Source organism: Schistocerca gregaria, chromosome 6 (assembly GCF_023897955.1).
Source record: "Schistocerca gregaria isolate iqSchGreg1 chromosome 6, iqSchGreg1.2, whole genome shotgun sequence".
NCBI classification, from domain to species: Eukaryota; Metazoa; Arthropoda; class Insecta; order Orthoptera; family Acrididae; genus Schistocerca; species Schistocerca gregaria.
Genome location: NC_064925.1, coordinates 275,248,773 through 275,392,951, shown reverse-complemented (window position 1 = coordinate 275,392,951; position 144,179 = coordinate 275,248,773). Strand labels below are relative to the sequence as shown.

Genomic DNA, 144,179 nt, shown 5'->3' with positions numbered 1-144,179 from the left:
CTCACGCCCCACATGTTGAGCAATTCGGTGGTACGCCCATCCGGTCTCCCGCATGCCCACTATACGCCCACGCTCAAAGTCCGTCAACTGCACATACGGTTCACGTCCACGCTGTCGCAGCATGCTACCAGTGTTAAAGACTGCGATGGAGCTCCGTATGCCACGGCAAACTAGCTGACACTGACGGCGGCGGTGCACAAATGCTGCGCAGCTAGCGCCATTCGACGGCCAACACCGCGGTTCCTGGTGTGTCCACTGAGCCATGCATGTGATCATTGCTTGTACAGCGCTCTCGCAGTGTCCGAAGCAAGTATGGTGGGTCTGACACACCGGTGTCAATGTGTTCTATTTTCCATTTCCAGGAGTGTAGATTTAAGTGTCAGGAAGTCTTTTCTAATAGTATTTGTATGGAGTGTAGCTATGTCTGGAAGTGAAACATGGGCAATAAATAGTTTAGACAAGAAGAGAATAGAAGCTTTTGAAATGTGGTGCTACAGAAGAACGCTGAAGATTCGATCGATAGGTCACGTAACTAACGAGGAGGTACTGAATACAATTGGAGAGGAGGAATTTGTGCCACAACTTGACTAGAAAAAGGGATTGGTTGGTAAGACACTCTCTTAGGCGTCAAAGGATCACCAATTTAGTACTGGAGGGAAGCATGGATAGTAAAAATCGTAGAGGGAGATCAAGAGGTGAATACACTAAGCAGATTCAGAAGCATATGGGTTGCAGTCATTACTCAGAGATGAAGTTTGCACAGGACCAAGTAGCATGCAGAGCAGTATCAAACCAGTCTCTGGACAGAAGACCACAACAACAGCCTACATCTAGCATCAGTAACTCATACAGTGTACTCAATCAATATTATCAAAAACAAATGAAATAATATAGCATCAGAAAAATATTAAATGAGTCTGCACACTTTGCAAATTTGCACTATTATGCCAAATAGTAAAAGTAATCAATTTTTGTTAGGGGGGAAAAAACCTCTAAGATTTATTTCTGTTTGCTGATGACACTAGCTTGGTAGTAAGAGATGTTTTGTGCAGCATTGGCTCGGTCTCAAGTAGTGCCACTCATGACCTGAGTTCATGGCTTGTAGAAAATAAATTAATGCTAAATCACAGTAGAACTCAGTTTTTACAGTTTCTAACAAACAATTCAACAAAACCTAATGTTTTAATTTCACAAAATGGGCATATGATTAGTGAAAATGAACAATTCAGATTTCTCGGTGTTCAGATGGATAGTAAACTGTTTTGGAAAGCCCACATTCAGGATCTTGTTCAAAGACTTAATGCTGCTATTTTTACTATTCGAACAGTATCTGAAGTGAGTGATCGTTCGACACACAAATTAGTTTACTTTGTTTATTTTCATTCGCTTTTGTCATATGGTATTATATTTTGGGGTAACTCTTCCCATTCTAAAACAATATTTTTGGCTCAGAAACGGGTGGTTCGGTCAGTAAGTGGTGCAAGTACATGAACCATATGTCGACCCCTGTTCATGAGTCTGGGTATTTTGACATTGACCTCTCAATGTATATATTCCTTGCTGTCATTTCTTGTCAATAATATAAGCTTATTTCCAAGAATAAGCAGTTTTCACTCAGTTATTACTCGGCAGAAATCAAACCTGCATTTGGATTGGATTTTCTTAACTCTTGTGCAGAAAGGTGTGCAGTATACTGCTGCATCCATTTTTAATAAGCTACCACTCAAATTCAAAAGTCTTAGCAGTAATCCACACACTTTCAAATCAAAACTGAAGAGTTTCCTCATGGTTCACTCCTTCTATTCTGTGGAGGAGTTCCTTGAAAAGTAAGCCGATTGCTGTTGTATTGTTGGTTGTGTTTATTTAAACTTACGGATTGACTTTTTTCAGGTTCATAAACATTTTATTTTTATGTTATTACTTTTATGTTGTAAATTCTTATACTGAGACATTCCATGGCCTTGGAGATTTGCTCCTCGATTTGGTCCTACAGAACTTGACGTGTAAATAAAAAACAATAAAAAATAAAGTACCAACATATTATGAGGCACTGGAAATTCATCAGCTGTCTCCCTCCCATCAAAACACATACATGAAACAAACCTCATTATACGTACACAGAATATAGGTAGAATGTCAGATTATATAGAATGACAATTATCACTACTACGCAAATTATCACTCCATTTGAGTGTCCTCATTCTATAGCTTTTAACACACAAAGGAAATTCTTAGCTGTTCACAAAATTTAATATACCGGTACTCCTATACACTATTCAGAAATTGTCAGTGTACAAAACGGCCTAAAGATACTGTCACATGCACTGTGTTTTATATATTATTGTATAATAGCTGGGAACCATGAAAATAGTAGTATCTACAACTGCACATAATTATGTGGCTTGATGTGTTTGCCCTCATTTTATCAGATTTCACTGATTCGTGCCTGACAGTATTTGGACAGCTAATGGCTACAATATGTCAGGGATCCTTGTGCTCATAATGAAACTTCTATATCTCTTGCTCACCTTGGTCAAACATGTATGAGTTTTGGTTAACACATGGTTCCCTATTTAATTTTTTTTGGGCTGCACTATCCTCTAGCATGGCATTTTTCAACTGTTCCATTGTTGTTGTTGTTGTTGTTGTTGTTGTTGTTGTTGTGGTCGTGGTCTTCAGTCCTGAGACTGGTTTGATGCAGCTCTCCATGCAGCTCTATCCTGTGCAAGCTTCTTCATCTCCCAGTACCTACTGCAACCCACATCCTTCTGAACCTGCTTGGTGTTGTCATCTATTGGTCTCCCTCTACGATTTTTACCCTGCACGCTGCCCTCCAATACGAAATTGGTGATCCATTGATGCCTCAGAACATGTCCTACCAACCGATCCCTTCTTCTGGTCAAGTTGTGCCACAAACTTCTCTTCTCCCCAATCCGATTAAATACCTCCTCATTAGTTATGTGATCTACCCATCTAATCTTCAGCATTCTTCTGTAGCACCACATTTCAAAAGCTTCTATTCTCTTCTTGTCCAAACTATTTATTGTCCATGTTCACTTCCATACATGGCTACACTCCATACAAATACTTTCAGAAATGGCTTCCTGACACTTAAATCTATACTCGATGTTAACAAATTTCTCTTCTTCAGAAACGCTTTCCTTGCCATTGCCAGTCTACATTTTATATCCTCTCTACTTCGACCATCATCAGTTATTTTGCTCCCCAAATAGCAAAACTCCTTTACTACTTTAAGTGTCTCATTTCCTAATCTAATTCCCTCAGCATCACCCGACTTAATTCGACTACATTCCATTATCCTCTTTTTGCTTTTATTGATGTTCATCTTATATCCTCCTTTCAAGACACTGTCCATTCCATTTAACTGCTCTTCCAAGTCCTTTGCTGTCTCTGACAGAATTACAATGTCATCGGTAAACATCAGAGTTTTTATTTCTTCTCCATGGATGTTAATACTTACTCCAAATTTTTCTTTTGTTTCCTTCACTGCTTGCTCAATATACAGATTGAATAACATCGGGGAGAGATTACAGCCCTGTCTCACTCCCTTCCCAACCACTGCTTCCCTTTCATACCCCTCGACTCTTATAACTGCCATCTGGTTCCTGTACAAATTGTAAATAGCTTTTCGCTCCCTGTATTTTACCCCTGCCACCTTCAGAATTTGAAAGAAAGTATTCCAGTCAACATTGTCAAAAGCTTTCTCTAAGTCTACAAATGCTAGAAACATAGGTTTGCCCTTCCTTAATCTTTCTTCTAAGATAAGTCGTAAGGTCAGTATTGCCTCACGTGTTCCAATATTTCTGCGGAATCCAAACTGATCTTCACCGAGGTCAGCTTCTACAGTTTTTCCATTCGTCTGTAAAGAATTCGTGTTAGTATTTTGCAGCTGTGGCTTATTAAATTGATAGTTTGGTAATTTTCACATCTGTCAACTCCTGCTTTCTATGGGATTGGAATTGTTATATTCTTCTTGAAATCTGAGGGTATTTCGCCTGTTTCATACATCTTGCTCACCAGATGGTAGAGTTTTGTCAGGACTGGCTCTCCCAAGGCCGTCAGTAGTTCCAATAGAATGTTGTCTACTCCGGGGGCCTTGTTTCAACTCAGGTCTTTCAGTGATCTGTCAAACTCTTCACGCAATATCATATCTCCCATTTCATCTTCGTCTACATCCTCTTCCATTTCCATAATATTGACCTCAAGAACATCACCCTTGTATAGACCCTCCATATACTCTTTCCACCTTTGTGCTTTCCCTTCTTTGCTTAGAACTGGGTTTCCATCTGAGCTCTTAATATTCATACAACTGGTCCTCTTTTCTCCAAAGGTCTCTTTAATTTTCCTGTAGGCAGTATCTATCTTACCCCTCGTGACATAAGCCTCTACATCCTTACATTTATCCTCTAGCCATCCCTGCTTAGCCATTTTGCACTTCCTGTCGATCTCATTTTTGAGACGTTTGTATTCCTTTTTGCCTGCTTCATTTATTGCATTTTTATATTTTCTCCTTTCATCAATTAAATTCAATATTTTTTCTGTTACCCAAGGATTTCTACTAGCCCTCGTCTTTTTACCTATTTGATCCTCTGCTGCCTTCACTACTTCATCCCTCAAAGCTACCTATTCTTCTTCTATTGTATTTCTTTCCCCCATTTCTGTCAATTGCTCCCTTATGCTCTCCTTGAAACTCTGTACAACCTCTGGTTCTTTTAGTTTATCCAGGTCCCATCTCCTTAAATTCCCACCTTTTTGCAATTTCTTCAGTTTTAATCTACAGGTCATAACCAATAGATTGTGGTCAGAGTCCACATCTGCCCCTGGAAATGTCTTACAATTTAAAACCTGGTTCCTCTATCTCTGTCGTACCATTATATAATCTATCTGAAACCTGTCAGTATATCCAGGCTTCTTCCATGTATACAGCCTTCTTTTATGATTCTTGAACCAAGTGTTAGCTGTGATTAAGTTATGCTCTGTGCAAAATTCTATCAGACGGCTTCCTCTTTCATTTCTCTCCCCCAATCCATATTCATCCACTATGTTTCTTTCTCCCCCTTTTCCTACTCTCGAATTCCAGTCACCCATGACTATTAAATTTTCGTCACCCTTCACTATCTGAATAATTTCTTTTATTTGATCATACATTTCTTCAATTTCTTCGTCATGTGCAGACCTAATTGGCATATAAACTTGTACTACTGTAGTAGGTGTGGGCTTTGTGTCTATCTTGGCCACAATAATGCGTTCACTATGTTGTTTGTGGTAGCTTACCCACATTCCTATTTTCCTATTCATTATTAAACCTACTCCTGCATTACCCCTATTTGATTTTGTGTTTATAACCCTGTAGTCACCTGACCAGAAGTCTTGTTCCTCCTGCCACCGAACTTCACTAATTCCCACTATATCTAACTTTAACCTATCCATTTCCCTTTTTAAATTTTCTAACCTACCTGCCCGATTAAGGGATCTGACATTCCACGCTCCGATCCGTAGAACGCCAATTTTCTTTCTCCTGATAACGACATCCTCTTGAGTAGTCCCCGTCCGGAGATCCGAATGGGGGACTATTTTACCTCCGGAATATTTTATCCAAGAGGACGCCATCATCATTTAATCATACAGTAAAGCTGCATGCCTTCGGGAAAAATTACGGCTGTAGTTACCCCTTGCTTTCAGCCGTTCGCCGTACCAGCACAGCAAGGCTGTTTTGGTTATTGTTACAAGGCCAGATCAGTCAATCATCCAGAATGTTACCCCTGCAACTACTGAAAAGGCTGCTGCCCCTCTTCAGGAACCACACGTTTGTCTGGCCTCTCAACAGATACCCCTCCGTTGAGGTTGCACCTAAGGTACAGCTATCTGTATCACTGAGGCACGCAAGCCTCCCCACCAATGGCAAGGTCCATGGTTCATGGGGGGTGGGGGGGAACTGTTCCATATCAAATCCTATCTTTTGACCCTATGTTTGATCTGTGGCTGTAGAAGTACTAAAACTTTCTGAAAATATACTTTCAGGGGCCTGATTATGCAGAATTCCACCCATTGTGAACCATGTTGTGGTGTGTGACACATTGTTTATCACTCCTTCAAAGTACTCAATACAGCCCTTCCACCTACTGTGTTTATGATGGCAATGTGTTCAACACATGTGATTCATCTCCATAATTTTGCTAGTGAATCACAGGCAGGTTTACACTTGGCATTCCTTACATTGTTCTTTGTAGCATCTCATGAATCTTTTCTTCCTCTGATTCACATTTTGACTGTGGGGGATTGTAGGGCTGACCAGAAAATGATCCATGTTCTCTCACCTGCTACTTACATTTCACCATGTTTATCAACCCTGGCTTGTTCAAGAAAACCTGCTTATGCCTTTGGTAAAGTCCCTATCAGATATTTCATTTCTTCCCAGTTTTGCAGTTCTAGGTACTTGAGCTTCAGCTCAACTACAAGCTCAATATCTTCTTTGTGTGCTTTGTCTTCCCATCACCATTGCTTTTTCCACAGTGCTGATGAATCTGCCCTCACAGTATTCTGTGGTGCTAATTACAAATCAGCAAACAACATAACTTAAACTCTCCTACCATCACCATAACATTAATTCTCCCTTTAAAATCAACAGTGGCTTCCTTTCCTTTCTTTTGCATTTCTACATTACCTTTCCCAAAATTCAGGTGAACTTTCTGCTCTGTTAGCCAATCAGTACCTAATATTAAGGGTAATGCTAACCCATGAACTGCAAGTACAATACATCATAATCCTAACCATTTGTCCTCATTATAACTAAGATTTACCCTTCAGTTGTCTTGCTTGTTTGCACCCACAGCAGATGTAATAAGTATTCCATTCACTATTAAGATAGGTATCATTCTTCCCTGCTCTAGCCATATCGTGAACAGCTTCTGGGACACAGCATTAATCTGACTACCCGAGTCAACCAAAACATCTAGTGCTGTTCCCAAAATATCTACTTCAGTTATAGGCTGCATAATCTCATCAGGTTGTTAATCATTTTCCTGCATAAAATCGCCAATTGGTTCAGTTAGATCAGCGGTATCTTCAATCTTGCATTTTGATGTAACCACTGGTCCTGCATTGTCTGTTCCTGATTGGACTGCATCAGGAACCTTACCTGGTTTACCTTCCTCCTGTCATGCTGCAGCATGTCAGGATCTTTGTTTACATTCCACTCCCTGTCAGTCAGCTCAGTTTCCTGTATTGTTATCAGCTCCATTTCATAATGGCCATAGTCTCTGTGCTGTCTATGGTAGCTTCTCTGATGTCAAAAACTTTATTTAATTCTTCTGTCATCCTCTTGATTCCAGTGCTGGTCATTCTCTCCAGCATCACTGCACAATTGCATAACCAGTGTTCCTCTTCCCACTTCCTGACATCTCTCCATCATATTCTGATTCTTCGTTTCTGCAGTGCTCATGCAGTGTATCAATTTTTACAATGCTGTCTTTATAACTTTCACATCATCCTTGGGGATCACCAGAAACTTTTCCTCAAATGCTACCCTCATTTAACATTATCAAAGATACTATTACCTCTTGTGTTGATTGGTTCATATAAGAACAGTTTCCTCAGTAATCTTGGAAAGACTTCTTTTGATTGTGGTTGCATCCTGTATCAAATCATCTGCCATGGTACAAGTCGTTCCACTTGTCATTCCGCTTTCTTGTGGATGAGTATTGCTTTAAAAATTATTATTCAAATTCAACATACATGCTCAATGTGAACTGAAATTGTTGTGCTAAGTTCCCTTTGTATGGTTTTTTGACATTTTCAAAATGTTTCGTATACTCTGTGACCTGCCAATCAGCATGGGGTCGTGAACTAGGTTCCTGCTGCTGAGGTCTATATGCCGCAATGTTTTCTGAATGGTCATTGAGGAGACGCTGTTTGTAGCCTCTTTGTTCATCTGAGTGATCAACTGCTCGACAGTTGCAGATGTATTTGCCCTTAAACATCTGCGTAACTGTCATTCACCTGTGTCATATATGGCCCATGGTGCATCACAGTTGGCTCAGTGGCAGTTCTGGATAGCACTATTTTGACATGCACAGTATAGTTTAACCACTGCAGTACTCAAACAGTTTACAAACTTGGGCATTTTTTAAATGCTTCCACCCTGGCCCGATAGTCAATGATCCTGCCCTTGTGGAAGTCAGAAGAATCACTCCGTTTCCACTTTACAACAACTGCATTGTTTTCTGTCTCCTCCCAACATGCTTTATATACCCTTCACTGCTAGTGCTGGTGTCTGTGAGTGGTTATTGCACGTTGACATTGAACATATGCAGTGGTCACATAAATGTGACTAAACCATGTATCTTTTGATTAAACTCATTGCCAATCTTTGTGGTAGTCTGAATTAAGTTCCTCCTTAAATTCGGTTACACATTTGTTCTGCCTTTCTAGTGCTCTCTGTAAATTGGTACTTCAGCATTTCAATTAACATTGTGAAGGTATCAAGCTCTGACCTACACTCTTCTCATCTGGTGTTTCCAGAATAGATAACAATCTAGCACCTGGACTTCTTATGTCTGCTGATACAAACTAGAGTCCCCTACTTCAGCATCTCCCTACATCTCTCTACTGCCTACTTCAGTTTTATCCTCATCAGAATATTTTCACCTGACTAGTCCATATGTATATTCCTGATCATTGTCTGACACCATGAATTAAAATGTAACAGGAACCAAAATAAAGAATAATAATAAAAGGAAAACTGAATGACAATACTCTCTTCTACAGTGTACAAAATAAAATAATAGACCAAACTGCAACACTGTCAGTTCAACACCACTATTCAGTGCTAAGAAGCACACCAGACAATCAATCAATCAAATTACACAGGAATAAACTTAAACATATAAATTACATTCAATTCTGATTTAGAATTACATTATCAGGGACTAATACAGAAATACTGGGCAATGACATTTACAGTACTGATTAATAAGTGCTAAAGCATAATACCAGTTTGTTCAGTGATCACCGTTTACATCTACTGAAAGTATTTAAATCAGTCTGCATTGCCAGTCACTTATGCCCCGATGGTTTAACTATGGGAAAGATTGCTGCACAGCATTACTTTGCTTACACTGAACAGCTGTCAGCTCAGTGGCACACACAGCCTTAACATCACACCACCTCAATTTATTGTTGTGTAATGAGTAAAAGAAATGATTACAGAAAGCACTGATGATGTGTAAAGAAAAAGTGTAGACTTTATTGGAAAATGAGAGTTGTGGGCACCAAACCTCTGGCTAATGCAGAGGAAAGAACAGAAGCAGGAAAGAATGCGTACTGTCAGGCAGTATTATGGAAGAGTAAATAGTGATTGGCTGGAGGTAGCAAATAATTCAGTGTTGGAATTTTAATTTGATAGAACAGTGTACGATCTAAGTGTTTATATAAAAGTGGCAAGTGTTGATGGTATTATTTGGAGGTGGTAAAATAAATTAAGCATTTACCAGCTACAAAATTATTCATTGTAAGGGGCAAAATCTACTAAACAGAAAGTATACAACCACGTTTTCAGAAAATCATGATCCTTACATTACTGGACAAAGCACAATCAAATATGTATGAGAATTATTTTGGAGTGCACAATTCGTCTTGAGAAAAAAAAAAAAAATGTGGCCAAGAAAAAGTTAATGGACCTAAATGAAGACGTCAATAGTGCAAGGTGGAATATATTCAGTATAAGATGAATGTGGTGAACAGTTCAAAATAATAATAATAAACATGAAAATTCAGACTAATAGGCTTGTTTTAAATTTTACTAGTTGCTCATTTCAGTTCCTGCGGTTGATTGTCAAAATGCTTGAATCTACTGGAAGAATATTTCATAGCAAGAATAAACATCTGTTGATGATATTAGATTCCTGATTGAGGGTAAGGAAAAAGTAAAGGAACAGTTAAATAGATGGAGAGAATGCTTAAAACAGAATTTGACTTAATAATAAACAGAAAAATAGTGCATTCCACAAATCAGTGGGAGTGCCGGATGGCAGTATATCTGAACGGCACTGTGAGGTGCATTGCTGCTTCTAGTTGAACATGTGAGGAGCCTTCTCCTCAGACAAACTGACAAGTCTTTCAGTGACAGAGCGCAGAATCACTGAAAGACACACTTGTTTTTGAACAGACAAATGTGGCGTACTGCACCAACAGGTTCTTGAATTTGGTTATCAGAGATGGAGTGAAATTAAGAGTACATGATTATCTTGTCAACCTGGTCGGAGGTTCTCAACTAAGCTCCACATGGGATGTAGTGTCAGCAAAAATACATTAAGAATGCTCTGATGTGTATCAGACGGAATACACACATTTCTTGAACCCTCAGGAGATGAGTCTGCAGTCCAGCGACTATAAAGGAATGAAATGGACGTGAATCCTGAAGATGACAAGTGGGAAACTCAGAAAAGTTGCTGCAACACAACACCGTGACTTAGTTTATAACCCGAGAATATTTCATCCGTAGATGGATCACATCTAGTCATATTGTGGGACAGGAATATTTGCCTCCAGCTTTTTGCACAGTTTAAGGTGTGGCTTGTTTCGCTGGTGTTACATGCTGGATGGTGTTAGTTGGCAAGATATTTACACTGGTGGCATTTATTTTGCTTCAAGATGCCACGGGTGATTTTAGAGGATGATACAAAATCAACTTCCACATTGCCGAGATCGTCTGTCGCACACCTAGTCCAGTGCATCAAATTTTCAACTCGTCTTGCAATGTGTTACCTTCTGTGGCAGTTTTTTGGCACATAGATCCTTTATCCAGCACTCTCACACATACACACAAGAACTGCTAAATCAATAGCTGACGTTTTGCCTAAACTATAGACTTCCACTGAAAACAATGGTTATTCAAAGATCACGCCACAGTTCCTGCAGTGCACATGATTGTCAATACGCGTCCGTTTTCCATGCTGTATAATCATTATTCTGTATCCCGCTTGAAGCTACGTCGTTCTATCTGCGGAAATATCGCGCAACGTACTGCGTAAAACACGTGCGATATGGCGCTCCTCGCTCGCAGAATGCAAACATACCAGACTATTTTCCTATGATGGCGACAACGCAGCGCCCCTGCGATCTCTATTAGGGGGAAACACTTGCGTGTTTCAGTAGTAATCGCTCCCGCACACGTTGCAGCAATTCGTCTGCTTGGAAGAGGAAGAGTGGGGTAAATAGAACTGAGCAGCAGCGGACCATTAGGCGACAGCTGCAGTTAATTCCGATCTAACTATAGAATCATTCACCAGAACTGTCGGCTTACCGCTTCTCTGCCTCAAAGGATGAGCAGCTTATCGAAGAGTTAATTTGTGGGGAAATCGGAAGAAAAATGAATAAAACAAGTACAGTAATTAGAAACGTCTTTAATTATGGGCAGTGTAATACATTTTTAAGTATATTTGTACTGGTTCTGTAAGCATGGTTATAATGAGATGGATATTATTATTGTGATCAGCACTCGCATTCCTCTGTACTGCGTATTGAGACCGGCCGCTTTGTATCTCAAAAACTCATTTACCACTAAGATTCTTACCTTGATGCACGTGCTCTGTGCAGATCGCGTCGCACCAATGAACAACACAATACTACTCTCGTCTAGGACGAACTGTAGCAGTTATGACTTCCAACGAACAGCAAAAATAAAATAAAATCTTTCTGTAACTTTTTCTCACATTCAGCCCCCACAAAATGTGTAAAGGGGAGAAAATTTGTCGCTTACTACATTCCAGGTGTTGGTTTGGTAAAAGTTCCATGTCAGACGTGAGATATTATTATTTCACTATTGTTGACACTATTAACTAGACAATTTGCAGACGTTATCGACATATACTGCTGAAGGCAACTACAAAATTATGACACCTAGCTTAGGAGAGACAAAGGGTACTATGAAAGTTTTGCAATACGACGCAACAATAAGTCACAGGAGGCACATTATTGCTGGGTTCTGAGAATACTTCATACTTGCATTGTAGCCACTGTGCGAAGTCTATGGGCGCAGTTGCTCACTAGCAGGGTTAGTTTGAAGTGCTTGGTTTGGCATCGTTGTCACGGAGTGAGATTCGGGCAATTTTGTGGTACAACTTCACGCGTGGTTAAACAAATGCCAGTGCTTTGAAGAAATTACTCGTGCACTCCGTGATGTGTGTCCACATCTTATAGCTATATTCAGGTGGTACTGAGAATTCCAAAGGAAATTTCACTCTGGAGGACGCTGACAGGACGGCAAGGCCACAATCTCTAGTTACGGAGGAAAACATTGATGCTGGCAGGAAAATGGTAGACGAAGACAACCGAGTGACCTATAAGCAGATAGAGGATACCTTAGGGCAAAATGGACCAGCAATTCATTCGATACTGCATGGTCATTTGCAAGTAAAGAAACTTCGTTGTCTCCGGGTGCTGCATAAGCTGACGGAAGAGCACATGACATGACGTGTGACTTGGTGCCGGGAAATTTTAAAAAAGTTTAGAAGTTTCCTAAGGGACGATTTCAGTATCTGAATAACCCCGCCCGGTTAGCCGTGCTGTCTAACGCACGGCTTTCCGGGTTGGGAAGGAGCGCTTGGTCTCCGGCACAAATCCGCTCGTCGGACTTGTGTCGAGGTCCGGTGAGCCACCAGTCTGTGGATGGTTTTTAGACGGATTTTCATCTGCCTCTGCGAATGCGGGCTGGTTCCCCTATTCCACCTCAGCTACACTATGGCGGCGAAGTTCTTCACGTATGCGTGCTCCACCATTACTCTACCACGTAAACATAGGGGTTACACTCGTCTGGTGTGAAACGTTCCCTGGGGAAAGGGGGGGGGGGGGGTCCACCGAAGGCCGAACCGCACAATAACCCTGGGTTCGGTGTGGGGCGGCAGAGGGTTCAAGTAGACTGCGGTAGTCGTCGTCGGGTTGTGGACCACTGCAGCTGCGGAGGGGACGGAGCCTCTCCGTCGTTTCTATGCCCCCGGTTAACATACAATACAATGTGAATAACATTGTGGCAGGTGACGAGACTTAGCTGTACTATTATAACGTGCCGACTAACGCTAAAAAAATAAATAAAGAAAATAAAAAGTTTGACGACACACTTGTAGCTGTCAGAAAATTCCGACCAGTGAACAAGAAAGTATTAGCAGCTTTTTTTCAGATCGAGTGGAATTATGATGCCTATTGTTTTGGACACACAGAAGACAGTCGCAGCCAAATGGCACACTGAGCAGTGCCTGTCCAAAGTCGTGCAATGTTTGAAGAACCTGCGACCGAAGTCAAGAATGGACACTTGGTTCCTCCATCACAACGCTCCAGCTTACCGCGCCAAAGCATGCACTGAATATTTGCGGGGTGCAGGAGTGTAACTTCTTGAGCACAATCAGCCCATACCTTGCTACTTGTGACTTTGCACTGTTCCCGCATGTGAAAATGAACCTGAAAGGAGTGCAGTTTTTAAGTGATGAGGTCCTCCTGAGGGCTTGGGACAAAGAGTGTGCCTTACTCCCCGCAGAAACTTGGGACAACTGGTTTAGGGACAGGTTTCGGAGGATGGAGAGGTGTATTCACTATGGCGGAAATGAAATGGACTCCAACAAAAATAAATAAAGCTAAATTGCAAAAAATTCCTAATACCCTTTGTACGGCGTGATAATGTGAGTAGCGCGCAAAATCATGTTTTCTTAAAAGCTTAACTACTCGTATTTCTGTACTTCAAGAGGATAGAATTTTCATTGCACTAAAAAAAAAATGGCGTATGGTAGCTCTCGTGTCATTCTATCAAGTACAGTTGCCAAATTATTTTAAAAAAACTTCTAGTGCGTGATATGGAAATTGCTTCCGCATTGAGAAAACACAATTTTTTCTCGTTTTACCACACATACATTTTTTGGAGAAATTTCTCCGTTTTGAGTGAGTTTTATTAATTATCTTGCTGTCGAAGTGAACATCACACTAACAGCGTGTGTTAGGAAGCTCCACGCAGACACCCTGTAGAAGCACAAAAGCGCGAGGTCTGCAAGAAATGACGTACTGGAAGACAATAATAACAGCCGTGCTGCAAACACCAGACACATTTGGTTCAAATGGCTCTGGGCACTATGAGACTTAACATCTGAGGTCATCAGTCCCCTAGAACTTAGAACTACTTAAACCTAAGTAACCTAAGGACATCACACAAATCCATGCCCGAGGCAGGATTTGAACCTGCGACCGTAGCAGTCGCGCGGTTCCAGACTGAAGCGCCTAGAACCGCTCGACCACCAGCGGCCGGCTCCAGACAGATTTGTGAACACCAACATGTAATAACAATAAATAAAACCTACAGAAGATGGAGAAATGTCTCCGAAACATATGTGGATAGTAAAACAAGAAAAACTGTGTTTTCTCAAGGCAGAACCACATTTCCATAAACATATATCTAGGAAGCAGATGCAGGCAAGTAAACAGCTTCGACCACAAAATGATTGCTACTTTCATTATTTACGGTCCTGGCCTAGGAAAATGTTTCACGCAGCGTCCATCTGACAGCGGAAGACGCAAGCGTATTCCACAGCATGCTGTGATAAATTTCCCCACTAGGAAAGCGCAGCACAAGATACTGCAACTACGCGCTTGTACCTATTACGAGATAGGCAGGCAACTGTGCGCTCCGGTGAGTTGGCATGGTTGCATAATGACAAGGCGTCAGCTGTTTCTCTGGCCTGGGCGACGAATCTTGGACGGAGCAATTAAATATAGTCGTACATTTCCAGACAAATAACTCGCTGAAGAGATATCGAGTGAAGGAAGGAAGAAAAAAAGAAAGAAAGAACGGGTTTAATGTCCCGTCGACGTCATTAGAGACGGAGCACAACTCGGAATGTGTCAAGGATGGGTAAGGAAATCGGCCGTGTCCTTTCAAAGGAACCATCCCGGCATTTTGCGATGTAGGGAAATCACGGGGAACCTAAATGTGGATGGCAGGATGCGGGTTTGAACCGACGTCCTCCTGAATGCGAGTCCATCTCGAACGGTGAGATATTGAGTGAAGAATCTGTTTACGTAGACGAGTATAATATGGTATGTGTATTATGAAATGAGTGTGGTAAAGTGCTGCACAGCATTTCTAGGGTTCAGTTCCCAGTCGGACTGGGTAGCACTTAGATGGGTGACCATCCGGTCTGCCGAGCACTGTTGGCAAGTGGGGTTCACTCAGCCCTTGTGAGGTAAAACTGAGGAGATCTTTGATTGAGAAGTAGCGGCTCCAGTCTTGTAAACTGACAAACGGCCTGGAAAACTGTTGGCTGAGAATGACACGACGGCAGGTCGCTACAGTTGAGCCTTCATGGCCTGGTCGGACAAAGTTTAATTTTAGTTTTAATGCTTTTTATAGGTTGGAGGACCATGCCTGTCAGCGGTAAAGCAGTGTAGATTCAAGCTAATTTTCTAACCGATGACAGCTTACCTTACCATATTGTGAAATAAAAATTATCAAAATAAACAAAACTAGTTTTAGGATTCCTTTTCTAAGATTGAGTCATAAAGTTAATCATGAAGTCTGAAAGGTTTTTCTTTTGCCTGCTACTCAAGGAGAAGGTCCTGAGGATAGAACTTCTTAAGGAAATAATAGTTCACTGAAAACAGTGGTTTCAAACCCTAGTTCCACGTGCCTTCGTCTCCTATTGCGTGTGAATGACAATATACCTTGAAAAGATTGAAATAGGTGTCCTTTGAGTTGCCTTTCCGTCCCTAAGGGTTTGTTGCGGAGCAGTCTCCTAAGATACGCAAAAGCGGTTTATCAACGGCGAAAGTAGAAATTTAGCTTACGAACAGTGATAGTGATGCTAAACTTAATATTCCCTCGACATGTAAGATGTAGTTCCTGGTCTTTCAGAGTCGAAAAAATCGTTTATCACAAATATCGCGCTCCCTGTTTCCAGGAGCGAAACTGACGATGACGAAGAGGCTAACGATAGAGTTCTCTCCCGGTCAGCACAGCAGGAACTGGCGGGGTGCTCTTCGCGCCACAAAAAGGAAGCGCACTGCTGTCACGAACTCGATTGCAGAAGGGTTAAGAATGAGCGGCAACTTTTAAAGATCCCAGAACCTGTCTTTACAGAAGGTTTCCAAAACACAATTCTTCACCCCGTGGAAATATCGTAATAAGACAGGAAGTAGCAGGGCGACGCTACTGTATTGGGAGAAACTAGTGCTACGTAACGCAGATTATAGATGTCTTAAACCTTAAATTATCAGATCATTTGGCGATGACTATGCCTCCATAGTCGACATGATTTACACATCCTGCATTGTTAGTGCTTCATAGGATTCGGGTTATGGTAAGGGAACTATTTTAATCGCTAGTATTTGGGTCGATAAAGATTCACACTGCCCTCCCCCTCTTCTATGCCCCACCTCCCCCCCCCCCCCCCCCCGGCGCGCGCACACACACACACACACACACACACACACACACACACACACGTACACGCCGCCGCGCGCGCGGTTTATCCGTCAGATTATTTACACTCTTCAGGCTGACCTTCGCAGGTGCGACGCGCATTTTCTTCGATACTGGCAACACCTGAGGGGTATTCGACTTCGGTTGTGGCCATGGCTTCGACTGAACGAAACGCCTTTACCATAGTTGGCTTGTTACTTGCTTTTCTTCAACAATTTTGTGCAGACACTTCATGCTCCCGTGTTTCGGCGTACTCCTTGCTTTTTGTTTACATTTGCTATAAACGAGGTTCCGATTTATAACGTTAAATGAATTCCTTAGTGGTGTTGTGCCTTTTGCAATTTTCCGTGATGGCAAACAAACACACTATCATAATATGTAGGTTTTCACGGTTGGTATTTATATCTTTGATTTTTGTTGTATGGGGTGTATGCCGCGCTCTGAGCAACATTTCTGTGCCCCGTAGGTCATCTCCTAATGCTCGATACATTTTCAGAGGCTTTAATTTGAAATGAACTGTATAGCCTCTGAAGATGACTCCAGTATTAAACTGTCCGTACACTGTTAAAAATGTTGTGCAATATTTCGTTTTGCGCAATATTATTGATAGTCTATGGATGAGATTGAATGTTGTTCAATATACTGATAGAGCTACTGAAATTAGATGTTTTGCGCAAACTGGCTAGATCGTATAGTCTGTGGCTAATATAGTACATGCTTGTCAGCTCAATCCCGTAAGCTAAACTGTTTATTTTGCACGATTTTTTGTGTTGTTTAAACCGATTTGTGGAAACAGCATCGAAATCAGCGAAACGCACTTTCATTTTAGAATTATTGGAAGCGTACGGGAGCTTTCCATATTAAGACTAGTTTACACGATAATACTGGGTTGAGCCACTCGTTGGGTGAAGCGAGTTACACGCAAATGGTTTCCATAAATGAATGTAGATGCGGCGACATCAGTTTACACTTCAGTTTAATCGTTTTTTGAATGTCGTAGTCGTATATAAAATGATAATTTTGACAGCTGCACGAGTTTTGGCTGAGTTAATGCCTGTTTGCGTTGTATCCCTGCATAAGAAAAGAAATAAGAAACGTATTTGGGTTCGTGACTGGATAAAGAAAAGAGGTCGACTCTGTCGCTCGGTGATCTTGCTGAAAGAAATTGTAGTGGAAGACACTAGAAGTTATTTTAATTATCTTGGAATGCCACCAGAACAGTTCACGCCCGTTTTAAAGAGAGTTAATACTGCACCAAGCGGAAAAAGATATGGTAATGCCTGAAATATTGTCGCCAGAACTGAAATTCCGAAACACATTGCATGCAATATAGAGTTCACAATTCTGCCCTGCTAGAAGGTACAGTTGGTGATGACGCATGTACATTAAGATCATATATAACGAAGCCCCTTGCAACACATGGTCCAGTGAGTTTCAAAGAAAGAATGTAGCTCGCCCTATTGTGGAAAATGCTTTTGAATTCTGGTTTTCAGGTTTTACTTGTGAAAAGCCAATACCGCTACACCTAGAAGTAATTGACAAAATTGTCTACGTGAGCGATTCATAAACAGCAGAGAAAAACAGCTCCCTAGTGCATTACCACTTCTAATAGACTAGGAGCATGCGGATAATCGAGTCTATCAGCCAGGAACAAGAAGGAGCATAAATAAAAGCGAGTTTGCAAACTACAGTCTTGAATATGGATCTGTACCCTGACAGCAATTCGAAATTTAATAACGGGTACTATAATTCCTGCATTAGACGCGCTACTGTGACTTTTAAATAAATGAGTACTTAATGAGGAGATAGACTTTCCAGATTTTATAAACCATTTTCTCTATGAGCAATTTTCCTTAAAAAACGAATGCGCCAACTCGAACCACAGAATTTTAGTTTAATAGAAGTGGGCTGTTCCACAGGTAGGTGTTTTGCATGCTTGTATTTTTCTAAATTCATTTGTCTATGTACTCCTAATTGAATGAATTTTGCTCTAGAGCTCAGACATTGTCATCCTATTCGTGTTCAGATTGTGTATGACTGAATCTAGCGTAGCAACACGCTTCTGATTGTTTTTGTAGCCAACAGAACTGAAATCCCACAAACACCTGCGCTGTGTTCCAAGGCGTCATGCTCACACAGCTCGCATCGTCCAGGGCTGGTTTTTTATAAGCACGACGATAAACTGCCACATCTCCCCTGGCCACAACAGATCTCAACATTAATGAACCTTATGGTCTACCCTGGGGAGAAGGGAGCGTGATCGTTAACCACCTCCACCATTGTTACCTGAAAGTGCCATTATTTTGCAGGAAGAATGGTGAAAGATTCCTTTGAAAACAACTCAGGACTTATATTTATTCATTCCGAGACGACTGGAAACTGTTTTGAAAGTGAACGGGTTTTCTACACCATATCAGGCATGGCAATGTGTTTTGGTGTTTTCATATTTTTGTCCTCCTCTGTATCTGAGGCAGTCCCTGTTCTCAGCAGCAACACTTGTGAACCGCCTCAAAGATATTCATTTAACTGCATAATATAAGGAATATAATAATGTCAAATACGTATGTTTAATAAAATGTGAAATATACATACAACATATCACAGACTACTTGATAAAAATTTGCTGTATAGATTGAGATTTTCACTCTGCGGGGAGAGTGCGGTGATATGAAACTTCCTGGCAGATTAAAACTGTGTTCCGGACCGAAACTCGTACTCGGGACCCTTGCCTTTGGCGGGCAGGCGCTCTACCTGCTGAGCTGCTACTCAACCTGTCCCGGCAGCTTCAATTCTGCTAGTACCTCATCTCCTACTGTCCAAACTTCACAGGAGCTCTTTTGCGAACCTGGTAGAGCACGTGCCCGCGAAAGGCAAAGGTCCCGAGTTCGAGTGTCGGTCCGGCACACAGTTTTAATCTACCACGAAGATTCATCTGATTTATAGTTTGTCAGTGAGAAGGTAGCGTGTTCGCGACAGTAGGATTTTTATTGAGACAATTATACATCCAAAATCTCTAAAATAACACTTGATACATGAGCAACGTTATTACAGCTACCAAGAACGTAAGCAAAGAGAATGATCAATTCTTCTGTATATTTTTTAAATTTAATCAGCCTAACAGATAGATATCTTTAATTCGTACTTTAAAGAAAAAGAAATACAAAGCATTTGCCTATTCACTGAGTTCCCTTGTGATGGATCTTTTAATGCGTTTATCGTCTTTCTCCCGTCCTTAGGTAGACTTCTGTATGCTTCGGCTATTTTGTGTCAATAATATTCAATTTTGTTCTGTATTTTGTACTACGGATATCTTGTATCCCAAAAGCACCTACAGCATCTGCAGGGTGGCCAGGAACAGATTGAAAAGCTTCTAAGGGCGTTTGCAGGGTAGGTTTTGCTGAGAAATAATTGTTCAAAAAAATTTCGATACGTAGCGCCATTTCCGAATTAATTAGCTTTGAAGTTAGCCAATCGGGTCGTTGAGCGCGCAAAATTCAAGCGGCCCTCCAGAGAAGGTGTCGCCAACCGTCTTCTTCCTTTGGTTTTCTAAAAGTGGACAAGAGAGCGGTAAAAAACTTGGACGTGGAACGAGTAGCTTGAAACTGTGCCAAAAACTGAGCAGTCTCGTGCGCTATCACCTACGCTATGAGAACAACTAATTTTACCTGGCGGGCCCCTTGAATTTGCTCACGCAACGACCTGAATGTTGAATTTGCTCACGCAACGACCTGAATGGCAAATTTCAATGCTAATCAACTCTGAAAGGGCGCACCGTATCGAATTTTTTTTTCTGTACAGTTGTTTCTCAGGGCAACCTACCTTGCAACGCCCTTATAAGCTTTTCACAATGTTTATGACTACCTGTATATTCACAATCAGCAACATTACATCCTCGTCTCTCCACTGCAATGCTGATGTCAACAACAAAAGTTATATGTAAATTGAAGTTGGAGAGGGGAAGAAAGGAAAGGAAAGGAAAGGGGAGGATCAATGCTGTCAGCTGCATTTGGACATTACGCAGAATCGGCGGCGACGAGTGAAAGTGTGTGCCGGACCGGGATTCACACCTTGGATATCCTGCTTACTAGGCAGGTTCAGTAACCACTGTACCATCCAGGACACAGCGTTATCACAACTGCACGGACTCTCTCGGCTCGCCTCACGGCCGATCCACACTCCCATCGAGCTCCATCTATTTGCAGCCCCTGTCCATTTCCTCCATATTCGCTCTTCCGAGACTCCCACAGGAGGTCGGAAGTATTTGTGCATTCGCACTGAAAATAGATGGATTCATTGCCCAACTAGGCCTAACAAATTATATGAATGTGTGGTGACTGTTCTTTCGGGCATTCACATAACATAACAAAACTTGTCCACAGGCAAAATGCAAATGAGTGCCCTCTGTACTTCTATCGCTGAAGCGGAGAGTATGTGAACTTGCTTTGATGGTTCGCTGAAAGAACGACAACCAGTGCAACCCAAGCTGTCACCTGAGCATGCGAATGAAACACAACCGAATAGCATTTGTCCGCAGTTGTCTGCCGTTTACACCAGAGAGAATTCACTGATTCTGGTTCTCTTCTTTTCGTTCCGGTGTAAATCAGGCGTACAGCGTTTCTGAAACGTAGATTGGATAATACAGTTAGCCCGGCACTTGCCTAGATCAGTGTAAATGGCCATCTAAAGCGATGCAGTTCGGCCAGTGAACAAGATCAACGCTTTTGTACCGGCATGGAGATTTCATCCGGGTCTGGCTTTCTTCCGTACCACGCGAGCCCACGCTATAAATAACAGTTTTAAGCTGTCGGCACACGGACCGCTCTTTCGAAAGTCAACGTTGAGCTTGCCGAGTTCAACGTACTGAAAACACTCAGAAACGATGTCCGCGTGCCTCGACGTGATATCCGCGATTGCAGCGCGCTCCAGCAGCAGTTGTCGGCCGTATCTGGCTCGCAAATCACTCTGTTTACGAAATGTGCGGGCGTAAAATTCCCACGGCAGCTCTGTCAAAACTCTCATTTCCTCCCTTGTCATTGTGCTAATCATACAGTTTTGCCCATAGCGTACAGAAATAAAAGCTACAATATCCAACAACAGACAAAAAGGAGAGTACCCTTTACTATTACGATTTATTACCAGAGCTACGCCGTTCGCCTATCAAGACTGGATAGGGTGCGTCAGTTAATGAGGACACCGGCTTATAAAAGTTGCACTGAAAATAGTGCGATACAAATTTACATGTGAAATACAAAACGTGAAACAAGAAAGTGCAAACTATTTTAGTGCACGTAACGCAAGCTGTCTTGGAGATAAAGCCAATCGAACAAACTCACTCTTCAGAAAGAGCGCACTTTTGTTTACATAACATCGAATACTATAGAGTGTACCTCTATTAAACTAGTAAGGAAGTAAATCGCGAAGGTTAGTAAAAAAAAGTTTGGATCAACTGAGACGCTAATCAGCAAGACATCACCTACATCATATCTACTCATTAGGCTATACTGACCACGAATGATTTGTGACCAACCTTTACATCTTATCATCTAAAAGCAATAATCGTAGATATGTTATTCACTGACATTTAATTATAGCGAATTGTACCGAGAACTATGCGTTTTTGATGGATCTTCAAAGTGCCGTTGCCTTGAAATGGCATAATTTCATAATACAAAAGTTACAACAATCCTTTAATCACGATTATGACGTTTCCCGTCGTTTTATTACAACAAATCGTACAATTAACGATGGGTTTTTGGGGAAATTCACAATTTGCTGGTGGTTAGAAACGGCACACATATATATGCGCTTCAACTGATGGTGTACATGTGACGCAGGTGACGCTCTTCCATCTCATTGATCTATGTTCAAACGAACGTTCTCAATATCTTACATGCTACATGTTGCTCTGCACGCTTGGGAAGACTCCCCAACGTGACTTTTCCACTTCATGACCTCAGAAACATGGCACGTTCAACGTTCGAATACACGGTCCGTGTGTCGACGACTTAAGAATAGGCCATGCCAAATATCCACGAATTGTCAAGTTTGCCATTTGAGAATTTCATTTTCTTCTCAACTTCATATGGATTGTTGATAACAAATTTTGTATGTGGATAAATGCATTTAAGTACCACTGTAAGTATTCAGAATTGTTTTAGTAGATATCTACAACGTGTGCGAGTTACATCAAGGCCGTATTTCTATTTAGCGTCAGTCTTCTACAGGGTGTTGCAAAAAGGTACGGCCAAACTTTCAGGAAACATTCCTCACACACAAAGAAAGAAAATATGTTATGTGGACCTGTGTCCGGAAACGCTTGCTTTCCATGTTGGAGCTCATTTTATTACTTCTCTTCAAATCACATTAATCATGGAATGGAAGCACACAGCAACACAACGTACCAGCGTGACTTCAAACACTTTGTTACAGGAAATGTTCAAAATGTCCTCCGTTAGCGAGGATACATGCATCCACCCTCCGTCGCGTGGAATCCCTGATGCAGCCCTGGAGAGTGGCGTATTGTATCACAGCCGTCCACGATACGAGCACGAAGAGTCTCTACATTTGGTACCGGGGTTGCGCAGACAAGAGCTTTCAAATGCCCCCATAAATGAAAGTCAAGAGGGTTGAGGTCAGGAGAGCTTGGAGGCCACGGAATTGGTCCGCCTCTACCAATCCATCGGTCACCGAATCTGTTGTTGAGAAGCGTACGAACACTTCGACTGAAATGTGCAGGAACTCCATCGTGCATGAACCACATGTTGTGTCGTACTTGTAAAGGAACATGTATGAAATCATGATAACGTTCTCCATTGAGCGTAGGTGGAAGAACATGGGGCCCAGTCAAGACATCACCAACAATGCCTGCCCAAACGTTCACAGATAATCTGTGTTGAGCCGTGATTGCACAATTGCGTGCGGATTCTCGTCAGCCCACACGTTGATTGTGAAAATTTACAATTTGATCACATTGGAATGAAGCCTCACCCGTGAAGAGAACATTTGCACTGAAATGAGGATTGACACATTGTTGGATGAACCATTCGCAGAAGTGAACCCGTGGAGGCCAATCAGCTGCTGATAGTGACTGCACACGCTGTACATGGTACGGAAACAACTGGTTCTCCCGTAGCACTCTCCATACAGTGACTTGGTCAACGTTACCTTGTACAGCAGCAACTTCTCCGACGCTGACATTAGGGTTATCGTCAACTGCACGAAGAATTGCCTCGTCCATTGCAGGTGTCCTCGTCATTCTAGGTCTTCCCCAGTCGCCAGTAATAGGCTGGAATGTTCCGTGCTCCCTAAGACGCCGATCAATTGCTTCGAACGTCTTCCTGTCGGGACACCTTCGTTCTGGAAATCTGTCTCGATACAAACGTACCGCGCCACGGCTATTGCCCCGTGCTAATCCATACATCAAATGGGCATCTGCCAACTCCGCATTTGGAAACATTGCACTGACTGCAAAACTACGTTCGTGATGAACACTAACCTGTTGATGCTACGCACTGATGTGCTTGATGCTAGTACTGTAGAGCAATGAGTCGCATGTCAACACAAGCAACATTACCTTCCTTCAATTGGGCCAACTGGCGGTGAATCGAGGAAGTACAGTACATACTGACTAAAATGAGCTCTAACATGGAAATTAAGCGTTTCTGGACACATGTCCACATAACATCTTTTCTTTATTTGTGTGTGAGGAATGTTTCCTGAAAGTTTGGCTATACCTTTTTGTAACACGCTGTATATCACGGTGAATGGAAGCCAAGGTAAAGCCGTCCTGCCTTTGCTTGTCAGAGACTCGTAATTGTTTAGGCCGCCAGAAGAACTGTTTTCCTCGTACGGTAATTTTTCACATTTGCAGGCCAGTTTGTGATATTTATATCCCATACCGTTTCTCTGACGCAATTGGTTGAGTTGTGGTGAGCCACAGTAACCGTTAGCAGAATGCCGCCGCTGCCACCGACTGGGAAATAGGACGGATATGCAGGTTGTGTATCACTCCATAGATTACACTGCAAATCATAATTCTTATATTATCCGCATACTTTTTATTCCTTCTCCGTTCTTGATAAAGGTGTTGTATGACCGTGAATTACAGCAATCTCAGAAGATTGCATGTGATGACTGCTAACTCTAGCAAAAACTTCTGTCTTGATAGAAAGAATTTTGAGGCTTCCGTTTGCTCTGTACCTGTTCTGCGTTCCTGCCTGTAACGCTTTTTCTGGTCCATCAGTAGCTGAAATGCATAGTATGACGACGTACCCATGGTACTAAATAGTACGAAAGAGAAGTTAGTTGCTTAGCTGATTTGGTTGAAAAAATTAAAAGTATATTTATGGACCAGTGAAGACATACTCCATATTATGCAAAAATTAACACCGTGCTTGGAATCTTTTTGATGAAGTGAAGCTGTCAGTGCTGTATAATTCCAATTAATTATACATTTTTATCCGTAATATATCGACTGAATGCATGAGATCGATAACTGACTTGTACCGCAGATTGGACTGTCTTCTTTTGCTTGTCATTGGTATTTTGACTGGTTTGGTACGGCCTACTACTAGAGTCAACATTTCTACACCTACCTTTACATGACTGTTCTGCATTTCACTGTGTTCAGCAGAGAACCACAGTCATACACGGTGTTCCAAAAAGTCTTTAGAACTTTGATCACGCATGTTTCAGAAATGGGGATAGGTAGAAAGGTACGGTTTGCGGCATAATGTTGGCACAGACGTAAAGTTTTAGTAGCCGTTTAACAGTGTTCAATGCGTGCGCCACCTGTAGTACACAGGATACCTTAGAGATATTCCATTTCCTCCCATGTCCGAACTAGCATGTTCTCATTTATTTGTGCAATTGCTGCTCTGATAAGGACTCGCAGTTGTCGCAGGTCCTGCTCCGGACTCTGGTAGACGGCATCCTTCTCAAAGCCCCAGAGAAAAAAACAAAAAATTTCTAATGGAGTTATGCCCATAGTCCTCGTACTGGGACGTCCAGAACTCCTTCGTTTCATGATACTTCCAGAATCCTTAAACCTCGTTTATGACTGTCTAATTGTCGGACGTGATGTCGGCGTGCTTCTGCAAGGCGTCCGAAAGTTCTGCTGGCCCTGGATGTGAGATTAAGTCTCTATCAACCATCTGCTGATGGGAGGGCGGGGGGGGGGGGGGGGGGGGGGGGGAGGAGGAGGAGGAAGAGGAGGAGGAGGAGGAGGAAGAAGGAGTGACGTGGCCAGTTTCGTCAATAACTTACCTGCGGAAACTAAAAGTTGAAGTTTGTGTGAATATTATGCAGCAAACTGCACCTTTCTACATATCGCAGGTCTGAAATGTGCCTGACCAAGAAATGAATACTTAAGTCTTTCCGTGCAAGCTCTGATTTATTTTATCAATATGTTCATTTCTCTTTAAGTAACTGAAGTCAACAAAATATTTTGCCATTCGGAGGAGAAAATTGGTGATTGTAATTTCGCCAAAACTTCTTGCCACAAAGAAAAAGTTTTTTTATGGTAGTCTCCCCTATTTCACGCAAATACAAAACGAGACGTTTTTCGATAACGAGACGTTTTTCTATATCCTCCGTCAGTGCTATCTGACAAGAATCCCATACGGCGCAGCACTACTACAGAAGAGGACGGACAAGAGTAGTATAAGCACTCTAGCAGATTTGTCGCACCTTGTAAGTGTTCGGCCAATAAAACATAGTCTTTGGTTCGCCTCCCACATAGCAATTCCTATGTGATAGTTTCAGTTTACGTCGACCGTAACCCTTGGGTAAATAGTTGGACCGACAACTTTGAAATTTGTGTGATTTATCGTGTAACCGAAAGTTTTAGCACGCCTCTTACGGAACTTTCACTTTCGTTGTTCAAGGTCAGCTGCCAGAAAATATCTTGTGTAAATCATTTTGTAATTCGTTTTGATAATCTGATGAGTTTCCAAAATGGTGGATGGCTGTATCATATGCTAATAATCTAACATACCCGTTCAGATTGTCTCCTAAATCATTCAGACAGATAAAAAATTGCAGAGGACTTCTAACACTATATATATATCGTAGATTTCACTACATGAATCATCTTCAGTTACTTCGAACTGTGGCCGTTACGATAGGTAATCATGAATCCAGACACACAGGTGAGATGATATTCCACAGGCATGCAATTTGATTAGAAGGTGCTTGTGAGACAGTTTTTCAAAAATCTACCGGAAATTTAGAAATGTGGAATCAACTTAGGGGTCTTCTGTTGATAGCACGCATTACCTCGTTTGAATGAAGAGCTTGTTGTGTTTCTCAACGATATTTGTTGAATCCGCTTTGGTTATCTGCCAGTACGAGGGCGCGCTGAAAAGTAATGCCTCAGAATTTTTACTCTGTTCTCAATATCAGTTGATGTATTACATGTTATGCTTATTACACCGTCTTCTTTCCCGTTTCGCTGGCGCAAGTTCCAACCTTCTGCTTCTAGAGGGCTCTGAGTTGTAGCGCGTAACATGGCGGTGTGTAACAGCGTGCTGTAATCGAATTTCTAACCACAGAAGAGCTCGTTCACACATGGGGCACCCTCGCCTTCAGCACAGAAATGCCAGACTACACACTAGAACTGCGACACATGCAACAACCCGACGCCTTGGGTTAACTGCCATCAATCGTTCTCCATACAGTCCCGATTTGGCCCCATCCGATTTTCAACTGTTCCCAAGATTTAAAGAACGCCTTCGAGAACTTCACTTTGATAGTGATAAAGCATGGCAAGCAAGTTGAGCTTGTGGCTTCGTTAACAAATTCAAACATTCTGCAGTGACAGTATCCACAAACTGGTCTCTCATTAGGAGAAATGTGTTCGTCGTCAGGCTCACTATGTTGAGAAATAAACATGTAGACATGAAGAATAAAGATGTAGAATGTTAATTAAGTTTACTTTCTTCTTCTTCTTCGCGGATGGATAACTTAGGACCAAGCGTAAAATCAACAGTCGTTGGCCTTCCTTTTCGCCCAGTATTCCTTCATAAGCAACGAATGGGCTAGCTTTCGTTGCGTAGACCACGTACGTCGGTTAGTTTTTCTCTTCTTCCTCAGAACCCCATGTGTTTGTGATTTTTCTGATTTCATTTCTGTCATGTAGATTTTGAGACCCTAATTCTCTCAGGTCTTTTTCCGTCTGCTTGTACCAATTCGGTCTTGTAGTTTTGTTCTTTCAAAAAATATGGATTTTGTGTGTTAACCTGTTTGAGTCCATTCTTTCTAAATGCCCCATGAATTGGATTCTTCTCATAAGCATTGTGTCTGTTATTTTGGAGATATTTTTATGTATTTCTGCATTGGGTTTTGGATAATGCACACCATCTTTAGTTCTTAGTCCTTGTTTACTTTATTTTTCAAAAAATTAATATTTTTCACATGAAAAATTCGTAGGCATTACTTTTCAGTACGCCGCGTAGATCTTTTTCATAGTGGTATTTTATAATGTTGAAACACAGTATATGTCTTAAAAACCTTTTATATATCTTGCGGCTGCGTTTCTGTGTCTTTACTGCAATAGTTTCCGCAGTTGCTTTCTGCATACCCATGTCGCTGATAAAAGCTGATGATTCCTCCTTTTAAGGGCTACGTCCTTCCCGAAGTGCAAGAGCGTGCCTGACGCTTAACTGCTACGTTTCCACCTTCTTGTTAAGAGGCAGTTAGCAACTTTATTTTGACACCTTATACAGGAAATAATCTGCCACAGGCCTTATCATGATTAAAGTTTGCCATTAATAAAATAATGCTGAGTGGTGATCAACGACTCTAACCCTGGATGACAAACTGCCAGTTAAACAGCTAGAACTCTTTTTGAAAAAGTGTTTTATTGTGCTGAAATACAGGATGATTATAATTAAACTTCCGCTACTTGAGAGGATCCCAAGAAAAACGAGTGATCATAGGACAATGAAACTTTGTCGAAACATTTGTAGGGACATGTCGAAGAGAAATAACGAATAAGCCATGGAAAGAAACACACTTTCTAACTTCCATATGAAGGATAACATTCGTTAATTGCGTGCCGTGTTTAGATTCCAGGTTACAAGCGTTACTCAGTGCTGTGCTTCCATGACAGCCTACAACCGCACTTTTCGAACGGTGTACCACGGAATGTTCACCTGTCTTGACATAGTTCATGCACTGCTTGAAAGTCGCGCGTCGCGTCCAGCATTCTTAGGTTTGGCAACAGAAACTTCTTCAACAATTTGTGGTGCAATTGGCTCCCGGCCTTTCCCAGGAGCAATTCCCAAATCTCCTGTTAATTCGAACTTCCGAATCACGTTTTATAACCCCGGTGCGGAAAGAGGACCTCTCCGTATCTCTCTAATGCATCGATAATCGCGACGAGCAGCAGCAGTATTGCTGTTATTTTGATAAAATATCTCTAAGAGGAAAAAGCCTCGCTCACCTCTTCCAGATCCACGTTGACTGTCGAACTGTAATGCACACTTACCGTGTTCCAGCCCTATGTCGCCGTAGCAGTACTGGCGTCTAACGGCAAATCGTGGCACTAACACTACGAACTATGCAAATGCTGCAGCGGACAGTCAACATCATTCCCAAGTTGAGTACTCACACAATAAATAGTTTTCCTTCTACACTGGCTCAACTAGCGAAAGTGTAATTATAACCACCCTCTATTTATAGCTATCCTTTCTTGCAATTTCTCACCAGCTCTATAAAGTCGTCCACCTGTTAGCAGAATCTACACTTACCAGGTAAAATACAAGGCTTGTCCAGAGAGTAGGTTCCGATCATTCGCGAAATGGAAACTACATTGAAAACCAGATTTTTTTTTAATTTGCGGCAGTTGGCTCCACCTTCCAGCTACTTCTCTACATAGTCGCCGCTGCAGCTAGGACAGCTGTCGCACCGTTATACCAACTTTCCAATACCCTCGTCACAGAAGGCAGCCGCCTGTGTTTCCCGCCTACGCTCATCTATAACTCGCTGTCTGTGCGAAAATGTTGTCTTCATAGCCAGTAGTTAATGTGAGCAGAGATGAAACACAGAGGCTTTAGTGCGGGTGATCAAACACTTCCCACCGAAAACGCTGCAGGAGCATTTTCATTGCGACCTAGAATTGTCACGAAGTAGGAACTTATGACAGTTATGTAATGTGGGCTGCATAACATCAGGCGAAATCTCTCACCAGGACCTCGTACTTGACTTGAGACACTACTTTCTACGCATTTTTATTTGCTCACCATGCGCTCAGAACTGAAACGAGCGAAATGATGCAACCGACAGGGATACTAGAGACACTGTCGAACACATATCTGCAACGCTGTATTAGATTTTGACAGTGGTTTTCATTTCTTGATCGATCGGAACTTACTTTTCGAACATCCATCGTAACATAGCAAATGAGTGAAGGGTGTCCAAGAATTTTGAGCCTGTATAGTACAGCCTATTGACTGACGGGCGTAAGCGCGTTTTCACAGTGAAAGAACTAATAGTTAAGTTTAGATTTATATGTCACTCCTCCACGTTCCACTTTCCAGCGACCAGTTATAGCTTTTACGACTTTGTTAGAACGTCAGAGTAATAAACAGACACCTCTTCGCCTCGAGTAGTCTTAGCGATATATTGCGCTTTGAAATATCTGGAGTTTTTTCGCAATATACAGCGTAGCATTTACACTCCTCTCTTCTACAGAGGAAGGTGAACCCATAAAGAAAAAAATCTTTCCGACTTTTGTTATTCTGCTAAAGAACCTGGAGTACTCCTGCACGCTGGTAACACTCTAGTCTTCCTTCATTAGTTTTCTTAGTGCAGCAGCACACTTTAACTTCAAAAACAAATGTTGAAGACTGGCCTGCTATGTGAAAGTTGACTGAGGCCCACATTCCGAACCATCTGAATGTATGACACGTAATTCAGGATAAATGACGCCATAAACATTAAGATGTATGAAAAACTAGTTTTTGTTGGAAACGTATCACAAATTATCCAGACTATAGTCATCCAGTGTTTGATGATAGCACTTTGCGACTATCAACATCAGGCTTACATGCGTAACGTCAAATATTTAACACATTAACTCATTTGTAAAGTAACGAGGAGGTTTGGAGCTGTTTTAACGTGGGAATTCGATTCTTTAGTGAATCAGTACTTTACTAGTTCATACTAAATGATCATCTGCTATGACCAAAATGCAAAGAGAAAAATGGTTCAAATAGCTCTGAGCACTATGGGACTTAACATCTGAGGTCATCAGTCCCCTAGAACTTAGAACTACTTAAACCTAACTAACCTAAGGACATCACACAGATCCATGCCCGAGGCAGGATTCGAACCTGCGACCGTAGCGGTCACGCGGTTCCAGACTGAAGCACCTAGAACCGCTCGGCCACCCCGGCGGGCTGCAAAGAGAAGCTTAAAATTTTGACTGTAGTGTATATATAGACAAATCAAAACACTTTGTGAAATTCTTTTAGTTACAATTGAACTAGCTGAAAAGGATGAAATACTCGAAAGATGGAAAGGATACGATGAAGCTTTCAGCCAGACAAATGCTGACAGATGAGAAAATTTTACGCCAGGTATTGCAAGACACTATTTTAAAATAAGCATAATGGCTTGGAGGTCTGAATAATCTGCGGAAAATAAGACTGTCATACCTCAATCTTATCTGCAGGGGAGCATTGCTCTAAATGTGTTTGCATTTAATGGATTGACTAGCAGCATACTACCGAATTTTTATCTAGCACGTATCTCGTAAAAGTATGGCAATACGCTTACTCAAATTTTCAACACACAAAGCGCTTCTTACTAATGACAACTGTAACTGGAGCTTTGTGGTGCGTACTTACGAATACTTGTTTGGTATTTCGATTTTAACCGGTAGCGCATCAATTATTTACCATTGCTAAATGGTGTAAAAAAGGGCAAATTTAATACTAAAAGTATACTAAAAGATTCAATCTTAGCGCAAAATGTAAACAAACAGTGCTCTACGAAACTCACTTAACAATCGTAGTTTGGCGTTGGTAAGATGGGCAGTACACTGCGGTCAGTTCATAGATATTCGTCCCCTATGCTCTAAACCTCACAAGGAAACTCCCTATCGCATCACCCTCAGATTCACTGCTTAGACGGTCCAATAGACAGCCCTTCAAAAACTGAACAAAGACCAAGCATAAAAACAGGAAGAATGGTACTGAACTGTGGAAGAAAAGCAAAATAGAGACTGAACGGTTCAAGGACAAGAAGTGCAACGTAGAGGAGAATGAAAGAGCAACGGCGTCGTGGAAAAGTGGTCACGGTGTTGGACTGCCAAACCTCCCTGGTGCAGTTTTTTTTCCACTGATCGCTGTATTAAAATTTGTATCTTTGTCGTGGTGTAACGTCCGTCTGCAACAGCGAGGTGTAACATAGCGACCTATAATGACAGTTGATTCTGCACAACTACTCAATTAGCAGCCGAAAAGATGTGGCTTTCGAATGGGAAAGGCAGACGTTTGATGACAGGGCGACAAGTCAACGGACTCTTCCACCGAAAAACAGTCTGGTGTGTCATACACGACATTAGTGACAGTACGTGTGTCATATGACCAGCCGAAGTGGCCGTGCGGTTCTAGGCGATACAGTCTGAAGCCGAGCGACCGCTACGGTCGCAAGTTCGAATCATGCTCCGGGCATGGGTGTGTGTGATGTCCTTAGGTTAGCTAGGTTTAATTAGTTCTAAGTTCTAGGCGACTGATGACCTCAGACGTTAAGTCGCATAGTGCTCAGAGCCATTTGAACAATTTTTTGTGTAATATGACAGGGATCTCTTATCGAAGCACCTAATTTGTACGCCTGGTAAGTGAATCAGATATGCTTCCTTGTCCGATTTAGATGTTCATGTGAATGTGATCACTCGCAAGAAAATGATGAAAACATAATAGTTTGTCACATAAGCTGCAACAAATGAACGCAACATTTTCACAGTGTCACAGTTTCTCTGCGCTCACTCACACCATATGTTGTTAACGTCTTTGAAGTTGCATTCCTTTTTGGAAGTTTTGACAGTTTAATTCCTTTGTTGCAACATACTTCACATCCGTTTGTTTGTTGTTTTCATTTCTGTGAGAGGCCCATGTGGTGTCGGGCCTGCTCTCACTATTCATCACCTTTAGTTGCGACGGTACCGTATTCTTACCACGTGACCCATATTCTATAAACAATGTATAGTATGACAACTCCCAAGATTACGTAACGAGAACAAACATTTCAACGACCGGACGGACAGTTCATAATGTTGTGAAAAACATATAATAAAATGACACCAGGGAGTTTTGAATACTGATCGCCCGGTTTACAACCCAACACCGTGACTACTTTTTTTTTCATTTTGTTCGGTATTGTTCGTTGCGTTTGGTCTGGGCGGACGTCACAAGACATCCGTTCAAGTTGATCATTGATTCCTTTACTCAGTATTCTTATTACAGAGGGCGAGCAGCCCTCTGACCGAACACGCCTTTTTAAATCTCATTTTGTTCGTTTTCGTTCGTTGTCTTGCGCCTCGTTGTATCTGCTCGGGGCGGACGTCGCAAGACAACCGTTCGTCGTTGATCCATTAACTCAGTTTTTTCATTACAGAGGGCACCTAACCCTCTGACCGAACACGCTGAGTTATCGTGCCGGCAACTTAACCACGACGCGATGGCTGCTCAATTTCTCTCGATATTGCGCTGTTTTTATTTTGCTTTTTTTCACTGTTCAGTACGCCTTCGTCCTGCTTTCATGCTTGGTCTGTGTTCAGTTTTTAACGGGCTATCCACTGGGTCATCTTACCACTAAATCTCACGGGGTGCGATTTGCTTGTCAGTATTATGATAGTACCCCAAATGACTGCTGACGCGGACAGCTGTAGTGTTCCCGCCGCCAGAACGCGCGCAACTTCCGCCGCCAGTCGACAGAGGGCGACAGCCGCCGAGCTCCCGAGTCGCCACTCTGTGTAGCCAGCGGAGAACCCGTCAGTCGGCTGCGAGCGGTCGAACGCGAAGGACGGGAAGGTGCGTACGGGTGTCCGTAGGCAGAGTGCGCGTGGAGTCGCGAACGCGTTAGTCGGGACGGCGAACTCGCCGCGCGTCCTCTTCACTCCGCTACCCACAAGTCTCGCCCGGAAAGGACCGGCGCTGTGAAGAGCTGGTTGCGTCGCAACCGGCTCGCCCACTGGAAAACACGCATCGGAGTGGCACTTCTCGCAGGCGCGATGGCTTCGTTGACCGTGTGAACTACGAGTGTGTACTTGTAACTGAAAAAAATAAGAGTGAGAGGCAAGATTTTCGACAGACGCGTTAGATGGAGGAGTCGTGTGCTGTCGGCGTGTGAAATTGTTTCCCATGCAGGTGTTGACATGTCAAACACAAACACTTGTTTAGACTTTGATGTAGCATAAATTGTGTGCCGTGGGAACTTATTTAATATACGGAAACAGTGTACTGCAAACAAGGCGTCCTGCCAAGCAACCACGAGGTTCGAAATTTGTGTCATGCAGCAAAGTGTAAGCGCTGTAGTAGGTAATAATCGTTGAAAATCCGTGTCATACGGTGACGCACCAAGACGCTCGTTGGGGATAGTCTAGCCCTGTCGGCTACGTGTTGGGCTAGTACTTTGTGTTCCCTGTCACTTCGCTCGCATTCCGCGAAGCGAGTTGGCGCGGTCTCAGCTGCCAGTGGCAGAAAGATAACGGGCGGCGGTCGTGCGTTCCGTGGCCCGAGACAGTGGGGCGAGGACGGCGGGTAGCGGATTCCGCGGTTGGACATTTTTGCCGCAGCCGTCTTCTCGGCAAGTAGCGTGTGACAGCGGGGCCACCGTACCTGGCAGCAGCATTGTCTCCGAGGCAGTGACGCGCGCATTGCTGTACCCTGTGCATTGTAACTGTGGTGTAATAATAATCACAAGAGACATATTCTTTTGGAATAACTGTTTCACTAGACAGTGCAGTGTCGGTCATAGTTGATTCGAAACAGTGACTTCAAAACTTAATTGGCTTAGTGAAAAGATTTAGAGCATCTTGAACAAGTGGTTGGATTCCCTCTTACTGAGACAGATTGCAACGCGAAGTGCTGAATTTGTGTAACTTGCTACTGTGTTGTGCCCGACGAAGAAAAATTGACATTTTTATGTAGGATAAATAGAACAATTTTCCCACTGCTAATTCTAATGAACCTTGAAATCACTTCAGGTTTGTTGCAAATACTTTGATGTTGCGGCCAGTAACGAATAAAAATATTTTTCTGAGACAGTTCGTCGTAGTAGCAACACCTGTTACTTGTTGCAAGAGGTTGGGAGAAGTAGATACACCTTTATATAAAGCCCGAAGAAGAAAAAGTGTTAGGTGGTAGCTATGTTCGCCGATCCACAGTAGTAGCTGTCCTAAGAAAGGAGTATTGAAGTCGATAGTGTGGTGAGGTCGGTGAACTTACAGTGCATGGAACCGTAGTGCGACGAAATGCTGGTGAGCCCCGCGACTAGCGGTAGGACCGCCGCCCCGCCGCCGGTGCCCCCACGGCCCAACAAGCTGGTGGTGGCTGCTGCGCTCGCGAAGACTCGCGCCGGAGGCGGCACCTTATCGGTACCGACGCGCAAGGCGCCACCCCCACCCGTTCCAGGCGAGCCGGGGGTGGTGCGCGCTGCCGCCGCCAGGCTAGCAGCCGCCGCTGCCTCCGCGTCGCCCACCCCCGAGAGGAAGCTGCTGACCAGGCACTCTGAAGTCAGCGCATCTGGAGCGTCGTTGCCTGCTGCCAGAGTCTGTGACGTGAGGCTGCAGCAGGCTACCCCCATTGGAAGATCCACCGGATCGAGGCAGCAACTGTCCGCACCCAACCCAAAACCCAGTGAAGCTGGACAACAGTCTGCTCCCAGTGGTAAACCTGTGGAAAGACAGCAACACTCCACCCTCAACGGAAGACCTGTGGAGAGGCAGCAACACTCCACCCTCAATGGCAGACTTGTGGAATCGACACAGCAACAGCCCACCACCAGTGGAAGACCTAGTGAGTCCTTCCCTTGTGGAAGACCTGTGGAGTCGGGGCACCAGCAGTCTATCCCCAATGGCAGACTAGTGGAGTGGAGACAGCAACAGTCTGTCCCCAGTGGAAGACAACAGTCTACCCCAAATGGAGGAATTGTGGGAGAGTCCACCACCACCGGAAGGCTCACAGAGGCAGATCAGCAACAATCAATCTCCAATGGAAAACTTTCAGATTCGAATCAGCAGCAGTTGTCTGTCTCCATTGGAAAACCTGCTGAATCGAGACAGCAGCAGTCTGCTCCGCCTCCTGCACTGCCCCGAATTTCCTCAACGAGCAAACCTGTCGAGCTGCGGCAGCAGAAGTCTCATGCACCACCCCCGCCACCTCCAGAGACCAAGTTGATGGACGACGAAATTGCACCTCATACAGAGCAGTGCACGTTTCAGGAACAACCGACACTGCTGCCGTCACTAAAGACTAATATATTCTCTACACAGACCAAGGTCTCTCCTACAAGCATCCTGTCTCACACCTCAGAACAGAGACTACCTTCAAAAGATGCCAAAGAGGTACCGAGACAGCGCTCTCTGTCAGAATTCAGAGGTAAGCCAGAAGAGCCGCTCGAACAGGAACTTAGTGACCAATCACTTCCGCACACTGTAGTTCCAGCACCAAGAAGCAAAGCGGACACCTTAGAGCGGAAATCAGAACAGAAAACACCACCAAAGGACGCCAAAGAGCTGGTCAAGGAAGTCTGTAAACCAAACAGTCGACCAGACAGTGGAGGTGCACAAGATCATACACCACCACTTCTGTCTGAAATCAAGATAGGAGTAAAACCTCAACAGAGTCTAGAGCGGGAAGTTTTACCAGAAGATGACAAAGGTGTGAACTCCGCAGATTCGAACTGTCGTGAAACGTCGCTCTGCAGCCGAGAGTCGAGAGTAAAATCAACATCAGGAGAAAAATCAAGAGAGATAGTCCACACAAGTGGCGTCAAAGGGTTAGTGTCATTGGACCAAATCCCAAAACAAGCACATGAGACTAACTGCACATCTAAACAACTGTCTTTGGCACGAAACGGTATTCTAGTGACGTCAGAAGGAGAATGTTGCACTAGTGAGAGCAAACTTGGGTCTACGGAGATCGGTGGAGTGGAGCAACAGGCAACAGAGAGTAAAGGAACCTCGCAAAAGAGTGCAGTGCAAGACATTTCGGTGGTGCAATCGTATAGCAGTTGTGCTGTTCGCGATGACACCGCCAAAGCGGAACTGTGCAGTTTAACAGTCGTTCTCGGTCCCCGTCAGCTTGCAGAGCGAGATTTGCAAGCCGCGCAGGTAGCTACCAAACTGGATGGCATTAACAAAATTTCGAACGGAGCCGAACCTGGTGAAGTTTCTGAAAGCCAAGAGGAGCGAATGAGTGATGAGCAGTCTAATGGCTGCGTTGAGCTGCGTCACCGGTGCGATTGCCAGGAGCAGCAGCAGCAACAGATAGAGAAGGAACAGAGGAGCCGCTGGAAGACTCCAGCCAACATGTTGCCCACAGGTCAGCACCGCCACCACCCCGCCAGGATTCGCCACGACAGCGACCGGCTCGTCGACGATCTCGTCAACGAACTCAAGACCACAGCCGACCAGCGGCGCATGCTCCAGAACGGCTTCGCGCACGACCAGTACGTATCGACAGGCTGCGCTACTCTCCTGCTTGTTCGTACCTGAATTAAACTTTTTTGTTACGCATAAAATCAAGATTGCTGGCATAGCAATTTAATGTTTGTATTATGAGGGATCCATGTGAGCTATATTGCCATCTTCAAACCATCTGCGAATGTTACATAACATTTATTATTTATTATGATGGTTATTCTTATTTTCGACTATACAAATTTGATACTTACGTCCACACATCATCAGTGGTCGCTGTCATGCTGCATTTTCTTATTGGTTAGATTTATGGTTCTTATGCTACAAGCTGTTTTGTGAATTGTTGATGTTGTTAATCGTTCATTCTCGTATTTTTATATTTTGTAGTTTTATCATCAGATTTTGACGGTCAAAGTTACGTGGTTGCAGTTGCTATGGTGTTTGATGTTGTCGTTTTGAGCTGTATGCTTGATCTTTGAAATCGATGTGTCGGTGGGTAGTTGTTTGCGTCTATACCAGTGATCTCTCTACTGATTGGATGTTGAGCTCTAGCCGTCTGAACGTGCCAGCCAAAAGTGCATGTTTTTCGTTTCTTGCCAAATTACAACATGGCTGCCATGAAATGTCACAAAACACAAAATAAAACTTCTTTTCGATTCTGCTCCCGAATCAGCTTATTACATCACATACAAATGCATGCTTTCATGGCGATATCCGTTACTAAAACATTTTCTGGTTTCAAGCTGCATCAAGTGGTTTACTGCGCTCAAACTTTCAGCAGAGATCTCCTCTGCCATTGTCAAGTGGATGACTCATCCACTTGACAATGGCAGAGGAGATCTCTGCCGAAAGCTCGTGGGCAGTAAACCACTTGACACGGCTTGAAACCCGAGAATGTTTTATTAGCTTATTACATCGCTTATTGATGTAAGGTTCAAAGTCAGAAATATGTAGAGAATTCCTTATCACGTACAAACTGGCGGCTTTTTTTTTTTTTTTCTCGTAACTACAACATGGTGTACTAAGCAGATGACAGAAGTCTGCAGGCATGCCAAAGCTCCAAGCTGTGAGATTGATAACCCTACATCCAGTTGGTGTAAGAGCACAGACATACATTACTAGACTGGCAATGCCGTATACAGTTTCATCAGTGTTACTTTAGTGTAGCAAAAGGGTGGCAAGCGCAAAGAACGTGTAAACAGCTGTTTATTTACTGACAAAACGATCGTAAGAAATGGGGAAAACTTATATAATTATGTTACCTTTAGAAATTTGATGAAATGATTGATACATGCACCGTGTTTGGTTATAATTTCTCCTACAGCAGACGGAAGGTACAGGGAAAGGTAGATGACACAATGCGAAAATCACTAAAAACGTCTTACATATTTAAGATATTGTGCTTTATGTAATCCTAAATAATTACATTGCAGTTTGTCTTATCTAAAATACCGGCAGTGAGCAAACAGTTTATGTAAATTTCAGGGGGTTTCATAAATCTAATATTAACAGACGTAGCTTAATGATGTGTTCTTAACCAGTTTTCATCAACTTTGGCTTTTCTTCTAATAGTATGTTCATTGTGAAAGTGCTCCTATAAGTTGAATGTGCTATTTGTCGTTGATAACAAATGTTCTTTCTTCATTTGAGTGTTCCTACGAAAACTGCGTTCTGCTCTAAACGCGTGTATATGTAACACACGATTTTACAGTGAATGTGTTAACCTCAATCAGTACACAAATATTTGCTCAACTACAGAACTTGATTAGACCACTTCATAAAGGTTACAACGTCATTTGCTTTCAAAAAATGTAGTATTACCATACACCAACTTGCTGATGCCGCCATCTTACCTCACCAAACGTCGAGCTTCAATAAAAGATCCATCTTTGCCGGTCTAGTAATGTGTGTCTGTGGTGTAGAGACTTTTTACCTCCATGTTCAGCGATCACTGCTCTCCATCCGTTACCTTTGGTTGGGAAGTCAGAAATTCTGTACGAAATGTTTATGTTTTAAATCCGTTTGTTCATCAGTGTGGTGCTTTAGGAAATAAAAATCTATACACACACACACACAGACACACACACACACATATATATATATACACACGTGCTTTAGGAAATAAAAATCTATACACGCACACATATGTGTGTGTGTGTGTGTGTGTGTGTGTGTGTGTGTGTGTGTAAAGATTTTTATTTCCTAAAGCACGTTCATTGTTAAACCTTTAGCTAATGTAGGTAAAATTTTCATTGCTAACTCCATTCGTTCTGTATTGTGTGCTCTCGTTGTCTTGTACCGAAGTTACGCCCTGTCTGTCCTATGCAATTCTGACATTCGATTTTGTATATGACCCCCCCCCCCACCCCCCCACCCCGGACGTTTGAGTCCTCCCTCGGGCATGGGTGTATGTGTTGCGCTTCGCGTAAGTTAATTTAAATTAGATTAAGTAGTGTGTAAGCCTAGGGCTCGATGACCTCAGCAGTTTGGTCCCACAGGAACTTACCACCACCACCACCACCACTCCAAAACGATACTATCAACACACCATACCAACTTTAACCCATAGCTCTTTGGTGAGCTGTCAAATCTGACGATAAAACATCAAATATTTGAAAAAAAATACGAGAAAGAACTATTAACAACAGCAACAAACCACACAAAAACTTATAGCATAAGAGTTCTAAATCTACAACACGGTGTAACAAAATACAGAGTGACAGCGACCACTGATTGTATATGGGCATAAGTACCAAATTTGTGCAGCCGAAAATACGAGAACTAATATTACAATATTAAAATAGTATGTAACATTTGCAGACGGTCTGAAGATGGTAATCTAGCCGAAATGGATCCATGACAATAAAAAAAAAAATAAACTGCTATAGCAGCTATCTGGGTTTTATTACGTAATGTCTCTAAGAAATATCTTCAATGTTGCGGGCTCATTGGATAGTAAATTAACCTTTTTTGCTATTCAAAAAACCACCTTGTGCAAAATAGTTTTTCTGTTTATTTCACTGTGGTGAGTTCTGCCTACGTTTCTTTCAAGTGGTACCAACATCTTGGCTTACCCGCTATCTCCCTATTGCTCGGAACATAGTAAGAAAGATCAGTCGCGCATCGAGCCATTGAGTCGTTTAACCGTGTGATCGAACCTGCGAAAAATGTGTGCGTCGTCATGATATGTGTATTTCGACACAACGTAAAGTATTGTGGAATAATAAACATTTGGGCATAACCAATGATTTTAAGATGTTTGGGAAGTAAATATGAACGATCCGTCAGTGAACAAAAATTATTTATTATTTACCCGTCTGTAAAATCTTTCATAATCTGCTGGGACTTCTGAGTTGTACATAAAAAGTGGAATAAAATATTCTCATTCGTTATGAGCCTGTCAGGACTGCTACTTCCCGTTTATTCTCAATTTGGTACAATGATAACGTATCGCAAAACTTTTACGGATGTATTATCTGTGTCTCCAGGGCAGTTGGACTCTAAGTACTTACACTGCTCACGCTATTCGGTTGCGTGTAGTTGGATATGGGTCATTCTGTGTTTAGTTTTGAGTGTGTACTGTGATAATCAGGCCATCATATCCGTTTCGTGGTAAATATGTTTACGATAAACGTTTAGAAGCACGACATATTGAAAATTTTCGTCTAAAATATTTAGTACTTGTTAAGTCCCGTCAGGTCAATAACTTCATTTATTTACACAACAGACCATGACAAGAACACTGGAGGATAGGGATATAATGGAGCAACTCTATAAGTTTGCCATATCTGATATTAATACACCAGTTTAGTAAAGTAGCGATTCTGAAGCAAAGAACGTTCTAGAATAATTCAAACTCATCAATTTACAGGACAAACAAATAAAAAATAACACCAGCAGAATATTTCCACGTATTCTCCAGAAGCTCAAGAAATTCGATGTGGAGATGACGGTGATAACAAGAAATACCTTTCCAATATTTTCAGCACAAAAGAAGAAAGGAGGGGTTTTCACTTTCAAATGAACCCAAAATTTTTGAGCTCGTAGCCAGATTTTACTGCTAAACGTGAAATATAATAGAATCAAGAGGCCATTCAAAAGTGTTCCCAATGTAAGGTGTTACTGTGTGTCAAATTGTTTTTATTAAAACCATTTCTGATAAAGTAATGTTTTCCAATGACTGGACCGTTATAACCTGACGGGACTCTGAATTCTTCCTAAAAAAAAAAAAAAAAAAAAAAAAAAAAAAAAAAAAAAAAAAAAAAAAAAAAAAAAAAAAAAAAAGATCAAAACTTGTCAACATCAAAGAAGAAAAATTCATACCAGAAAGGGTTAATGTGTAGTTTAAATTAATTTAGTTTAGTTTTGAGAAAACTCGTGATGTTTTTTGAAACGATGAAGTACATATAATTCAACTCGATAGTTTTTACATTCCGCCGTCGTTTTACTCCGTTTCTTATTTTCTTGTACATACTTTGCAGGCTCTTGTTGGATTATTTTTCGACGGCGTTGGATCTATATGTTTGGGAAAGTGATCCCCATGTTGCACATGTAGTCTCATTGGTATATCTCCAGTCGATAATGGTCCTTGTCTGTGCCAGTCGGAGTGGCCCAGCGGTTCTACGCGCTACAGTCTGGAACCGCGCGATCGCTACAGTCGCAGGTTCGAATCCTGCCTCGGACATGGAAGTATGTGATGTCCTTATGTTAGTTAGTTTAAGTAGTTCTAAGTTCTAGGGGACTGATGACCTCAGCAGTTAAAACCCATAGTGCTCAGAGCCATTTGGTCCTTGTCTGTTATAAACATGTGACGGCATCTTTGTAATAATGTTTCTGCTACGTGAAGCTTATAGTCGGTGCAATTCTGTTTCTTTTCCATATCGTTCCTCTTGTACGGAATGTAAAAACTGTAAAAAAAGAAGATATTTCGATACCCTTTCAAGTAATTCCAGGTAACAGGGAAAACTGCTAGTATCTGATCTTGACGATCAGTGCCGATCACTCCTCTCTTCTAATCAACAATACTTGTTGGTTTGAAAGTAGGGCCTCGTTCGCTTGCGTTCTGTTCACTCATTTCTACGCTTTCGGGCTTTGTAGAAATAATATGGACGCCCCATTTATCCTCTCATTGTAACGCTAATATGCCATGCAGCTTCTTATTATGCATTCTCCATTGTCTCATCTACACATCTACACCAATTCTGAAATCCACACTAAGTGCTTGGCAGAGGGTTCTTCGAACCACCTTCAGACTATTTCTCTACCGTCCCACTCTCTAACAGCGCACAGAAAAAATGAACACTTAACGAGCTCTGATTTCTCGTATTTCATTGCAATGAGCACTTCTCCCTAAGCAGATTGGCGACAGTAAAATATTTTCACTTCTATTGGAGAGGATTGGTGATTGAAATTTTGGTAAAGATCTCGCCGCAACGAAAAATGCCTTTCTTTTAAAGATTACGTGATAAACCGCGCTGCCCTTCTTTGAACATATTAGATGTGCTCCATCAGTCCTATATGCTAAGGATCCCATAATGCACACCAATACTCAAGCAGAGGACGAACAAACGTGGTATGCGTAATCTCTCTAGTAGACCTGTTACGTCTTCTACGTGTTCTGTCAGTTTTTTATTTTATATTAACAAAATAATCCAGCGTATTTTTTCTGTTAAAACGTATTGTCAAGATAACATTTGTTCGATTTCCAACTAAAAGTACAAACATTGCTGGCAAAGAGTACCAATGATGCGTTATAAAGTGAGTCCTTTATTTAGTACTGACTTTGATAATTCCATCACAATAGTTTCAGATGCTTCGTAATCAAGATCTGTTTTATTGTTTTCTGAGTGTGTTTTTGAATAACAGGAATAGCCCGATGCTGACTAGCACAGTTGATAAAATCTTATTCAAAGTCTCGATCATTCGAGGGATTACGTTGTTTAGAATACATGCGTACCTTAAATTTCATCAACGATTCGTCGATCGAGATGTTCTATTCCATTGCGTCTACTTCTCTGATTTTTTTTATTAAAATAGTTACTCACGGGTGTAAAAACCTAGTGATTTGCAAAAATCTTTCAGGGGGCATAGCTTTCCTGAATAGTGGTTTTTTATAATGGCTCGTTTAGTATACCTGGTTTTTTTGGATTTTTTTTCTCGCGCTATTATTACGCATAATGCAAAATATATTTTAATTTCATTACAAAAAATTGGCTGACTTAACATCTGAGGTCAACAGTCCCCTAGAACTTAGAACTACTCAAACCTAACTAACCTAAGGACATCACACAGATCCATGCCCGTGGCAGGATTCGAACCTGCGACCGTAGCGGTCGCGCGGTTCCAGACTGAAGCGCCTAGAACCGCTCGGCCACACCAATTTCATTCCATTTGACAGGGATCCATCAATTTCCTTTCTTGTTTTATTTTTTTTCATTGTTTGTTTTGCGTTTCTCTGACGATATTATCCCAAAACACAATGTCGAACATTATACAGGGTGTCTCTCTTGTCCGCAGCTCGTTCTCGCTTCCCGCCGGGTTCGATTCCCGGCGGGGTCAGAGATTTTCTCTGCTCGTGATGACTGGGTGTTGTGTGATGTCCTTAGGTTAGTTAGGTTTAAGTAGTTCTAAGTTCTAGGGGACTAGGTGACTGATGACCATAGATGTTAAGTCCCATAGTGCTCAGAGCCATTTGAACCATTTTTTTTGTTTTGTGTCTCTTAAGACTGGTCTGGTGAAATTACTCTGTTGTTTGAGCAGATATTCACAATTTTGTTTTTTTCTTTAGGCAGCTGGAGTCATCCGGAACAAATAGTACTTATCATGTCTTTCAGGTGATGCCCAGAGTCGACGGAAAGCGTCAGTCTGCTTCCCGTTACAAACAAAATTATTTTTAAAGCGGTATTTTACGTGCCCATTCCATAGAGCGATCCCATATTAGTTTAGTGCGATATTTGTTTTATCGATATATGTTAATGGGGACAGCAGAATACGAAGAGTAACTACTACGACAGCAGCGAATGTGTTGCGCTGGATGCTTGTCGGTAGCAGGTAGCGCACGCGAGGATAGTGCTGTCGCTGCTAGAGTACTGGTAGTTCTTCCTGTTCTACTGTCCCTGTTAGTACATATCGATAAAACAAATGTCGCACTATACTAATATGGGATCGCTCTATCGAATGGGCACGTAAAATTCCGCTTTAAAAATAATTTTGTTTGTAACGGGAAGCAGACTGACGCTTCCCGTCGACTCTGGGCATCACCTGAAAGACATGATGAGCACTATTTGTTCGAGGTGACTCCAGCTACACAATACAAATACTAAATTTCTGATATCTGCTGAAAATACGCCTGCCGATTCCTAGGAGAGAGACTCTGTGTAAAAGAAGTCTCACTCTTGTACTTTCACCTAACCGATCTAAAATTACTGCTTTTTTTGCCAGTAGTTTGTGTATATTGCAAGATTTTTGACTTGTAATTTTCTTCTTTCCAAATACATTGCTTCGATCATTTACGAGCGTACAGGTTGAAACGACTAGGGATCGTTTAAATCCTTTCGACGAAATTTGAACGAGATCCGTAGCAGCAAAGAGAGTTCATAGTTTTTCAGCTTTCCTGTGGCGTTATCACGGGCAGGGGGGAGTGTCCCACTAACACATGAGGAATAAAACAGCAAAGGGTCCTTCTAAGACCCCCATTTCCGGAACAGCGTCGGTGGCACCTGTCCAGCTTTACTGAGAATTTTAAAAATGTAGCTTTGCAGAGGCGAGGCGCCTGTAGGCTGGCGACCCCTTGCCGCAACTCCGATTCCAGTTGCCTGATTGGCCCGCCGAGGGCCAGAATGCGGAAGTTTACCTTTACCTTCCGAATGTCATTTGGAGCACTGAATTATCCATATCATTGTCTATCAACAAACTTAAAATTATAAGTAACTTAATTTGATTTGTAAAACGCCTCGTAATTCAGACAGAGGGCTTATTTGAACACACGGGAATGATGTCACTAGACGCCAGAATAAAAACAGTGAATCAGTTACATGACCGGTGGTCTCCCTTTACGTTCATGCAGTACTTTTCCAAGTACTTTGAGGTTTATCGATGACTTTATAATTCTGTCAGAACGAATAAAGGACTTGAAACATTTGTAGGACAGAATCGATAACGCATTGAAAAGAAGTTAAAAAGTTAACATCAATAACAGTAAAACGAGGGTAATGGACTCCAGTCAAGTTAAATAGGCAGTTTTCAGGGATATAGATTAGTAAACTAGTCACCGTAAGTAATAGATGAATTTTACTACTTAAGCAGCAAATGAATTTTGCTATTTAAGCAGCAAAAGAACGGACGATATCCGTGCTGGATGAGATAAAAATTGCAAGCTATCAATATCAAGAAAAAGTAAGATTTATTAACACCAAAATATTTTCTAAATGTATTTTTGTGGAGTGTAGTCTTGTTGTTGTTGTGGTCTTCATTCCGAAGACTGGTTTGATGCAGCTCTCCAACCCACTTTATACTCTGCAAGCCTTTTCATCTCCAAATAACTGCTGCAATCTACATTCATTAGAATCTGCTAATTGTATTCATTACTTGGATCCGTCTACAATTTTTACCACGTACGCTTCCCTCTGTCACTAGATTCGCTATTCCTTTATATCTCGGAATATATCCTCTCAACTGACTTGTTTTAGCCAAGTTATGCCACTAATTTATTTTTCCCCAGTTGTATTCTCTATCTCCGCATCGGTTACTTGATCTACCTATTTAATCTTCAGCATTCTTCTGTAGCACCGCATTTCGAAGGCCTCTATTCTCCTTTTGTCTAAACTGTTCATCGTCCACTTCTCACTTCCGTACATGCCTACACTCCAAACACCTTCAGGAAAGACCTCCTAAAAAATCTATATTCAGTGTTAACAAATGGCTCTTCTCCAGAAACGCTTTTCTTGCCATTGCTAGTCTAAATTTTATATCCTCTCTTCTTCGGCCATCATAAGTTATTTTGCTGCCCAAATACCAAAACTCGTCTACTAGTTTTAGCGTCTCGTTTTGTAATCTAATTTTCACAACACAGCCTGATTTAATTTGACTGCAATTCATTACCCTTGTTTTGCTTTTGTTAATGATCATCTTATATCCACCTTTCAAGACACTGTGCATCCCTTTATCTGCTCTTCCAGTCCTTTGGTGTGTGTGACAGAATTACATCATCAGAAAATATGAGAGTTTTTCTTTCTTCTTCCTGAGCTTTAATTCCGTCTCCCATTGTTTCTTTGATTTCGTTTAGTGCTTGCTCAAAGTAAGATTGAGTACCATCGGGGATAGGTTACAACCCTGTCTCACTCCCTTTTCAACCACTGCTTACCTTTCATTTCCTTCGACTCTTATAATTATAGTGTAGTTTCTGTACAAGTTGTAAATAACCTTTCGCTTCCTGTATTTTACCTCTGCAACCTTCAGAAATTGAAACAGTGTATTCAGTCAACATTATCAAAAGCTTTCTCCACATCTACAAATGCTATAAATGTAAGTTTATCTTCCATTAACCTATCTTATAAGATAAGTCGGAACATTTGTATAGCGTCGCGTGTTCCTACATTTCTCCGGAATCCAAACTGTTCTTCCCCGAGGTCCGCTTCTGCCAGTTGTCCCATTTTTCTGTAAAATAATTCGTGTCAGTATTTTTCAACCGTGACTGATTAAACTGATAGTGCGGTAGTATTCACCCCTGTCAGTACCTGCTTTCTTTGGAATTGTGATTATTACATTCTTCTTTAAGACTAAATTATAAGCAGTATAAACGTGGACGATAAAGAGTACAGACAAGAAGAGATTAGAACCTTTTGAAACGAGTGCTACAGAAGAATGCTGAAGGATTAGTTGGGCAGATCATATTCTGAGCTACTGAATAGAATCTGAGAGAAATGATGTTAATCGCTCAACTTCACAGAAGGGACACATTCTGAGACACCAGTGACTCGTCAGTCTGGCAATGAATTGTAGGGGTGAAGCTGTAGAGGAAGGCTATGGTTTGACTACAGTAAGCGGCATCAGATGGACCTAGGGCGCAATAGTTACGCAGAAATAAAGAATCTAGCACAGGCGTGCGTGGAGAGCTGCAGTAGACCCTTCGTCGGACTAAAGACAACTGCAACACAATTTACACATCTTCGTTATACACTAGTAGTCTGCCGGCCGCTGTGGCCAAGCGGATCTAGGCGCTTCAGTCTGGAATCGCGCGACCCCTACGATCGCAGGTTCGAATCCTGCCTCGGGCATGGATGTGTGTGATGTCCTTAGGTTAGTTAGGTTTATGTAGTTGTACGTTCTAAGGGCTGATGACCTCAGATGTTAAGTCCCATAGTGCTCAGAGCCATTTGAACCATTTTGAACCACTAGTAATAGTCTTCTTTGACGTTCCTATAGTGTTTTTAAATTCAGTTCTCACTTTTTTTTACGAGGATCGTCAATAAGAAATGCAACACAAATCAGGAAACCGATACACCTTATTTTCCCCGCTCTTCTGGCTACAAATCTCTTTTTTTTCTTTTAACGGTATCTCCCATATGATGGCGTTACGCCATCTTTCTATGAGATCCCCAAATGGTTCCGCTCTACTGCTCGACGTCAGAGCCAACGTCTTGCTGCATCGATAACCTCCCCATCATCCGTGTCTGCTCCCCGCGAAGTGCATCGTGAACTGGGCCAAACAGATCGCTGGCGGAAGATCCGGACTGTAAGGTGGATGAGGAAGAACAGTCCAGTGACGTTTCCTTAGCTTCTCTCGGGTGCGTAGTCTTTTGTGAGGTCTTGAGTTGTCGTGGATGAGGATTTCTCTGGGGACGCACACGCTGAAGTCATTTCTTCAATTTCTTGAGGGTAGCACAATACACTTCAGAGTTGTTCGTTGCACCATGAGAGAGGACACGAAACACACCTTCAGAATCGCAGAGGACCGTCCGTCGCCATGGCTTTACCGGCTAAGGGTGCGGCCTTGAACTTCTTCTTCGGAGGAGAGGTGGCGTGACATCGCTCCATAGATTGCCGTTTTCTTCTGGTTCGGAGAGATGAACCAATGTTTCATCGCCTGTGACGATGAGCGACAAAAATTGTCACGATCAGATTCGTAACGCGCAAGCAATTCCACGCAGATGGCCTTTATTGTTCTCAGTCGCCTTCTGCTAGGCAGCGAGGAACCGCAACTGGTGGACGAGTGTGTCAGTACTACCAACAGAGATATCTAGTTGTGCAGTGAGGTGTTTGATTGTGATTCGTCGGTCACCTCGAATGAGAGTGTCCTCAAGTCCCAACACTGCAGCAGAACTGCTGCGTGCGGCGGCCGGTACGCGGGAGATCGGACAGGCTTGCGCGACCTTGTTGCGACGATGACACGCCGCACCCGACGACTCTACGTGCTTTTGTTCACTGCTAGGTCTCCGTCGGCATTCTGCAGGCACCTATGAATACTGGGGCTATTCCGAAAGTAAGTTCCGATTGATCGCGAAATGGAAACCACTTTGAAAATCTGAAATATTTATCTGCAACAGGTAGCTACGGCTTCCACCCACTGCCCTACATAGTCACCACTCCGACTTAGACATTTTTCGTAGCGTTGTACCAACTTTCCAATACCCTCGTCATAGAAGGCAGCCGCCTATGCTTCCCGCCAATTCTCTACGCTCATCTATAGCTCGTTGTCCGTACGAATATGTTGTCTTCATAGCCAGTAGTTATTGTGAGGAGATATGAAACACAGAGGAAGCCAATTAACGGCTGTGGTGCGGGTGATCAAACACTTCCCATCGAAAACGCTTCAGGAGCATTTTCATTGCCTCTGCAGATTGCGTCCGAGAATTGTCACAAAGTATGAACCGTATGACAGTTCTGTAATGTGGGCTGCATAACGTCAGGCAAAATCTCTCACCAGGACCTCATAATTCGCGGGAAACACTATTTTCTACGCATCTGTATGTGTTCACCATGCGCTCAGAACTAAAACGAGCGAAGTGATGTAACCGACAGGCATATTAGAGACACTGTCGAACACATGTGTTCAAAGCTTTATTAGATTTTCACAGTGGTTTCCATTTCTTGACCGATTGGAACTTACTTTCCGAATATCCCTTGTATATGCGATGCTCTGGTTTTTTGTCAAAAGAAACTCGACGCCCCTTTGTTAAAGGCGCCGTTTTAATGACTACTCACAGTGCCGCCGGTACTGGAACTTCATGAAACTATAGCGGCTTAAGCGGAAGTATTTCACGATGTCCCATAACAAATTGCGCATTTCTTAACCGAAACTGGCCGAGAAAAACTGTTTAATTACTTATTGAACGGGCCTCGTAATTTCAGAGTGATTGTTTTCAGTTTAAACGCCATCGCTCCAATTCTGGGTGGTATCTGTTAAATACACTGCTGCAGTATTATTATGAGATGTCTGTTGACAAGCCTTTTATTGAGATAATGACTGTCGTAGCGATGCAGCTGACATGGGTGTCCCAGGCGCTGAAGCAGATTCGCATATGTTGTTTTCATATGTGAAACTTGTCTACTTTCCTTTTGACCATCTTCGCCATTATTCTCCGTTACCAACGAAACTCTTGCTAACTGCCAATGCAACTGTAGTTGGCTTGGCAGTTGGGGATTTCGGCGTTAGCAGAGCAGACTCCTGTGAAATATTGCAAAGATGATCTTCTGTAATCGTTTAAGAATTCTGAATAAATATTTTTAATCTTTCTACACATTGCAAGTTTGAGACCCCACACACATTTACCAGTAATACTTTTTTTTCACTATTAGCAGCTCGAATTCGGTACTGGTATACAATATAAACACTCCCAGTTCTCTATCGCATTTTCAACCAGCGAGGTGTAGAAAGACACTGGTCTGAACTCGCATTCTGGAGGACGGAAGTCAGATCCCCGTCCGGTCACCGAGAATTGGCTTTTTCTGTGTTTTCCCTAAATCACACACCATAAATGCCGGAATGGTTTCTTTGAAAGGGCACGGCCGAATTTCCTTCGCCATTCCAACCTTGTGCTCCTTCAAGGACGTCGCCTCAGTACGCCGAACCACATTTTACCTTCCCTCCCCTGTTACTAATTATATTATACGTAAACGCCTTATGTACCAATTGAAAGCTTCAGTTTGCCACCTGTTTACGTTTTTATCTTCCGTGAGTCGTGCACTGGCAGCTGAACTGTTGCACTGCCCACGGACTGCAGTTCTGAGTTCGAGTCCCGGAACACACATTTTCACGTGTCTCTAAATTGCAGTCGTTTTGTTTGTGGCGCTTCAGGGGACACCTATGACTCGCCCTAGTCGTGATGTGCCTCAAGACCCATTTCACCCTTCACAATACCGTGTCGAAAATTGTAATGCACTCTTTTTTTTACAGTATTCTTAATCTAACCGGAATCTGGCGCATACACACACGGTGGACAGCTGTTTCTTTGTGGAGACTGCAGAAGCAGTTATCATGAGCTTTAACATTTTTTGCGGGGGGGAGGGGGGGGGGGTGACTGCTTACAGCTGCTAAGTATTTTTTATGAAATACATGACACGCAGCTAGCGCTGTCTCTATGTCCTTTATCATCACTACCTTTTTCGGTTAATAATAATCGTCACAGTATATAAAGTTCATGTATTTTTTACGTATCGTGTCATGTCGTATCAATATGGTAATAGAAACCCATCAGAACTGCTGTACGAAAAAAAAAGGTGTCCTTACTCAGGTGCTGGTGTGCAAGAAGTAAGCTAATGATCCGTTATAGGACTCGCATTAGGGAGAATGACGTTTCAACCCCGCGTCCGGCTATCCTGATTCAGGTTTGCAGTGATTTCCCTAAATCACTTCATGTAACGGCCGCCTTCCTTCCCCATCCTTCCCAAACACGACGAGATCGATGACTTCGCCGTTCGGTCCCCTCCCCCAAATCAACCAATGATCCGTTATAACTGTGCTTTCATATCGGATACACCACTTTTTGAGTGAGGATACTTGTTTTTTATGTGCAGCAGTTCTGAAGGGGTTCTGTTATCAACGTTGTCATATTTATACGACATGATATGATAGTTAAATAATATATTAACTGTTTACCAGTGGTGATAATAAAGGATATACAGACAGTTGTCTGCCAAGTTGTCATGAGGTTTTGGCGATTATCGTTCATATTGTTTGAAATAAATACGCAGGAACAATGCGAATAGATGAATGGGAATGAAATCAGTGAACATTCAGTGACATGTAATGATATTGGTTCAAACCGTTGAGATGTACTTCATACTATAATGAATCCGTTGTGACGAATGAAAATTTGTGCCACACCAGGACTCGAAACCGGATTTCCCACTTATCACTAACAGTCAACAGTTGTTTCTTTGTTGATTCTAACCGGTCTCCTTCCTGCCGCACCCTTCCCATGTGTCCACGAATATTGGCGTTCTCGGTATGGCTTCAGACGCCATTAAACAAAATTCCTCTTCTTCAGAAAAATTAATTATGTTCTCGTTGATTTACAGACTGAGAAATAGCAATGAACATACATACACTCCTGGAAATGGAAAAAAGAACACATTGACACCGGTGTGTCAGACCCACCATACTTGCTCCGGACACTGCGAGAGGGCTGTACAAGCAACGATCACACGCACGGCACAGCGGACACACCAGGAACCGCGGTGTTGGCCGTCGAATGGCGCTAGCTGCGCAGCATTTGTGCACTGCCACCGTCAGTGTCAGCCAGTTTGCCGTGGCATACGGAGCTCCATCGCAGTCTTTAACACTGGTAGCATGCCGCGACAGCGTGGACGTGAACCGTATGTGCAGTTGACGGACTTTGAGCGAGGGCGTATAGTGGGCATGCGGGAGGCCGGGTGGACGTTCCGCCGAATTGCTCAACACGTGGGGCGTGAGGTCTCCACAGTACATCGATGTTGTCGCCAGTGATCGGCGGAAGGTGCACGTGCCCGTCGACCTGGGACCGGACCGCAGCGACGCACGGATGCACGCCAAGACCGTAGGATCCTACGCAGTGCCGTAGGGGACCGCACCGCCACTTCCCAGCAAATTAGGGACACTGTTGCTCCTGGGGTATCGGCGAGGACCATTCGCAACCGTCTCCATGAAGCTGGGCTACGGTCCCGCACACCGTTAGGCCGTCTTCCGCTCACGCCCCAACATCGTGATGCCCTCCTCCAGTGGTGTCGCGACAGGCGTGAATGGAGGGACGAATGGAGACGTGTCGTCTTCAGCGATGAGTGTCGCTTCTGCCTTGGTGCCAATGATGGTCGTATGCGTGTTTGGCGCCGTGCAGGTGAGCTCCACAATCAGGACTGCATACGACCGAGGCACACAGGGCCAACACCCGGCATCATGGTGTGGGGAGCGATCTCCTACACTGGCCGTACACCTGTGGTGATCGTCGAGGGGACACTGAATAGTGCACGGTACATCCAAACCGTCATCGAACCCATCGTTCTACCATCCCTAGACCGGCAAGGGAACTTGCTGTTCCAACAGGACAATGCACGTCCGCATGTATCCCGTGCCACCCAACGTGCTCTAGAAGGTGTAAGTCAACTACCCTGGCCAGCAAGATCTCCGGATCTGTCCCCCATTGAGCATGTTTGGGACTGGATGAAGCGTCGTCTCACGCGGTCTGCACGTCCAGCACGAACGCTGGTCCAACTGAGGCGCCAGGTGGAAATGGCATGGCAAGCCGTTCCACAGGACTACATCCAGCATCTCTACGATCGTCTCCATGGGAGAATAGCAGCCTGCATTGCTGTGAAAGGTGGATATACACTGTACTAGTGCCGACATTGTGCATGCTCTGTTGCCTGTGTCTATGTGCCTGTGGTTCTGTCAGTGTGATCATGTGATGTATCTGACCCCAGGAATGTGTCAATAAAGTTTCCCCTTCCTGGAACAATGAATTCACGGTGTTCTTATTTCAATTTCCAGGAGTGTATTTGCATTCTTCATAAAAACGCAATTGCTTCGTAGTAAATTAAACAGCTTCTTCTTCAGTTAAATAAATTGAAATACATTATTATTTTTAAAGTAATAGGATCTTCATAGCAAGTAATTTTTGTCGCTATTGATCTTCAAAAAGAGAAAATAAATAATAAAATATACTTGATTCTGCATTAAATTATCATATTCCACAGAGAAGAAGTAAATAAAATAATGTGTCACTGAATTGACGTGAATTACGTAAGTCTCTAATCGCTTGCATAAAGTAAATTAAAGAGAGCTGAAACCAAATTTAAAATATGCAGCGCACAAGTTCATTGACTTAGGTAACATTCTTTACACTGAAGTAGTTAGCACGTGGACTTCGTCGTCTTTCAGCAGCTATAGTGACAGAATGTCGTCCTCCTTCCAACAAAATTTTTTCGCATTCAGAGGAAAAAGTTGATGACTGCAATTCCACGAGAAGATTATGCCGCAACGAGGAAGGCCTTTGGTTTCATGATGTCCACCCTCTCTCCCCTATGTCGTAGTAATACAAAACTAGCTGCCCTCCTCTGAACTTTTTCGATGTCCTCCGTCAGTCTCATCTGATGCAGATTCCACACCTCACAGCAATACCCCAGAAGAGTACAGACAAGAGTGGGATAAGCAGTATTTGTACTAGACTTGCTGCATTTTCTATGTGTTCTGGCAATAATTCACAGTCTTCGGTTTGCTTTCCAAACAACATTATTTGTGTGATCGTCCGAATGTAAGTTATTCGTAATTGTAATCACTAAGTATTTAGTTGAGTTCAAAGTCTTTATGTTTGTGTAATTTATCGTGTAACCGAAATTTAGCGAATTTCGTGTAGTACTTATGTGGCTGACTTTACATTTTTTGTTATTTAGAATCAACAGCCACTTTCAGCACCATACGGGTATCTTGTCTAAATCATTTTGTAATTGATTTTTGTCATGTGATGACTTTACAAGACGGAAAATGACAGCATAATGTGCAAACAATCCAAGAGGGCAACTCAGATTGTCTCCTATGTCGTTCATGTAGGTCAGGCACGGCAGAGGGCGTATTTATACTTCCTTGGGGAACACTTTCCGTTGATGACTACTAACTGTGATATTTCTGACAGGCACTCACGAACCCAGACGCACAACTGGGGCAATATTCCATAGGCCCGCAATTTGATTTGAAGACGCTTGTGAGGACCTGTATCATCGCCTTCTGGAAATCTAGAAATATGGAATAAATTTAAGAGCCCCTGTCGATAGCACTCATTTTTTCTTGTGGATAAGGAACTAGTTGTTTTTCACAAGAACGAAGTTTTCTGAATTCATGCTATTTGTCAATAAATCTTTTTTTTCGACGTAATTCATAATGTTCGAATACATTATCTGTTCCAAAATGCTACTACAAATCGACGACAGTGATATGGATGTGCGGTTCAACGGATTACTGCTATTGCGTTTCTTGAGTATTAGTGTGACCTGTGCGACCTTCGGGTACGGATCTTTCGTAGAGCCAGCTGTTGTATGTGTGTGTATGGAGCTATTGCATTAGCATACTCCGAAAGGAACCTAATTGGTATACAGTCTGGATCAGAACAATTGTTTTTATTAAGTGATTTAAGATGCTTCGCAACACGTAGGATATTTAGTAAGTTACTCATGTAGGCAGCTGTTCTCGATTCGAATTCTGGAATAAAATGGTTCAAATGGCTCTCAGCAGTATGGGGCTTAACATCTATGGTCATCAGTCCCCTATAACTTAGAACTACGTAAACATAACTAACAACACCCAGTCATCACGAGGCAGAGAAAATCCCTGAATCCGCCGAGAATTCTGGAATATTTACTTTTTCTTCTTTGGTGAAAGAATTTTGGAAAACAATATTTAGTAACTCTATTTTAATGGCACCGTCATCGGTAATATTACCATTGACATTGAGAAGTTAAGGTATTAATTTTGTCTTGCCGCTGGTGTTTATAAACGACCAGAAACTCAGATTTTCTGCCAGATTTCGGGACAGAGTTTCGTTGTGGAATATTCGTTATTGTTTTATTTACCTTATTAACCATTGTATTGCTTCAAAACTCGCTAGGGAAACAATGCAATTTTAAAAAAAAAGCAGAATTTGTTCGGGAATCGAACCGGGTTCTCCGCTTCCCAGCCAAAATGCCTTGATCGCTACGCTAAGATCACCAGCACGTACCATATGGTTGTGTAAGGTATAAAATAGCATGTGGTACAGTTCAATCACATTCATCGAAACACATTGACATTTGATAAATTTCGCCAATGTTAAGAAAGCTTTTAAAACCAAACATATAAAGGAAATCATATGCCTTCAGTCACAAATCGTGGTCTTTGTTACAAAGAACGATTCATCTGGAGCCCGAAAGATCAAAAAAATGGCTCTGAGCACTGTGCGACTTAACTTCTGAGGTCATCAGTCACCTAGAACTTAGAACTAATTAAACCTAACCTAACCTAAGGACATCACACACATCCATGCCCGAGGCAGAATTCGAACCTGCGACCGCAGCGGTCGCTTGGTTCCACACTGTAGCGCCTAGAACCGCACGGCCACTCAGGCCGACAGGAAGATCATCTTCAAATACTTAACAAACAAATTCCTCGTCATCTGCACATGGCATAACAGATTGGTCTATTCCTGTCATCAGTTGTAAAGATGGTGTACTGGTTTCCTTTCATATTATCAACATTTCGAATAATTAAGAACTTAACAAAAAATAAGATTCCAAAACGTTAAAATTCAGTGTAATATATTAAATTCGTATTTTAACAACGTAAATCATCCCTAAGTCTGTACAACATATTGGGAGCTGACATTTACAAATAATGACAAAATAATATGTTAAGCATTTGAGAATGGGTCTTTAGGGCTGGAAATGCAGCGTGCTTTGCACAAAAATCAAAATTTATGACTGACGACGGATTTATTTGCCTTTTGTGTTTCATGGATGTAAAAGTCTTGGCTTCAGCTATGCAACAAGTTAGTTCTAAGTGGTAGAAGAGACCGAACTGTGCGCTGATAAGGATCTCTAACACTATGTGACGAACAGCACAGCGTCCAGGTGTGTTTATACGTGATGAGGGGCATTGTTCGCCACGAATCTAATCACACTGGGTTACGGACAACGCCCACATTACATTAAACTCTTCCCTTCGACACAGCGCCTTTGTGAAGAGGGAATGCAAACCAACCTTCGCTTTGAGATACAAACGAAAAGTCGTCAATCTGTGATCATTACCGATCTCAAAAGACTGTTTATCCCTCAGACTGTTGCAGTCTGTGCCCCATATTTCATTCAATTTCCTTTGTGTCTCATGAATAAAGTTCTAAAATAAAAAAATAAAAAAAATTACACCGCACAAGAAAAAACTCACCAATTGATGACAACACTGCTTAGAAATCATCTGAAGACTGTGAGGCTGAACACGAATGGCTACATAAACACAAATATAGCACTTTTCGTAACTGGGATTCACAGTCATGTAAAATTTTTTGAAAGACATCATGTTTACGCCTGACTGTTAAACTTTTTATTTCCACTATTGCAGTTTCGGCCTTAGGCTATTATCAGGTGCAGCTGAAATACAAAATGTTTAGAAAATATTTTATAAAAATCGGCTAATTGTACTATTTGAATAATGCAGCTATGTGACCATGTTTACTTATATGTTTTGGCTTTAGGCCATGTCAACTTTATACACACTGACTCATTTGTCGTTGTCATTTGCTGTTATATACCTGGTGATCAAAAAGTCAGTATAAATTTGAAAACTGGATAAATCAAGGAATAATGTAGATAGAGAGGTACAAATTGACACACATGCTTGGAATGACATGGGGTTTTATTAGAACCAAACAAATACAAAAGTTAAAAAAAATGTCCGACAGATGGCGCTTCATCTGATCAGAATAGCAATAATTAGCATAACAAAGTAAGACAAAGCAAAGATGATGTTCTTTACAGGAAATGCTCAATATGTCCACCATCATTCTTCACTAAAGAGATCTTTCACGCGTCTAGCAATATGGGGTGGAGCGCCATCCTGCTTAAACATCGTACGTTCCAGCAGGTGTTTATCAGCGAGGCTGGAGATGACTGCTGTATAGGATGCAGATAGATTTGCATCATTTATGTGCTACGAAAATAGTGTGGAAGCCTTTTATATGACAGTTGTGATCACTTACAATTTCATCATCTTGCTGCTTCACTTGCAACACTGGTGTAATAGCGGAGCTGTTGATTGACATTACACTGTTGCACATCATATTTTGTCACTGACTGCCAAATTGCTTCGATGTTATACACACAACAAAAGATGGCGGACTGTAGCATGTGAGTCTGTATCGATTATCAAGTTTTTGTAGCGATATTCTTGGTACTGAGAGATTTGTAGTCAGTTATTTACAATGACATATTTCCGAATCTATTGAGTGAGAACTGGCTTAAGTCTGTTGAAGAATTTTGAGTTTTTGAATTCGGTTATTTCATTAAGAATGTTATCTCCATGCTTTGTGTTATGTATGACAATTTCCATTTCTTCCATGATATCCATTCTTTTACTTTTTCCTATTTTGTGTAAAATTTCGAGATTGTCTTCGATTTTCAAAGGGTGGACTGCGTCTTTAATGTGAGTTGCTACTGCTGATTTGTTACATTTATCAAGCCTGTAGCAGTCTAAGTGTTCTTTGAATCGGATTCTGAAATTTCTGCCTGTTTGGCCGATATAATATTTATGACATTGGCTGCAGGTAATTTTGTAAATGCCAGATGCATCAAGACTCGTATCTGGTGGTTTTATATTGTGAATAAGCTCCATACTTAGGTTGTTGTTGGTGGTGAAGCTGATTTTTACTTCTGTGTTTTTGATAGTCTTGCTAATTTGTCAGATACTTTTCCAAGATATAGCATTTTTATTTATTTGACTGCTGAGGCACTGTCAGTTGTGTGTGTAGTTTGTTGTTTGTTCAGTTTTTTTTATCTGTTGTGACATGGTATTAATTAGAGAAGGGTTATATCCATTGTTTATTGCAGGATATGTTATGGTTTCTATTTCTTGTTGGAGATCTGTATGTTGAAGTGGAAATTTGTGTGCTCTGTACAGCATTAGTCTATAAGCAGCTTTTTTGTGGAATGAGGGATGTGTTGAGGAGTATGGTATACTGACGTCAGTGCCAGTAGGTAATCACACAAAACAGAGAGAAATCGAACATCTCATAATGCGTACGCAGCATGAGACAATAATGAAGGTTTTAAAACCAATGGATTACTCAGGTAATACCGCTACTGTCAAAAAATTCAAATGTGTGTGAAATCTTATGGGACTTAACTGCTAAGGTCATCAGTCCCTAAGCTTACACACTACTTAACCTAAATTATCCTAAGGCCAAACACACACACCCATGCCCGAGGGAGAACTCAAACCTCCGCCGGGACCAGCCGCATAGTCCATGACTGCAGCGCCCAAGACCGTTCGGCTAATCCCGCGCGGCCAGCTACTGTCATCTACGAAGCGTGCAGATCTCAAAGATGATTCCGGGGGGCGTATCAATACGTTAGAAACTGCGGAAAATTATCGTGAATGGCGTGACGTAATATTTTGTCCGCCGCACATTCCCGTCTTGCGCAAACGCCGTAACATTAAGCAGGCACACGCTATAATCAGGGGGAAGGGAAGTTTACTAGTAGGGCTTTAAACGAAAACATTCGAGCTGATTGTAGCAAAATACTTCAGGATCGATTTTTTTTTAATTCGCTGAATTATGCATAAATAATCGACAAAGCGGATGGTCAGGCGCTTGACATATCTCGGTGCAGTAGAGCTGGCCAGCAGTGGACAGTGTGTGTGTCATGTTGCAGGAGCGTGATGCTGCAGTCGTCGCTGCAGGGCCTGCCGCCGCTGCCGCGCAGCCTGTCGGCGGCCTCCACCCCCACGGCCGCCCCCAGTGCGGCCCCGGCGCCCGCCCCCGCCGCCCCCGGCCGCCAGCTGCCCGCCGTGCCGCGGCAGGCGCGCCTCCAGGCTCCGCCCCCGCCGCCACTCAGCCTGCCCGGCCGCGCGCCGCCCCCCGCCCCCGCACCCTCGCTGCCCCCGGCGCAGCCGCCTCCGCCGCCCCCAACACACCGCAAGACGCCGCCCGTCACTGGCCTGGACGCACAGCTGGCCATACTGCGCAACGAAATGGTGAGTTGTGTCGGTGCAACGTGTCGCCATTGGTGATTTATCTCGTCACCTTCCTGTATTTTAACCTTACTAAAACAACTATATGCAAGTAAATAAATAAAAATTAATGGTGAGCCAGAGCATAAAAGTCTTCAGGGGGAATGAAAGGGTGGGGGACGTATGTGGAATGCATCTCTTCATGAAATCTGGGAATGTAGACTTTTTCTTGCTTACAAAATCCTCACTTATTTCTAGCAATTATTGCCTGCGATTATACTGAACTGCAGATTTTGTTTTAGATGGTTTCATGCAAAGCCCATTTCACCATATGCAATTATATCACTAAATGAGATTCAAAGGTTATTGATGATTGAGTGGTTATCTAGGGAGTGATTTGCAAACAGAAACTGGGGGACGTTAACCAAGGTGAAACTCTGCAGTTTAGTTTAAGTTTCGTGTGTCAAAAAAAATTTCCGGGGTGCCACCTAATTTAATAAAAGATGGGAAAATTTGGTATAAGCACTGAATTAATCACATAATTTGTAAGCATAACTAACGTGTTAATATTAATAAAAAGATCCAAGTGAATATCTGGACTGAGCATATGGAAACAACTTAAGTACAAACGGTAAATTAAGTAATTCAGAGCAAGCAGGAGCGTAAGCCTCAACAGAAAGAATAAGATAATCAAAGTCTACCTCTTGTGCTTCAGAAACACCATGTGGAATGTAGTACAAAAATCTTACAAAAGGGAACGGGTTTATCTGAGAAACAGTGATCACTTTTTAACATAGTTTATTAAAATGAAACATCATATTAAAAATACACAAAGTAATTCTACACTAAGATCTACCGTTGCCTGTTACTCAATTTATTAATTTACGTATATTATTGTACTGAATGCTGTGGTACGTTTTGGTCATCAATGAAAAGGAAATCTTCGGCACGCATAGGAAAAGTCCACACAAACTTACACGATTCAAACACAGGAATAGAGATGAAAGAATTTCGCCCATCTCAGTAAGTCAGCGGGTCAGAGGTTCATCGCTATCGCTGTGATTGAATTGTTGTGAATAGTAATACTGCGGAACACTTTCCGACAAAGAATTCTATCTGCATCTTCTAGCACGTCAAACTAAGGTAGGCAGGAATAAAACACCCGCAAATGCTGTGAAAATTCATGAACAAAGCAAAATTATTAAGACTCATGGAAACTTCCAGAACACAAATGTAAATCGTATAGACACATATAGCAATAACATATCACGTGGAATTAAGAATACAACTTCTTCAAGATGTTACTGAAATTACACACGGTGAAATTACCACCGTCTTGTATGAAAAAAGCTATACAATCTTAAAACTGAAATGAAAAATAGAAGAAATAAAACGCATACAAACGAGCAAGGTTCACACAAACATTCGAGTTAAAAGAGAAGTCAGACAAACGAATTATAAACCTGTGCTGGACCAACGAACTTCCTACACCACGTGTTCTGGTTACACAAAGCGAGGACCGGAAAAACTTACTACATACAGAAAAATATACTCTGAAAAATGTAAGAATTCAACTACCTAACGTAAAACTGAACTAGTAGATCAAACGTGTAAATCAGTTGGAACAGCTATACTTTAATACATTCACCAGCGCAAAGTCGCTCCTTAATAGTACCGTCTTGACTCGCAAAAGATCCAATCTCGAGTGCCGACAGCACGCTGTCCCTACAACGAACTTCCCCCAGGTAGCCGGAAGAGACCAGAGGGGTCCTTTCCGCCACCAACTTAACTACTGTCGAATGACTACCGAAAGGGTACAAATCGCTGTTCCTTGACTGAGAAAGCTACTTTGGCTACACTGTTGCTACCACAGCAGACAGCCAGATGCTGTACTGCTACCATATATAAGACAAATTCAGCATGCACACTCACTCATTCATACAGATGATATAGAGAGAAAGGAAATTTGGGAGCACAAAATGTAGGTAATGTACATGCTTACGGGAAAAATTAATACTTTAATGCAATTGTGTACCACTGAATGGGGACCAACACGAAGTACAAAGCTACGTTACAGATAATTGAGCGTGACAGCACGAAATACACGCTAAATAGTATGAAACGTATCTAACAGAGACGTTTCAAGATAAACAGGAAATTTATGTGTCTTCATTATAAAGTATAAAACGTAGTGTATTACATAAAACCATATTATATGAAGATAAGAAAGCAATTATACGAAATAACTGATAAAATAGCAGTAATCAGATTGCGCCATAACAATAAAGGACACAATTTTGTAAATATGAAACCTAGTTTTTATACAGGGTGTTAGGGGCATAAGCGCAGATCTTGTGATGGTTGCTGCCTTGATATGTACCCCCTTTACGTGTTAGTAGTTTTTTCCCGGCGTCTAACATTCTTTCTGCAAACAAGTGACGTAATTTACTATCTGCTAATTTATACACGGTCGTAATTACACTACTACGTGGACTAGCCCGTCAGTATAGATAACCGTATTGCGTCCACGAGTCCACGCTTCAACACCTGACTTACTGCCCAGGGGAAAATAAGCATTAATGGCTTGCTCTTGGCATATGTACTTTGAAGCACTAAACAACCTAAAAATCCTGCTCCTAATAGCTATAACTATTGTGCTGCAAATGAAGTAAATACTGGTATAATGTTGTTCAATACACTTACCTCAGTCTCCAATAAAAATATCTGTCCTTCCTATATACAGGGTTTAGGGTTATGAGTATTCAAAGACTGTCAGCAATTTGTCTTACTGAGTCTTATGTTTAAGATTATGACATTCTTAGGAACATTAAAGAAAATGCCTTGGACCCAACAAATTGGAAAGGACCTCTAGAAAGAGCGGATAGAAGCAAAAAAGCAGTGGAAATAAAATATAAGAAAAGCTCCTCAATTTTTAAAATTTCCCTCAACAAAAACGAATAAAAGTGCAAATACATTTGGCAATTTACCTAAGACTCACATTAAGAGAAAAATAATTCTTAATTTTTCAAATGTTGTACCATGTAATTGTTCTAAGATGATTGTGATTATCACATTCTATTAGTAAGAGTGCGGCAGCACAAGCTACCTAATATGCCCCAGAACGGCGCGCATAAAAACGAGATTTTTCCGGGCCTCATTCCTCGGATTCTATTGGTGACAGAAATGTCGGGTCAAGCGCTGTGGATCTTGGCGTAGGGACGGTTTGTATATCCAACAGAAATATAGTCTTCCTGTAACTATCTACTACATCTACATCTACACCCCGCAAGCCACCCAACGGTGTATGGCGGATGACACTTTACGTGCCCTTCCTGTTCCAATAGAAGATCAAAGTTTTAATGTTACACACTTCCTTCAGCTTAGGCAAATGGACCAAATCAGATGGTTCTTTTTGTATTAGATCTACAGTGCATTGTAATGGGCTTATGGAGGCACCATTTAGTTCATGGACGGCTCCTGAGGAAACCCGAAAAACGTGGTTTTTGTTACCAAAACCGAGCCGCAGATATCAAAGACGGTTATGCACAGCAAATGGTTTAAATCTAGACGATATATTCCCAAGATCCAGATCTCGAACAACCTTGAATTTTTTTTTGTCATTATTCGTTTCCAAGATACAGAGGTTCAAAGTTACCCTACTTGTACACGTAAAACACGAACGTAAAATCCAGTGTGAGGCGGAAGCGTAGTTTATAAAGTGACGTAGCACGGAGAAATAAGCTGTTAAGTGTCTGTTATCAGCAGGAAGGTTCTGGGAACCCCTTGTTGTTGTTGTTGTGCTGAAAGCACATGCAAAATTGTTTTGCACACAAAGTCCGGTCAGAGATGTAAAATTATAGAGTTTTACCTTACTTCTATTTCGTATAAGTAAACTAACAAAATCTTACATAAAATTCTTTTCATATGAAGTAGTGCAAAGAAGGGGATCAGCGGAAAAATGTTCCTATCACATAACAAGAAAAGGCAACAACGCTCCTGCCTCATTGTACCTCCCTCAGCACCTTTAAAAAATTTACCAAAAATTATAGCGTGCGAACATGTTCAAATCATCATTGGGACAAAAGGTGTTTGTTGTACATAAGCGTGTAAGTGCTTTTCACTAGAGAATCTATTGTAGGCAGCTCTTTAAATAGTTGGATGTACTGACGACAGACATTATATTTCCAGTCTTTCGATGGTTGTTGTCAGCAACGAATCATAGCTAGGAAACAAAAGTAACCTTCATAAATAAGTTAGTAGAAGGAGATATGATGTACAATGTCCATCACTCATCCTTTGGGACAGAAAGGAGTGGGATTTGCAGCAACACAGTGTGCCCCCTTTGTGTACATGAAAATTACCCAGTAAGGTTTAGAAGTTAAGTACTCCATCCAGGCTTCCTGTAATTATTTTAAAGCAAACGGAGGCTGTGGTCGCATATGCACACACGGAATAAGTCCTTGCAAGCCGTGAGCGTGAAGGCGCTCGCGAGCAGCGGCGCCGTGGCTTTGTCGCCTTATCGCGGCCGGCATTCTACTTTCCTCTTTATCACCGGCGGAGAGAATTATGCGCAGACCCACGGAAGGAAACCGCTCCTGACGAAACGACTGGCAGTTGCGACACGTTGAGCTGCGCGGCGCGACACGACGCGAAATTCCACCCGCGTTCTCTGTTCTCCTGGCCCTTGCAGTCCCCTAATACCAGCAGCAAGCAGCAGGCGATGGATGATCTCAGACCTTGCCTGACAATGTACCCCCTTCCCTTTTCCGGACACCATTTATGTGGCTGCTAGGAACCACCTCCCCCCCCTCCCCCCGCCCCACCAAACTTCTATAAAGAGTCGAACTCACATACATAAGTAGCTTAAAATGTCTGATTACAAGTGTGGTAACACGTTAAATACACTGAAGCACCAAAATAAATAAATAAACCTGCTATAGGCATATTAAAATACAGAGATACGTAAACAGGCAGAATACGGCCCTGCAGTTGGCAACGTCTAAGTAGGACAACAGTAGTCTGGCGCCGTATATAGATAGTTTACTGCTACTAAAATGCAGGTTATCAAGATTTAAGTGAATTTGAACGTGAGTTACAGTCGGTGCAAGAGCGATGGGACACAGCATCCCCCAGGTACCGATGTAGTGGGAATTTTCTCGTTCGTCCATTTCACGAGTGTACCGTGAATATTAGGAATCCGGTAAAACATCAAATCTCCGGCATCGCTGCGGCCAGAAAAAAGATCCTGCAAGAACGTGGCCAACAACGACTTAATAGAGTCGTTGAACGTGACAGAAGTGCAACACTTCCGCAAATTGCTGCAGATTTCATTGCTGGGCCACCAACAAGTGTCAGCGTGCGAACCATTCAACGAAACATAATCGATATGGGCTTTCGGAACCGAAGGCCCACTCTTGTACCCCTGATGGCTGCACGACACGAAGTTTTACGCCCCGCCTTGGCTCGTCAACACCGATATTGGACTGTTGATGACTAGAAACATGTTGCCTGGTCGGACGAGTTTCGCTTCAAATTGTATCGAGCGGGTGGACTTGAACGGGTATAGAGACGACCCCATGAATCCATGGAACCTCCATGTCAGCAGGGGACTCTTCAAGCTGGTGGAGACTGTGTAGTGATGTGGTGCGTGTGCAGTTGGGGTAGTATAGGACCATGCCTAGATGCGACTCTGACAGGCGACACGTACGTGAGCATCCTGTACGATCACAAGTATCTATTCATGTTCATCGTGCATTCCGACGTACTTGGGTAATTCCAGCTGGACACTGCAATACCCCACACGTCCAAAATTGTTACAGAGTGGTTCCAGGAACACTCTTCTGAGTTTAAACACTTCCGCTGGCCACCAAACTCCCATGACATGAACATTGTTGGGCACGTTCGGGATGCCTTGCGACGTGCTTTTCAGAAGAAACCTCCACCCCACGGTACTCTCACAGCTTTATGGACAGCCATGCAGGATTCGTGGTGTCAATTCCCTTCAACACTTCTTCTTAGTCGAGTCCTATCCATGCCTGCGTGCTCGCGGGGGTCCTACACGATGTTAGATAGGTGTACCAGTTTCTTTGGCTCTTCCGTATATTTGACATTATACGAGATCTGTTCAAAAAATCCCGGAACATTCGTAATTTCGCACCAATGGTCTGTTGGAGAGAGAAGCGGTTGGCATCCCTGCACATACCTTTGTTTTGTGTGTAATTGCCGGAAGTTTCGTTGTTGAAGGTCTGTTAGTTACTGTTCCGCTCTGTATTGAGTAGAACGTTGTGTCGAACAGTTTACGAATTTCTGGATGGCAGAGTTAGAGGGACAAGGCGTCTGCATTAAATTTTGCGTGAAACAAGAAACCTTTTCAAATACACCAAGGAAGCCTGCAGTGATGAGTGCTTAAGCCGTACTGGGTGTCACAAATGGTTCACAGGGTTCAAAAATGACCGGACGGAAGTTGAAGATGACTCTTGTTCAGGACACCCTTCGACGTCTATCGAGACGTTCATGTCAGGAACTTCAACGGAATTGTACGTGGCAATCGAAGACCGACAGTTCGAGAGATTGCAGAAGAATGTAACTTTTCAGTCTGACACAGCATCTTGGAATGCTTCGTTTTGCCGTCCAACGGCTCATGAGTCAAGACCAGAGAGACCTTCGCCTCGCAACCTGTGAAGAGCTTTTGGATATCGCAAATGGGCGGCGCGGTTTAGCAGCGCGGTCTCAGGCGCCTTGTCACGGTCCGCGCGGCTCCTCCCCGTCGGAGGTTCGAATCCTGCCTCGGGCATGTATGTGTGTGTTGTCCTTAGCGCAAGTTTTAGTGTAAGTTAGATTAAGTAGTGCGTAAGCTTAGGGACTGATGACCTGAGTAGTTTTGCCCCATAAGCCCTTACCACAAATTTCCAAATATCGCAAATGAGAACGCGATGTTCCTTAAGAAAATTATAACTGGTGATGGGACGGATGTGGTATCGATAACCGATGCCACGGCGTAGGTACAAGTTCTTAGGTTTGCACCACGACACCGACACTGAAGACAGCGGCAGCGGCCTCTAACATGCGCTGTGCAGCTCTACGAGCGCCGCTCCAGATTCTACACATTTGATTCCAAGTAGACGACCAAGCAACATTGTTTCTATTTCATAGTGGGCGGGCCACTACAGATTTTTGCCTGTGTAACTTTCATAAACTTTGATACATCCGGCTTCGCACCTACGTGCTCCTCAGTGCAAAGTTATGTATTCATATTCTTCCTAAAGTAAAAGTGATTTAAATTCACACGCAGTACCTAATCATATCACCTTTTTCTGCTCCTACTCACTTCCTACATTCGGCCTACCCTTCCTTTTACAGGAGCAGACCCACGCGCCGCCTTCCAGGCGGGATACAAAAACGTGGGGCTACAGTTATGATATTGAAGGCCAGGTTGAATCTTCAGAATGGATCGGGAAAGGTTCTCCAAGACCAAAAAACGCTCGTCGGGTCATATCAAATGTCAAAGCCATGGTGATAGTTTTCTTCCACTTTGAAGGATTAGTTCATCATAATTCGTGCCACAGGGTGAAACTGTTAACCGACGATAATATCGGGACGGGTTGTGACGTCTGCGAAGAAATTTGACAAGGAAACGGCCTGAAATGTGGCGAGACAATTCATGGCTCTTATATCACGATAACGCACCCGCACATTCATCCCTGTTGGTGCGTGACTATTGCACAAAAAGTGAAATCACTGTGCTGCCTCATCCTCCGTACTGTACAACCTCGCCCCTGAGGATTTTTTTTATTTCCAAAGTTGAAAACCCCGTTAAAAGGACGAAGATTTGCAACGATACACGAGATAAAAGAAAATTTACAGACGGCGTTTAGTGCGATCCAGCAAGAGGCGTACCAGGACTACTTCCGGAATTGGAAACGGCTTTGGGAGCGATGTACTGCTTGTAGAGGAGAGTATTTCGAACGAGACCATGCGCAATAAGAAAAAGGCAAGCGAAGCAAAATTTTGTGGGCAAAGTTCGGGAATATTTTGAACAATACAATTTTTTTAATATTACTCGGTTTAGTTGCTGCGTCAGATTACGATAAAATTCCAAGCTTTCGGTGGTTGCCTCCATCATCGCTGTCAGGGACGAAGAATGACAGCAATATTAGTAGCCATATTTGACATTACGTAAAACCTTTGCTAAGTGCTTCAATATTGCCACATCTTTCTGCTCGAGGTACACTGTCAGTTATGATGACTCTCATGTTTATGTTTCCAGTTTGGTAATCCTAGGTCATGTATGACAGAATCATATGAGAGCTACCTTCCAATGCAGCTTTTTAAGGGTTCCGACCTCAATCGGTAAAAGCGGAGTGCTAATAGGATGACTTCTTTGACCGTCTGTCTGTCCGTCAGTGAAGGCCAATGTTTCTCAGGAAAGGGTAGAGGTACCAATTTGAAATTTATATCTAGTACTAATGTCGTAAGGTCAGTATTGCCTCACCTGTTCCAACATTTCTACGGAATCCAGACTGATCCTCCCCGAGGTCCGCATCTATCTGGTTTTCCATTCGTCTGTAAAGAATTCGCGTTAATATTTTGCAGCTGTGACTCTCGAAAATGTGAAAAATCGACAGGACTGACACATGGCAAGAATTTTACGTTAAAGTGTAGGTACCCTTTGTCTGATAGGTTACTGAGGCAGGATAGGGACATGCAAGTCACACAAATGGTGTGCCATTGAAGAGTTTGACAGAGCACTGAAAGACCTGAGTCGAAGCAAGGCCCCCGGAGTAGACAACATTCCATTAGAACTACTGACGGCCTTGGGAGAGCCAGTCATAACAAAACTCTACCAGCTGGTGAGCAAGATGTACGAGACAGGCGAAATACCCTCAGACTTCAGGAAGAATATAATAATTCCAATCCCAAAGAAAGCAGGTGCTGACAGATGTGACAATTACCGAACTATCAGTTTAATAAGTTATAGCTGCAAAATATTAACGCGAATTCTTTACAGACGAATGGAAAAACTGGTAGATGCGGACCTCAGGGAAGATCAGTTTGGATTCCGCAGAAATATTGGAACACGTGAGGCAATACTGACCCTACGTCTTATCTTAGAAGAAAAATTAAGGAAAGGCAAACCTACATTTCTAGCATTTGTAGACTTAGAGAAAGCTTTTGACAATGTTGATTGGAATACTATATTTCCAATTCTGAAGGTGACAGGGGTTAAAAACAGGGAGTGAAAGGTTATTTACAATTTGTACAGAAAGCAGATGGCAGTTATAAGAGGCAATGGATATGAAAGGGAAGCAATGGTTGGGAAGGGAATGAGACAGGGTTGTAGCCTATCCCCAATGTTATTCAATCTGTATATTGAGCAAGCAGTAAAGGAAACAAAAGAAAAATTCGGAGTAGGTATTAAAATTCATGGAGAAGAAGTAAAAACTTTGAGGTTCGCCGATGACATTGTAATTCTGTCGGAGACGGCAAAGGACTTGGAAGAGCAGTTGAACGGAATGTAGTGTCTTGAAAGGAGGATATAAGATGAACATCAACAAAAGCAAAACGAGGATAACGGAATGTAGCCAAATTAAATCGGGTGATGCTGAGGGAATTAGATTAGGAAATGAGACACTTGAAGTAGTAAAGGAATTTTGCTATTTGGGGAGCAAAATAACTGATGGTCGAAGTAGAGAGGATATAAGATGTAGACTGGCAAAGGCAAGGAAAGCGTTTCTGAAGAAGAGAAATTTGTTAACATCGAGTATAGATTTATGTAACAGGAAGTCATTTCTGAAAGTATTTGTTTGGAATGTAGCCATGTATGGAAGTGAAACATGGACGATGACTAGTTCGGACAAGAAGAGAATAGAAGCTTTCGAAATTTGGTGCTACAGAAGAATGCTGAAGATAAGGTGGATAGATCACTAATGAGGAGGTATTGAATAGGATTGGGGAGAAGAGAAGTTTATGGCACAACTTGACTAGAAGAAGGTATCGGTTGGTAGGACATGTTTTGAGGCATCAAGGGATCACAAATTTAGCATTGGAGGGCAGCGTGGAGGGTAAAAATCGTAGAGGGAGACCAAGAGATGAATACACTAAGCAGATTCAGAAGGATGTAGGTTGCAGTAGGTACTGGGAGATGAAGAAGCTTGCACAGGATAGAGTAGCATGGAGAGCGGCATCAAACCAGTCTCAGGACTGAAGACAACAACAACAACAAAAACAACAACTAATGTCTTGGCGGTGTAAAACATTCAAGCTTCGAACTCAATTGAATCAAAAGGTACGGCAATTTGTGTAACATATTTTGATGGTCGCAAACGCGCTCATCAACTTATCGTCGACCTAGAATCATCAATTTTTGCAAGAAACAAAGTTCCACGGACAGTTAAAGGAAAAAATCCGACAATTATTAATTGGTGATTATATAACATAAAAATGATTTTTTAGATATTTGTTGCTCGTCTGCCTGTCTGTCCATCTGTTAAGATAACCTTCTCTCAGGCCGAGGTAGATGTATCAAGTTGAAATTCACGTCAAATACTGAGTCTACGGTTGCTTGGCGGTGCGTAAAATTACATTTTTTAAGTCAATGCAGTCAAAAGATACGGCCAGTTACGTCACATATTTTGATACTCGCAAACTCACTCATCACAACCAATAGATGAACTGTCTATATACACAACGAAGTTTGTACGGAACCCTCACAGCGCCAACCCTACTAGCACCTGCCCGTTTTTTTTTGTTGTTGTTTTTTTTTAATCCTGTAATCATTTCTGTAATCGATATTGACAACTATTTACATTTTTCTGAAAAGCTATTTGTTTCCTAAACTATGTGTCGTACACTGCTGTAATCTTCAGTGGTGCATATGGACAGTGTCTGCAAAATGGACAGCGAATAGAGTTGGTAGTAAAGAAATTAAAGCGTCATGCTTGCTGCAGAAGTTCTACCGCAAGGATAACAAACATTTAGCAAGCAATAATCTGTTTTCCTAATGTTAATGATTAAAGAAAACTACCTAGGCTGTATTTTTTTTACATTTGTATTGTGTGACGACTGGTTTCGTTTCTTTGAACATCTTCAAGTTGCCGAGTTGTGCTGAAGTTTGTACAATTTACTGTACGCAGCATGCCGTATCGGCTCGCCATACTTCCGCCAAGCGATCGGCAGAATGAATACGATCAGAGTTCTTGGATGTTGACTTTAACATTACATACAAAAACCATATCATCTACGTCTTATCTTCAGCACAATTCGGCAACCTGAAAATGTTCAAAGAAAGGAAGCCGCCCGAAACGCAGTAAATGTGTAAAAGTACAGCTGAGATGGTTTTCATTAAACGTTATCATAGTCAGCTGTGGGCTCAACATGATAAAGATTTTGTTTTCCTTATTTTCTGAGGTTGTAAGCGAAAAAAAGTTTAGTAAAGGTGTTTCGAAAATAGAATGACCACGAGAAAAACTGCAAACTTTCAATCAGTTTCCCACGTGGGAGAAAGCTACTTGGCTTACAAATAATAAATTAGACGCTGGTCTGACACACTTTGAAGACGCCTTGTAAAAAAAGGCGAAAAACGTCTGGGTGCATAAAGTAAAACAAAAAGTTACTGTGCAGCATGCAAAAGGCGTTCCTCATCTACTGCAATTTATATACACGTGCTGCGAAAGTGGCCTCCATGAAGAAAAAACTTACAGACTGTGCGACGTGGATTAACACTGCCTCGAAACGAGTACGCAGTTTCTAACTGCTGTAGTTGGCTAGTTGTGTGAAACCTTTGATCTACACCCATGATGAAAACTATATACTTTATTTCAATGCACAAACACATCGTATGAACTAAATAAACCTAGAAAATACAAATTTTTCTCTGTCATTTAACACAATGTAATATGGCGTAAATTTTAGCTTCTTCAAAGTATGCATCCTTTGCCCTCAGATTAGCTGTACAAACTCTTTGACATTTTGGAGTTAAGATTTTATAGTTTTTTTTCAGATATTGCATTCGAACACGTCTGTAAATTGTTCTCTAGATCTTCAACATTAGGCAGCCTCGTTTTCTGACCTTCCTGTCAATGTTACCCAGTAAGAGTTCAGTAAGATTTATGTCAGGTGACTGACTTGACCAGATCATATTCTTCATTTCCCCACATTTCTCTTTTTTACTGACATACCCTCTGCACAATGTAGAAGTATATTTGGGATCAAACTTTACCTAGAAGTCTCTTGCCAGATAGAATTACATTGTTGATCAGTATCCTGTGATGTCCTTCCTTCTTTAATTATCCATAATTCCCGCTAGATCGTCGGCTTTTATCAGTAGCAAAAGATCTCCACATCATGACTGACGCTCCAAGAAGTCGAATCACAAATATTCGATTATTGCTCCCAAATACCTGTACTTCATACTTATATTAATTTGTGAACAACACTTATGACCGTTGCTGCACGCTCCAGTTTTTATGTTGCTGTGCACATCGCAATCTTTTCACCTTATTTTGTCTGCGTAATAAGTTTTTTGACCCTCTAAACCTTATTCACAAAAAACGGCGTTGCACTTTTGAGACGAAGATTGGAGCTGCTCGCATACTATTAACTCTGACGTTTACTTTGTATACGGAGTTACTCGGGATCTCCCAGATCGCGTAACAAACTGTCGATTGGGCTAAGGCAGCTTTTGTTGCTATTGTTCTACTAGAATAGCCTTCCTAATGTAGAGCTACAATTACAGCATGTTTCTCAATTCAAGCCTCTTCGTTCTGTCCTATTATGAGGTGATACAATACAAAACTGATCGGGTATACAAACACACTGCTAGATCCACGCAATGTACAGTAAAATACTACGGAGGCCTATATGAATAGAAAAGTCTTAGGTAAAGGCACGTCAAAGTTGTTGATTTTCATCAGCGTCCCACTATGCGAACAACCACTCAAGTACACAACAGAGACGCTTAGCCTTCAAATTTTTATAGTTGTTTTATTATCAGAACGGGGATATGATATAATATTATTCAGGAACCCATAGTTGTAATAGGTGATAGAAAACTTTTGACCGGTAGTGTATGATTATACCTCTTAAGCAGTAAATTATAACAGCGTTGTAAATTTTTGTATGCGATCAGTAATTATATGACATACTGTACAATTATGAGAGTCGAGTGTATGTGAAAATGTATTTCTTTATATGTATACATGCTGAAGCCGATGACTCCCTCGACGTGTTTGTATTTTTTTGTCCAGTCTCAGAGGGAAATGGCGGGCTGCAGAAGGTCATATCGCTTTTCAGTCAATATTTGGACCGTAGTTTTTTCTGCGGTGGCATAATTTACTTAGGAGGTATTGGGTGCTACTTAATTGCGATGAATTTTCTCGCAGATGGGTGGGAGGAAGATTTTTTATTTTTATCTTCTTCATTTATGACGGAGTGAAAAGACTCCCGGTCGAAGAAACCTCAGCTGGGATTAGTTTTGTTTCTTCTTCTTATCATTGTGAGACTGGAAATGTAGTTAATGTTAAATTTCCGTCACATTTTGTAGAGACAGTCTGAAATACGATTGCTTAATTCGTTATTTTGCTGCATCATGCTGCTAAATCATCCCAAGCCGTTGTGGGATCGTCTATAGACGATCTCGTTACTTCCTTATTATCTTGAGGCATCTGGTGAAGTCCGATATGGCTTCTAGAATGATGTCGGGAGGGGAAGAGGAGTTGAGTTTTATTTGTAGGACCACGTTGTTGAAGCGATGTTTTGAAACCGTCATGAAGTAACTGTCAAGCCCGAATCTGGTACATTGTTCTTTGATTCTTTCCAGTACGCTTTGGGCGTAGAGGGTTTCGTGTCGAGACTTTGTGGAAGAGAAGTGACGTAGATTTATAGTAGTATGCAGCATCCTCCGGTCAATAGATAGAATTATTTTTGTTTGGCTTGTTGACATGATCCATGCTTTGAGATCCATATTCGAGAACTAGGCGGACAAAGATTTTATGTGGAAGAAAAGCCACTATTTGATGAACTCCACGTGTCCAGCGTATTTTAGTGCGTTGCTTTTCTACACTTCTCTATTAGTGATTAAACTGTAAGCGTCGAGTTCTCTGCTCTATGCAAAACTTCGTATACAAGCTATTTCACCATTCCTATGATAGGCTTCTAGAGGCTGTACAGGGAATTTAGTAGATAAACGTCTGATAAGGAACTCATTTTCGGAAATGTAACGTTTGAATGTAAAATAAGTTTGAAGATCGCATTACCGTCAAATTTCTCGCTTCACGGTAACGACACAGCAGAGACAGTGAGGTTCTGACCTGAGAGCTGTACAAGAGCCCTTGGCATGCGCAGTGTTCCGAGACAGTTCTCGCTATCAGGTTTCCGTCTGCGTGACGAAGGAAGCCCTCTTCAAAGACGACAGTGCATCGTCAACAGTCAACGCCTCTCGTTGGAACGTACCAGTTTCTCGCAGTTGTTCTAGTCCGTGGAAACGCTTGTGATGGCACGATTACAACAGGAATTGGCTATGGTGCCCTCTTCTCTGATTGTATGTGTACCGTGAAGTGGGAGATTTGAAACTGATCTGATCTTCAAACTTATTTTATACCCAAACGGAGCATTGCCAAACTTGGCTTCCTCATCAAAACATCTACTAAATGCCGTGCGGTCTTAGGCACCTTGCCACGGTTTGTGCGGCTCTCGCCGTCGGAGATTTGAGTCCTCCTCGAGCATGGGTGTATGTGTTGTAAATTAGCGTAAGTTAAAGTTAGATTAAGTAGTGTATAAGCCTAGGGACCGATGACATCAGCAGTTTGGTCCCATAGGAACTTACCACAAATTTCCAAATCAACTAAGTCCCCACTACAACCGCTAGAAGCCTGTGGCAGTAGTTGTGAAACAACCTGTATATTGGCTCACACAAATTAAGAAATCGATGAACGATGGACGTATAGCAATTTTTGTATGTAAAAAGATACTTTTTTTTACTGAGAAACGTACGACATGTATCTGTGCACTGCTCTCTACTAAATTTATTTCAGATCTTGTAGAAAAGATATTAACATGCTGCAATTTTAAACTCGATGAAATGTGAACATTTCAAATGGGTGGTGTAACTCAGGTACTCCTGCTCGTTGTCCAGCAGTTCTTCCCAAAAACAAGATTCAGACGTAAAGTTCATTCAGCGTGCTACGTGGATTAAGTAACAGATACGCCTTTATACTTTTCATTGCATTTTTATTGCTGAAAGTGTCATAGGTGGGCCGTCACAAAACCTCTGATAATCAGAGCTCTCTAGAGAGCCAACTCCCGCCCTGATATAGGCTTTTGAACAATTTCCCTATTGTTGACCACCGTTTTTTAGATACGACAATAAAAATTATGACATCAAGTTAATTTGATATACATACAAAACTGTTCAGATTCTCTTACCAGTTTCAGACATACAGTTCAGCTAAAAATCAATGATACCATAGAAGTTAACATTATATATGGTGAACAGACAATGAATTTTATACGAGGGCTATTCGGAAAGTGAGGTCCGATTGGTCGCGAAATGGAAAACACTATGAAAATGAAAAATGTTTTATTTGCAACAGTTAGTTACAACGTCCAGCTAGTTATCTACACAGTCGCCGATCGGAATTAGACATCTATCGTAGCGTTTTACAAACTTTCCAACGCCCTCGTCACGGAAGGCAGCTGCTTGTGCTTTCCACCAATTCTGTGCGCTGGTCTGCAGCTCGTCGTCTGTGCCGAAGTTTTGTCTTCATAGCCAGTTATTCATGTTAGCAGAGATAAAACGCAGAGTGAACCCTTTACGGGCCGCATTGTGGTTGATCAAACACTTACCATCGAAAGCGCTGCAGGAGCACCTTCATTGCCCCTGCAGAATGCGGCCGAGAATTGTCTTCAAGAAGGAAACGCATGACAGTTACGTTATGTGGGCTGCATAGCTTGAGGCGATATTTCGCATCACGCATTCGTACACTGCCCAACACATCTGTGTAAAGTTTTATTCGATTTTCGTAGTGGTTTCCATTTCTCGACCGATCGGACCTTACTTTCCGAATAGACCCCGTAGTTTCCTTATTTACATGAAGACGAAAAATGGTTCAAATGGCTCTAAGCGCTATGGGACTTAACATTTGAGGTCATCAGTCCCCTAGACTTAAACCTAACTAACCTAAAGATATCACACACATCCATGCCCGAGGCAGGATTCGAACCTGCGACCGCAGCAGCCGCGTGGTTCCAGACTGAAGTGCATAGAACCGCTCAGCCACCGCGGCAGGCACATGAAGACGAAATGAAACACAACTTTTCTACCATGTTTTCGATGTACATTTGAATAGAGCTTTTTACTGTTATTAATAGTAGTTCTGTCTTTTACACAGAAAAATCTTTTGATTATCTCTTTTGTGTTCTGGGTTGCATAATTGCACAAACTGTCTCAATTACTTTGAAAATTAGTGACTTTCTTTACATACGTTTGTTATACAAGTGGATAATAGTAATTTGCATGTTATTTCAAAACTGTTTCGTGTGTTTTGGCTAGCAGACGAAATTAAGTAGCACTACATTACAAGATTTCGTTGTATGATAATTAGAACAGAATACGATAATTTCAGAAGTTCCTATCAATTGTCCAGATTGTATAGTTTTGATGTGTTGACGTTTCATAATCGTTTGCATTTTGTGTTATCCACAAAGTAGAGTTACTGGTACTGGCATTATAATTATCTTGTTAATCAGTATCTGGACGATTAGACGATCACTGGCCTCTAAAGAACCAAGAGTTATGGTCTCGATTAGTATACTTCCTACATTGGTCTGTTACGTATCAGAGGACAGTTTCAAATCCCACGCCTTATTTCAGCGGTAAAATATCCAACTGTGCGTACATTTTCATGTGCATTGAAGGAATCGACGAGAGATGGGAGGGTAGAACGTAGGGCGGCGGAGAGCGCTCTCCTGGACTAGCGCCAAGTCGGCCACCGACCTCGGGTGTCCCCTTCGACGAACGGATCTGCATCAATAGTGCCTCGCGAACCGTTCTATGATGCGTATCGGAGAGGTTTCTGGATTTACCGCTGCTGCTCGGCTCTTTCCTCTCATCTACATCTGTACACATACTCCATAAGCCACTGTAGGGAGCCGGCCGGTGTGGCCGAGCGGTTCTAGGCGCTTCAATCTGGAACCGCACGGCCGCTACGGTCAGGTTCGAATCCAGCCTTGGGCATGGATGTGTGTGAAGTCCTTAGGTTAGTTAGCTTTAAGTAGTCCTAAGTCCAGGGGACGTATGACCTCAGATGTTAAGTCCCATAATTCTCAGAGCCATTTGAACCATTTGAACAACCGTAGGATGCACGGTGAAGGGTACCCTCTACCATTACTAGTCTTCCAAATAGAGCGAGCGAAACACGACTGTAGGTATGCCCCCCCGCATGAGCTCTAGTTTCTGGTATCTGATTTTCGTATCTATGTATGCTGGCAGCTGTAGAATCGTTCTCCATTGAACCTCGAATGCCCGTTCTCTAAATTTTCTCAATTGTGTTCCTCGAAAACAACGTCGCATCATATCGAGGGATTTCCATTTGAGTTCCCGATGCATCCCTGTAACACCAGCGTGTTGTTCGAACCTACTGGTAACAACTCTAGCAGCCCGCTTTTGAACTGTCTCGATGACTTCCTTCAATCCGACCTGGTACGGATCCCAAACACTCGAGCAGTACTCAAGAGTAGATCGCATTAGCGTTGTATATGCAGCATGCTTTACAGTTGAACCAAACTTTCTCAAAATTCTCCCAGTATATCGAAGTCGACCATGCGCCTTTCCTATCACAATCCTCCCATGCACGTTCCATTTTGTATCGCTTTGCAGCGATGCGCCTTGATATTTAGTCGACGTCGCTCTGCCAAGCAACACACTGCAAATGCTGTACCCGAACAGTGCGGGTTCGTTTGTCCTAGTCAACCGCATTAACTTACATTTTGCTACGTTTAGGGCCAGCTGCCATTCGTCACACCAACTACAAGTGTCATCTAAGTCATATTGTATCCCCCTACAGTTACTCAACTTCGATACCTTCCCGTGCAGTACGGTATCGTCAGCAACCAACTGTAAATGGCTGCCAACCTTGTCGGCCAGATTATTTATATAAATGTAAAATAGTAGTGGCCAACGGCCTTGCCGCAATGATAACATCGGTTACCGTCAGTTCACCGAAGTTAAGCGCTGTCGGGCTGGGCTTGCACTCGGATGGGTGACCGGCCGGTCTGCCGAGCCCTGTTGGCAAGCGGAGTGCACTCAGCCCTTGTGAGGCAAACTGAAAAGCTACTTGACAGAAGCAGCGGCTCCGGTCACGAAAACTGACAACGGCCGGGAGAGCGGTGTGCTGACCACATGCCCCTCTATATACGCATCCAGTGACGAACCTGGGCTGAGAGGATGACACGGCGGCCGGTGGGTACCGTTGGGCCTTCCAAGCCCTGTTCGGATGGAGGTTTTTTTTTTTTTTTTTTATAATAGCGCGCCTATCACACTTCCCTGGGGCACACCTGACGACACCCCTGTCTCTGATGAATACTCGCCGTTCAGGACAACGCACTGGATTCGATTACTTAAGAAGCCTTGGAGCCAGTCACAAATCTGGGAACTTAATCCATATGTTCGTACCTTCGTTAACAGTCTGCAGTCATCACACAAACTCTGCTGTTAAATATATCTTATACCTTAAGGGATGGAACTGGCTGCCTGCTGACTGAATAATTCCTCATGGCCTCCTCATGGCTCGTAGCAGTTGTTCAGGAACTGAATGGAGTACTGGGAAGACCGTCAACAAGTTTATGGCTACTAACTAGCTGCTGAAATAAGGAGGTAACATTCTACCATGCGGAACCCATTGCAATTATGAGGAAATTGTGTAATACAGCTGATCTCGTACATGAAGCAATATAGCGATATTAATCAATTCAGTAAATGTGCCAAAGAGTCTAAAAAGAATGCAAAGCAAAAAACCTTCACAATAGAATCAGTTGTTTATGTATGAAAAAAGAGTATAAATGCAACCATAAGTGTTTTCAAATATCAGGAATGTAGCATTCATTAACGACTAAAAATGGAAGAAAGACAGATTAGAGTTTGACGTCCCTTCGACGACGCGATCGTTAGGGCCAGTCCACACTCCTCAAGCTCGAACTGGAGAAGGAAGCCAGTCATACTCTTTGGAAGGAAGCATCCCTGTGTGCGCCGTTTAGGGAAATCTCGGAAAACCTGAATGTGGATGGCCGAACGAGGATGCGACTCTTCATCGTCTCGAATACATGCCCAGTTTTTATGTGCTTCCCCACCTCGCTCGCTTTGACTCACAAGCGAGATGATGGAACTTCCTGGCAGATTAAAACTGTGTGCCGGATCAACACTCGAACTCGGGACCTTTGCCTTTCGCGGGCAAGTGATCTACCATCTGAGCTACCCAAGCACGACTCACGCCCCGTCCTCACAACTTTACTTCTGCCAGTACTTCGTCTCCTACCTTCCAAACTTTACAGAAGCTCTCTTGCGAACCTTGCAGAATTAGCACTCCTGAAAGAATGGATATTGCGGAGGCTAAGCCATGTCTCCATGAAGTTTCTTATCAGCGCACACTCCGCTGCAGAGTGAAAATCTCATTCTGGAAGCGAGATGATGATGTGCCTTACTGGCAAAATGAAGTAATATTGTGCATTAGAGAGACTTTTGTCTTAGCCCCCCTGCAGCTTCCGCAGGTCACGCCGCTTAAGAGCCTGCGCGTCACAGTCAAGGTTACTACATTTGTCGCTTAACGAAAAATCGTAGCAGTCGCATAATTATTTTTCTGAAGATGAATTGTGGAAGAGGAGTTCAGGGTGAAAACTGGTCTAACCGGCCTTATTAGAATTTCCTCGGCCATTGAGGACGAATGCCGGCCCCCTTTCCTCATTGTTGGCTACAGACTGCACGCGCTTGACTGAATCGTGTAGTATCTACTTCGCAGGTTTCCCCTTTACAACAGTTTACACATCGCGTAAGTAATTTAGAAACAGAGAACCATCTCGTCATGTAGCTGACGAAAAAAACCGGAAAAATACGTCCAGTGTGCCATGCCAACGGTGTTTAACTCGGTGCGTGGATTTAATTGAGAACTAGTGCACTTTTAGGTGTGGGAGTTGCGCCTGTGGCATTATGCTCTTCTAGCGTGTCCAGCAGGTTCTCAAAGAAACACCCTGTCATCTGCATTGCAGATGCGGCCTTCAAGACACTTTCCTCGTCAAGAGGATGACATGGAGAAACAGGGACGGTCTCCACACACAGCTCGCGCTTTCCTCACAGGAAACAGAAACACCTACTTCTAGCGATAGAATTTCCCCCATAGAGTTGATTGTAGTGGTTGAGGAGGCTGGACAACAGCCCCAGCGCTGTTTCAGTTTGAAATTTTCAACCAACATCCATTTCTGATTGGCAAGAAATCGTATGAAATGAATGTGTACTGACAAAAACGAAATGAAATAAGCGTGTTATCTCGACACAAAAAAGTAAAAACACCACAGCATGAAAAAGAACTATAGGTAAAACAACATGATACATAGAGATTCTCCGTTGGAAGTTGTAATATTAGTAATTTTCGCCACAGAAACATTAATATACGCTCAATAGTAAACGCCTGATGGCCTAAAGTTATCGAACAATTGTAAAGTAAAAGAAATGAACGCATAGCAGCGACAGAATCTATTATTCTTTATCTTTGCCGTTCTTGCGCGGTGCCTGTAAATCTCTATGTACATGTATCGATAAGTGATATAAAAAAAGAATTCTGTTGTTTCAAGACAAATGAGACATTGGGCGCCTCACCTTTTACTGTTTGTATTCCATGAAAGGCGGACGCGGGACTTGCTGCGTTCCGCATCGATATTTTATATTTTATGTGAAAATATTCAATAAATAATTGTTATTTTTCCAATCAGAAAACATGTAGTTTATTGTTACTGATTACGAACAGACAGCATCATGAGGACGTTTTGACTGTTATGTATAAAGTATTTAACCACAGTGGTCATCTATTGTAATCTAATATGAAAAGGTGCGTAGCATTAAAAAAACGTGTGTTAAAGATAAGTGTGCATATTTTAGTAAATCAACCTTGATGATTTCCATCTCCTCATTTACTTGAAAGATAATTATTTTGTGTTAGTTCATAACCAGAAATTACGATCACGCTGATGGGCCGAACGCATCATGAGGCAGGAGGAACATTATCGTTTTCCTATTATTTCTGAACCAACTCTTTTTTTTAAATTATGTAGTGTTGCATTTCTTTTAAAGTCTATAAATCTGGTCCCTTAGTGTTTTTCCGGGTATGACTACATCGCGACTATAGAAATGCACAGAAATGATAATGTTTCTTTCGAACGATCCCAAATAAATCAATCTGCTGCTCTTATTGAGGTATTTAATGCTCAGCGTATGTTATTATAATAGTGTAATCAATCGGTGATTCTGTTGCCAAGTGGCCAACCAAAATATTCACTTTTTCGGCATTTTTCAAAAAATATAAAATAACCATTATTTTTCTTTTCTACCCCCAAGAGCAACGCTACAAAGTATATAATAAATAGAAAAATAAAATAACGTTTTGCTGTTTGCAGATGGCAAGTTGTAGACTGCGTAGTAAACCTAGAGCTACTAGCATAAATATCCAACAGCTCCATGTAGCGTATGTAAACAAAGCATACATCTATTGTATTTCCAAATGTACTATAAAACGAGAAACTTTAGATATCTCGTAAATAAACAACACAGAATGTCTCAGCTCTGTACTTTATGCAAATCAATGTAAAAACATTTGACAATAATCGCTCATTTTACAAGCGTAAACATTTTGTACCGAAAGTTTCTTTAAAGGTTAGTATGTAACAATTTTTCAGAAGGAAAATAAACAAACCCTCTTAAGATGGCACATCAAGTGCTGAAAAATGTCTGAGTGAAAACAAAACTAAAAAGATGTGTTGCATAAGGCAGAATTCCTCCCCAATATCCTGAGTTCCTCCGAACTTGTGAAACCGAAGAGTCGATTGCGAACACACAAAAAAATGGTTCAAATGGCTGTGAGCACTGTGGGACTTAACAGCTGTGGTTATCAGTCCCCTAGAACTAGAACTACTTAAACCTAACTAACCTAAGAACATCACACACATCCATGCCCGAGGCAGGATTCGAACCTGCGACCGTAGCAGTCACACGGTTCCGGACTGCGCGCCTAGAACCGCGAGACCACTGCGGCCGGCGATTGTGAACCCATGTGGAGGGGAGGAGGTGGGTCCAGTGGAACAAAGGCACGGTGTGTTGCTGAAAATTTGCAGTTTTGTAGTAGAACATTTTATTTTAGCGTAGGTGCGTGATTTTTACAGTGACATCTGTGTTGTGGTGTTAGTTGATCGGCAGATACTTCTTCCAAGATAGAGTGTACCAAGATTCAGTTCAAGCAAGTGGTTTTGTTAACTCGTGGCAGCGTTGCGTTAGAATAGGGTCTTACAGGTATGAAGAATTTTATAGATGTCCACTATATGCCGCTGTTCGAATGTGACACTACTCTTATTTCATAAATTTCCTGTTATCATTATTAAAACAATGCCAACTCAGAAACTGGTCGAATAGTTTGCTTACGGTGGGCGTCTAAAGAAGCAGCATTATGAAAAAATAGAAATTTCGCCTGTAGGCTTTTATTGGACTACATTTTTAACGATGTTCATAAAGGTTTAATTGAAAAACACGGCCTCGAAACGATTCGTCCAGTTGTTGATAATAAGTCTTCAGAAAAGACTGTTTACAGTTGGTTCGGAGAATGAATACTTTTGGATTTTGTACCTCTTCGTGTTTTCCCTGCTTGCTAAGAAAAGCCGGCCGCGGTGGTCTCGCGGTTAAGGCGTTGTGTCCGGAACCGCGCAACTGCTACGGTCGCAGGTTCGAATCCTGCCTCGGGCATGGATGTGTGTGATGTCCTTAGGTTAGTTAGGTTTAAGTAGTTCTAAGTTCTAGGGGACTGATGACCTCAGATGTTAAGTCCCATAGTGCTCAGAGCCATTTGAACCAATTTTTGCTAAGAAAAATAAGACACGTTGTTTTGCTATTACCCAAACATGTTTGAGCACTTTATTTGCTATCTTTATTGCGTTTTTTTTATTTTCTTTCTGAAAAGTTGTTACATATAACCTCGTGTGTTGGTCATATGAATTTTTGGCTGAATGGTATTTACGTACACAAAGGAACGATTATTAGGTGTCAAATATTGTACATTACTTTCATTGCGGTGTGCTGTTATCTGCTTTCAGCTGCGTAACGCTCGTGACTGCAGATGAAAACAATGGCCCTCTATACCCGGGTGAACAATAGTAAAACGACAAACTGCAGAGACGGATGCCTGACTGTAAATGGAGAAAGAAAAGGTTGTATGATCATGTGTCAGGAAATGCGCCGTTGCTACGATAGATGGGGTTGATGAATGAAAGTTGTTCCTCTAACCGCGTGCCGTGTGTTGTAGGCTATGCAGTTGAGGAAGCGTACTGTAAGCAGCATAATGGTCCGGTACTCATGTCCGAAGGAAGCCGAGCTTGTGTCTGTTTACGGCCAAGCAGATGGAAACGGCTGAGAGGCAGCACGGCCATACCAAAACCAGTACCCACACAGCCACCATCCACATCACATAACATTTCAAGTCCTTTTTAGGCGTTTGTTTGATCATGGGTCCTTTCAAACAGACGAACGTGCAGGGAGGCAGCGGACTGTGCATACATCATATTTGGAGGACCGGATTCTACTGGAAATTGAGATGAACCCTAGTACAAGCTCCAGGCAGGTGGCCCACCAGTACGATTATGTGTATCTTGCTTGACAACCGCTACTTTCCCTATCACTGATAACGAATGCAAGGATTATCAGCAGCGGATTTGCCTCTACGGTAAGGATTTTGTTGATGGTTTTTGCACCAGTCCATCACAATTATGGGATTTCTGCCATCAGTCCTCTTTATCGACGAAGCAACCGTTACTGGAATTGACTTCACCTGCATGGGTAGCGATCCTTGGCCACTACAAACTTGGACCGTTTAATATTCCACAAGGCCTTGACGGAGGAACGTACCTGGTTGTCCTGCGGAATACTCCCCTGGGCTGCCTGAGAATGTGCCTTTGCCTCCTCCTCGTTGCGGGAGGGTGTGCTGGTCGTAAATAAAAACACCTTGACAAGATATTTGAGAGTGAGAATTAAGTGCGAGGCAAAGCGAGGCTTTCGATCCTCGCTTGCCACCTAGGAGCTACCGTTCCTCTCATACAGCGGCGCGCGGACTTGATCAGGGCCCGCCGGGTAACAGTTCGTCCGCCCACGGTGGTGCAATTACGTCGCGTAACGGGATCGCGTGCATCGCGAAGGCGTAGACTAGAGCGCGTGCATAGCAGAGCGGCGTAGGTCGCTCTTTTTTTTAGACCACATGGAGTTGAGGAAAGTTCCAACTGGCGCACGGTTCGGCGATAAGTAAAACACCACCACTACCGCCACATCACCTCTCGCGTGCCAAATATTGGCGGTGCAAATTTGTTCCGGTAATACAATGGATATCAACATCTACATGGATACGCTGCAAGTCACATTTAAGTGCCTGGCAGAGGGTTCATCGAACCACCTTCACAATAATCCTCTATTATTCCAATCTCGTAGAGCACGCGGAAAAAACACACACTTGTGCCTTGCGGTGCGAGCTATGATTTTCCTTATTTTATCATGGTGATCGTTTCTCCCTATGTACATCGGTATCAATAAAATATTTTCGCATACGGAGGAGAAAGCTAGTGACTGAAACTTCGTGAGAAGATTCCGCCACAACGAAAAACACCTTTGTTTTAATGGTGTCCACCCCAAATCCTGTATCATTTCAGTGACACCCTCTCCTCTATTTCGCGATAGTACAAAACGTTTGCTCTTCTTTAAACTTTTTCGGTGTACTTCGTCAATCCTATCTAGTAAGGATCCCACACCACGCAGCAGTATTCTAAAAAAGGGCGGACGACTATTAGTGTACGCAATCTCTTTAGTAGATCTGTTGCATCTTCTAAGGGTTTTACCAATAATATGCAGTCTTTGGTTGGCCTTCCCCACAACATTTTCTAGGTGTTCAAAATGGCTCTGAGCACTATGGGACTTAACAGCTGAGGTTTTCAGTCCCCTAGAACTTAGAACTACTTTAACCTAACTAACCTAAGGACACCACACACATCTATGCCCGAGGCAGGATTCGAACCTGCGACAGTAGCGGTCGCGCGGTTCTAGACTGAAGCGCCTAGAACCGCTCGACCACACCGGCCGGCTCTACGTGTTCCTTCCAATTTAAGTTGTTCGTAATTGTAATTCCTAGTTGTTTAGTTGAATTTACAGCCCGTAGAATTGACTGATTTATCGTGTAGCAGAAGTATAACGGATTCCTTTCAGCACTCATGTGGATGACCTCACACTTTTCGCTATTCAGCCTCAATTGCCAATTTTCACACCATACAAATATCTTTTCTAAATCATTTTGCAATTCATTTTGATCTTCTGATGACATTACTAGCGTCATCTGCAAACAATCAAAGTCGTCTGCATGGCGAGTTAAGGAGTTAAAGATTCAATTAATTCGTTTCACTGAACGCTTACTTTAGATGCCTGCAAAAGTAAATCACACTGAGGCTCATAACTTGATCACAATATAATAACTGCCAAAATTAAGGCAATGGGTATAGTATACTGTGTCAAATCCACGTCGCGCCATTGCTAAATGCTAGTGACGACAATAACAACAACAATAATAATACAAAAAATAGTAATTTTCATTCATATTATGATACGTTGGTCAATGATGCATGTAGTTCACTTTTGAAGAGTCATGGAGTACATGTTCTAAAATCTTCCACAGTTCCCCGAGCGTGCGCGCGCGTAGAATGGCGCCGCCCCCCCCCCCTCCCCCCCCCCCCTCCACACACACGCTCTCACATTTACCTGAAAGCGTAAAAGTTTTAAATTCTGTAAAAATATACCTGCAAGATTGCTGATACCTATTGATAACCGCTTTCATTTACTGATTGCTCATTTTAAATGATTATGTATCAAAACTTACATTTCGCTAGCACATGATACGTATAAGCTTCCTTATATGTAATGATATTGATTAAGTATGTGCCCCTCACGGTAATTTGATCCTTATTTCATATTATGACGACGGCGTTAGACCAAACGTGTATAAACAGCGATCTAGTTCTGACATTTTAAGTGCCACTATGATCGCTGCCCCTGTGGAATTTTCGTCTTGACATTGTTTTTTCCGAGGCGTGTTTTCTTAAGTAAGCACCGTATTGATTTAAAAATATAACTAGTAGACTTTTCGTAGCAATTTTATTTTTACATGAAACCTGTACTTTAATATACTTTTCTGCATAATTCCCAACAATATTAATGCAGTTATCGTATCGTGCAAGCAGCTTATAATACCATTCTCGTAGAAGTCCGCCGCCTAGCATAACTTCTGGAAATTTAAAAGTTGTGTGTTTATTGCGTAAAGCACCCTTGAGAAAACTCATAACGTCGAACTCGTAAATCATCTGTTCTCTCTCACTTTTTCATCTACTTTTTGCGCCAGATCGTCATAAATGACTGAAGGTCGACCACTTTAGTCTTCAACATGCATATTCGAACAGCCATCTTTAAATCCTCTCACCCGTTTCCGTACCATCCCATTGCTCTCAAGTATCAAGGAGTGTGCTTTGTGCAGTTGTTCCAGAACGTTTAAATTGTCGAAAATTATGCTCAGGCTACACATTTCTACGAGGATGGTATTAAACAGCTGGTTACACGGCACGAAGAGTGTCCTAATATTGGTGCGAATCATGGTTCAAAATGGTTCAAATGGCTCTGAGCACTATGGGACTTAACATCTGAGGTCATCAGTCCCCTAGACTTAGAACTACTTAAACCTAACTAACCTAAGGACATCACACACATCCATGCCCGAGGCAGAATTCTTACCTGTGACCGTAGCAGCAGCGCGGTTCCGGACTGAAACACCCAGAACTGCTCGGCCACAGCGGCCGGCTGTGCGAATTATGGAGAAAAGTAGATTAAAGTGCAGACTTCCGTGTAAAAAAGAAAATAGCTAAGCAAAGTCTGCTTGTTTATATTTCTGTTCCAAAATGGTTCTTTCAGTAACAACGATTAGGCCTGGCTACCTTTGGATAGCGCCGTCGTAACAGTTATCGGCTTAATTTATACACAGTTCCCAAATAAAGTGAACGATTACGGCCACTCCGTAAGCAGACCACGAAAGAGAAAGTGAGTAATGAGTGTACGTCGTGAATGGTATGGGAAAGAAAGTGAAACGGCAGGCGCTCATTGAATATGAGTATGCCCGTACTCTCGGAAGCACACGTGACAGTGAGCCGTGTTTGCTGCCGTGCGTGTGGGGGGGGGGGGGGGGGGGTGAGGTCGTCGGAAGGTCAGGTGCGGCAGCCGGACGGAGCATTCCCGCGCAGAGGAGAAAACGCGGCGCGCAACAGGTGGAGTTGCGAAACAAAAGCGTGATCCAGCGCGCGCGCACCCGGAGGCGGAGGTCAGCTGCGCCGCTCCCGCCTCCCCAGCAGCTGTGTCGTGTTGTGGACCGCGCGCTTCAGCCTTGGTGTCCCAGTGGAAACCTCCGTTTACCGTCTCTCCAATGACTGAAATATCCCTCACACGGGTGTCTGGGATAGCGAGAACGGAGACTATGGTATTCGGACGGAGGACTCCTTTCAGAAACCCACGAAGAAAATAATCTCCCCATTTGAAGTCCGTGTTGTGTACTCAAAAGTTGCTACTCTGACGCGCTGACTGGTATCTCACTTTGTTCAACACCTCGCCGTTCGTGGTGGTCGAATGGGCTCAAGCACGGAACTAGTATTCTCATAGGATACAAGGTCCGCCTGTTCAGCAAAAATACTGTGACCTAAACATGCTTCAGCACCCATGTGCATCGTTCGAATATGTGTGAATTCCTAAGAGACCAAACTCCTTAGGTCATTGGTCCCTAGACTTACACCCTGCTTAAACTAACTTATGCTAAGAACAACAAACACACCCATGCCCGAGGCATGTGCATCATTAGTGAGTTTTCTGTATTCAAATCTGCGAAATAACTAATCTACGAAAATCATGCCAAACGACAGTTTTTGTTTTGTTTTTTACCTTTATTTTACATTATATGGTTTTACAGGACCATTTGCACGTTACCCTGTACTGACAGCTTGTCATCTGCAACCAAGCGTTGTTAATGTGAATTTAGTAGGCGAGTTAACACATCACTTTTTTTAAATATAATTTTGTTGTCAAGATATTTCTCGCACATATTTGCAATTAGTTAGGTTTTGCTGTCGTACATCCTTTTCCTTTTGTGTTCTGCCGGCCGCTGTGGTCGAGCGGTTCTAAGCGCTTCTGTTCGGAACCACGCGGCTGCTACGGTCGCAGATTCGAATCCTGCCTCGGGCATGGATGTGTGTGATCTTCTTAGGTTAGTTAGGTTGAAGTAGTTCTAAGTCTAGGGGGCTGATGATCTCAGATGTGAAGTCCCATAGTGCTTAGAGCCATTTCAACCATCCTTTTGTGTTCTGGTGAATTATTGAGAACCACACAAAAATATTACACGTATTTTGCGGAATATTAGTTGTATCGAAAACTTTTTCACTGCACCAAACCACGGTAATCGTTGTTGTGTGTACGAACCCAGTCGGTGTCCACTTGTTCTCAAGTGAGTTTGACGCTGAATTTGAAATTTGTTTACTTTCTCTCTCTCTCTCTCTCTCTCTCTCTCTCTCTCTCTGTGTGTGTGTGTGTGTGTGTGTGTGTGTGTGTGTGTGTGAGTGAGTGAGAAAGAGAGAGAGAGAGAGAGAGAGAGCTCTTTAGCTATGGTAGCTGTTACTTTTTAGGGACCTAACCTGTTCTTAATGTCTTGTTTCAATCAGCACGACGTTTTTATTTATTAGTTCTTCACTACTGAATGTTGTGTGTGTGTGTGTGTGTGTGTGTGTGTGTGTGTGTGTGTGTGTGTGTGTGTGTGTGTGTGAGTGAGAAAGAGAGAGAGAGAGAGAGAGAGAGAGAGAGAGAGAGAGAGAGAGCTCTTTAGCTATGGAAGCTGTTACTTTTTAGGGACCTAACCTGTTCTTAATGTATTTTTTTCGACTCTATTCGTAACACATTTCGCAGACAGTACCCAAACATGCCACTGAATGTACGTACAAAATTAGTACATTATCCGACTCATAGTTTGGGAGATATGTCCCCATAATCTTTGAGCGGCATGAAAAAGAAACTGCAGGGTGAAAGTAACTAGAGATACTGGTGAACTATACATAGAAATACGTGTGAAATATGTTAAATGTATGTAAAATATATGCGACATGTGCACACGCAGGCAATGCCATTGGTAAAAAGTCCCTTCTAAACTCCTGGATCGATTTCAACAAAATTTGGTACATGTAGTACTTACTATTTGGAAAGAGATACTGTGGGAGTAAGTATCAGGAACCTAGTACTGTGGTAGGGGTGATATTATGGAGCGAGAAGGGGTAGGAGGAGATGGACAGACAGAGGTTGAGGAGGAGGAGAAGATGGGCAACAGGGGGGAGGGGGAGGAGGAGGAGGAGGAGGAGGAGGAGGAAGGGATGAACAACAGGAGAGGAGGAGCGGATGGAAATACAGGGGGAGGAGGGAAGAAAGATGGACAGGGAGGAGGAGGAGGAGGAGATTGATAGAGAGATGGGGTGAGGGGGAGATCGATAGGGAAGGGGGACGAGAAGATGGACAGAGTGGGAGAAGAAGGAGATGGACAAGAAGAAAACTGGTATAAACAAAAACATAGGCAGTTCCTTAGGATTATTAATTTTGATTTTGAGAAAGATATGTAGTTGTAGAATGTCAATGCGGGAGTGCTGTTACAATAAAATGTGATGTATATTTGCGTGAGGTGGACATATTATATAGTAATACTACTTACGATTTTCCGCGTACAACAACGTGTTGTCTAACAAGATTTGAAAATTCGTTGGACAGATGTGCGCACTTCCCCCCTAGTTTTGCCTCACCTCCTACATCGCGAACGCAGGAGGCCTCTGATTGTCACTCCACTCTACAGTACTCCGCGCCCAAGCATTAGGCGGCTGCAGTGGGGCTGAGCGACTGACGAACACCCCGTGCGGACCGAAGTTTAAGAGCTGTGCATTCAGAAGGTCGTAACTCTCCGTAGTCAGAATTATGGCCCAAATGTGCGCGAGGGATCGATTGCTGCGGTGATATGTCCCAGGTGCGCTTTATCTCTTTAAAATACGAGACCAAGTTAATGATGTTTCCTTATTAGTAATACTGAAGAGCTGTAGTCCAAGCTGTTACACTCGTAATAGTCTTTCCAGAATGTAATAAAAGAACCTTGTCTAACCACCCAAATTGTTTTAAAAAGATTATGTAATATTCAATACATGCCAAAGACTGGAATTACAAACATGAATCTTGGCTCGTTATCTACATGTCTTCCTGAGAAAGAACAGAAGGCGAGCGATTTAACCATTTAAGGTGTCTGCGGAGCGTGACCAGATGCCTGCTCTGAACGGCCAGGGCTTAGAGAGAGAGAGCGCGAGAGCGCCTCCTGGGCGTTTTGCGGTAGCGATCGGTATTCCGGCCGCCGTGCTGCCCGCCCACCGTGTCCGCATTGACCAGGGGCAGATCGGCCGCGCGGCGTGCCGTATTGTGAGTACGCGCAGTGGTGTGGCTAGGCTTCCCCTGGGCGTGGTGGGGCAGCAGTGGCAACGGTACTTCATTTGCGACACACGAAATCCCTAGACGAACTTACCTGCCTCGACGCTCGAAAAAGATTTTAGGTGTTCAATTAAGCTCACCACACAAGAAAAAAAAAAGAAAAACAGCTTCCCCAGGCCGTGTCACTCTGAACTTGATTTAGTTGTTGTTGTTGTTGTTATTGTTATTGTTATTGTGGTATTCAGTCCGAAGACTGGTTTGCTACATCTCTTCCTATGCAAGCCTAATCATAACTGGTGCAATCTGCATCCTGAATCCTCTTACAGTATTCACCTCTTGGTCCCCCTCTACAATTCCCCCTCCTGTCCCCTCCCCCTTACACTTGCCTGCAGTACTAAATTGCCGATTCTTTGATGACTCGGAATGTGTCCCATCAGCCGATCCCTTCATATAGTCAAATTATGCCACATATTTCTTTTCTCCCCAGTTCTATTCAGTACCTCCTCATTAGTTACACTAACTACCCACCTACATTTCAGCATTCTTCTGTAGCGCCACAGCGCAAAAACGTACATTCTCTTCTTGTCTAAACTGTTTGTCGTCCTTGTTTCACTTCCTTACGTAACTGTCGTTCATGTTTAATTTCCATTCATACCGCCGGTCCTGACAAATACCTTCAGAAAATACTTCCTAACACTTGAATATACACTATTGGCCATTAAAATTTCTACACCACGAAGATGACGTGCTACAGACGTGAAATTTAACCGACAGGAAGAAGATGCTGTGATATGCAAATGATTAGCTTTTCAGAGCATTCACACAAGGTTGGTGCCGGTGGCGAAACCTACAACGTGCCGACACGAGGAAAGTTTCCAACCGATTTCTCATACACAAACAGCAGTTAACCGGTGATGCCTGGTGAAACGTTGTTGTGATGCCTCGTGTAAGGAGGAGAAATGCGTACCATCACGTTTCCGACTTTGATAAAGGTCGGATTGTAGCCTATCGCGATTGCGATTTATCGTATCGCGACATTGCTGCTCGCGTTGGTCGAGATCCAATGACTGTTAGCAGAATAGGGAATCGGTGGGTTCAGGCGGGTAATACGCAACGCCGTGCTGGATCCCAACGGCCTCGTGTCACTAGCAGTGTAGGTGACAGGCATCTTATCATCATGGCTGTAACGAATCGTGCAGCCACGTCTCGATCCCTGAGTGAACAGATGGGGACGTTTGCAAGACAGCAACCACCTGCACGAACAGTTCGACGACGTTTGCAGCAGCATGGACTATCAGCTCGGAGACCATGGCTGTTGTTACCCTTGACGTTGCCTCAAAGACAGGAGCGCCTGCGATGGTGTACTCAACGACGAACCTGGGTGCACGAATGGTAAAACGTCATTTTTTCGGATGAATCCAGGTTCTGTTTACAGCATCATTATGGTCGCATCCGTGATTGGCGACACCGCGGTGAACGCAAATTGAAAGCGTGTATTCGTCATCACCATACTGGCGTATCGCCCGGCATGATGGTATGGGGTACCATTGGTTACACGTCTCGATCACCTCTTGTTCGCATTGACGGCACTTTGAACAGTGGACGATACATTTCAGATGTGTTACAACTTGTGGCTCTACCCTTCATTCGATCCCTGCGAAACCCTACATTTCAGCAGGATAATGCACGGCCGCACGTTGCAGGTCCTGTACGGGCCTTTCTGGATTCAGAAAATATTCGACTGCTACCCTGGCCAACACATTCTCCAGATCTCTCACCAATTGAAAACGCCTGGTCAATAGTGGCCGAGCAACTGGCTCGTCACAATACACCAGTGACTACTCTTGATGAACTGTGGTATCGTGTTGTAGCTGCATGGGCAGCTGTACCTGTACACGCCATCCAAGCTCTGTTTGACACAGTGCCCAGGCGTATCAAAGCCGTTATTACGGCCAGAGGTGGTTGTTCTGGGTACTGATTTCACAGAATCTATGCACCAAAATTGCGTAAAACTGTAATCACATGTCAGTTCTAGTATAATATATTTGTCCAATGAATACCCGTTTATCATCTGCATTTCTTTCTGGTGTAGCAATTTTAATGGCCAGTAGTGTATATTCGATGTTCACAAATTTATGTTCTTCACAAACGCTTTTCTCGCCATTGCCAGTCTACATTTTATATTCTCACTACTTCGGCCATCAACAATTATTTTTCTGTCAAACAGCAAAGCTCAGCTACTACTTTTAGTTTCCTAATCCAATTCCCTCAGCATTCGACTGCTTTAAATCGATTCTTTTCATTATCTTTGTTTGGTTTTGTTGATGTTCATCTTATATTCCCCTTTCAATACACTGTTCATTCCGTTCAATGCCCGCATCTCGTGGTCGTGCGATGGCGTTCTCGCTTCGCACCCCCGGGTTCCCGGGTTCGATTCCCGGCGGGGTCAGGGATTTTCTCTGCCTCGTGATGGCTGGGTGTTGTGTGATGTCCTTCGGTTAGTTAGGTTTAAGTAGTTCTAAGTTCTAGGGGACTAATGACCATACATGTTAAGTCCATAGTGCTCAGAGGCATTTGAACCATTTGAACCGTTCAATTCTTGTTCCAAGTCCTTTACTGTCTGTGACAGAAATTATTAGAAGCAGCACAAGATGTCAAGTAGATAAAACTGTTTTGCTAAAAATGTTTAAGACCTGAAGATGGCAGCTAAGACAGTTAAAACCGGTTGACTTCAATCAAAAAATATTTTGTGCGATCTTGGCTTTTGAATAGTTTTTAACGATGAAAAAAAGATCGCTCTTCAGTACTCTCATAATGAGAAAATTCAATCAAATTTTGTTGTTTACATTAAGTGTTGCCTGTTTCATCTAAAAAGAAATGTAAATGTAATACAGGGTTTGCCTGGAGGGACCGCAAGTATTTAGGGATATGACAGGAACAGTCAGTCACAAGTAAATGTGGGTTCTAAAATGCATACCTTAGGAGCTATGAGCACTTGTTCATCTACGCTACTTTGAAACACACCCGTTACACTGAACAAGTGTCGACTGTATGCAGTTCCTTTCGCAGTGTTCGCTCGGAAACTGACTGAGATAGACCTGCATGTAATAGCAGCAGTAATTTATGTCCGGTTTGAAACAGATGGCGATTGGACATTGTCACGCCATTATATGTGGCTGCGAATGGAAAACCATCCCTTGTAGACACTCCACGTCGACACGTCAAAAAAACGGGCAACTTCATTTGGAGGCGTGCCTCGGGCACGTCCGAACACGACAGCTCCTATCTGCCATTGTGTCCCGTCGACACATCTTTACGCTGATTCCAGCTCACGGCCATGGCTTACATCAGCGGTGGAGGGTAACATGATCTCCTAGTACCAATTCCACACCACCTGCAGCACCCCAAAGTGCGCACTGTTCTCCTGTAAGAGGATGTATGATATTACATTAATATTGGTATTGGTCGCTCAACGATCTGGTGCAAGTTTTTCAATTGGGCGCCACTTCGGCAACTTGCATGATTGTAATCTACCCTAGCAATCCTCCCTTTGAATAGGGACCTACATTTTAACGCATTGTTCTTTACATCATTGAGATTAAAAGGTAGGGTACAGGCAGATTGAAATATTCCGTGGACCGACCGAGATTCGATAACACGACCTCTCGAGTTTCGAGGAAAGCGGTTAGCGATATACGACGAGGCACGGCATTATGTCTAATTAGCTTGTAGACGGTCCAGTCACGTTAATGTGACCAGCGCCTGCGTCGGACGTCAACGTTCAGTAATCACTCACAGACGGCATAGGCAGCACTAGCAGTGGAGGATATGTTAAGAGTGTCGGGGGGACGCAGAAAACAGTGCAGTCGTTGCCATAATACGGAAACAGAGTGATTTATACGACGTCCAAAAGGGCAAGCGTGGAAGCATTTCCGAAACAGCTATGTTTGTAAACTGTTCGTGTGGCGCCATGATTAAAGTATGCCGTGCATGGGAAAATGGCGCTATCCGAAACTGGCGTCGAGGCAGCTGTGGTGCAACACGGGTCATGGATGACAGGAGTGAACGACGGCTGCGGAGATGTGTATGGGCGAACAGACGTGCAACTGTTGAGCAACTGACCGCCCAGATGAACCAAAGGCTACCAACAGTGTTTCCTCAACGACCGTGCAGCGATTGTTGCCGCTTATGGGCCACCGCAGCAGGCGTCTGTTTCATGCACCCATCCTCACTGCCGTTCATCGGCGAAGAAGGCTGACATTTGCAAGCCAGTATCGCAACTAGACGCCCACTGAGTGGCCACACGTGGCCTTTTCGTTGAATCACGTTTTATGCTGCGTGCAGCGTGAACTTGTGAAAGCAAACACCGTCCAACAATCGCCGGAAGGGTCCAGGCCGGAGGAGGGAGCGTTACGGTCTGGGGAATGTTTTTGAAGCATGCTTTGGGTGATTTCGTCGTTATGGAAATCACACTGGGACAACACAAGTATGCATCTGTCCTTCGGGACCATGCCCATCCCTCCATGCAATTTGTTTTTCCTCTGCATGTTGCCATTTACCGGTAGGAGAATGCATCGTGTGACACAGCTCGCAGTATACGTGCGAGGTTTAGAGCAGCAGGATGTGTTTACCATAAATCCCATTTCACCTAACTTCCCGCATTTAACCACTGTGTTGGACCACATGGATCGCCGCGCAGGGTAGCGGTGCGGTCTAAGGTGCTTTGCCACGGTTCGCGTGGCTATCCCCGTCGGAGGTTGGAGTCCTCCCTCGAGCATTGGTGCGTGTGTTGTCCTTAGCCTAAGTTAGATTAAGTAGTGTGTTAGCCTAGGGACTGACGGCCTTAGCAGTTCGGTCCCGTAGGGACTTACCAAAAAATTTCCAATTTTTCCACACGAACTGTTCGGGCCATGGATCGTTAAACGAGGAACCTAGAGCAGTTGGCCACGAGCCAGGAGTCGGCATGGCTGCTGTCGGCACGTTTCAGAACCTCACTGATTGTTTTCCTGCACGTCTTATAGCCGTCCACGCTGCAAAAGGTAGTTACTCAGGTTTTTAACTAGTGGTCACATTGATATGACTCGACAGTGTAATAACTGGACTACTGTGAAGTCAGTGTAAAGTAGGCTGTCGAAGGTCTACTGGCCACATGGAGAGTGCCTGGTGGAAGGCAGTTTGAGAGGTGAAGCGCGAGCGGTTGCGGTGACGCCGACGGCGGCCGTACGTGAGGTCAGGAAAACGAGCTGTATCCGGACCGGAGAGGTGGGCGTCGCCTTGTTTTGCCTGCCGCCCGGTCAAGGACGCGCTCACACTCACAGGAATGTATGTGGGGCCCGCGAGCTCCACCGGATTCCTCGCCTTCCCTCAGTCCTCTGGCTTCATCCTGTGTCACAACACACACACACACACACAACTCCAGACCTTCTCCTGGCACCTTTAGCACTGTCTTTGCGTCCGCTCTCTTTCGTAAATCCAGTTTTTCTACAGCTGCACGGAAGTTGGCTTAAGTGCTTCTTAACACTATTCTACACGTACAGGATGTTCCACAATTTCTATTAAACAATCCTATAGGTTGTAGAGGGGATGTAGTAGATAAAGTTTTAATACGAAACCCGTGTCGAGACATGTACCGTTTGGGTACAATAAAAATTTGAAGGTCGCATCACATTCATACATACAGCTTCACGGTACACACACAGCGGAGACAAAGAGATCCGACCTGTTCGGTCTGTAAGAGCCCATGTCATGGGCAATATTTCGATATAGTCGTCGTCAGTTTCTCTTCTGCGTGACGAATAACGTCTTCTTCAAAGGTCAGGTGCACAGCGCGTCCGTGGAGTACCACTGTCTTTCCTACAAGCTGCGAACATACGGGTGTAATCCCAAAAGTAAGGTCTCCTATTTTTTTATAAGTACATAGACCTGTTTATTTCTGCAATGGTTTACATCCGTTTACAGGTTGAGCATTTAGCTATTTTTCGACATTTCTGTTGGTGCATTGCCGGCCGGTGTGGCCGAGCGGTTCTAAGCGCTTCAGTCTGGAACCGCGCGACTGCTACGGTCGCAGGTTCGAATCCTGCCTCGGGCATGGATGTGTGTGATGTCGTTAGGTTAGTTAGGTTTAAGTAGTTCTAAGTTCTAGGAGACTGATGACCACAGATGTTAAGTCCCATAGTGCTCAGAGCCATTTGAACCATTTTTTTTTTTTTTTTTTTTTTTTTTTTTTTTTTTTTTTTTTTTTTACTTTAGCGGCAGACACTGTTTGTTTGAATTTCCGCGACTTTGGCGAAGAAGGATGCCGCCACTGGCGTGATTGCTTGGTCTCAGGTGTGACGTGGTATGCCCATGTTTCGTCACCAATAATAATTGAGTCCAGAAAGTTGGCCCGTTCGGCGGCAAGGCGATGAAGAAATGCGCGGCAAACATCAACTTGTTGCCTCATGTGGTCCTCGGTCAGCGTGCGTGGAACCCATCTTGCGCGCACCTTCCGGTAGTTCAATGTTTCAGTTACTATTCTGTGAGCGGTGCTTCGGGAAATCTCGGGAACCAACGTGCAGAGATCACGAGGGTGATCCGCCGATCTTCATGCGTGCTTTGCTCAACCTTCAACACTGTCTCCTCAGAAATTGACGGTATCCCGCTCATGTGTTCGTCGTGAATTTCGGTCCGACCAGCTGCAAACTCTGTACACCACTTACGAACATTTTTGATATCCATACACGACTCACCATACACTTCCGTCAATTGGCGATGGATTTCAACCGGCGCAGTGCCCTTTGCTTTAAAAAACCGAATAACTGCGCGCAGTTAACATTTGGCGGTAACATCCAACGGGAGCTCCATTCTCAACGGCTGCCAAGCCAAGACTGAGCGCCTCAGCTCGGCGTGCGCATGTTTAGACACAGTGCGTGAAGCACTCTTTATAACAGTGTGACCAACTGCCACACAAACAGAGTTCCGTACTTATAAAAAAATAGACCTTACTTTTGGGATTACCCTCATACCAGTTTCTCCCATCCCTTGCACTAGTTTTACGAAAATGGTGTGTAATGATATAATAACAACAGCGACAGACGACGGCGCTCTTCTTAGTTTGAGGGCGTACTGCGAAGCGGAACACTTGAAAGTGATCCGAGCTTCAAACTTATTATTTTACGTTTAAACGCTACATTTTCGAACTTGAGTTCCGTATAAAACCTTTATCTACTTAGTCCCCTCTACAACCGCTAGAAGCCGGAATAACTGCGCGCAGTTAACATTTGGCGGTAACATCCAACGGGAGCTCCATTCTCAACGGCTGCCAAGCCAAGACTGAGCGCCTCAGCTCGGCGTGCGCATGTTTAGACACAGTGCGTGAAGCACTCTTTATAACAGTGTGACCAACTGCCACACAAACAGAGTTCCGTACTTATAAAAAAATAGACCTTACTTTTGGGATTACCCTCATACCAGTTTCTCCCATCCCTTGCACTAGTTTTACGAAAATGGTGTGTAATGATATAATAACAACAGCGACAGACGACGGCGCTCTTCTTAGTTTGAGGGCGTACTGCGAAGCGGAACACTTGAAAGTGATCCGAGCTTCAAACTTATTATTTTACGTTTAAACGCTACATTTTCGAACTTGAGTTCCGTATAAAACCTTTATCTACTTAGTCCCCTCTACAACCGCTAGAAGCCGGGAATAGGAATTGGGAAAAAGACCCTGTATACTCCGCTGCCAAGTTTGCACTGTGTGGGATTTTCTCTGCCTCGTGATGGCTGGGTGTTGTGTGATGTCGTTAGGTTAGTTAGGTTTAAGTAGTTCTAAGTTCTAGGGGACTGATGACCATAGATGTTAAGTCCCATAGTGCTCAGACCTTTTTTGGCACTATGTTGAGGAGCGTACTTCTGGTACCACTATCTTCTCCTCCCCATCCCGCACTATCTGTACTGTTCACGAATTGCGTTTTGGAACAAGAAGGTCCGTATGACATACAATTTCCCTGATTTTCTCGTTGTGTTCGTTTCGTGAGATGTATCTGGGACGAGGTGCTATACATATACATACACACTCCGCAAGCCACCGTAGGTGCATGACGGAGGGTACCCTATACCACTACTTGTCATTTCCTGTCTTGTTACACTGGCAAACAGAGCGACGAAAAAACGACTGTCTATATACCAGCGTATGACCCTAATTTCTCAGCTGGCCGCAATGGCCGAGCGGTTCTAGGCGCTTCAGTCTGGAACCGCGCTGCCGCTACGGTCGCAGGTTCGAATCCTGCCTCGGACATGGATATGTGTGATGTCCTTAGGTTAGTTACGTTTAAGTACTTCTAAGTTCTAGGGGATTGACGACCTCAGATGTTAAGTCCCATAGTGCTCAGAGCCATTTGAACCTAATTTCGCGTATGTTATCGTTGTGGTCCTCACGCGTTATGTATGTTGGCGGAAGTAGGATCGTTCTGCCATCAGCTTCTGACTCCGATTATCTAAATTTTTCAATGGCGCTCCTCGAAAAGAAAGTCGTCTTAGCTACAGGCATTTCCATTTGAGTACCCGGAGCACTTCCGTAACAGCCAGCAGGAGTGACCGAGCGGTTCTAGGCGCTACAATTTGCAACGGCGCGACCGCTGCGGCCGCAGGTTCGAATCCTGCCTCGGGCATGGATGTATGTGATGTCCTTAGGTTAGTTAGGTTTGAGTAGTTCTAAGTTCTAGGGGACTAATGACCTCTGAAGTTAAGTCTCATAGTACTCAGAACCATTTTAACCATTCTGAACTTCCGTAACACTTCCGCGTTGTTCGAACCTACCGGTAACAAATCTAGTAGATCGCCTCTTAACTGATCGATGTCATCCTTCAGTACGACCTCGTTCGGATGCCAGTCCTCATATGCTCGTTCCATTTGGCCGGGTTCGATTCCCGATCAGGTCGGAGATTTTCCGACTGGGTGTTGTATTGCCCTCGGATTCATATCGTCATAATTGACATTCTACAATTCAGATGGTTGTAGGGGCACGTCCCGAAAGCTAGTAAATTTAAAAAAGTTTGTTGGTGTTGCTAGGGTTACCTTCGGCGCCCGGCAGTGTAGACTTGTCCCTGAAAACCGGAGAGAGAGACTGCGGCAGGGGCCATTGTGCCGCGAAACCCGCCGCCGATGGCTGCTTCGTCTCCGCCGGGCACCGCAACTGGAGCGCGGCCGGGGTAGCTGCAGCGGTTCTCACGGGCACGCGATCCTCTCCACACTTTCCCGCGACGCCTCCACAAAAGCGCGAGCCGAGCAGAGCTGTGCTCCGGCGAGTCGCTCTTCCCAGCGCTTTCTTCTGACAGGCTCGTCATCTCACGCCTCTCCATTAATGCGGTCTCATAAAGCTGGCAAGGTTGCCGCGCCACGGGCACACCCATTACCTCGCTTGTACGGCAGGCGTGGATCCGGGACAGAGGGAAGGGGGGGAGGGGTGTTCGCAGGTATCATGACGCCCCTCCCCCCCTCCACCCCGTACACACAAATTAAAGCTGTTACATAGGGCGTTCCAAAATGAATATACGTGTTTTAAGGTTTTTAGCATTTACTACAGGGTGTTTCAAAAATGACCGGTATATTTGAAACGACAATAAAAACTAAGCGAGCAGCGATAGAAATACACCGTTTGTTGCAATATGCTTGGGACAACAGTACATTTTCAGGCGGACAAACTTTCGAAATTACACTAGTTACAATTATCAACAACAGATGGCGCTGCAAGTGATGTGAAAGATATAGAACACAACGCAGTCTGTGGGTGCGCCATCTGTACGTCGTCTTTCTGCTGTAAGCGTGTGCTGTTCACAACGTGCAAGTGTGCTGTGGACAACATGGTTTATTCCTTAGAACAGAGGATTTTTCTGGTGTTGGAATTCCACCGCCTAGAACACAGTGTTGTTGCAACAAGACGAAGTTTTCAACGGAGGTTTAATGTAACCAAAGGACCGAAATGCGATACAATAAAGGATCTCTATGAAAAATTTCAACGGACAGGGAACGTGACGGATGAACGTGCTGGAAAGGTAGGGCGACCGCGTACGGCAACCACAGAGGGCAACGCGCAGCTAGTGCAGCAGGTGATCCAACAGCGGCCTCGGGTTTCCGTTCGCCGTGTTGCAGCTGCGGTCCAAATGACGCCAACGTCCACGTATCGTCTCATGCGCCAGAGTTTACACCTCTATTCATACAAAATTCAAACGCGGCAACCCCTCAGCGCCGCTACCATTGCTGCACGAGAGACATTCGCTAACGATATAGTGCACAGGATTGATGACGGCGATATGCATGTGGGCAGCATTTGGTTTACTGACGAAGCTTATTTTTATCTGGACGGCTTCGTCAATAAACAGAACTGGCGCATATGGGAAACCGAAAAGCCCCATGTTGCAGTCCGATTGTCCCTGCATTCTCAAAAAGTACTGGTCTGGGCTGCCATTTTTTCCAAAGGAATCATTGGCCCATTCTTCAGATCCAAAACGATTACTGCATCACGCTATCTGGACATTCTTCGTGAATTTGTGGCGGTACAAACTGTCTTAGACGACACTGCGAACACCTCGTGGTTTATGCAAGATGGTGCCCGGCCACATCGCACGGCCGACGTCTTTAATTTCCTGAATGAATATTTCGATGATCGTGTGATTGCTTTGGGCTATCCGAAACATACAGGAGCCGGCGTGGATTGGCCTCCCTATTCGCCAGACATGAACCCCTGTGACTTCTTTCTGTGGGGACACTTGAAACACCAGATGTACCGCCAGAATCCAGAAACAATTGAACAGCTGAAGCAGTACATCTCATCTGCATGTGAAGCCATTCCACCAGACACGTTGTCAAAGGTTTCGGGTAATTTCATTGAGAGACTACGCCATATTATTGCTACGCATGATGGATATGTGGAAAATATCGTACTATAGAATTTCCCAGACCGCAGTGCCATCTGTGTTGACAATTGTAACTACTGTAATTTCAAAAGTTTGTCTGCCTGAAAATGTACTGTTGTCCCAAGCATATTGCAACAAACGGTGTATTTCTATCGCTGCTCGTTTAGTTTGTATTGCCGTTTCAAATATACCGGTCATTTTTGAATCACCCTGTACATTGAACTTAATTTTAAATAATACATCAAATGAAAGAGCAACTCAGACAGTTTTGTTTTTAAAATCTGTGCGCAGGTACTAAGCATCTCGAACAGAATGACCTCCTCCATCCCAACCACCATGTATTCCGAAAACATCGATCACGTGAAACGCAACTCGTATTTTTCTCACTTGGCATACTGAAAGCTTTGGATGAACGCAATCAGGTGGAAGCAGTATTTCTCGATTCCCGAAAAGCATTTGACTCAGTACGCTTATTGTCAAGAGTACGATCATCTGAGGCATCAAGTGAAAATTTTGACTGGTTTGAGAACTTTTTGATAGGGAAGGCGCAGCATGTTATCTTGAATGGAGAATCCTCAGATATAGAAGTAACTTCGGGTGTGTCCCAGCGAAGTGTGTTAGGACCCTTGCTGTTCATGTTGCATATAAATTACCTTGCAGACAATATTAATAGTAAGCTCAGGATTTGTGCATACCATGGTAGAAGCAACTTCGGGTGTTCCCCAGGAAAGTGTCTTAGAACCCTTGCTGTTCTTGTTGCATGTAAATGGCCTTGCAGACAAAATTAATAGTAACTTCAAGCTTTTTCCAGACGATGCAGTTATCTATAACGAAGAACTACCTGAAAGAAACTGTATAAATATACAGTCAGAACTTGATATTACTTCAAAGTGGTGCAAAGCTGGGCAACGTGCTTTAAATGTTCAAAAATGTAAAACTGTGCACTTCACAAAACGAAAAGAACGTAGTATTCTGTGACTGTAATGTCAGTGATTCACTCCGCCCCCGGTAGCTGAGTGGTCAGCGCGACAGAATGTCAATCCTAAGGGCCCGGGTTCGATTCCCGGCTGGGTCGGAGATTTTCTCCGCTCAGGGACTGGGTGTTGTGGTGTCCTAATTCTCATCATAGTGAGGAAAATATTGGAATAATTACAGCACGCATATAGGCATTCAAACAATCATTCTTCCCGCGCTCCGTACGTGAATGGATCAGGATTAAATCCTAATAATGGTGCAATGGGAAGTACCGTCTGCCATGCACTTCACAGTGGTTTGCAGGGTATGGATATAGATGTAGATGAAAGGGGAGGAGCATGGAACGATCAAGAGTGACTGAAAAACGTGTTGAACGAGTTAGAGTCTTTTACGCGTAGCCCCAAGAAATCAGTTCCAGTGACGCCTGTGTAGAGACTTTTCGAGGAGAAACTTACAACAACGCCGTTATATTTGCAGTTGTTACAAGCTCTAAAGCCTACAGACTATGGTTTAGGAGCCAACTTTCCAAACGAAATGTTGCTGCATGGCAATGAAGATTTTGTGAATCGTGTCGTTCTCAGCGAAGAATCTACATTTCACCTAAGTAGAATTGTGAACACACATAGTGTGCGTGTCTGCGGGTCAGAAAATCATCACGAGATATTACAGTTGTAATGAGACTCCCATAAACTGAATGTCTTTTATGCCATGACCCGGCGGAAAGTTTGTGGGTCCATCTTCTTAGGTGAAGCAACTGTGACTGATGTTTTTATCTTGATACGCTAGAACTATAGCTCTTTCGTCAATTGGAAGAAGCTGAACCATAGAATTTTTTTTGGCAGCAAGATGGTGCACTGCCTCACTGGCATAACGTAGTAAGCGATTGGTTGAATGACGTTTTATCCGACCGCTGGATTGGCAGCAGGCAGTAGGATGACAGAGCTTGTTATACATGACCTTCACGTCCACGCACAATCTAAAGCTATGCGAAGTTTACCGTTGGAGGTTCATAAAGAATAATGTGTATCTACCTCTGTTACCAGCTGATCTACCCGACTTTGGGAAAAGTGAGAAATTTGTGGTAACTTCTATGGGACCAAACCGCTGAGGTCATCGGTCCCTAGGCTTATACATTAATTAATCTAACATAAACTAACTTACGCTAAGGACAACAAACACACACACACACTTTCCCGAGGGAGGACTCGAACCTACGAGTGGGAGAGGGGGGGGGGGGGGGGGGGGGGTGCGAACCATGGCAGGACCTTAGACCGCACGGCTGTCCCTCACGGCCTACCCGGCATTGGAAACAGCATTATTGCATCTATGACTCCAGACACAGTGATCAAGGGCTGAGAAGAACTCGACTGTTGACTCAATGTGTGACAAATAGTGCTCACGTTGAACGCTTGTTATAGAAACTAAGTTGTTCTTTCATTTGATGTTATATTATTTATAACTGCAAATTGTATGTGATAAATATTACAAAGCCTTAAAACTCGTATATCATTGAAACACGCTGCATTTTTATTTAAAAAAAATGGTTCAAATGGCTCTGAGCACTATGGGACTTAACGTCTGAGGTCATCAGTCCCCTAGAACTTAGAACTACTTAAACCTAACTAACCTAAGGACATCACACACATCCATGCCCGAGGCAGGATTCGAAACTGTGAATATGAACGACCATTAGCTGTATATTGGAACGACGACTAAGAAAATTTGTGCTGGACCGGGACTCTAACCCGAATTTTGCGCCTTGCACGATCGCTTGCCTTAACTGCTTCGGCTATCCGTGCACGAATCAAGCCCGGACCCAAAGTTCCGTCTGTCGTCGTCCAGGTGTCACAACATGCACACATACGTCACATATATTCCCGTCCAGGAAGGGCAAATTTAATGAGAGTCGATGGTATGCGATTTGCGAATAAATACGAAATAGCAGTGCCTGAATAATTAAGGACGATACAACGTTCCTTCGTAATAACAGAGGCGCTGCTGTTTGGAAATTTTAAGACAGTTATTGTAGAACATTGTTAACTGAACAAACAATGTCCATGATGCATAAGTAAATGTGAACATAAAATTAATGTACTTTAAAAAACACGCTCTTTGAGGGACAGTTTGTTGGCGTGGCGCGTTGGCAAAGGGATGGCATTCATATTGGCGCGTTACCCCATAAACATTAACGTCACAGGCGCTATAGTTTTGACTTTATGAACTAGGACCGCTGGTGTCAAGTCACGTGACGAGCCAAGCCGCGAGCTTTAGTATGTATGTGAACCAGGCAGGGGTCACCTAATGTTGCCCTTGCCTGATATAAACATTCTCGTATTTTTGCGTCTATTCTGAAACAAATTTTCGTACTATTACTACTTCTGGTAGTAGCAGTAATAGAACCTTCTGTTAATAATTTGTCTTTGCATGTACTAAATTACATTTGGCTGTTTAAAGTACTGTGTAGCTGACAAGAGAGCGGGATTTCATTCGTGCGACCCCCGTAACGCTGGAGAGTTTTTTCTTCCTTTTTCTCAACGATTGTGTGAACTGTGTGCTGCCTCCTAATTATTGTAAATAGCAAATGACTGTAGTGCCGTTTTGTGTACCCGTACCAGAACTATGCCTGTCTCATGACAATGGTAGCTTTACGGGAAAGGAATTTTAATGTACGGGTGTAATCAGATAGTGGATTCTCAGATACTGTTGGATATATATACATAATCCGAACGTGCAGGCTATTCCTTGGAACTTTCGGACAGAGTTGTTAGTTATTCGGAAGAGATGCGATATTGATCGCTGAGAAACGCCGATTGGCACACTCTGTATTTTCACAGATTATGAACGCGGCGCAGATCGAACACTCTTCCGTTACCCCGTCTACTGGACACAGTGACACCCACGAAATGCCTAGTAGTAACCGTTCGGAGCGACTTCAAGGTTAATGATCACATCTACGTCCAAATCTATACTCGGCAAGCCACCTTACGGTGTGTGGCGCAGGGTACTTTGTGTACCAGTGTCGCATCGCTCTTTTCTTCTTCCAGTCGATTATGGTTCGCAGGAGGAACGGTTGCTGGTATGGCTCTGTGTAGGCTCGAATCCCTTTATCCTCATGGTATCTCCATGAGTTGTTGTAGGGGAAGAAATTTATTGGTTCACTCTCCTACGAACGTACACTCTCGGAACTTAAAACAGTAAACTACCAGATGATGCAGAACGCCTTTCTTGCAGCGTCTGCCTCTGGAATTGGTTGATCCTCTCTGTGACGCTTTCATGCGTACCAAATGAACCTGTTACGAAACGCGCTCCTCTTCTTTGGAGCTTCTGTTTCTTCTATCATTTGTGTCTGGCACGGACGACGTAGTCACGAGCAATATTCAGGTAGTTGTCGAACAAAGTTTTTGCAATATACCTATTTTGTTGGCGGACTACATTGCCTCCTTTTACCTGTTCCTTTTTACCATGTGTGCGTGATTCCCGGTCGGCTATATGTTACCTACTTTATGTTCTTGAAGCAATGTATAATGTTCACACAAAAGAATATAATATACACTCCTGGAAATTGAAATAAGAACACCGTGAATTCATTGTCCCAGGAAGGGGAAACTTTATTGACACATTCCTGGGGTCAGATACATCACATGATCACACTGACAGAACCACAGGCACATAGACACAGGCAACAGAGCATGCACAATGTCGGCACTAGTACAGTGTATATCCACCTTTCGCAGCAATGCAGGCTGCTATTCTCCCATGGAGACGATCGTAGAGATGCTGGATGTAGTCCTGTGGAACGGCTTGCCATGCCATTTCCACCTGGCGCCTCAGTTGGACCAGCGTTCGTGCTGGACGTGCAGACCGCGTGAGACGACGCTTCATCCAGTCCCAAACATGCTCAATGGGGGACAGATCCGGAGATCTTGCTGGCCAGGGTGGTTGACTTACACCTTCTAGAGCACGTTGGGTCGCACGGGATACATGCGGACGTGCATTGTCCTGTTGGAACAGCAATTTCCCTTGCCGGTCTAGGAATGGTAGAACGATGGGTTCGATGACGGTTTGGATGTGCCGTGCACTATTCAGTGTCCCCTCGACGATCACCAGAGGTGTACGGCCAGTGTAGGAGATCGCTCCCCACACCATGATGCCGGGTGTTGGCCCTGTGTGCCTCGGTCGTATGCAGTCCTGATTGTGGCGCTCACCTGCACGGCGCCAAACACGTATACGACCATCATTGGCACCAAGGCAGAAGCGACTCTCATCGCTGAAGACGACACGTCTCCATTCGTCCCTCCATTCACGCCTGTCGCGACACCACTGGAGGCGGGCTGCACGATGTTGGGGCGTGAGCGGAAGACGGCCTAACGGTGTGCGGGACCGTAGCCCAGCTTCATGGAGACGGTTGCGAATGGTCCTCGCCGATACCCCAGGAGCAACAGTGTCCCTAATTTTCTGGGAAGTGGCGGTGCGGTCCCCTACGGCACTGCATAGGATCCTACGGTCTTGGCGTGCATCCGTGCGTCGCTGCGGTCCGGTCCCAGGTCGACGGGCACGTGCACCTTCCGCCGACCACTGGCGACAACATCGATGTACTGTGGAGACCTCATGCCCCACGTGTTGAGCAATTCGGCAGTACGTCCACCCGGCCTCCCGCATGCCCACTATACGCCCTCGCTCAAAGTCCGTCAACTGCACATACGGTTCACGTCCACGCTGTCGCGGCATGCTACCAGTGTTAAAGACTGCGATGGAGCTCCGTATGCCACGGCAAACTGGCTGACACTGACGGCGGCGGTGCACAAATGCTGCGCAGCTAGCGCCATTCGACGGCCAACGCCGCGGTTCCTGGTGTGTCCGCTGTTCCGTGCGTGTGATCATTGCTTGTACAGCCCTCTCGCAGTGTCCGGAGCAAGTATGGTGGGTCTGACACACCGGTGTCAATGTGTTCTTTTTTACATTTCCAGGAGTGTATTTATGGAAGCCATCCCTCCACCTCTTCCTTGATATTCCCGTGGGTCTCCTTCCTGTGGGGATGGAATTTTAATTTCTTTGTATTAAAAATATTTCTAAATACGGTAAAATTATATCGTGTCTAGTGAACTTAAATTTATAAAAATATCGATTTGTTTCAGAATGAACTACTGTTCTTCAATTATGTCTTTTATACGTTATAATGATTAACAAAATGCATCTTGCCTAGAACTAAGCAGTACTCTTTTTGAACTCAGAAGCATTTCGTCTAGGTTGAAAAAATGATTCTGAGCACTATGGGACATAACATCTGAAGTCATCAGTCCCCTAGAACTTAGAACTACTTAAACCTAACTAACATGAGGACATCACACACATCCATACCCGAGGCAGGATTCGAACCTGCGACCGTAGCGGTCTCGCGGTTCCAGACTGAAGCGCCTAGAGCCGCTTGGCCACACCGGCCGGCCCCTCTAGGGTGAATTCTTTTTTTTAATGACAGGGTAAAGATTTTCAGCCAGCTTCTCAAACAGTTTTTAGAGATACTATAAATTTCTTTCTTTGTCTGGTTATCGCGAGTGAAATGATGAATCCAAACTTTGCGCGTTCTTTGAAGCTCTCTCAAGTACGAGTCCACGACGAGAACATTACGAACTACGTGGATTGCCATTGTGGAGCGAATGACAAGCGATCAATAGTCGCAAAAAAACTCGCATCAGTGGACGAAGAACGTTCAACGCAATTCTCATCCAGCTGTAGCCAAAAGTTGTGTTGCGGTCGCGTTGCGAGACCCGACGAACCGCCTAGGGAGGCTACGATCTGCAGCTGGCTCGTATTGTTTCACCCGACGGGTCTCGGCGCGGCGCCTCATTGCCATGCTATCGGCGTGAGCCTCCGCTCCCCTCCCCTTCCCTCTGCTGGGCTGGGTGCAGTGTTATGCGGGCCGCGCTGGTGACGCCACGGCAGGTGCGGCCAGCAAGCCGCAGCCGGTTGCCATACAGCGTGTGGGCCCGACAGCCAAGCAAGGACAGCGGCTGCAGGAAAACCGGCCTCTGTCGGGAACTCGCCGCCGCCTGCTTCCACGACGAGGAAAGTAGCGCCATTACCTCCTGTGACTCACGGTCCACTCACTCAAGTCACTAGCTCTCCACCAATGTTTTGTCTCTGTTTACTTTTTGTGCTAGCTCCTTGAGGCTACGTAAGGTGGCGACTGAAACATCTCATTTCATCGTCGCATAGGCACTTAACCAGTAAACCCCTGGTTCTTGAAAGGATGCAGCTCCCTTGTATTAAACAGCCCCAAACGTCTTATTACAAATGAGTTAATGTGTTAATTACAAGGGAAAATCAGAAAGTCTTTTCCCCTGTTTTTTAGCCAAATTGCGGCTGTCAACATATCCATTCCCAGCGCTGAACCTTTCTTGGTTCGTGCCGGCCTTATCTCCCTGTAGCTCCGCCACACGGCGCTGCTGTCAGTTGTTTCATATAGCGGTAGCGCTTCACAAGTCCACGGCGTTAGAACAACGAAGTGTGATTCGTTACCTAATGAGCAAGGGACGAAGCCTTTCGAGATCTACAGGGAACTGCAGCCCACACGTGGGGAAAACTGTCTCGCTTTGGGAACTGTGAGGTGGTGGCATTGTGAACCCGACAAAGGCAGTGAAGTCTTGCATAACAATGAGCGGCCGGGGAGGCTGCGCTCGTCGCTGACTGACATTTCCCGCGTGGATGCAATGGTGGAAGCAGATCGACGTGTGCACATCAGTGCCATTTCTCGCGAGCGTCGCATACCGTATGGCAGTGCTTACGACATCGTTCACGGGTCCTTGGGGTGCGGGTGGGTTTCATACCGGTGGATGCCTAAGCATTTGGATGACATGATGAAAGGCAAGCGAATGATGTCTTCATTGAATCGTCTGGAACGGTACTCCAAGGAGGGTGTAGGTTTCCAGGACCGCATTATTACTGACGATGTCATGTGGATACTGCATTTCACGCCGCAATACGAGCGGCGGAGCATCGTGTGGAAACAACCGGGTTCGTCTGTGAAAAGTCTATTCAGCGCCATCTGTTGGGAAAGTGATGTTAACGGCCTTCTGGGATAGCCGTGGACCTCTCCTGTTGGATATCATGCCACAAGGTGCAACCATCAATGCCGACAATTATTGTTCCACACTGTCACGCCGCCCGTGTGGCCGAGCGGGTCCAGGCGCGTCAGCCCGGAACCGCGCTGCTGCTACGGTCGCAGGTTCGAATCCTGCCTTGGGATGGATGTGTTTGATGTCCTTAGGTTAGTTAGGTTTAAGTAGTTCTAAGTCTCGGGGACTGATGACCTCAGATGTTAAGCCCCATAGTGCTTAGGTCCCTTTGAACCACACTGTCGCGCCTAAGGACTGCCATCAGGCGAAGGCGTCGCGGGATTCTCGATGTGGACAGCGTGATTCTGCTCCACTTCAATGCGAAACCACATGTGGCAATCAGAACAGCCGAAAAGCTCTGGGGATCTCCCTGGGAGATTCTAGACCACCCGCCATACAGTGCAGACCTGTCCCCTGGTTATTTCCTGCCATGACAGCGATTCACAAGTAACGATGAAGCAAAGACAGCAATCCGACGTTGGTTCCATAGTCAGCCGAACGAATACTACCGCAGGGGCATCTGAGACTTAGTGCTGCGATGCGGACAAATGTGTGAACTGGTGTGGAGACTGTGTGGTAAAATAGGGTGACGGACGTAGAATATAATATATATTTATCATTACTTGTATGTACGTTACTTTGGCTAATAAAACATAGAAGCAAAGACTTTCTGATTTGCACTCGTATTTGACATTCGGTAAGTAACCGACAAAAAAAGTACGAAAGGTTTTAATTTACGCTTAAAGTTCATTGGAAGCCGCAAATTGCTTTAATTATAAAACACTGGATGAATATAGGCTGGGTCATTTGTGTTTCACTTTTAAACAAAATAAGTTCTTCCCGCATTCCAGTGTTTATTACGCCATATCTACTGAATTGTGTATCGTAACTGATGTAATTTGGATGTACATTCAGTGGTACATATGGATACTGTCCGCAAACTGTGTCGCTAATAGAGTCGGTAGCAAAGAAGAAGTAAATTAAAACGTCGTGGCTGATTGTGAAGTTTTACTGCATGAACAGCAAAAATGTAGGAAGAGTAACTGATACCACACACGCCCAGAATTGCTACAGAGTGGCTCCAGGAACGCCCTTCTGAGTTTAAACATTTCCACCGGCCACCAAACTCCCCAGACATTAACATTATTGAGCATATCTGTGATGGCTTGTAACGTGCTGTCCAGAAGAGATTTCCACCCCTCACACTCTTACGGATTTGTGGACAGTCCTGTAGGATTCATGGTGTCAGTTCCCTCCAGCACTAATTCAGACATTAGTCGAGTCCATGGCAAGTCGTGTTACGCCATTTGTGCATGCTCGGGGGGCCCTACACGGTATTAGGCAGGTGTGCCAGTTTCTTTGACTCTTCAGTGTAGTGTGGTTGTTCCTCCGCATTTCCTCTTTTCAAGCACAACACCAAAATTGGAGCGCACTGGACTCGCATTCGGGAGGACGACGGTTCAATCCCGCGTCCGGCCATCCTGATTTAGGTTTTCCGTGATTTCCCTAAATCGCTCCAGGAAAATGCCGGGATGGTTCCTTTGAAAGGGCACGGCCGACTTCCTTCCCCGTCCTTCCCTAATCCGATGAGACCGATGACCTCGCTCGATTTGGGTTGAAATATTCTTGATGGAACTGTACTCAGGTGAGGTTGAATAACTAGTCTATATTCGAAGTCACTGTGATCACCCATTCTGTCGTTATTGCTTTTATACTGACAACCAATACATCTTACCTCCTTTATACTGGCAGATCCGACAGATACTTTTGATACAATAGTATGCATGCATGCTAAGCCCGTCACTACTTCTGCCTATTGGCCGGATGTTATTGTTTTATGCGCGTGAAATGTGTTAGTGAGACCACTGGAAGCCATATAATACGGAACAGCTCCGTGACTCTTGTAGTGATATCAGACGGCGGAGAACTGCAAACTCGCTGCTAGCATGCGAGGGATATCGCTTACAACTGACGCGTGCAATGCAACCTTGAGTCTTGCTTGTCTGCTTGAATTCCTGCCAAGAAGACACGAGCAAAGCGGGTGCGGAGATACGAAGAAAAGCAAATTGTTACTGGATGAGTTTGTGTGGTCGACGCAAGAGCGATACAGGAAAGCTCAACAGCCTTCAGCGGGAGATACACCACTAGAAACGCGTTGATAGAGGAGTTCCTGAGCGTGCTGCGGCTGTCTTCTGCGACCTACATATCGCGCGAGCATCTCGGAGATAAAAGTGCCGGAGAGCGGCGGCGCGCTTATTTCCTTCAGCAGTAGTGCCTCAGTGGGACTACAAAACTGGTGATACTCGTGCCAAAAATCCTCTGCTGTGTTATATACGAGGCAGTTAAAAAGGAATATAGTGGCCGTAACGCATTGCGATACATCGAAAATAGTTACAGAGAGTGTAAAAGTTTCTTCAAAATTTCGATCATAGCGCAAACGTAGAAAACCGAAAGAAGTCGTCGCATGCGCGGTTAGGCATAATAGTGTCGGCAAGTAATCAGAAAGGTGTGGCATGTTACAAAACGTTCGAATTGTCTGAACTTTTGGTACGTTTTATATAGTTGCTTGGCCTGTAGTGTAGAACGGCAGTTTTCGACGTCGAGAAGAAAGTGCTGACTTTTGGGTGGGCATAGGGGGGGGGGGGGGGGCGGAAAAATCGCAAAATTTACATAGCTTCTTATTTTTTAATCTCTTAATAGTGTACTATGCAAGCCACCTAACGGTGTGTAGTGGAGGGTGATTCTGTTCCACTCGCGAATGGGGCGCTCTAATTTCTCAAATTTTCTTGTCCTGGTGATTTCGCGAGATGTATTGTGGAGGAAGTAGTATGTTGTCCAACTCTTCCCGGAAAGTGCTCTCTCGAAATTTCAGTAGTAAGCCTCTTCGTCATGCACAGTGCCTCTCTTGTATCGTCTACAATTGGAATTTGTTGAGCATCTCTGTAACATAGTCGCCCCGATTAAACGATCCGTGACGAAACGGACCACTCTTCTTGCATCTTCTCTGTCCTGGTGAGAATCCCAGAATGATGAACAGTACTCAAGAATCGACCGAACAAGCGTCTTGTGTGCCACTTCCGTCGTGAATGAGTTACATTTCCTAACGATTCTTGCTATGACTCGCAGTCTCTACCATTTGTTTTATGTAGTCGTGGCACGTAAGATGGCTATGGATAGCTATGGTAACTACTGTTTCCAGAAATCTGTTATCAGCGGTATAGTTGTACAGTAATGGATTCCTTTTCCTATATAGGCGCAATATGTTACATTTGTTTAGGGTCAATTGCTAGAGCCTGCACCAATCATCAGTCCAATTCTGGTCATTCTGCAAATCGATACTGCTTCTGGCTGTTCTACCTTCTAATGGACAAGCGCATCATCTGCGAACAGTCTTAAAGAGCGTCTGTCGCTTTCTATTAGGTCACTTTACATGCGCTATAAACAGTAACGGTCGTATCAGAGTTCCTTGGGGTACTCTGGAAATTACCTTTACATCTGTTGATTTACTTCCCGTAAGAGCGACGTGTTGAGTTGTATCTGTAGGGAAATGTTGAATGTAGTCGCAAATCTGGGCCGATGCTCGGTAAGCTCGTGTTTTTTTTGCTAAGCGGTAGTGCGGGATGGTGTCGATTGCCTTACTTAAGTCAAGGAACACGGCATCAACCTCAACGCCGTTGTCTATTGATCTCATGGGAGAACAGAGAAGGCTGAGTTCCCTTTGCGGAATCCATTTAGATTTTTATAGAGGAGATTTTCGTTCTCCAATAAATTTTTTCCCTTCTGTTCTACTAGACAGTAATTTTCATCATATCTTGTAGATCGTTAATTTCCTTCAGTTTGCACTAGTTAAAGGTATTTTTACATCACATAGGTCGCAAGTTTATACGGTTTCAAAGAAACAGGAAATTATAAGAAAAACTGCAAAACAAATTTTAGCGTCATAGCTTTAATTTTACAACATTTTTAAAATCATAATGCTAGGTGCGTCTAATGTGCACGTTTGTCAACCCCAAGAAGCACCTCATCTCAAGCTTCTATCGATAATAGGAATGGATAGTGTACTGTCTAGATGTAATTTGTGCGTGCTATTCCTTCAACAACTATGTGAAGAAATGGAAATGTGCACTGAAGTACGTTCAGGAACATCCGAAAAACAAGTATATCTGAGGCCATCCTGTGTAGCCAGGAATAATCTTGATATTGAAGAGTTATGTGCATGGTACTCTGATTATCCACCATTGCTTTGATACTAAGCACTTAGCACATGAAAAATTGTTGCAAAGAGGTGAAATGTTGTTTACGTGTAGGATTTGGCCTCAACAGCATGAAGAAAATGGAGGAAGAAAACTTTGAAGATGGGCATTTATGGAGTGGTTCCTTGACCGGACTGGTGATGAATGTAGTCGCATAGTGTTCAGAGATGAGTTGCGGTTTTGCTCTACTTCGGACGACCATTGCTGAGTAAGTTGGCGACTTGGGGAAAAGTTCTCCCGTTCTTCCAATATGTGGTGTTGCTCCTGACGTCTTGTCGGTGGGAGGCATCTGGTATGGTCTCATATTGTCTCAATGAGCTGTCAGCATGATGTTGAGGTACTGCCGTGGCCAATAAGCTCCTCAGACCTGCCTCCAATAGAACATGTGAGCGACCAGCTCGGACGTCAACTCCGTCGTAATGCTAGTATGCGGGATAAAGAACCAGTTAGAAGAGTTATGAGCCAGCTTGCCTCAGGAGAGGATACAGCGGCTTCATGAAACCCTTCCCAACTGAGCAGTGCATCTTCCAGGCCAGAGGGGACGCAACGTCGTGCTGATAACTGGGCTCTTTATAAATGTGACCCGATTTTGTAACCAGGGCAACAACAACACTTACCCTCTCAACCAATGAAGTTTCATTTCGTTTCGTTTTCTCCCTCTTTCTGTGTATTGTAACTGAAGTAATGGTGGACGGGTAACTGTGAGAGCGGCCGGAGACCGCAGCCGGCGTGTACCAAAATGCTTAGAAAGTAACCTAGTACAACGTCAGAAGTTTTGTCGGTAGAGTCCCGATTCATCCTATCTGCGATGAACACTGAAGTTTTGTCGTGTCTTTTGTGAGGAGGGCTGCCTGAAGCAGACACGCCACGCTTGTTGTTCAGCTGATGTGGTGAATTTCCTTGGCGCTTCCGTGTGCACCCGTGAGCGGCGACACCATGCTTTGGTGACGGTTGTCGCGGCCGTGTGTGGAGGTTGGGATGTCCCTGCGTTGGCGGATGGCCAGCTGCATCCGCAGGGAAGACGGCGCCTTATCGCACGGCCGGCCTTGCCTACGGCTCACACTGGGTCATCTGCACACGACTGCACCGCCAGGAAGCAGGCACACAATGGCCCAGCTCTCAGGGTCACGAATCCGGCAGCGGCAAGTTAGGCCGCATCCGAGAGCACCAGCCAACAGTTTCCTTTTTGATGTTGTCCGACAGAAAAAAACGTGCGATATTCGCCTTTTGGTTCTTGGTCCCGTACGAATCCGGTAATATGATGTATCTGGTTCATAAATAACTTCAACATTTTGCGGCCCTGTCAGCAACTGTATGAATATTAATTTTAATGTTAATAATCAACAGCCTCAGTTGTACCGTTTACCTAGAATTTACCTAGGTTTCAGTCGGGATAACCCAACCTTCTTCAGTATAACAGTAACTACCGTTTGTCCATAGTGGACATCATTCCAGTACAGCACTAGTGGCTGACTCATCGCGATCGCGAAAAAAAAAAAGGTTCAAATGGCGCTGAGCACTATGGGACTCAATTGCTGTGGTCATCAGTCCCATAGAACTTAGAACTACTTAAACCTAACTAACCTAAGGACATCACACACATCCATGCCCGAGGCAGGATTCGAACCTGCGATCGTAGCGGTCACGCGGTTCCAGACTGAAGCACCAGAACCGCACGGCTACACCGACCGGCGGAGTACTGCAGGTAGCCTTGATCGGGACCTTTTCGCAGCCACTGGAACAGTTGTCTCCAGACACACAGACGACTGGACAGACATGGTTTACTCGCCCAGAGACCTGCAAGCTGCATTTCACTGATACCTGGAGAGCCCGTAAAGCCTGGTGTCAGGAACACAGTACATTGTCATTGGAACAGTGGTCCCAGGTTATGTTCACGGACGAGTCCATATATAGTCTGAACAGTGATTATCGCCAGGTTTTCACCTGGCGTGAACCAGGAACCAGATACCAACGTCTTAATGTCCTTGAAAGGGACCTGTATGGAGGTCGTCGTTTAACGTTGTGGGATGGGACTATGATTGGTGCAAGTACACCCCTGCATGTTTTTGACAGAGGTCTGTCACAGGTCAGGTGATCGGGACGTCATTTTGCACTAGTATGTCCGCCTTTTCAGGGGTGCCGTGGGTCCCACCTTCCTCCTGACGGATGATAACGCACGGCCCCACCGAGCTGCCATCGTGGAGGAGTACCTTGAAACAAGATATCAGGAGAATGGGGTGGCCTGCCTGTTCTTCAGACCTAAACCCCATAGATCACGTCTGGGATGCTCTCGGTCGACGTATCGCTGCACATCTTCAAACCCCTACGACACTTCAGGAGCTGCGACAGGCACTGGTGCAAGAATGGGAGGCTACACTCAAGCAGTTGCTCAACCACCTGATCCAGAGTATGCCAACCCCTTGTGCGGCCTGTGTACGTGTGCATGGTGATCATATCCCATATTGATGACGGGGTACATGCGCAGAAAATAGTGGCGTTTTCTAGCTCATGTATTTCGGGACGGTTTTCTCAATTTATCACCAATATCGTGTACTTACAAATCTGTGCCGTGTGTGTTCCCTATGTGCCTATGCTATTAGCGCCAGTTTTGCGTAGTGCCACGTTGTGTGGCACCACATTCTGCTGTTATCCTTAATTTATGAACATGAGTGTAGATGAACAGTCGAATGCATATGGGGAGTTCGTTCACAGGCTTCGCTGCATTTAACACGTACCGCCCTCTACATTTCTTTGTACACTACTGGCCATTAAAATTGCTGCACCACGAAGATGATGTGCTACAGACGTGAAATTTAACCGACAGGAAGAAGATGCTGTGACATGCAAATGATTAGCTTTTCAGAGCATTCACACAAGATTGGTGCTGGTGGCGACACTTACAACGTGCTGACATGAGGAAAGTTTCCAACCGATTTCTCATACACAAACAGCAGTTAACCGGTGATGCCTGGTGAAACGTTGTTGTGATGCCTCGTGTAAGGAGGAGAAATGCGTACCATCACGTTTCCGACTTTTATAAAGGTCGGATTGTAGCCAATCGCGATTGCGGTTTATCGTATCGCGACATTGCTGCTCGCGTTGGTAGAGATCCAATGACTGTTAGCAAAATATGGAATCGGTGGATTCAGGAGAGTAATACGGAACGCCGTGCTGGATCCCAACGACCTTGTATCACAAGCAGTCGAGATGACAGGCATCTTATCTGCATGGCTGTAACGGATTGTGCAGCCATGTCTCGATCCCTGAGTGAACAGATGGGGACGTTTGCAAGACAACCACCTGCACGAATAGTTCGACGACGTTTGCAGCAGCCTGGACTATCAGCTCGGAGACCATGGCTGCGGTTACCCTTGACGCTGCATCATGGAGAGGAGCGCCTGCGATGATGTGCTCAACGACGAACCTGGATGTACGAATGGCAAAACGTCATTTTTCGGATGAATCCAGGTTCTGTTTACAGCATCATGATGGTCGCATCCGTGTTTGGCGACATCGCGGTGAACGCACGTCGGAAGCGTGTATTCGTCATCGCCATACTGGCAATCACCCGGCGTGATGGTATGGGGTGCCATTGGTTAAACGTCTCGGTCACCTCTTGTTCGCATTGACGGCACTTTGAACAGTATACGTTACATTTCAGATGTGTTAAGACCTGTGGCTCTACCCTTCATTCGATCCCTGCGAAACCCTACATTTCAGCAGGATAATGCACGGCCGCATGTTGCAGGTCCTGTACGGGCCTTTCTGGATTCAGAAAATATTCGACTGCTACCCTGGCCAACACATTCTCCAGATCTCTCACGAATTGAAAACGTCTGGTCAATAGTGGCCGAGCAACTGGCTCATCACAATACGCCAGTCTTTACTCTTGATGAACTGTGGTATCGTGTTGAAGCTGCATGGGCAACTGTACCTGTACACGCCATCGAAGCTCTGTTTGACTCACTCAATGCCCAGGCGTATCAAGGCCGTTATTACGGCCAGAGGTGGTTGTTCTGGGTACTGATTTCTCAGGATCTATGCACTGAAATTGCGTGAAAATGTAATCGCATGTCAGTTCTACTATAATATATTTGTCCAGTGAATACCCGTTTATCATCTGCATTTCTTCTTGGTGTAGCAGTTTCAATGGCCGGTAGTGTACTATCGCCGGCCGAAAGTTCCGTAGCAATTGTCGGTTGTTCCGTAGCAATCGGCAGTTGTTCCCTAGCAGGTGTCTATTGTTCCTTAGCTGTTGTCAAGCAGTGCAAAAAACCTTTCGCTCCATGTATTTTATCGCTCGTACCGTCAGCATTGCAGGGTGTAAAAAGCTTTCTCCAAATCTACAAATGCTATAAAGGTAGACCTGCCTTTTCTTTAACCTATCTTCTGAGTTAAGTTGTAGGGGCAGGACGTGTTCGTTCAGTTCTCCACACCGCAAACTGATCTTCCCCAAAGTTGGCTTGTACCAGTTTTTCCATTCGTTTGTAAATACTTAGTGTTTATATTTTGTGACAATGACTTAGCTGACAGATATTTCGGTAACTTCTTTGGAACTGGAAGTACTACATTGTTCTGTGATGGTTTGCTGAAGCATAAACAGCATAGACCTAACTTACGTACTTGTTTCGTCATAGGTTTTCTGTCGAATACAGTGCACAATTGACACAGCTATTCTGAGACGTAATGAGCGAGAACCTGCGTCCCGCTGACACGTGTGTAGTGAAGCCATCATTAGGTAATGCCAGAGAGGCGAAACCCGAGCGCCTGACATTTCATCCGTGACCCGGCCACGTCGCTGTGGGCGGCATGCGATGCCTGGAATGGCGCCATCACGATCGACGCGTGGGTTGGATCTGCCGGTCAACGGACCACCTCATCTCTCCCTCTCTCTTTCTCTTTTTCGTTGTATTTGCAACGTGTTGGGGTTTCCAGCGACAATACACCGGAAAGAAGACATTTTTATCCATGTGCGTTTGGGAATGCTTAATTATTCGTTGACAAGCTCTGGAGCCTTACGTTTCGGCAACAAACTCGTATATACTTTTATAGCTAGGCTGGCAGTGTCGTACACTCAAAGTCATGAAGTATCACTTCATTTTCCCGTAGGACAGTTTAGAGTAACAGTCTCGCAGCTGAAGCGTCTGCTTCCGATAGATTATCATGACCGCCATAAAATATCACAGCCGTAGAGTTTCGTTTACTGGTCGGGGGTTGGGCAGGACCTATCGCACTAGCGCAAATTTCGGCGATGAATTTAGTGCTCGCACAATAGATTTTGTTACCTACTTGGCAATCTGTGGTATCCTGTCGAGAAAGTCTTAATCACATGGCACTTTAAAAGATATGCTGCCTGTGTAGTTTATCACCCGCTCCTTATATAACTTCAGCAATAAAATAAATGTTACTTCCTGTTATTTATAATTCGTGTCATTTTTTGTTTCCATTTTATGTCACAAGCTGTACGTGTCAGTTGGCTGTATGCATAGAAACCTGCTCACATAACCGTTACACATCAACCAAAAGGCCAGTACCTTAAGCTGTGCCATACTCATAAGGCTTTAATGTCTGTTTATCAAAAATTATAGAATGAAGCGAAATATTAGAAAAGACGGGGATATTGCAATGCTTTGTCGTCAAGTAACTAAGAAAATCGTAAAACTATATTCACAAATCTTTATTTTTTCTTTCATATTTTCATTTTTGAAATCTTACTGACGACGGCGAGCCATGGTGCAAATTGATTGATTAAAACAAATAACAGTGCCTTGTAAAAAAAATGGCTCTAACTACTATGGGACTTAACATCTGAGGTCATCAGTCCCCTAGACTTAAACCTAACTAACCTAAAGATATCAGACACATCCATGCCCGAGTAATTGATAATGGGACAACGTAGTCCCGAAACACGTTGTTGTAAATATATAACATGTTTGACAACAGGTGCGAAAAATTCTCAGTCCTTTTCCACTTTTTTGCCAAGTCGTCTTATTATATAGGGTGCAGAAAAATTCACACACTGGACTTCGCGGTACGATTCCTCACATATTAGCAATGCAAAAATGTGTCTCACAAAATTTTGTCGTCCTATTTCGGGCAGTAATTGGACGTTAAAGATTGGCAAGCTGGCAACGCTGTAATTACATTTACGGTAACTAACTCTGTCAGCATATCGCAGTAGTGCTGTGCAGTTGCAGTGAATACCGTCTTGGGTAAACATGCAGCAGGTCGAGGGTTCGATTCTGGGTCGAGACTTCTTTGTTTTTATTTGCTAAACGTAGTCTGTGGTGTACGGTACCTGGCCTCTTCATAGTCCTACAGCGACTACAGTGGGTGTTCTACAAAACATTTCCAGTTCCATACTACGGACACAGAAATGGAAGTACAATTGTTTTCATTGGTCAGCCGGTAAAGAAGCCTCTTACACGCCGTGGACGCGAATTGTTTCGCACCACAGAATCTGCTAGATTCCCAAATGGTCCCAGCGATTATTACCAAAAACAAACATCAAAAAAAGTTTTGCATCACCTCGGTTCCGAGAGCTCCGGAACCTGTACAGAAAATTGGAATAGAGAGCAACATGAAAATCATTTCCGCCCTTTTTATTGTTCATGAAATCGACACATTGCATGTTGTACGACCATACAGTGAAATTTTTTAAAGTGCTTTATCTGAAAAACTACCTGGAGCAGTTAAACAGAGAACCGAGTCGTGGCGATAACATATTAGACCTTCTGGTGACAAACAGACCCGAACTATTTGAAACAATTAACCCAGGACAGGGAATCAGCAATCATAAAGCGGTTACTGCATCGATGATTTCAGCCGTAAATAGAAATATTTAAAAAAAGTAGGAAGATTTTTCTGTTTAGCAAAAGTGACAAAAATCAGATTACAGAGTACCTGACGGCTCAACACAAAAGTTTTGTCTCAAATACAGATAGTGTTGAGGATCAGTGGACAAAGTTCAAAACCATCGTACAATATGCGTTGGATGAGTATGTGCCAAGCAAGATCGTAAGAGATGGAAAAGAGCCACCGTGGTACAACAACCGAGTTAAAAAACTGCTGCGGAAGCAAAGGCACAGCAAATATAAACATAGCCAAAGCCTTGCAGACAAACAAAAATCACGCGAAGCGAAATGTAGTGTGAGGAGAGCTATGCGAGAGGCGTTCAGTGAATTCGAAAGTAAAGTTCTATGTACTGACTTCGCAGAAAATCCTAAGAAATTTTGGTCTTATGTCAAAGCGGTAGGTGGATCAAAACAAAATGTCCAGACACTCTGTGATCAAAATGGTACTGAAACAGAGGATGACAGACTAAAGGCCGAAATACTAAATGCCTTTTTCCAAAGCTGTTTCACAGAGGAAGACTGCACTGTAGTTCCTTCTCTAGATTGTCGCACAGATGACAAAATGGTAGATATCGAAATAGACGACAGACGGATAGAGAAACAATTAAAATCACTCAAAAGAAGAAAGGCCGCTGGACCTGATGGGATACCAGTTCGATTTTACACAGAGTACGCGAAGGAACTTGCCCCCCCTCTTGCAGCGGTGTACCGTAGGTCTCTAGAAGAGCGTAGCGTTCCAAAGGATTGGAAAAGCGCACAGGTCATCCCCGTTTTCAAGAAGGGACGTCGAACAGATATGCAGAACTATATACCTATATCTCTAACGTCGATATGTTGTAGAATTTTGGAACACGTATTATGTTCGAGTATAATGACTTTTATGGCGACTAGAAATCTCCTCTGTAGGAATCAGCATGGGTTTCGAAAAAGACGGTGGCGCTATTCGCCCACGAGACTCAGAGGGCCATAGACACGGGTTCACAGGTAGATGCCGTGTTTCTTGACTTCCGCAAGGCGTTCGATACCGTTCCCCATAGTCGTTTAACGAACAAAGTAAGAGCATATGGACTATCAGACCAATGGAGAGAAGTCTTCCGAAGTAAGAGTGATTTCAGGTGTGCTGCAGGGGAGTGTCATAGGACAGTTTGCTATTCACAATATACATAAATGATCTGGTGGATGACATCGGAAGTTCACTGAGGCTTTTTGCAGATGATGCTGTGGTGTAGCGAGAGGTTGTAACAATGGAAAATTGTACTGAAATGCAGGAGAACCGGCAGCGAATTGACGCATGGTGCAGGGAATGGCAATTGAATCTCAATGTAAACAAGTGTAATGTGCTGCGAATAGATAGAAAGATAGATCCCTTATCATTTAGCTACAAAATAGCAGGTCAGCAACTGGAAGCAGTTAATGCCATAAATTATCTGGGAGTACGCATTAGGAGTGATTTAGAATGGAATGATCATATAAAGTTGATTGTCGGTAAAGCAAATGCCAGACTGAGATTCATTGGAAGAATCCTAAGGAAATGCAATCCGACAACAAAGGAAGTAGGTTACAGTACGCTTGTTCGCCCACTGGTTGAATACTGCTCGGCAGTGTGGGATCCGTACCAGATAGGGTTGATAGAAGAGATAGAGAAGATCCAACGGAGAGCAGCGCGCTTCGTTGCAGGATCATTTAGTAATCGCGAAAGCGTTACGGAGATTATAGATAAACTCCAATGGAAGACTCTGTAGGAGAGACGCTTAGTAGCTCGGTACGGGCTTTTCTTAAAGTTTCGAGAACATACCTTCAACGAAGAGTCAGGAAGTATATTGCTTCCTCCCACGTATATCTCGCGAAGAGACCATGAGGATAAAATCAGAGAGATTAGAGCCCACACAGAACCATACCGATAATCCTTCTTTCCACGAACAATAAGAGACTGGAATAGAAGGGAGAACCGATAGAGGTACTCAGGGTACCCTCCGCCACACACCGTCAGGTGGCTTGCGGAGTGTGGATGTAGATGTAGGTGTACAGCGAAACCTCCAGAGATTGTGGTCCAGATTGCTGTACCCACTGGTACCTCTTATACCCGGTAGCACGTTATCTTGCATTGATGCTTGGCTGTATTCGTCGTGGCATACTATCCACATGGTCAGTAAAGCATATCGTCCCACTCCTGAACGGCTATTCGGGATAGATCTCTCAGAGCGGTTGGTGGGTCACGTCGTCCATAAACAGCCCTTCTCAATCTACCCCAGGCATATTCGATAGGGTTCATGTCCGGAGAACATGCTGGCCACTCTAGTTGAGCGATGTCGTTATCCTGAAGGAAGTCATTCACAAGATGTCTACGATGGGGGCGCGAATTGTCGTCCATGAACACGAATGCCTCTTCAATACGCTGTCGATATGGTTGCAGTACCTGTCGAACGATGGCATTCACGTATCGTACAGCCGTTACGACGGCTTCCATGACCACCAACGGCGTACGTCGGCCCCACATAATGCCACCTCAAAACAGCAGGGAATCTCCACCTTGCTGCACTCGCTGGACAGTGCGTCTAAGCCGGGTTGCCTCCAAACACGTCTCCGACTGTTGTCTCCTTGATGGTATATGCGACACTTAATCGACGAAGAGAACGTGTTGCCAATCCTGAGCGGTCCATTCGGCATGTTGTTGGGTCCATCTGTACCACGCTGCATGATGTCGTGGTCGTAAAGATGGACCTCACCACAAATGTCAGGAGTTAAGTTGCGCATCATGTAGCCTACTGCGCACAGTTTGAGTCGTAACATGGCATCCTGTGGCTGCACGAAAAGCATTATTCAACATGGTGGCGTTGCTGTCAGGGTTTCTGCGAGTCATAATCCGTAGGCTGCGGACATCTATTGCAGTAGTAGCCCGTAGGCGGCCTGAGCGAGGCATGTCATCGACAATTCCTGTCTCTCTGTATCTCCTCCATGTCCGAATAACATCGCTTTGGTTCACTCCGAAACGCCTGGATACTTCCCTTGTTGAGAGCCCTTCCTAGCACAAAGTAACAATGCGGACGCGATCGAACCGCGGTATTGACCGTCTAGGTATGGTTGAACTACAGACAACACGAGCCGTATACCACCTTCCTGGTGGAATGATTGGAACTGATCGGCTGTCGGACCCCATCCGTCTAATAGGCGCTGTTCATACATGATTGTTTACATCTGTGGGCGGGTTCAGTGACATCTCTGAACAGCCAAAGGGACTGTGTCTGTGATACTATATCCACAATCAACGTCTATCTTCAGGAGTTCTGGGAACCGGGGTGATGCAAAACGTTTTTGATGTGTGTGTTATTCTTGCTACGTTCAGATCCATTACATTTCGTTAGGGGCTTACGTCACCAGTAGGTCTAGCAAAGTGCTTTGCAGATAATTTCGATGGGCCATTGGGGGAGGATACACACAAAACGGGTTTGGGCTCTAGTAGACGCTTTGGCGCGAAACAATTCGCGTCCACACGTGCAAACGGCTTCTTTAAATCCTAACCAAAGAAAACGATTGTTCTTCCATTTCCGTGTTCTTTGTACGTAACTGCAAATGTTTTGTAGAAGACCGACTGTAATCGCTGTGTGACGATTAAGACGCCAGGTACCGTACCGCACAGACTAAATTTAGCAAATAAAAACAAATAAGTTTCGTCCTAGAATCGAACCACGTCATTGTAGCCACCACACTGTACCGATAGGGAGCGACTTACGCACAAGGGCGCTTATTCTCAGTACACCAGGTCCATTCGCGGTCTCCAACCACGGACGAGACTGAACAAGGAAAGGAGGAAACCGCCTGGGAAAGAGGAGGAGGCGCGCAGACCGAAACGGGCAGTCCATCGGCCGTGACCGCTCCCAAACAATAACCGGATGCTCTGCACAAGAACGGACGACCGGGTCTCCCTCTGCCGGCGCGGACGCTGTCGGCTTTTCCGACCTCGCTCCACGCTACCGGCTGGAACACATACCTTCCCTCCCTCCGCTCTTACACGCGTTATTTTAGGATCGTAAAGGACCGCTGAAGGCCCCCTCTACCTCTTGCAGGCACTTCACTAGAATAACAACGCAAAAGGAAAGAAGACACGGGTTCAACGCCCCGTCGAATACGAGGTCGTTACAGATAGGGCACATGATCCGGATTTAGAGCAGGATGGGAAAAACTGTGGAGATGTCGCAGAGATTAAGACAATAAGCTCGTATTTGCCGTGAATATTGGCCACACTATCCTCATTCGGATTCTGTGTGGTTTCATTACAACTGTTAGGGCGAATCCCAGGATGAGACTTTCATCCCTACCATTCTCCAACGGACCGAGCGATGTGGCGGACTGGTTAGCACACGGGCTTCGCATTCAGGACGACGACGGTTTAAACCCTGTCCAACGATCCTGATTTAAGTTTTCCTACATCGTTTAACGCAAATACCAGGACGGTTCCTTTGAAAGGGCACAGGGGATCTCTTAGCATCACTTAGCTTCCATTCTCAATGTTCAGTAATCTGAAATGCAAAAAAAAAAAAAAAAAAAAAACTCTGAGCACTATGGGACTTAACATCTATGGTCATCAGTCCCGTAGAACTTAGAACTACTTAAACCAAACTAACCTAAGGACATCACACAACACCCAGCCATCGCGAGGTAGAGAAAATCCCTGACCCCGCCGGGAATCGAACCCGGGAACGCGGGCGCGGGAAGCGAGAACGCTACCGCACGACCACGAGATTCGGGCGAAATGCAAAAAAGCTTTTGACACGCAGCTGATGCAGATTTCCAAAATGTAGGTGTGATTAGCGTACGGAACAATGGAAACACCTAAACTGGGTGGGAGTGCTGAAAAGTAACGCCTCCGCATTTTCATGTGAAAACTCTTCAGGATTTTTAAATATAATAAACGATATTAACATTCTACATCTTTATTCTTCACATCTACATATTTGCAGGCGTATACAACCAGACGTCAGCGAATTGTAGCGTGGAAAAAACGCGGTGTGTAACGTAACTGTGTCCGTGCTTGAGGAACAGCGTGCTGTAGTCGAGTTTCGAATTTGAAGAGTTAGTCTACACGTGGACCAGTCTCTCCTTCAACGTGACGATGACAGGCCACACACGAGCGCTGTACTATCAGCATCGATCATCTTCCGCACAGTCCCGTCTTGGTCCCATCCGATTTTCATCTGTTACCAAAACTTTAAGAAGACCCTCGAGGTAATCATATATGATGTTTACGTACGTGTCACCTGTCAGAGTCGTTGGATTGCATTGTTTTTGGGGAAGGAGACCAGACAGTGAGGTAATCAGTCTCATCTGATAAGGGAAGGATGGGGAAGGAAGTCGGCCGTGCCGTTTGAAAGGAACCATCTCGGCATTTGCCTGGAGCGATTTAGAGAACTCACGGAAAACCTAAATCAGGATGGCCGGACGCGGGATTGAACCGTCGTCCTCCCGAATGCGAGTCCAGTGTTTAACCACCTCGCTCGGTGTCAGAGTCGTATCTAGTCGTGTTAGGGATCCCATAACACTCCAACTGCACACGCTCCTCATCATTGCAGAGCCTCCACCAGCATGAACAGTCCACTGCTGACATGTAGAGTCCCAGGATTCATGAGGCAATCCCCATTACCGTACAAGTTCATCCGCTCGCCACAATTTGAAAGGAGACTCGTCGAAGCAGACAACATGTTTTCATTCCAATTTTGGTGTTGACGAGCCCAGGAGATGCATAAAACTTCGTGTCGCTCAGTCATCAGTGGCTCCGAAAGCCCATATCGATGATGTTTCGTTGAATGGTTCGCACGATGACACTTGTTGATGGCCCAGCACTGAAATCTGCAGCAATCTGCGAAAGGTTTGCACTTCTATCACGTTGAACGATTCTCTTCAGTCGTCGTTGGCCCCGTTCTTGCAGGACCTTTTTTCCGGCCGCAGCGATGTCGGTGATTTGATGTTTTACCGGATTCCTTATATTCACAGTACACTCGTGAAATGGTCTTACGAGAAAATTCCCAGTTTATAGCTACCTCGGAGGTGGTGTGTTCCATCGCTCGTGCGCCGGTGTAACAACACGTTCACTTGAGTCTTGATAACCTGCGATTGTAGCAGCAGTAACCGATATAACAACCGCGCCAGACACATGGGCGTTGCCGACCGCAGCGCCATATTCTGCCTGTTTACATATCGCTGTGTTTGGATACACATGCGTATGGCAGTTTCTTTGGCGCTTCAGTGCATTAGCTTCGTAATGGATAGTACTGTCTACAACTTCAGATTTTTTGCATAGAACCGGACTGTCAGTGGGGAGGAAGTAAGTACGTTTAGGCTTTAATGTCACGTCGGCGACTAAGTCATCTGAGTCGGATGAAATTTCTAACTGGGAAACAGAAAGAACGCATTCGTTATTCACCGGGAGAGAAAATCGACCACGTCCTTTTCAAAAGAACCTTGCCGGCATTTTAGAGAAAAGATGGAAAATCTAAATTTGGATGATCGTACGGGGGTTTGTACCGCCGTCTCGAGAATGCGAATCCGAGTGCCTGAACGTCTGCACTTGCCGCCTCTATAGGTAACGACGCGCGAGTCACTATGAGCTGAACACAGTCATCAGCTATGACGTGAACACAGTCACCAGCTTCTACTCCCTTGTTGTAAAGTTCGCCTTATTCTGCCCAAGTCACGTTCACACCTGCTCACATCCGGCAGCTTCGTTTCCAGAACGAAACTGTGCCAGTATGTATGTCGGCGTTCTCAAATGAAACTTCACGTGAAATCAAAGCTTTCTCGACAGTATGATCCAGATTAGAGTCACAGTCTGACAAAAAAATTAGTTTGATCGAAAGGTTCACTTCTGATCCTTTAAGAATGGTCAACGAATCGCATCTGCCGACCCCAATAGTGATCACACAGTGAAAATTGAATTCCAGGTATTTTACCCGTTCCAGAGTGCTGTGCACTAACAAAGACTGCAGTGTGATGTATCCTTCGTAGAGAAAGGCAAGGAATACAATGAGACGTCAGCAGTATTCTCTGCGTCTCTTTCTGTGCGTACTCGCACACCGCGTTCTGCCGCCGCTCTCTCCTGGTAATTGGCAACATTGGGACATATCCTAGATTGCCTCTGTTTCCGCCTCTGACTCCCCTTTGAAAAAATGATATACAACTGACAAAACTACCTTCATTTCTTCATGTAACATTTTGGTTATTTGCTTACGACCAAACTATATTTAGCATAGTTGCTGTTACACAGAAAACGACCCAAAATATGCGACGTATCATCTGTAGAGCATGAGCCAGGCAGAAACTGCACAATGACTTTATTAGTTGACGCGTGTCGTGATACACTTCCGTCCCTCCCCCCGCCCCCCCCCCCCCTGCATCCTCCCCTCCCCCCTTACACTACACACCCTTGCATATGTGCTCCATACTAGCAGTTTAATATCTGTCCCTGTCACCAAAATCGCGATGTAGCGGTTACGATGTTACTGACTGTGTGTCAGTAATCGTGAATAAATCCAAAACTGTTTCGCAGTATCCAACGACTGGAGATATAAAATGCTGTTGAACACTATTGATGATGATCGTCCATTTGCAGCATTTTATCGTAGACCGCTCGAGAAACGAATGGTACCATGCAATTGATAGCGCAGGTCATTCCCGTTTCCAAGAAGGGCTGTAGGACAGATGCACATAATTGTAGGCCTGTATCGTTGATGTCAATCTGTTGTAGAATTACGGTACATGTTTTATGCCCAAGAGTTATTACGGTTTTGAACGAAAATCTCCTCTATAAAAATCGACTTGGACTCCGCGAAGATCTTGCGAGATCTTGCGAAGCCCAGCTCGTTCTGTTCCTTCATGAGATCCAAACCGTTGCAGACAAAGGCGCTCAGGTCCATGCTATTTTCTTTGACTTCAGGAAGACATTTGACGACGTCCCGCAGGTATCTTACCCGTTCCAGAGTGCTGTGCACGAACAAAGCCTGCAGTGTGATGTATCCTTCGTAGAGAAAGGCGAGGAATACAATGAGACGTCAGCAGTATTCTCTGCGTCTCTTTCTGTGCGTACTCGCACACCGCGAGATCTTGCGAAGCTCAGCTCGTTCTGTTCCTTCATGAGATCCAAACCGTTGCAGACAAAGGCGCTTAGGTCCATGCTATGTTCTTTGACTTCAGGAAGACATTTGACGACGTCCCGCAGTGGGGAAAAAAAAAAAAAAAAAAAAAAAAAAAACGTTCAAATGGCTCTAAGCATTATGGAATTTGACATCTGATGTCATCAGTCCCCTATATTTAGAACTACTTAAACCTAAATAACCTAAGGACATCACACAGGCCGGCCGGAGTGGCCGCGCTTTTCTAGGCGCTACAGTCTGGAACCTCTACGGTCGCAGGTTCGAATCCTGCTTCGGGCATGGATGTATGTGCTGTCGTTAGGTTAGTTAGGTTTCAGTAGTTCTAAGTTCTAGGGGACCGATCACCTCAGCAGTTAAGTCCCATAGTGCTCAGAGCCATTTGAACCATTTTTGACATCACACACATCCATGACCGAGGCAGGATTCGATCCTGCGACCTTAGCTGCAGTGTGGTTCCGGACTGAAGCGCCTAGAACCGCTCGGCCACAGCGGCCGCCCCGTAGTGCGGTTTAATGAAAAAAATACGAGCTTACCGAGTGTCGGACCAGATTTGTGACTGGATTCAAGACTTTATTACAGACAGAACTCAACACGTTGCTTTTAACGAAACAAAACCAACAGAGGTACACCCCACTGATGGGCACACAGGGATCCGAATCTCGCTCCTCCCAGTACAAGTGTAGTGTCTAATCATTGCGCCGTTTGAGTTTGGCAAGCATGAGCTCTTAAGAGTGACCGTGCCATCTTACGTCTCAGAAGACGAGTCGACTACTGTAGCGCCTGATGTGAGGCGGCATTCTACTGACAGCGTCTTCAGAAGTAGCAGCTGCCCGACTAGTGAAAGCACGCGTCAACGACCGGAAGGTTTACCTTCCCTCTCGGCGGGCGCGTCTGACGGCGGCCTGTTACGTCGCTTTCTGTGACTGACGACCCGCGCGCAACTCAAAGAGTGATTCATGCAGTTTAGCTGCTCTGTTATCGTCCGAATCCTGTTTGGGTACAAGCAGGGCCGGCTTAAGTTTGCGCGGGGTGCGTGTACAGAGTGTCCTAGAAATGTTCGACAAACTTTGCGGGGTTGTACAGGGTGTCTTGAGGAACAAATCGAGGTAGGAACCCATGTCATCCAACAAGGCTGTAGGGTGTCGAAGTTACAGGTGCCGGCGCATGCCACTAGTTCATCCCTTCGGGACCAAACGTGATTTTTTTCGCTGACGGACCATAGGCGGAACATCTCGCAATGTTATTTGTTATTCAGTGATCGCGACTGATTGCCACGAATGCCAGCCAAGAAGATGGAGCTGCTATTGGAGGAGTGGAATTTAACGCAGGACATTGGCACAAAGACTGGTGATCCGGCACTGAACACCTCCACATCTCCTCCCCTTACCAGTCAAATACCGGCAGCGAAAATTCCATACACCACCTGGGTTCGAACCGACTAACTCCGAGTCGAGCACAAGGGGTGCGTTAGCGACCAAGACTACAGAGGCGGCCTAGGTTCCAGTAATGCGTTTGCTGCCGAAGGGCGTGACGTAGTGACAGGCATCGGCGCCCGTAACTTCGACATTCTGTACCCTCGTTGCATGACGTTTCCGGACACGTTCCTTTCCCCTGTTTGTTCCGCAACACAGCTTCTATAACCCGTCGAAGTTTGTCGCAACATTTCTGGAAGAAAATGTGAAATGCGACTTCCCTACTCAGCAGAATATACTCATATCTTTTCAACGTAGCTTTGTACTTCAATATACAATGTGATTATATCGGCTAATTTAAGTTTAAGACCACTGTTTGGACACTAGTTTTGTATTTTACGAGTAATAACTCTCTGTATCACAAAACTGAACATTTTAGGACTAATTTCTACCTAGGCCGAATGTTCACTGAAACTCAGCAAGTGACCAGGTTGTTGTATGCTTTTTTTTTCCCACTCGGCGGGAGGAAGTTCATGTTCCAGTAAATATAGTTGTATTGGCTGGGAAATCCCAAAGGGCAGGTTCAGTCGCCTGCCGGAAAGGATGTTCATCACTTTCCTCGCGGATATGTAGGAGGTGTGTCTTATGTGTGCGCCGGCGGCGGTAGCCGAGCGGTTCTAGGCGCTTCAGTTCCGAACCGCGTGACTGCTACGGCCGCAGGTTCGAATCCTGCCTCGGGCATGGATGTGTGTGATGTCCTTAGGTTTAAGTAGTTCTAAGTTCTAGGGGACTGATGACCTCAGCTGTTAAGTCCCATAGTGCTGAGAGCCATTTGAACCATTTTTCTTATGTCTGTAGAGAGTAGGTGAGTGTGATGGATGCGTGTGTAGTGCAGTGTTATGTCTGTGTTGTGTGGCGGTGGCGGTGGTGGTGGTGGTGGTGGTGGTGGTGGTGGTGGTGGTGGTGAGAGAAGGGAGAGGGTAAAAACAGGTGCCGACACATAGCCTAATCCTCTCGAATAGAGCTTATCGTCCCCTTCCGACTGAAGGTTCACCAACAACAGTGCTCACACACCCTCATTTCATGAGACACTGCAGTGAGGATTGGAATATAACGCAGGACATTAACACAAAGACTGGTGATCAGGCACTGTACAGCTCCACATTTCCTCCCCTTGTCACTCAAATACTGGCAGCGAAAATTCCATACACCACCTGGGTTCGAACCGACGTAACTCCGAGTCTAGCACAAGGGGTATGTTAGCGACCGAGGCTACAGAGGCGGCCTAGATTGCAGTTTTTTACCACTGCTCAAATAACATCCAAGTAAGATTCGCAGTTGGCCGCCGTTGCAGGCGCTGACTTCATACAGACTGTCTCGAAATTATTGCAGCTCAAGTTCAAAAGTAACGCGCTTCGTAATTAGAACTTACCAAGTTTTGGCCTGTGGATGGATTCAGCTTTCGAGACACGATCCATAGTTGTGTTACGCAGTAACACGTTGCGACACGCCGATTGGAACGATACAGGCCTACAATTATGTGCATCTGTCCTACAGCCCTTCTTGGAAACGTGAGTATAAACCCATTAGACAATCTGTGGGACTATCTCCAAAATTTACTTTCAGTTTACACATTCCAGCAGTTGATGTCCGCCAGAGAAGTTGGGCAGTGCATCTGCTAGGTAACCCGTGACATGTAGTTTACAGGTGCTGGTGAGTAAACCGCTTCTAGATAGAGCGCAAAAGGGAAAACAATGCGCTGTCAGAGCTACAGCCCTCCACATCGACTGTCTGAATTGATTTAGTTAGCCCATTACCCGCCTGAGCGAGGTGAACGCCTCAGCTGCGGTCAACGCCGTTAGCGAGGAGCCCTCTGTAATAGTTTGAGGGCCAGGGGCCAAGCCGCGGCTGCAGCTGAGGGTCTTCCGCGGTCGTGCTTTACCAGATTAACTGAAGAGCTTTGGAGCGCGCGGGGAAGCCGGCCGTGAGGGCGCCAAGTGATGGCTGGGGCTGAAATCCCTGCTTTGTCAACACCAGCAGCAGACGCACGTTCCACATGCTTCTGGACCTTTGGTCGCCACAGCGAAACAACTATAGTCTCCACGAATTCCGCAGAAGGTCTCTGGCATTTCACTCTCTGGTGATCTGTTAACTATAGTAATTGTTCGCTAAAGTTGCAAAACATCGCGTGTTTGTAAGTGAATTTAAGGAGTAGTGTACGCCCTATGCCGCCAATGTTAAATTATCAAAATTTTTGACCTATTATCTTGGAAAGTTTTTTAGACACCAGCTTCCAATTCACCTTAATTATTGATGGACTTTTGTAGATATACTGAACTAAAATTATTGCAAAAATTGTATTGTAAGGTATGTTAATTTTTTTCTCGGATACTCAGGTTTTTCGGACAATTTTGTAAATAAATTAACATAAAAACTTAACACCATAGAATATTTTTAGTTTTCTAGTTCGATATGTGTTGAATATCATACTCGCCATGCTGTGAGAAATTCATGTCTCCATCATCACTGCTTTTTGATGAAACGGGTCATTTATGGCAAAAAATATAGTTCCGAGATGATGAAGTTTAAAGTGTTTTTATTACAATTTCTTATACAGAGTCCTTTATGCCCTATAATTTTCGTGGCCCAATTGTGGGTTCTCTTCAGTGTCACAATCGCCCAGTGCTTACCTTTTTCTTTTCTTTCTTGCTTCTTTTGTCATTTGTAGAGCAGCAATATCCGCTTCGCGTTCGCGACGCTCATCCAGTGCCCGCAGTCGTTTAGTTGCGTTCTATCCAAATCTTATACCTAACTGCTCCAAAATCTTCAGTCTTTCATAGTTCCCACCATTTATTACAACATCAGACACTGCTAACTTTACAGTTAAGAGGCTAAGGAAGAAAGAAAAAAAGAAAGAAAGAAATGATCCACACGCCACACACAACATTACTGAAGGACCCATCACATTCTGGTTCTTCCTATGCACACACTGCTAATGTAGCAGCTACCACTAACTCCTCAACCACAGCATTTGCCCAGACATCAGTGGCTAAGAGGACGTTTCGGTAAATTCAACAGAGTGCAGAGAACGTTACCACCCTTAGCACCTCTATCAATGCATCTAAGTCCATAGAACACTCCCACATTACTCTCCTGCAATTCATTACCTGAATACTCTGATGAAGCATGAAATGCTTTTTCAGTTTTGCACTTTTGCCATGTAATAATTAATTTACACACAACACCTACGCTTGCTCCAATATCCTAATAAAGTTTAACTTCGCCACCACAGAGCAAGACGCATTTGCAGAAAGAACTTATGCAAGGATTTGCAGATCAGTAATGACGTTGTCCATAATATCGTTACTTTTACCACTATCAAGCATTTCTAGTGTTGCTTTTCTTCTGGATGCACTAGGGGTCTTGGTCACATCAGAACCATTGTTCTGGTTCCTTTCACTGACGCTACACGTGTTTTCTAATATTTCAGACGCAAATTCAGATCAGACATATCTGCTACTCCCAAATTTGCGTTTCTTAAACACACTTTTATGCTTAGTCATTTTCTTTACGTATAAAAAAGCAATATATACAAGCGCGCTATGGAAATCACTGGCTGGCTATCACACTGCCTTCAAACAAAGTGCCAGATACAAAGCATTGATATGTTTATTCGTAATGCGAACTTCTGAGACGTAACACTAGGCATAACGCAAGGCAGTTGACAGCCATCTAGACTGTGTAGTTCCCAAGATATGACTGTTCAACTGTGATAGTGTATGCACAGTGGTGAAAACTGCCAGTCACGTATTAACTTTCAAAATATTATTTAAAGGCCTTATAATTGTCTTTTTTTAAATGTGCGTTGTACTAAAATGTTCAGGGAAGTCCAAAGTATATTGCAGAACAGGAAACAGAAAATCTCAAATGTAATCGAATTTGACGACAAAGTTCCCTTAACTGAGACTGAGTTAATCATGGATTAGGCGTACTCTTGAAACTCAAGGCTGTTTAATGTACGCAATGGATTTACTAATGCTATAATTTATTTAGGCCCTAGCAGTCAAATTGAAGATGGAGATTGACATAACATTTATCATTGAAAAGGATTGAATGTCACGACGAACTCAAGATTTAAATACATTCTGTAGATTATTACAAAACTCATTTGGAAGAATAAAACAACTATGCGAATAACAATGTTACTGTGACTTACTATCCGATAAGAATTGAGTAACTGAAGCTATGAGTCGGCCAAGTTACTCAGTGATGTGTAGTTGCTCAATAATCTCGTATCTGACTCTGTGAAATGTATTGTCACCTGGCTATGTGACGATCACAGAGAATGCAACAAGAACCTAATAATCCTAAAGATCTAAGGATACGCTGACGAATATGAGACAGCGAAACCTATGACGAGTTTGAACTATAAATTCTCTGGTCTCCTAATATGCCGGTGCTGTAAGCGACGCTTACCATACTCTTTTGTAAAATACGCGCAGAGTAAAGATACTACACCTCTCTGGTATGAAGTAGGGCTGTTGATAAAATATCGATATATTGATACTTCTTACAAAAACGTCGATACCTGTATATTGGCGACATATTTACCTCCGGTATATTGATATCAAAAAGCAATATCGAGTGCCGAAAATTTTATTTTTTATTATATTCACAATTTTCGGAAAAATTTCAAGTTTTCTTTTGTAATTGTAGTCGGGTATAATTTTACTTTCACTGTGTGAAGGAGTTTTACTACTTTTGGAGCTTTCATGACGTTCAATCTTTCTCTTTGACTTTGTGAAACAAGGAAATGTGCCACAAAAAAAACAACATCTATTGCACTGGGGAGTGGAGGTGTGAATGGAATAACAAGATTTACGATGTGAAGAAACGGCACACCTGTTGCGTTGAAAAACAATTTTTCTAGTGCTGTTTCTTCACATCGATATTCTTCAAGTTGCTGAAACTGATGAACAAAAACGTGAATGACAAGACCGGTCATTTCGGCGGGCGGAGATGTGCTGACGTAATCGGCGGTTGGCGCTAACAACAGAAACTGCAACTTTAGCTTTACCACGCAGTTTTGACACAACAATTGCTAGGTCGCTACGTTTGCAGAAATGAAAAAAAAAAAAAAAAACATGAAAGTTGACGTAAAGCGTTCCGGAGAAATCGGATACGTGACGAAACCGACGATTGACCCATCAGACCCCTTTTATTTTGCCATTTACATGCAGTTAGCAAAATGGTTATCGCCAACCGTGAACGTGCCTAGTTATCCTTTCAATTTTTGTTCGAAGGGTGGTAGGCAGGCAGCTAGCTTTGTTGATTTACGGAATATCTAATACTAAATCAATACTTCAATGTTCAGCTCTAAAATCGGCCGTGTATTTCCAATTTGCAGCCGATGTCTTTAAAATATGGGGTGTCGATAATTTTTTCGTCGATATATTGATACTTTCGTCCATATTCAGAGGGGATTAACGACATTTTTAAATGACGATTATCGGATTTTTAAAAATGTTATCAGTCCTAGTATGAAGTGCGGCGCTATAATGGCGCAGCTGAAGACTCGGACATCGGACCCCAGACGACTCCACCAGTCGATAGTGCGGCCTGCAGAGCATCTATCTGTTCGCCTCAGAGCTTCGGGATTTCTACGCCCCGACTTCTCCTCTCTATCCAACCATGACTACTCATATTTTCAAGCCCCAAAAAAGCAGCTTGCTCCTTTGTTGCCGCCAAAAAGATTTATGTACCAAATCGTCAAAGTTTCTATTGGCCACCAATGGCCTAATTATTTCACTGACAAAATGTACCACCAAGGAAAGCTAAATTTTAACCAATGACGTAAATTTCCTCCTATCTTCTCTTAAAAATTTCTCGCTGTGAGTTATATCCTCCTGACATCGCTTCTGTCACACCTATTGGTGCTCATACAGTCGCTAGCTAGCCTCGCATTTCAGGTACAGTACCAGTAAAATATTAAAACTCTGTCCATGAGGCTAGTCGCCAACTCTCCTGCATTTTCTGAACCTTAACATGCTCGTAGCGCCTACCACCCACTGACAAAAGAGTTCCGTCTTCTGGAACGAAAACTTTTATCTTGGTGGTCACGCAGTCTTTGCTGTAAACTGCACAATAGTCTCTCATGTCTCCTCCAGTTTTGCAAGACGACTTTCGCCCCCGTAATGGCGAGGCAGCTATACTTACTCCTCTCCTCCCTATAGTTCTCCGAAAGCCGGGCCCAAGGCTCCCTCATTGCGCCGGGTCTCGCTACAAGTTGTCCGTCTCACATTCACAGTACTCATCACTTCCAAAGCTCGTCCATACAGCAAATTGATTTACGCCGTACTAGGTTAGATTGCAGAAGGTTAAGAAGAGGAAGTGAAATCAGCTCGTACAATCACTGTGATCTCATGGCTCCTATTAAACTAATTTATCTCCCCACCAGGTATTATTAAAGGTAAATAAAGGAAGATATGCACTGTAAGTACATGTGCTAACAAAGACAAGGATAATTTACCTTTATTCCTGGCATGATGTACCTAAAGGATGCCGTGTGGATACGCTTCAAGAGATTGAAGTTTTTAATATATTTTAAAAAATCTCCTCACTTTTAAATGAACAGAGCGATGTTTTCTGACCTGTTATGATGTCTCTTCTTCCTGATTATTGCCTTTTTCTGTGTTGGGGATCATTTTTCTGCCGGCTCGCTTTTGGTCTAGTAATATCTTTATTTTACAGTTGTATTATCAATTTGGTACTCGTAGATCATGACTGTAACTACACCAATTGCTACGGAAATATTGTACTGCTAGTTTAGTTTGAGAAGGGTATCTCTCACAATCAGATTAATATTGTGAATGTTTTTATCTCATGTTTGCGATTTAAAACTTATCAACGTTTACTATTAAGTACATAACTATAGCTTTCACTTCCAGCAATCAGAGCGCATATATATTTACACTGCGAGCAACTCTCCTAACTTGTTCATTTCTACCTTGAAGAGTTACTTTTCAAATTCGTGTAATTATTTGTAGAAGCGGTTCAAAATGGTTCAAATGGCTCTGAGCACTTAGCGACTTAACTTGTGAGGTCATCAGTGGCCTAGAACTTACAACTAATTAAACCTAACTAACCTAAGGACAACACTCACATCCATGCCCGAGGCAGGATTCGAACCTGCGACCGTAGCGGTCACGCAGCTCCAGACTGAAGCGCCTAGAACCGCTCGGCCACAAAGGCCGGCTATGGAAATGGGATTGATTTTGTAATTTAGTTTCCTAGTATTTTGCAAGCCCCCTTTTTCTCTCCTTTTAAAGAGGTTATTTGGTGATTTGCCAAGACAATTAAAGCCGGTAATTATAGTATTTGTGTGACCTGAGTATGAAATACACTGATAAGCCAAAACGTAACCACAGCACACCGCTACGTTGAATGCCGTGTAATGGAGTTGCGGACACGTGACGCGGTAACAAAAGTATGTAAGTGGAGCAGACACAGATGGGGGATCACTCCACCGGAAATATGGGCTGGAAATGGGGAAATACATTTAGATAAACGACTTTGACAAAGGACAGATTATCATTACGCAGAAACTACTCACGAGTATCTCCAAACGGCGGAACTGGTCGAATGTTCACGTGCTACTGTCGTGAGCATCTACGAAAAGAGGTAGAAGAATAGTGAAACTACCATTTGGCGCTAAATGGTTGGACGTCCACGACCCTTCACAGAAGGTGGTGACCGGAGGCTTGTCTGCTCTGCTCTGTAAAGCAAGATAGATGATGGACTGTGGTATCTCTGCCGGAAGAGCACAGTGCTAGTGCACGCACAAGTGTTTCGGAGAACACCGTTCATCATACATCGTTGAACATGGGTCTCCGCAGCAGACCAACCCTACGTGTTCATATGTTGTCCCAACAACATCGTCAATTAAGATTGCCGTGGGGTGAACCACATATATCGATGGTCGTCTCCACAAACGCTGTCATCGCGGTGAAAGCCACTCAAAACGTGTAGCGCACCACGGCCGCAAGATAGTGAGAATAGTATTATGCTATGGAAGACATTCTCCTGCGTTTGCATAAAGTCTGTGGTAGTAATCGAAGACGCACTCTAAGCTGCGATCCATCCCCATCCCTTCATGCTTGTCTTCCCGACGGCTGTGTCATCTTTCAGCAGTATAACTGTCCGTGACTGGTACCCAGAACCGTGTTGCTGTGGTTTGGGAAGCATTATAGTGAACTCAGGGCGATATCTCGGCGACCAAAATCGCATGATGTAAATCCTATGGAATCCTACGAGGTCGCTGTCGGGCGCCATCACCGCATACGCCATTCAGCGGCCCGTGAATTACAACTACTTTGCAGCCATCTGATGCTACATACCTCCACAAACATACCAACAAACGGTCGGATCCCTGACACACAGAATCAGCGATGTATTTCGTTCCAAAGATATTAAGAAGGTGGTCATAGTGATGTGGCTCATCAGTGTATACAGGGTGTTACAAAAAGGTATGGCCAAACCTTCAGGAAACATTCGTCACACACAAATAAAGAAAAAACGTTATGTGGACATGTGTCCGGAAACGCTTAATTTCCATGTTAGAGCTCATTTTAGTTTCGTCAGTATGTACTGTACTTCCTCGATTCACCGCCATGATTTCATACGGGATACTCCACCTGTGCTGCTAGAACATGTGCCTTTTACAAGTACGACACAACATGTGGTTATGCACGATGGAGTTCCTGCACATTTCAGTCGAAGTGTTCGTACGCTTCTCAACAACAGATTCGGTGACCGATGGATTGGTAGAGGCGGACCGATTCCATAGCCTCCACGCTCTCCTGACCTCAACCATCTTGACTTTCATTTATGGGAGCATTTGAAAGCTCTTGTCTACGTAACCCCGGTACCAAATGTAGAGACTATTCGTGCTCGTATTGTGGACGGCTATGATACAATACGCCATTCTCCAGGGTTGCATCAGCGCATCAGGGATTCCATGCGACGGAGAGTGGATGCATGTATCCTCGCTAACGGAGGACATTTTGAACATTTCCTGTAACAAAGTGTTTGAAGTCATGCTGGTATGTTATGTTGCTGTGTGTTTCCATTCCATGATTAATGTGATTTGAAGAGAAGTAATAAAATGAGCTCTAACATGGAAAGTAAGCGTTTCCGGACACATGTCCACATAACATATTTTCTTTCTTTGTGTGTGAGGAATGTTTCCTGAAAGTTTGGCCGTACCTTTTTGTAACACCCTGTATAATAATAAAAACCATGACCTTCTTACTGTATGCAATTCGAACGTTGACTGTTACACCACAGTTCGTAATTACACGTTGTCCGTGTGCTACTACTTTGCCCTCACTACCTTTTAAGCTAGTTAAAAGGTAAAGGTGAAGTCTGGCACAACGTCTACATGAAGTAGTCTCCAAATACACTCCTGGAAATTGAAACAAGAACACCGTGAATTCATTGTCCCAGGAAGGGGTAACTTTATTGACACATTCCTGGGGTCAGATACATCACATGATCACACTGACAGAACCACAGGCACATAGACACAGGCAACAGAGCATGCACAATGTCGGCACTAGTACAGTGTATATCCACCTTTCGCAGCAATGCAGGCTGCTATTCTCCCATGGAGACGATCGTAGAGATGCTGGATGTAGTCCTGTGGAACGGCTTGCCATGCCATTTCCACCTGGCGCCTCAGTTGGACCAGCGTTCGTGCTGGACGTGCAGACCGCGTGAGACGACGCTTCATCCAGTCCCAAACATGCTCAATAGGGGACAGATCCGGAGATCTTGCTGGCCAGGGTAGTTGACTTACACCTTCTAGAGCACGTTGGGTGGCACGGGATACATGCGGACGTGCATTGTCCTGTTGGAACAGCAAGTTCCCTTGCCGGTCTAGGAATGGTAGAACGATGGGTTCGATGACGGTTTGGATGTACCGTGCACTATTCAGTGTCCCCTCGACGATCACCAGAGGTGTACGGCCAGTGTAGGAGATCGCTCCCCACACCATGATGCCGTGTGTTGGCCCTGTGTGCCTCGGTCGTATGCAGTCCTGATTGTGGCGCTCACCTGCACGGCGCCAAACACGCATACGATCATCATTGACACCAAGGCAGAAGCGACTCTCATCGCTGAAGACGACACGTCTCCATTCGTCCCTCCATTCACGCCTGTCGCGACCCCACTGGAGGCGGGCTGCACGATGTTGGGGTGTGAGCGGAAGACGGCCTAACGGTGTGTGGGACCGTAGCCCAGCTTCATGGAGACGGTTGCGAATGGTCCTCGCCGATACCCCAGGAGCAATAGTGTCTCTAATTTGCTGGGAAATGGCGGTGCGGTCCCCTACGGCACTGCGTAGGATCCTACGGTCTTGGCGTGCATCCGTGCGTCGCTGCGGTCCGGTCCCAGGTCGACGGGCACGTGCACCTTCCGCCGACCACTGGCGACAACACCGATGTACTGTGGAGACCTCACGCCCCACGTGTTGAGCAATTCGGCGGTACGTCCACCCGGCCTCCGGCATGCCCATTATACGCCCTCGCTCAAAGTCCGTCAGCTGCACATACGGTTCACGTCCACGCTGTCGCGGCATGCTACCAGTGTTAAAGACTGCGATGGAGCTCCGTATGCCACGGCAAACTGGCTGACTCTGACGGCGGCGGTGCACAAATGCTGCGCAGCTAGCGCCATTCGACGGCCAACACCGCGGTTCCTGGTGTGTCCGCTGTGCCGTGCGTGTGATCATTGCTTGTACAGCCCTCTCGCAGTGTCCGGAGCAAGTATGGTGGGTCTGACACACCGGTGTCAATGTGTTCTTTTTTCCATTTCCAGGAGTGTAGTCTCAGAAAGCTGTGGCCATTTTCTAGTACGGTTATTACGCGTGTCGTGACTAGTAAGCAGTTCCATGGTCCTGATGCCTTCATTCATTGTCTCGACGTCCTATGTCCCGTTGCACAGTTGATCCGATATTACGTAAAAATGTTTGTTATTTACCAAGCAGATTTGTTTGAAAGACTTGATAGAACCCAGCATTATCAAACTGAGCGTTTCATTGTACAGCCATGTCAATCTCGTGGACGTAGCAGGCGATCTCTGAATGATATTCCTGCGTCTACGGGAATCCGTATTGGTTCACATGCAGCATTTGTCCGTTTTTCAAAACAGTCATCATCCGTGAGCACTAGAAGTATTTCTTTCGTCTGTATATAGAAACGCAGATCAGCGCTACAAAACAACATGTGTCATCGGTGCCAGGAGGTATTACATTCAGGAATGGAGATTAAAACTACTACGTGGCGCAAGAGTAACTTCCTGTCCCATTGTAACAACGATTGTATTAATAATCGTATGATATGGTATTGCAGAAATGAACTTGAAGTTCAGAATTATGCTTAAAGTATATTACATGACATGCACGTCGTATTGACTTAAATCTTTGCTAAAGTTTAAAATAAGTGACGATGGTGCAATGCTCTACAATGTTAACCTTACATCGAGACTGTCGGGTCTTAGTCGCGTAACTGAGCGTTGGGCGATTATTAGCAAACCGACGGAAAAAAACTGGGACCAAAACGTAAGGGCGTAGAATTAGACTGTATACCATTTGCTGACGATATGGCATTGACCGCCCAAGTCGTTACCGATGCACAGAAGCAGATAGAATTATTACAAGAGCAGGCAGCAAAAATAGGATTACAAATTTCATTTGAAAAAACAAAATTTATGACTGGCATCAAAGATGCACCTTCTAATCTCAAAATTGGTAGTAGCTACATGTCTCGAGTAAAAGAATTTAAATATTTAGGTGAATGGATTGCAGAAAATTGTAATGAAAATAAATCTGTCAGATCAAGAGCCCAGAAAATGGAGACAGCGTTTCAGTTACCAAAAACGTTTACAGAATGAGATTTTCACTCTGCAGCGGAGTGTGCGCTGATATGAAACTTCCTGGCAGATTAAAACTGTGTGCCCGACCGAGACTGGAACTCGGCACCTTTGCTTTTCGCGGGCAAGTGCTCTACCATCTAAGCTACCGAAGCACGACTCCCGCCCGGTACTCACAGCTTTACTTCTACCAGTATCTCGTCCCCAACCTTCCAAACTTTACAGAAGCTCTCCTGCGAAACTTGAAGAACTAGCGATCCTGAAAGAAAGGATATTGCGGAGAAAGCCTGGGGGATGTTTCCAGATGAGATTTTCACTCTGCAGCGGAGTGTGCGCTGATATGAAACCTCCTGGCGGATTAAAACTCTGTGCCCGACCGAGACTCGAACTCGGGACCTTTGCCTTTCGCGGGCAAGTGCTCTACCATCTGAGCCACCGAAGCACGACTCATCTCATTCTGGAAACATCCCCCAGGCTGTGGCTAATTCATGTCTCCGCAATATCCTTCCTTTCAGGAGTGCTAGTTCTACAAGTTTCGCAGGAGAGCTTCTGTAAAGTTTGGAAGGTTGGGGACGAGATACTGGCAGAAGTAAAGCTGTGATGCCGGCCGCGGTGGTCTCCCGGTTCTAGGCGCGCAGTCCGGAACCGTGCGACTGCTACGGTCGCAGGTTCGAATCCTGCCTCGGGCATCGATGTGTTTGATGTCCTTAGGTTAGTTAGGTTTAAGTAGTTCTAAGTTCTAGGGGACTGATGACCACAGCAGTTGAGTCCCATAGTGCTCAGAGCCATTTGAACCATTTTGAAAGCTGTGATGACCGGGCGTGAGTCGTGCTTCGGTTGCTCAGATGGTAGAGCACTTGCCCGCGAAAGGCAAAGCTCTCGAGTTCGATTCTCGGTCCGGCACACAGTTTTAATCTGACAGGAAGTTTCAAAAAACGTTTACATCAAAAAGTCTCTCGTGGAATTGCACTACACAACAGTAATTAAACCCGGAGCTCTCTACGCATCTGAGACACTAAATCTTCAACACAGAACACTAAAAGGTGAATTGGAAGTGAAAGAACTTAAAATAATGAGTAAAAACCTAGGACCAAGAACTAAAGATGGTTTGCATTATCCAAAACCCAATGTAGAAATATATAAAAATATCTCCAAAATAACAGACACAATGCGCATGAGAAGAATCCAATTCATGGGGCATTTAGAAAGAATGGACTCAAACAGATTAACGCACAAAATCCATACATTTTTAAAGAACAAAACTACAAGACCGAACTAGTACAAACAGACGGAAGAAGATCTGAGGGAATTAGGGTTTACAAATCTACATGACAGAAATGAAATCAGAAAAATCACAAACACACGGGGTTTTGAGGAAGAAGAGAGAAAAACTAGCCGACATACATGGTCTGCGCAACGAAACCTAGCCCTTTCGTCGCGATGAAGAATACTGGGCGAAAAGGAAGGCCAACAAAAGTTGATTATGTGTGGTCCTAAGTGATTCATCCGCGAAGAAGAAGAAGAAGAAGAAAAAGAAGAAGAAGAATTAATGTAGAGTAATGACATTTCAGGAATACATCAGTCTAGGTAACATATTTAAGCGATTTACGTTGCAAGATCACAGGTTAATATAAGCGCGATATAAGCCATTGCAAATGTGAAATCCAGGTACATTAATAACCGGTGTTACGGCCAGAGTGTTGAATGGAGGCATGCAAACGTGTATGCAATGTGTTGTACAGTTTGTGGGATGGAGTACCATGCCTATTGCACTCGGACGCTTACTGCTGCTTGTGATGACACTGGAGTTGTCGTCCTATCGTCCTATGTTGTCTGCTTGACTGGAGACAGACCAAGGTAACATGTCGGCTCTGTGTAGAGCATGTTGGTTTACAACAGCGGTATTTGGGTGAGCGTTATCCTGTTGGAAAACACCTCCTGGGATGCTGTTAATTAATGGCAGTACAACAGGTCGAATCAGCAGGCTGACGTACACTTTTGTATTCAGGGTGCATGGGATAACCATGAGAGTACTTCGGTCATATGAAATCGCACCCCAGACGATAACTCCAGGTGTGGTTGCAGCCTCCTTCTAACCAACACACGGCTATCACTGGCACCGAGGCTGAACAAGCTTTCACAAGAAACCAACAGATCTCCATGCTGCCCTATAGCATGCTGTCGCATGCCATCGCTGAAGACGCAAGTGGCGGTGGTTTGGTGTAAGTAGAATGCACACTACAGGGCTTCTGGCTCGGAGCTGTCCTTTAAGTAACAAATTTGTAACACTTCCTTATGTCACTGTGGTGCCGACTGCTGCTCAAATTGCTGTGCATATGCAGTACGACGCGCCAGAGCCATATGCAGAACTCGATGGTCTTCCCTCTAGGTAATGCCATATGGCCGTCCGGAGCCCAGTCTTCTTGCAACGGTGTATTCTCGTGATCACAGCTGCCAGTAACCATGTACAGTGACTAAATTCGTGCTAAGTCTCCCTGCAGAACCGCAGAAGGAACAT

At 43.9% G+C, this 144,179-nt stretch overlaps 1 protein-coding gene across 1 annotated transcript; it reads left to right on the top strand.

The window, feature by feature from the left end:
- Positions 1 to 33,461: 33,461 nt before the first annotated feature.
- LOC126278849 (caskin-1-like) lies at positions 33,462 to 101,281 on the top strand. The gene is made up of 3 exons (XM_049979124.1): positions 33,462 to 37,153; positions 58,989 to 59,087; positions 101,275 to 101,281. Exons 1-3 carry the CDS (start codon positions 34,956 to 34,958, stop codon positions 101,279 to 101,281), a joined length of 2,304 nt encoding a protein of 767 aa, XP_049835081.1. The 5' UTR covers positions 33,462 to 34,955.
- Positions 101,282 to 144,179: the final 42,898 nt, after the last annotated feature.

Excerpts from the sequence above, each read along its gene's own strand:
- LOC126278849 (XM_049979124.1), top strand. The coding sequence starts at position 34,956 with ATGCTGGTGAGCCCCGCGACTAGCGGTAGGACCGCCGCCCCGCCGCCG. Across the intron at positions 37,154-58,988 it reads AACGGCTTCGCGCACGACCA|GAGCGTGATGCTGCAGTCGT; the intron begins GTACGTATCGAC and ends GTCATGTTGCAG.